Below are 144179 nucleotides of genomic sequence, written 5' to 3'. Positions count from 1 at the left end.
CGCCATGGCTCTCTCGTGAAAGCTTCAATCCTTCTCACCTTTCAACAACTAGTATCAGAGTATGGTTGCTTGAGCATTCGAGCTTGATCCGTGACTCCTTTAGCATTCATTCAAATTTGTACACAATTGGTTCTCACTCTTGGCAACCATATCCGACTCCTTTGAGCTCCGCTCCCCGGCCTCGGGGGGGTCACTCATGAATATATGTATATATAACGTGAGTTTAAAATAAGGGGTTTTTAAAATACTATTTTTATACATTTTTTACATATAGAAGGGTTTCATATAAAGGGGTTACTTACAGATTGAATAGAAAAGGGTTGCATTTTATTCAATAAAAATTCACAGATTAGGATATTTATAAATAGGCCATGAACGCATGTTATATAGAGAATATATATATAGTGAACCCCCAAAGTCCCCGGCTTCCCGAGGAGCACCTATCCGGCCCATTTGGGCACACTCATGGCATTCCTTCAAAGATATGAAAGCATTATTTTGGGTATTTATTTCAGTTTGCAAGGTACACTAGGAAGGGGCAGCCATAGCTCCAACCATTGGAGCTCCCCCATTTCGTATCTTGGCTCATGCCTGATTAGGGTTGACAACGCTTTGTGTAGGCCTTCTTTAGGCCCTACTTGAGTCCCCCCTTCCACCCCATTAATGCCACTAGACCAATAGAATACCCAACAACATCAGCCATGTTTGTGCTAGCTTGAAGACATGCAAAAATTTGTTTTTTACTTCAATCCTCCCTTGGCACTCATTGGCAGCTTGAAAATACTTCATTGGCCACTTGGAAAAACCCCCTTGATGCTCGGCATTGGTGGTTTCTCATTGGGATTGATTTGTAGGCTGATTTATCTCAATCTAGGACTATTTTCCATAGTCCATAGGCAGCCACAAATAGTGTTACAATAGCACTTTATGTGTATGCTTGGATAGCATTGACATTTGATGCCTGATTTCCCAAATGGTCCCCGAATGTTAGGGGAATGTATGACTATTGATTGGCCATCATTTGGAGCTGATTTAGTGGCCTAAAATACTTAGTTTTACATAGTAAATCACTAATGTACACTCCACGGTTGAAGCTTATTTAGTCACTTTATGCTTTGCCTATTGGTCATCACAGGTGCTTCCCAAGTGTTTCATATGACTATTGGGATGCAAATGAAGGTTGGAAAATTCTTTGGATGGCTATGAAATTTATTTTGAGCATTGTTTGAGTTCTGTGTTGGTTGGAATTTACTTGACATTGGTCTACACTAGCATGCTTTGTGACAGAGGTTATATCTATGGTCTATGTATGACCTGTTGGTACATGCTTGATGCTTACGTTACCTACACATGCTAGTTACATCATTTGGACTTGAATGCTACTGGAGCTTTGTTTGGGCTTGAATTTGGATATTCTAGAGCTTATTTTGTTTTTTCTTTGGTTCGTTAGAGATTGATTGGGATTTTCTTCATGACATTGGATGCTATCATTGAATACTTGACCGCTCATATGCTCTAGATGTCTTACTGATGTGTATGATCTTGGATACTCCAGCACTGGTGCTCTTACATGCTTTGTTTGAGCTTATTTGCTTTACACTTATAGCTTTTGTGCCAATGGAAGTGTCCTTGTACGCTTATCAGACATTGAGCCATACGGGTTATGCATATTGAGCTTTTGGATACTTGAGACTAGGATCTCCTTTTGTGGATGATGTACGGCTAATATGCCTTGGTCCATTTAGATGTACTTGGGATGATTTGGCTTTGTATTCACTTAGCAGAAACCAACTTGTGTCAGGTCTTGGCAATGGTATGTACATTTTTACCTATTTATTGGGGGGTGTACTGACTTTACTGACGGACTTTGTCTAACATGCTTGGGTGTTGGCTCATGCCAATTTGACTATTACATGCTTGTTGATGCCCACTTGATGGTGATTTTGGATTGATAGTCAGTGGTTGACTTGGAATATATTGTTTTTCCTACTTTCAACTCTCATTGTACACTCTTGCAAATTATTACAGCAAGCATATATCTTTGGACTGTGATGTATTTTTCATGCTGAATCATCCTACTTTGATGTACTTTTGATGGTACTTGGTGGGAAACATAATTAAATACTTTTTTCTCGCCATTTTTCCTTGGTTTTGGTGATATTTTGCTCATTTTTTGCAATTTATAGAAAGTAATTTTAAATTTTCTACACTGTTTCAACTTGCAGTATGGCATCTTCTTCCACCGACAGTGCTATCTTCAACATCAATAAGCTTGATGGTACAAATTATGCTTATTGGAAGAGCCAAGTTTGGCATGTATTAGTGCATAAATCACGGATAAAGCCATTAAGGTTGAGTGGAGAGCAATCTAAAACTCTGACTAATGACGAATGGATAGAGCTTGATGAGTTATGCAAGTCTATCCTCATCTTGTCTCTCATTGAATATGTATATTACAAAGTGGTTTTTTTGAGGAAGCACAGAGCGCTTAGTAGCTTTGGGATAAAGATCAAGAACCTCTATGACAAGTAAAGTCCTGCAAGTAAAATGTATTGACTAAAACAGCTTATGGATCTCCGTATGAAAGAGAATCTGACCATGTCAACTCACCTGAGCTAGTTTTATGATATTCTTAAGAACTTGGTTTCGTAGGGCATTGATTTCAAAGAGGATGTCACTTCATTGTTATTGCTTGGAACTCTTAATGAGTCTTGGGATGTATTCCGCACTGCCTTATGTGATTCTACTACTACTTTGAAGCTATTTGACGTTGAGACCTCTCTTCTGCAGGAAGAGATAAACCATAAGAATTTGGATGCCTCTCATGTGTCTCATGCTTTGACAATTAGAGGCCAACATGATGAAAATGTAAATAATGACCATGGTAATGGCTGTGGATGGGATTTGTAGAGATCTTAGTCCAAGATGGGTAGCAAGTCGCATATCAATAAGTCTCATGGGAGAAATGCAAATCTGACTTGTCATCATTATGGGAAGAAAGGCCACATAAGGCCACAATGTCATGAATTGCGCAATGAAAAGCGCAAAGACAAGGGGAAAGAGAAAGTGCAAGAAAAGTCTTCTGATTGTAGCATAATACCTGGTAAGTCAAGTGCTAAAATTTAAGAGATTAATGTTATGCAGCCCGAGGATAGTGATGGGGATTATATCCTTGCAGCAGCTTCATCTAGTGCTTTAGAGATGCCAAAGATACAATCTATGTATGCACAATGTTGGCTCTTGGACTCAAGTGTGTCCTTTCTTGTGACACCTTGCCGAGAGTGGTTTCATTCATACCGTTTTGTTTCGGGTTCTGTGCGCTTGGGTGATGACACGTCTCTTGAAATTGTCAGCATTTGTGATGTTAGGCTATAATTTCCTTCTAGCAACAGTTTTGTTATGTACAATGTACATCATGTACCTGCACTGACACGCAATCTCATGTCCGTTGGACATCTTGGTGACGCAGGATATCATGTATCTTTTGGAGATTCTGCACATGGAAGATTATTCGTGGCAAGCTTGTGCTTATGAGAGGTGCCAAGGCTGGCGACCTCTACTCATTAGTTGTTTTTGGATCTACAGTTGATCATGCTTTGTCTGTGGGGTCTTTACCCATGTATCTCTTTGGCATGCACATTTGGGACACATGTCCGTTAAGGGAATGAAAATGCTTTCGGGATTGTAGTACTTATCACCTCTTGACTATTCTCATTTTGATTCTTGTGATCATTGTCTTTATGGCAAGCATGAGTGAGCCCTTGGCTTTGGTTCATTCTGATGTTTGTGGACCCATGCCCTATCAGTCTATGGGTGGTGCAAAGTATTTTGTTACTTTCATAGATGATTTTACATAAAGTATGGGCTTATCCCATAAAGCACAAGTTGGATGTATTGGCAATTTTTCAGAGATGGCTTGCTTTTTTCAGAAAATCAATTTGGACATAGGCTAAAATGCCTAAGGATAGATAATGGGGGTTAGTATATCTCACATGATTTTGAGCAGTTATGTGATGAGAGGGGTATTAAGCATCAGTTGACTGCCCCCTATACCCCTCCCCAAAATGGTAGTGTGGTTGAGCAGATGAATACAGCCATCTAGGAGAGGGTTCACAATATGCTTAGCCATGCAGGCCTACCCCAACACTTTTGGGCTGAGGTAGTTATGACTGTCGTGCATATCATTAATAGATCACCCTGTAGTGCCATTGATTTCTAGGTTGCAGAGGAGGTATGGACAGGAAAACCTCCCTCTTATGCACATTTACGTATCTTTGGATGTGAGGCATTTTGCCATGTGCCTAAGGACAAGTGTAATAAGCTGGATCCTAAGAGTGTTAAATGCATATTCCTGGGCTATGGCGATGTAGGAGAGATGGGTTACCATCTATGGGATCCGCAGGCATGGAAATTCATCCACAGCCATGATGTAGTCTTCCATGAAGACAAGACGCATCTGCAACCTGAGAAGATAGTGAAAATACACAAGGATATTGGATAGAATGTTGAGCAAGCAGGAGAGCCTGTAGTCTGGCATTTCTACTAGAGATAGATATCCACCTGACAGATTTGAGCCCTCCATGCACTATGTCTTGATTACAGATGCAGGAGAGCCTCTCACCTATGATGAGGCTATGCGTAGGGGTGGCAAACACTCCCAAGAGAGGGCTAAGCAGTCTGAGATAGACTCCTTGCATAAGAATATGACTTGGGGTTTGGTTTCCTTGCCTGTTGGCAAGAAAGCTCTGTCATACAAGTGGGTGTACAAATTGAAAAGGACCCTTGGACACCCCAAGCCAGAATACAAGCTAGATTGGTAGCAAAGGGTTTTAAGCAGGAGCATGGTGTTGACTTTGATGAGGTCTTCTCTCCTGTTGTTAAGATGCCCTCCCTATGCGTAGTCTTAGCTTTGGTTGCACAATTTGACTTGGACTTATACCAGATGGATGTCAAGACAACTTTCTTACATGGGGACTTGCATGATGAGATTTACATGGAGCAGCCTAAGGGCTTTGTAGAGCCTAGCAAGGAGCACTAGTGTGCAAGTAGAAGAAAAGTCTTTATGTCTTGAAGCAAGGACCCAGGGAATGATATCATAAGTTTGATGGCTTTATGCAGTCATTGGGCTACAATCGTAGTGCTATGGATTCGTTCTTGTACACAAAGAAAGCTCGTGATGGTTCTTTACTTATTTTGGTATTGTATGTGGTTGACATGCTATTAGCAGGGAAAGCTCAAAATGAGCTAGATGCTCTTAAGGCTCAACTCAAGAAGAGCTTTGAGATGAAGGATCTGGGATAGGCCTCTCACATACTTGGTATGCACATTAGATACAACATGCATGAGGGACACCTCTACTTGTCATAGAGGGAGTACATTCAAAAAGTCCTTGAGCGCTTTCGTATGCAGGACATGAAGCCTATTGGCTATCCATTGCCTTTTTATGTGAAGGTATCACATGCTGATTGTTAACAGAGAGATGGCCAAGTTTTCCTATGCATCCATAGTGGGCAGTCTTATGTATGCTATGATAGCACTCGTCTAGATATTACCTTTGTAGCAATTGGTGTTGTGGCACATTATATGGCTACACATGGCAAGAAGCATTGGGATACCCTGAAGGGTATCATGAGGTACCTGAAGGATATTATAGATATGTGCATATGCTATGGTAGCCAAGATACATGAGTTGTAGGGTACACTGACTCTAATTATGCAGGACATACATATAGTAGGAAGTCCACTTCAGGCTATGTGTTCATCTATGCTGGAGGTGTTGTCTCTTGGATGTCCAGGGTGCAAAAGTGTATGATTTCTTTCACAATTCCAGAACTGAGGCCAAGTATGTTGTAGCCACGAAGGCTTGCAAGGAGGCCATATCGTTAGGCCATTTGGTTCATAACCTTGGTATTGATGCTATCCCTACACTACATTCGGATTCTATAAGTGCTATTCAGTTAGCCAAGAATCCGGTCTTCCATGCAAAGACGAAACACATTGAGGTGAGGTATCACTTCATATGTGTGGTCGTTAAGGACAAGTTTTTTGACATTTTCAAGATCTCGACTGACCAAAATCTTACAGATCTACTCACCAAAAGCCTCTCTATGGAGCGCTTTGCCTTCCTCGAGATATTGATAGGCATGGGATGAGATGATGTCTTTCCTCATCCTGTTGTATATGTGTACATGTTGTAATGTCTTTTCTTTTTCTTTTTCACTCCTCATTAAGGAAGATTTTCCTTTAAATGGGAGGTTGTTGGGGATAAATGTACCTCTGTCTAGCCGCACATGTATTACTACACTAATAGTACCCGCGCTTGCACACTACAGGCGGTGGGCACCTATCACCATCACTTTATTTTTTATTTACTTAGAGCCTTTGATTGAAGAGTTAGAAATGTTATGGGAAGGTATTGAGGTGCAAGATACAAGTGCATCTGCATCCTCTAGAGATTTTGACGTTGAAGGCCATGTTGTTGTGGACCATGCATGACTTTCCAGGATATGGAGAGTGTTCAGGTACATGTATATAACTCTATATTTGAAATTCAAGACTTGAATCAATTGCATGTTATTAATTCACTTGTTTGTTCAAGTTTAACCACATCAGGATATCATGCATGTCCTATTTGCAGTCCCTCTCTAGTTTCCTCTAGGCCGGGGCACATTTAAAGAAGGTTACTATGACAATCATCATCGATTTCTTCCTATTGACCATTGTAACGTGTCCACTTGTTCCCTTCATGACATGTCTTAGCAGTCCATCGGAAAAGAGATCTAGAAAGCTCCGCCAACACTCCCATGGAATGTCACGGGGTTTGTGATCTAGGACTTTCCGCATCTGCCACGTAGTGGAAGTATTCTCGCCGTTCCTACTTAGGACCTAAATCATGGTTTTCCCTAATGGTCATTTCCTAAACGGCAACTAGCGTCGAACCCGAGCAAACTACTTTACGCAGAAACGCTAGGGTCAAAGCGGATTCACACTGCACTTGGTTCAAGGAGAATGGAAAACGAGAGGGATGCAAGGCTCGGCCTCTCTGCCATAAGGCATAGTCCCATTCCGTTCCCCTAAAACAGCATAAACCAGGATTATTATAACCTAGACTCTAGGTCATGCCCTTGCTATTCATTTCCTTTGAAACGATCTCTTGCTGTCCATTATGATTGAGAAAAATTCTCGACCAACTGGAACCACCCATCCGTAGGACGGATCCATGGCCACATCCACCGCACTTTCCTCAAGTTGTTTTAGTTGTCTAATTACCTACCACATTTAGTTGGACATGCATCAAGCAGCTTCCTTAATTAGCTCCTTAGGCACTGGTTCCTTCACGTAATCATAGCACTTGGCATAAAAAACCAGTGTCAAACAAGTTCCTTTTTAACAGGTTATCATATTTGTCTTTGGAATACATTTATAAAGTCTAGCCCATAGGCTTATCCATAATCCATCGAAGGCTATCCAACAATCCACAAGGATTACTAATCCAAGATTCCACCCTTAGACTAGTATGCGGACCTCGAGATCCAATCCTGAGTCACGTTGGCCTCTTATACAGGGCTCGGAAGGCGAGGTGTTTACAGCCAGAGCCCCCCCCTAGCACCCAAGCTTCCTCCTACTCCAAATAGAACTCAACGGAGAGACTCACGCGGCGGGTTCGGTCCACCTTCCCGGCGCGGCTAACAACCCCCTTGGTTAGGGTCAAGCAGACAGTCGGGGGTAACTGAGGCTGCCTCTTCCTTCAGGCCTTCAACTTGAAGCATTAGATATATTTTCATCCTTTAGTTCATTGAGCAAACATAGCAAACAGTGCTCTTTAAACTGTTACAAGCACAATCATTTCCAGTGGTCGTTTATTTGGCTAACTACTAAGGAGTGAATCCTTCTCTCCGAATGCATCCAGCATTCGATCCGGGATCAATTGCGACTTGGCAAGTTCCCCAAGGTTTTTGTTTGATAACCCGTATGTCCTTGGGTTAGGGTTGTACTCTATTAACCCAACATAACCAATACCTTAAGTTCTATTAACATTAAATATGTTGCTTCAAACTATTGATTGGTCCTTTGCTTCCAAGCAAATATCTAATTCCCTTATCTTGGTCACCTTTCCCAAGAAAGGTGCTATAACAGGATGACTACTCATCCTCTTGCAAGATAAACTTGCGCAAGAATCTCCAAATCTCATTCTGAGGAATTGGCCGTTCCCTTGTGATCAAACCACAAGATCATGCGACTCTGCAATTTGTTGCACAAGTGTCGCATCTAATCCATGGGACTATTTTACCCATCGAACGACGTCTTCTAATCACGGAATCATGATTAGATAAGAAACAGGGTTAGGGTGTCTTCATATCCAATCTATTCCTGATTGCACTAGGCCGACATCGTCGGTCTAGGGTTCCAACTCAATCCGAGTTTCATCTTTTTAACGAGCGATCCTTAGGGTAGAAAACCTAAATCGTTTCTTGCAAGTATGTCCTATTGTCCCTACATTCCGTGAATGTGGGTAGGTCTTTAGGGTATGAGAGTTTCAACTTGGCAATAAGTGCGAGTAGGTCACATCCTCAACGTGCTAAACCTTAGTTAGCACTTGGGATATGTTGCATCGATTTAACCATTCCTAACCGAGTCCTTTGCGGTTTAGGTGTTTAGGGTAAAACAATGTACTTGTCTATTCCTAAAGATATTGTCTTGATCAAAGAGGGGAAAAAACTAGTGGCATTACGATACCATTCTCATAAGCACACGATTCATTGCCTACGTATGATTAGATTTACAACCCCTAACTTTTCTGGTTAAGATCAAAGCGTATGTTAAGTTACGGCATAATTTCCATTGATCCTTCTAGAACATACATTCACGATTCATGCCACTAAGCTTTTAGGGTTTTATGTTAAAATGAACCATGCAGCCTTTCCCTAACTTCATTTCTGAATGAAATATTCATACGCTGATTGAGCATTACGCAACCTTTCCTAACTACTATGTAGTTGAATGAGATTTATGCCAATTGACTAGAGTTAACCTACTTCATGCAGCCCTAGAATCATTTCCATGCCTTGCAAATTCTTGCGGTTGTTAGCAACCTTCTTTAATGAATCATAGCAAAGAAAGAGATGTCTAATAATGTGACATGCGATTTAATCTTTCCATGCATAATCGAAGTGTACTACAATAATTTCAACTTTGTAATGATGGTCATTAGTTGATCTAGATTCATTACTTTGCAATGTATAAAAAACAACATGCTAAGAATGCATAGACATCTTATGTTCTTTTTTCGTTCGTTTCATTGAAAAATACAAATGACCGATTCTTCCATCGTGAGTTATTTCCGTTAAAATAGTCAATGTATTTTAATCGCAAAAGTGCATCTTACTTTCGTGAATTAACCATGCAATTGCAATATTTCGACGTAAATCAAAAATAGGAAAAAAACCTGGACTTGTGGGTTCGGTGAAATGTCCACATGAATGTTAGGAGATGATCCTCCTGCAGTTGTGCCTTGTGCCTTTTTAGGGGCCATCCTGAATTCAACCTTCTTGACTTCGCCATAGACTTATGATCTTGGCCCGTCTCCCTTGTACGTGCAATTCCCTTTGAAGTACAGCTTCCTTGTCCGAAGTACCGACTTCCGGAATTGGGCTTTGGAAATGGTGACTTATGAACTTTCCCTTCCTTTCGTAGAAGTTCAGGGAATAAAGATCTTTATGGAGAGGGAGTGTGAGGGAAAATTAGAGATGGGTTTATGGGGGAAATTGAGTGGGAAGGTTTTAGAGAAGCCCCTCTTCTTCTTACAAGAACCCGGGCTAGGTTCTTAGTAACTCCCTTTTGCTTCAAAGTCGGGATGGCTTATTGAGAATTTAAAGGGAAGACCTTTAAAACTAGGGGTGAAGATTTTGCTTGTGGTGGCTGCTATGGGCAGGGGACTTGAAATTCCGAGTTCGGAATGAACTTACGGAGATCAATATGAAGGCTTTGGATTCCGGGAATAAAATGGTCTTCACGGAAAGGGGGCTTAAGAAAAACCTGGGGTAAAATGGCTTGTGGGAGTTACAATGGGAAGGAGGGCTTTAAATTTGGAGGTTAATAGGGAATTATGGGAGTCGCAATGGGAAGGGGTTTAAGAGAAACCGGGGGGTAATATGGACTTGTGTGGGGAATCCACGGGAAGGGTCTTTAAAAACCCGAGCTAAGGTGGGTTTTGGGGGATGCAAGGGGGGAAAGGGGGCTTAAAGAGTCCCCGTTAGAAGCTTCTAAGGCTTCTAGGCTGCAGCACGTGGCGTGGAGATGGGAGATTGATGGCGGCGGCAAAACTTCACGAGAGCAAGCGGCATTTAGACTCGGTGCAGTTGTCACAGTGCAACTCTCTTCTCCTCCCCTCCACACGGCACATCAGCACGTTGTTCACTCTCTCCCTTCCTCCACACAATGGTCCTCCCACAGTCATCATCACAGCCTTCTTCTCTCCCCTCACAGTCTATCAACCTCACGACCTCTCCTCCTCCACCCCTTAGAGGGGGTTTATATAGGACAAGGGGGGGAGAGCTCCCTCCCACGTGGTGCCTCACATGGCTATCCTCCCCTCCACCTCTTAAGTTCCCATTTTAGCCCATCCCCTTCCCTCAGCCATGCTTCTGACTAGGGGAAGGTAATCAAAGAAATTTTCAATAAATCTAACATTATCCTCTTGACCTCCTCCCAAGAGGATGTTCACCTATGGTTATGCGGGTTTTTAAACCTTCGTCCCGTTTGGCCAGTGGAGAGTCATGATACGTCACATACAGTGTAAAGATCGCACCGTCCGTAACTTCAATGCCGGCATTGTCATTTGCATGAGTCTCACATGGCTAGTAATATTTTCCAGCAGAAATATTACATTCTCTCCCCCTTGGAGGAATCGAGATGTCCTCATATCAAGATAAACTAGGGATATTGATGGTTAAGAGTGCTTTTATCCATCCAAGTGGCATCCTCCTTGGGATAATCTTTCCACTAGAGGAGGCATTCTCTCAAGGTTTTGGATCTCAGTTGTCTCTCCCTAACATCTAAGATCCTATCAGGCCGTAGCTCAAGGACTCCTTGGCTAGGCATTACAACTTGTTGGTCATCAAGTACATGGCTAGGATTAGGTACATACTTCTTCAATAGGCTGATATGGAATACATTATGAACCTTTAGGTTCTCAGGGAGTTGCAGTCTATAAGCATTAGGTCCTAGGCACTTGAGGATCTTGTATGGTCCACAATACCTTGGACTTAGCTTCTTGCAATCTCCTAAGGATAGCGAACTCTTCTTTGGGCGTATGCAAATGAAGTCCATGTTTCCTTCCTCGAAGATTCTATCTTGACGCTTCAAATCCGCATATGCCTTTTGTCTATCCTTGGCGGCTTGGATATCATGTCTTATTGATTTTACTTGGTCATCCATCTCTTCCATCATCTGCCTTGAAGCTTCAACCCTCAAGGTTGGATCTGAGAAGTTTAGGGAACTTTGACAGTCATGACCATACAATGCTTGAAAAGGATCATCTGAATGCTTTGTTGGTAAGAAGCATTGTAGGCAAATTCAACCAAAGGCAAGTATTGAATCCACCTTTTTGGTTCACGGCAGCAGTGTGCCCTTAGTATATCCTCGATGACTTGATTGACTCGTTCCGTTTGGCCATTAGTTTGAGGATGGTAAGCTATACTAAAACAAAGTTGAGTCCCAATGGCTTCAAAGATAGCTCTCCAAAAGTGTGATGTTAAGAGAGAATCATGATCACTAATGATTCTTCTGGGTAGCCCATCTTGAATATCTCCTTGATAAACAATCTTGCAATGTCTGAGGCTTTATAGTTTGTCTTTACTGGAATAAGGTGTGCAACCTTAGTAAGTATATCAACCACAACCATGATGGAGTTGTATCCTCCTTGAACGTGGGGTAGGCCAACAACAAAGTCCATATTGATGAATTCCCATTTCATTTGGGGAATGTCAAGTGGTTGTAACTTTCGTGGCATTTTGACATGTTCGGCTTTGATACGTTGACGAGACAAATACTCAGTGACATATTTGAGAATGTCACCTTTAAGCCTCTCCCAATAGTAGCTCTTCCTAACTACATTGAGAGTCTTGGCATAGCCAGGATGTCCTGGGAAAGGGGAATCATGAGCTTCCCACAGTATCTTTTGCTTAAGTGACTGGCTTGCTGGTACACATAATCTCATTCTATAGTAGACAAGTCCACTATTGATAGAGAATTCATGATACTTAGCCTGTAGCTTTTGGTCCTGGTCCTTGATAGGGATCTCCCTTAGCATCTTTTGATAGACTGGATCATGGCATGCTTCCTCTCTAGCTAGCTCAAGTATTGGATTGTTTGGCATGGACACCTTTGTGGCTAGAGATCTAGCTGTTGATGGATTTTGCAAGATTAGTGAATTAAGGAATGCCTTGTGGCTGAGTGCATCGGCAACTACATTCTCCTTTCCAAGTCAGTACTTGATTTCAAAATCATACTTCTCCAGCACTTTAATCCACTGACATTGCCTCATGTTGAGCTCGTTCTGGGTAAAGATCCACTTGAGACTTTTATGATCAGTCACACTAGAGTTAACTTGTTACCCAACAGGTACTGTCTCCAAAGCTTTAGAGCATGGATGATAGCTAACAGTTCTAGATCATGAGTAGCATAATTCTTCTCATGGCTCTTCAGTTTCCTTGAAGAGTATGCTACAGGGTGACCTTCTTGCCTGAGCACACATCCTAAGGCAAGTGTGCTAGCATCAGTTACAACTTCGAACTCCTTACTGAGGTCCGAAAGTTTTAGGATAAGTGCTGATACCAAACTTTGCTTCAATCTATCAAAGTTGGTTTGTCCGGAAATTGACCATGCAATGGATGTTTGCTTCTTCAGTAGATCCATCACAGGTGCTGCAATCAAAGCATAGTTTTTTATGAAAACCCTATACCATCCTGTCAATCCAAGAAAATTGCGTATTTCTTTGACAGTTGTTGGTATTGGCCATTCTAGAACATCTTTGACTTTGGCCGGATCCACTGAGATTCCTTCTGTTGATACGATGAATCCCAAATATTCAATTTGACGTTTGAAGAATGCACACTTCTTCGTCTTAGCATAGAGCTTATGTGCTCTCATTGTCTCAAGGACAATCCAAAGTTGGGGTTCATGATCTTCTTCTTGTTTGGAATAGACTAAAGTGTCGTCAAAGAAGACGAGTATGAAGTCATCAAGATATAGCCTAAAGATATCCTGCATTAACTTGTTGAAGGTGGCAGGCGCATTTGTGAGTCCAAATGACATAACTAGGAACTCAAAGTGTCCATATCTTGTGTTGAAGGCCGTCTTTGGGATATCTTCTTCCTTGATCCTTATCTGATAGTAACTAGTCCTGAGATCAATCTTGGAAAATATCTTCGCACCCTGAAGATGATCAAGAAGCTCATCTATTCTAGGAATAGGGTACTTGTTCTTAATAGTTGATTGATTCAACCCTCTGTAATCAATACACAGTCAAAGCGTTCCATCTTTCTTTTTCTGGAATAGTACTGGAGCTCCCCATGGTGAACTGCTAGGACGGATGTAGCCCTGATCTAGCAGTTTCTTGAGTTGTTCCTTCAGCTCAATTGCTTCCGGGATGGACATTCTATAAGGTCTCTTTGCAATTGGCGCAGCTCCTGGCACTAGCTTGATCTCATGATCCACTTCTCTTTGAGGCCGGAGTTCAGTCAACTCTTTAGGAAACACGTTCGCATACTCCTTTAGCCATGAAGGTGCTTCACTAGACTCCTGCTTCTGATCTAACTTATTGACCTTAATCAAGTAGATAGGTAGTCCCTTTCTAACTCCCTTTATAATTCGAGATGCTTTGGTCAATTGAATTTTTGGCTTTCCAGCCTCACCTTGAGTTGTGACCAATTCCCCTTCAGAGCTTTGAAAGAAAACTTGGCCCTTTCCACAATGAATGTGGGCGTCATTAGGTTTAAGCCAATCCATTCCGAGTAGACACTCATGGATACCTAAGTTCATGACTCTGAATTTGACCGAAGTCATCTTTTCTCCCAGAAATAATTCCACCTTAGCAATTTACCTGGTACAAGTGACCTCACGACCATTTGCTAATTCCACAAGCAAGGTAGGTGCTTCTACTGTGGCTATTCCTAATCTTCTTGCACAAGCTAGTAAGATAAAGGAATGTGTACTACCACAATCAATCAAGGTCTTGAAACCTTTACCTTGATAGTCCAATGGTGTTTGAATCACCGAAAACTGGTGATTCGGCCCTTTCTTATGAAGAGCGGCATGGACTGTCGCCCTTTCAAACTCTGCTTTCATGGTCAGATCTTCTTCTTTGCACATTTCCCTATTGGCAACACATGCGGTTCTCCCTCTGCCTTGGGTAGTGGCTCCCTGGCCATGGCCAATTCCTTGGAAAGGTGCTTGGCGATGTCCTCCGCCAAGATTGGGACATTGCCTCTTGAAATGACCGGGCTCGTTGCAGTGGAAACAACAGAGGTTTTGGCCATTGCTTTGGGTAGGGACAAAGATGTTGGCATTTTTAGTCCTTGCTTTCTTTCTTTGTTTGCGATTCTGACCTTGAACTCTCTTCATTTGAGGCCTTTATGCTCCTCTGTTCAGGTCATTATAAGACCAAGTTTTGTTACCTCTTGGTCTAGCCTGCACCTCCTGAATTATAGGCACAGCTCGAATGAGTGCATCCTAAAGATCTGATGGGCATATAGATTCGAGATGGGTATTCACTAGTGGGTTTAAATCAGCACAAAATTTTGACACCTGTTGTGTCATGTCCATCTGTGCACCTGCTGTGTCATGTCCATCTGTGGCGCATACTTAAGAAGTGAGATAAATTTTGAGTAGCATGCGTCAAGAGTGAGTCCCAGTTGTTTCAGCTCGTAGAACTCATTCATCTTGTGTGTGATACATAGGTAGTAAGTATCTTCCTTGCACAGCTTTCTTTAGTTTTTCCTAGGTAATGGATCCTTCTGTGATCCCTTAATCTCTACACCATTGCTTCCACCAAAGCATGGCTTCACCGGTGAGCTTCAGCTTGGCGAGCATAGCCTAGTTGGCGAGTGCAGTACCGGCTGCTTTAAAGTAATCCTCCATGGACTCTATCCAAATTTCAGCATCCGCTTGGACAGTCCTACCTTTCTCGTAAAATTCAGGCAGCTTAATCTGCTTGAGAAGAAACTTCTTCTCCTGGACCATGGCCGTACTTGATGTAGGAGGCGAACTGGGAATCTGTACCTGGGGTTGTGCCTGGATAAAGGATTATTAATGTTATAACTCGCTAATCGTTATGATTTATATTTCATTACCCAATTCAGCTATCAACCAAGAATCCTAGCCACTTAACTTTTTATCAATTCTCATGGACAAGATAGCCATTGATAAAAAGAAGTCTTATTGCATTTCTATGGGCATAGCCCTTTCGAAGTACAATATTTCCTGAGATGATAAAGCAACTATTACATTTAGTTTGGGGAGAATAATGTTGTATTACATTTATCTACGGGAACTGGATAATAGTATGGTTTCGGGTCATGGATCTTCAGGAATCGGTAAGTCATTGGAAGATTATGTTATCCTTTCCTTTGGAACCCATTCTTCTCATAGCATCCCAACACCTTGATCCTGTCGACGGGGATTACGCGGGTCACTTCCTCATATACATATGAGTTCAGTTCAACCCTCCAACCTTGAATATGTAAAGTCGAGTTTACGTGAGCCTCCACAAAAATGAACAGCTTCCTGATCTTCAAGTCTTCCAACCACTTGATCCTCTTTAGGAGGTTGGTTCAAAGGTATGCAAATCGATGGGCAGCTATGTAGTAGATTTTTGAGTCACCCATCCATCTTCGTTCCACGTTCAAAGGCGATCAATTATAAATACGGTCTAGGATGCTCATCATATCAACCCTTTGTTGATAATGCAGGGAATGCATCGCGGTCATAAACATGACTCGGGACACTAGGAACCTGTTCCATGCTTCATAATTCTGCAAGACAGCATCGAAAGTAAGGAAATGTTCTTAACAACAACATTTGCTTTACTTCTTCTTATTAAGAAAAAAACAAATCCTTCATTGGTTCGCTCTGATACCAACTATAATGTGTCCACTTGTTCCCTTCAGGACATGTCTTGGAAGTCCATCGGAAATGAGGTCTAGATAGCTACGCCCAACACTCCCATGGAATGTCACAAGGTTTGCGATCTAGGACTTTCCGCGTCTACCATGTAGCGAAAGTATTCTGGCCGCTCCCACTTAGAACCGACCTAAATCAAGGTTTTCCCTAGCGGTCATTTTCTAAACGGCAACTAGCGTCGTACCCAAGCGAACTACTTTATGTAGAAACACCAGGGCCGAAGCAGATTCACGCTGCACTTGGTTCAAGGAGAATGGAAAATGAGAGGGATGCAAGGCTCGACCTCTATGCCATAAGGCATAGTCCCATTCCGTTCCCCTAAAACAGTGTAAAGCAAGATTATTATAACCTAGACTCTAGGTCAACGCCCTTGCTATTCATTTCCTTTGAAACGATCTCTTGCTGTCCGTTATGATTGAGAAAATTTCCCAGCCAACCGGGACCACCCATCCGTAGGACGGACCCATGGCCACATCCACCACACCTTCCTCAAGTTGTTTTAGTTGTCTAATTACCTACCACATTTAGTTGGACATGCATCAAGCAGCTTCCTTAATTAGCCTGTTAGGCACCGGTTCCTTCATGTAATCATAGCACTTGACATAGAAAAGCAGTTTCAAACAAGTTCCTTTTTAACAAGTTATCATATTTGTCTTTGGAATACATTTATAAAGTCCAGCCCATAGGCTTATCCATAATCTGCCGAAGGCTATCCAACAATCAAAAGGGATTACTAATCCAAGATTCCGCCCTTAGACTAGTATGCGGGCCTCAAGATCCAATCCCGAGTCACATTTGCCTCTTGTGTAGGGCCCGAAAGGCGAGGGGTTTACGGCCAGAGCCCCCTGACACCCAAGCATCCTCCTGCTCCAAGTAGCCCTCAACGGAGAGACCTCACCCGGCGGGTTTGGTCCACCTTCTCGGCGTACCTAACAATCCCCTTGGTTAGGGTCAGACAGATAGTCGGGGGTAACTGAGGCTGCCTCTTCCTTCAAGCCTTTAGCCTGAAGCATTAGATATCTTTTCATCCTTTAGTTCATTGATCAAACAAAGAAAACAATGCTCTTTAAACTGTTACAAGCACAATCATTTCCAGTGGTCTTTTTTTTGGCCAAGTGCTAAGGAGTGAATCCTTCTCTCCAAATGCATCCAGCATTCGATCCGAGATCAAATGCGATTTGGCAAGATTCCCAAGGTTTTTGTTTGATAACCCGTATGTCCTTGGGTTAGGGCCATACCCTATTAACCCAACGTAACCAATATCTTAAGTTCTATTAATAGTAAATATGTTGCTCCAAACTATTTATTGGTCCTTTTTTTCCAAGCAAATATCTAATTCCCTTATCTTGGTCACCTTTCCCAAGAAAGAAGCTATAACATGATGACTACTCATCCTCTTGCAAGATAAACTTGCGCAAGAATCTGCCAATCTCATTCCGAGGAATTGGCCGTTTCCTTGTGATCAAACCACAAGATGATGCGACTCTGCAATTTGTTGCACAAGTGTTGCATTTAATCCATGGGACTATTTTACCCATCGAACGACGTCTTCTAATCACGGAATCATGATTAGATAAGAAATAGGGTTAGGGTGTCTTCATATCTAATCCGTTCCTGATTGCACTAGGCCGACATCATCGGTCTAGGGTTCAACCTCAATCCGAGTTTCACCTTTTTAACGAGCGATCCTTAGGGTAGAAACCCTAGATCGTTTCTTGCAAGTATATCCTATTGTCCCTACATTCCGTGAATGTGGGCAGGTCTTTAGGGTATGAGAGTTTCAACTTGGCAATAAGTGCGACTAGGTCACACCCTCAACGTGCTAAACCCTAGTTAGCACTTGGGATATGTTGCATCGATTTAACCATTCCTAAGTGAGTCCTTTGTGGTTTAGGTGTTTAGGGTAAAACAATGTACTTGTCTATTCCTAAAGATATTGTCTTGATCAAAGAGGGCAAAAAAACTAGTGGCATTACGATACCATTCTTATAAGCACACGATTCATTGCCTATGTATGATTAGATTTACAACCCCTAACTTTTCTAGTTAAGATCAAAGCGTACGTTAAGTTACGGCATAATTTCCATTGATCCTTCTAGAACATGCATTCACGATTTATGCCACTAAGCTTTTAGGGTTTTATGTTAAAATGAACCATGCAGCCTTTCCCTAACTTCATTTCTGAAAAAAAAATTATACGTTGATTGAGCATTATGCAACCTTTCCTAACTACTACGTAGTTGAATGAGATTTATGCCAATTGACTAGAGTTAACCTACTTCATGCAGCCCTAGAATCATTTCCATGTCTTGCAAATTCCTACGGTTGTTAGCAACCTTCTTTAATGAATCATAGCAAAGAAAGAGATGTCTAATAATGCGACATGCAATTTAATCTTTCCATGCATAATCGAAGTGTACTACAATAATTTCGACTTTGTAATGATGGTCACTAGTTGATCTAGATTCGTTACTTTGCAATGTATAAAAAACAACCTGTTAAGAATGCATAGACATCTTATGTTCTTTTTTGTTCATTTCATTGAAAAATACAAATGACCGATTCTTCCATCGTGAGTTATTTCCTTTAAAATAGCCAATGTATTTCAATCGCAAAAGTGCATCTTACTTTCGTGAATTAACCATGCAATTGCAATATTTCGACGTAAATCAAAAATAGGAAGAAAACCTGGACTTATGGGTTCGGTGAAATGTCCACATGAATGTTAGGAGTTGTGGTTGCGCCTTGTGCCTTTTTAGGGGCCATCGTGAATTCGACCTTCTTGCCTTGGCCGCCGCAAACTTATGATCTTGGCCCGCCGTCTCCCTCATACACGCAATTCCCTTTGAAGTACGGCTTCCTTGTTCAAAGTACCAACTTCCGGAATTGGGCTTTGGAAATGGGGAGTTATGAACTTTCCCTTCCGTTCGTAGAAGTTCCGGGAATAAAGATCTTTATGGAGAGAGAGTGTGAGGGAAAAATTAGAGATGGGTTTATGGGGAAAATCGAGTGGGAAGGTTTTAGAGAAGCCCCTCTTCTTCTTACAAGAACCAGGGCTAGGTTCTTAGTAACTCCCTTTTTGCTTCAAAGTCGGGATGGCTTATTGAGAATTTAAAAGGAAGGCCTTTAAAACCGCGGGTGAAGATTTTGCTTGTGGTGGCTGCTATGGGAAGGGGACTTGAAATTCCGGGTTCGGAATGAACTTACGGAGATCAATATGAAGGCTTTGGATTCTGGGAACAAAATGGTCTTTATGGAAAGGGGGCTTAAGAAAAACCCGGGGTAAAATGGCTTGTGGGAGTTACAATGGGAAGGAGGGCTTTAAATCTGGAGGTTAATAGAGAATTATGGGAGTCGCAATGGGAAGGGGTTTAAGAGAAACCGGGGGGGTAATATTGACTTGTGTGGGGAATCCATTGGAAGGGTCTTTAAAAACCCGGGCTAGGGTGGCTTTTGGGGGATGCAAGGGGGCTTAAAGAGCCTCCTGAGAAGCTTCTAAGAAGCTTCTAAGGCTTTTGGGCTGCAGCACATGGTGTGGAGATGGGAGCTTGATGGCGGCGGCCAAACTTCACAACAACAGGCAGCATTTGGACTCGGCGGCAGTTGTTGCGGCGCAGCTCTCTTCTCCTCCCCTCCACACGGTGCAGCAGCACGTCGTTCACTCTCTCCCTTCCTCCACACAATGGTCCTTCCACAGTCGTCATCACAACCTTCTTCTCTCCCCTCACGGTCTATCAGCCTCACGACCTCTCCTCCTCCACCCCTTAGAGGGGGTTTATATAGGAAAAGGGGGGGGGAGAGCTCCCTCCCACGTCGTGCCTCGCTTGGCTATCCTCCCCTCCACCTCTCAAGTTCCCATTTCAACCCATCCCGTTTCTTCAGCCATGCTTCGGTTGGGGGAAGGTAATTAAAAAAATTTGCAATAAATCTAACATTATCCTCTTGACCTCCTCCCAAGAGGATGTTCACCTGCGGTTATGCGGGTTTTTAAACATCGGTCCCATTTGGCCAGTGGAGAGTCATGATACGTCGCGTACAGTTGAAAGATCACACCATCCGTAACTTCAATGCTGGCATTGTCATTTGCATGAGTCTCACGCAGCTAGTAATATTTTCCAACAGAAATATTACAACCATCCCAAATATGTTCCCCCTACTAATGGAATGACTCGACAATCTCTAACCATTCGAGATTGGAAGGAGAGATGGATTAATACCGATAGCCACCCTCCACTCAGCATGAGTCGGTAAGAAGTATATTTCTCTCGATTGACTTTAAAGTATTTAGCATGATGAATTGTTTACATAATATATTGTTTGTTTGTTAGGTTCTCTATATTTTTTCTTCTTTCGTATTGGACTGAACTCAAGATCAATCACCTATTGGACCCCATGCACATATTCAAAAATGTTGTATCTACATTATGGGATCACTTGATAGGGGCTACGGATTCAGTCAATATAAGGGAGAATTTACGTAACATTGGTCACATGAGACGAGCCTGGCCACTCATTGGACCTAGAGGAAAGATTGAGCTACCCCATGCACCTTGGATGTTGTCAAAGAATGAGGAAAAAATAGTGAAGGAACAAATATGCAGCTTTCGAACACCCACATGATGTATGAGATGTCTCAAGGGAGCCTTCATAAAGAAAAAGAAAAGAGGTGTGGAGCAACTATCTGGTTTGAAGTCCCACGATTGGCATAAAAAAATTCAAGTAAGGGTATCTCTAACCATGAATATAGTAATTAGTGGAGTAACTATGTGTAAACTTTGGGGTATGATGACTTTTTCCTCAACTAATCATTTGATCTGTGAATATTATTTACATTCAGTTCGTACTTCCTACTAGCATATCCCATTGTGTATCCTAAGATGTACATGATATCATTTACAAGATGGGAGAGCTTGTGAGGTGTGTATACATTGTATTTTTTCATTATATATTGCATACATCATGTAGTAAACCTCTTTGAATTTCTACACAAAAATAAACAATTGTCAAATACATCCTGACAGATACGTGAGCTCGAAGGAAATTGATCCAAACACATTGCAAGATGCTCGAGTATTATCTGTTGAGGTGGTTTGTTTGGTGGAGGAAATTTTTTCTTGCTCCATTTTGACCACTCAATTACATTTACTCGTACATTTTATTGATGAGATCGCACTTTGTGGGATAGTTCATGCAAGGTGGATATTTTTTCTTGAGCGCTTCATGAAAACCTTGAAAGATTTTGTGAGGCAAAAAGTACGGCCTGAGGGAAGTATGGCTGAGGGTTGGTTAGTGCAATCATCCCTTGTTTATATCTATGAATATCTTGCTGAAGTGGACCCCTCTTAACCACGACTATGAAAAAACGATGAAGACTCGAGGATGACCTCTATAATACCTCAATGAAAAGGAATGAATAAAGTGCTAACAAAAGAAGAACTTCGTAAGTTAAATAGATTTTGTGTGCTCAATAGTGATGTAATGAGCAAATGGGTGACACTATATAATGAAGAAAGGGCAATAAGAAAAAGCGAAAGACAAGCATTTCGCACCAGATATGGATGTAATGTCTCATTTCCAGATCATCTAAATACGCTCCCACGTCATATTGATATAGATTGGTTACATGAGAAAATGGAGAGAATGGAAAAAGAGAAGGAAATTAATATATCTCAAGAAGAGTGGGAATACGCACGAGGTATAATAAATTGACATGTTTGATCTTAATCTTTTACTACTAGTGCACATTATTCGATGCTATTTGGTGTGAGGGTAAACATCTTCGAACTCAACGTATAGATGAAAAGAGAAATGCCCAAGATTGTGGTGTCCTTGCTCACTTCGAGGATGCCAATGGTACCATGGAAGATTATTGTGGCTTGATACAAGATATTCTGAAGCTTGACTTCAGAAGATTCTTTATATATGTACTAGATGTGAAGTGGTTTAAAGAAGTGGTAACAAATGGTGAGCATTGCACAATCAGATGTCATCCAAGTGGTTTTGTAATCATTGACTCTATAAAATTTCACCAAAGCAAGAATGACACATTAGTACTACCTTAACAATGCGAGCATGTATATATGTAAAAGCTAATTTTTTTATATGTATACATGTGATACATATACACAATATAATAAGTATTTAAGATTCTTGCTTTTGTTTTTCAAATACAGGTTGTGTATCATCCAATGGTAAACAATAACCGATGGTGATATGTCATCCCTATATCTAATCATTCAAAACCAATATATGGTAATATTATCAACATAGAGATAGCAGATGACAATCCAACAATTAATGATTATGTACATGATGGCACCATAATAGATTATATGCGTGATATAGTACAAGATGAACCTCGCGAGGATGTTCAAGGAAACGCAGAAGAGGACAATAATGTGGTTGATGATGATGAAGTTATTGAGCAATATAGCAACACATCTGATAGTGGGATAAACTTGTTTGTTTCATTACCTCTTGGTAACATAGACTTAGAAGTAGATAGTTTAGCAAGGGCTGATCTCATTGAAGATGAGATGGATCATTCACTATAACATACTTAATTCGCTTAATGATTCAATGTGTATTCTTAATTCTATGGAAAATATCATACGCACATGTGCATACTCAAGAATCAATAGTCAAGTTTAAAGCTAAATTGAATTTTCCATAATAAAAATGAAGTATTTTTTATCATCTTCAAGTAGAGAAATTACAAGATACATGCAATGCTTGCTACTAATTGTATAATAAGATTTGTGTTGCTTGCCGCTAATTACTTATATCAGGCTTGTCAACTAGAGGAACTGCCATTCATTAGAGAGCAATGCAAAAATAATTATTAACTCTGGTTTTATTATTAGATTAAGTCCAATTTCAAGTGGTTAAATAATTACGTGTCTGCAAACGCGTCTATATTCGTGTCTATCTACGCAAATATATAGATGCAAAATTCACGTCTATTTACACGCTCTTTTACACGCGCATATAGACGCAATGATAGACACGCCCGACTTTGCGTGTCTAACATGCGCGTCTATGCCTCGTTTCTGTTGTGGTGAAGGGGAAGTGGAAGAAAGGAGATAGAGGTACCTCATGATACAACTCTACATGATGTTCCTCCACCTGAAGTACCTATGGACAATACACCAAGGGAGAAAAAACATGAGTAACGCAAAGATAAATCTAAAACTCCAACTTGCAAATTGTAATCTAATATTGAATTGGTTACAAATGTGACTCAAAGTGTTGGAAGAAATAATTCTCAATAACAAGGTGGAGTTTACTTTGGGAGAGGTACTTGGAATTGCGAAACGTGAAAGGTAACAACCTCTATCTTCTAATAGAATAGAGAAAATGAATCAAGCCTCTCAACAGCTAAACCTATGAGATCCACAAAGAATTGGGCATACATTTACACTAGATACTTTAAAAGGAATTGAAGATTGGATGCGAGGGATTTCTTACACCAGAGGAGAAAAAGTGCCTCCAAGAGATGCTATTAAAATATGGTAAGGCCTTTGCTTTTCAACAACATCAAATTGGATGTGTGGATACTAGTTTTGTTGCTCCAATGGCTATTTTCATTGTGTCTCGTGTGCCTTGGAACCTGAGACCTATTCCTATTCCGAAGTTTCACTTACCAAAGTTGATTGAGTTTTTGAATAAAAAGATTAAGACGGGTATTTTGGAGACCTCTTATGCTCCATATTCAAATAGGTGGTTCACTGTGCCAAAGAAGAATAGATCTTTGAGGTTTATACAGGATATGCAACCGATGAACAAAATGACTATCAAGAATGTTAGTACATGTCCAATTGTGGACAACTTTGTAGAAACTTTTGTAGGAAGGGCAATTTATTGTATGGGAGATCTCTACTCTAGATATGATCAATTTCAATTGGATGTGGATAGCAAGGATTTAGCAACTATGGGGACAACTTTGGGTTTAGTAAGGATGTGTACCTTACCTCAAGGAGCAACCAACTCGATTGCACATATGATGAATGGGATGAATAAAGTCCTTTGTGACATCATAACACATGTTATTATGCCTTTTCTTGATGATGTGCCTATAAAAGGGTGTGAAGAAGGGGCCAAGGATGAGATAATGGATTCGAGGGGGTGTCGCAAGTTTGTTTCAAATCATATTTTTGATTATGAGAAGATCTTATCCATGTTAGAAGAGGTAAATCTTACTCTTTCTTATCCAAAGTCAATTTTTGGAGTTAGGGAAGTTTTGATTGTGGGACATATGTGTGGGCCTTATGGTTGAAAGCCTTCTCTGGTAAAGGTTGAAGCCATTCAAAAGATGAAGAAGACTTGTACTTCCATAACTAAGGTGAGACGATCCTTGGCTGCATGTGTTTTCTATCTTATTTGGATTCCATACTTTGCACATGTAGTAGATGCACTCTCTTAATTGTTGAGGAAAGGTCAAAAGTTTCATTGGCATGAATCAAATACAAAGGTAATGAGGATATTGAAACATTTTATGTTATCTACACCCACACTAAGGAATGTAAATTATGAGTGTGGAAGGCCTATCATTGTTACAGTGGATACTAGTCCAATAGGAATTGGTGGGCTATTGGACGAGATGATGAAGAGGAAAAAAGACATGCTATGGAATTTGGAGCCAAATTCTTAAGCTCTCAACAATGAAATTATCCACAAGTTAAGAGGGAATTATGGTGAGTGGTCATTGCATTGAAGTCTAATAAAGAATACTTTATTGATGCATTAGTGGTTGTCAAGATAGATTTTCTACCTTTGCTTGGGATGAACACTAGTTGCTTAACTCCGAATATTGCAATTTGTGATAGATTGCTTACATCAAGTCCTTGAACCCAGAGTTTCACCATATTGTAGGTAAAGATAATCCAGTTGTTGCAGATATGTTATTGAGAGCCAGGTATGAGGATGAAGAAGACATGTTTGTTGAAGGAGATGATGTCGGTACAAATTTGTACTCCACTCCTTATGTTCAATGAGATCATTGTTGTTGTGCATCTTCTCTTGAATTATTTTCAAAAGACATGTATAATGGTGCATGGCTACTTATTGGCCTCTACTTGAGCACTTTGACTAAGCAGGAGGAATGGATTGATCACGAGTTCAAGAGAATTCAAAGAAAAGCATGTAGGTATTTCTTGAAGAATGACCATCTATGGAAGCATCCAAAGAAAAGAAACAAGACTCGACAGAGAGTAATATGTGATAAGGAAACTCAACAACAAATTATCAAAGAGTTTTACAAGAGTCTATGGGCTAGTCGTCGAGGCGTGTGGACCACTTTTATGAAGATAAAAGAAAGATATTAGTGTAAAGGTATGTATAATGATATGTTGTAGGTTGTAGAGACGTGTACTACTTGCCAAAGTATTCCAATGTGCAATATCGTGATGGCCTACATTTTTACCTATCCATTAGCCATGCATTACAAATGGATGGTTGAATTAATGACTATGCCCATGGGACTTTGGCAAATGTGATACATTGTACTTGCCAAGGAAGATCTAACAAATCAAGTGGAAGGTCGGGCATTAAGAACAAAGGCTATAAGTGCGGTATGTAAATTTATTTTGGAAGATGTTATTTGCCACCATGGTTGTGTTGGAAAGATAACTACAAATCAGGGAGAGTTGGATGCAGAAGAAGCTAGGGAATTCTTCATGAGATTGAGCATAAATCTTGCTCTCACTTTAGCATACAACCTTGAAGGAAATGGCAAAAGTGAATGTGGACACCCGCCTATCATCAAAGCTTTAGCCATGGCATGCACAGATAAGATTCAAGAGTGGCCCAGGTTATAAGGAATTGCTAGTTGTAGTACAAGCTTTACGCCAATGGAAACACTATTTAATGGGATTTGAATTCATGATCAAAGATGACCAACAAAGTATCAAACATCTCCTTAGTCAGCCACAAATCTCTGACCATCATATTAAATGGGCTACTTTCATTCAATGTTTTCATCCACTTATCCAATATCAACCTAGAAAAGAGAATGTTGTTACCGATGCCTTAAGTAGAAAACCAAGTATCCATAATATTTATGTTATATCTTTTGATTCCCCTATCCCTATGAAAGATACCTAAGATCAAGACCCCAGTTTTCAAGCAGATTGTAATAAATTAGTTGCAAATAATTGGATTCCAATAGATTCATTGTCTTATTCTAAAGGATTTATGTTTTATGAGAAAAGGTTGTGTGTAACTGTTCCATTTCGATCATTTGTGTTGCACAAAATTCATTGTCCCCCATATCAAGGCCATAGAGGTATTATTTCTACTTTGCGTACATTGGTTGAAGAATTTTATTGGCCACAGATGGAATTTGATGTTTCCAACTTTGTATCTGAGTGTTTAATTAGTCACAGAGTTAAGCGATACCATGGTAAGCAATATGGTTTGTTAATGCCTTTATTGATTCCTGAACGACCATGGGAACATATTTTAATGGATTTTATAACTGGTTTGCCTAACACCCAAGCTAATCATGATATGATTTCAACTATTGTAGATTGATTTAGCAAACAAGCATATTTCATTCCATGCAAGAAAACATTAATTGCATCTCAAGTTGCACAATTGTTTTTGAAGATTGTTTTCACTAACCATGGTTTGCCAAAAGTTATTATTTCTAATTGTGATTCTAGATTTTGCAATAATTTTTGGACTACCTTGTTTGCTAATTTAGGTACAAAGATTGATTTTTCATCTACATTTCATCCTGAAACAAATGGACAAACAGAAGCTATTAACATTACAATATTAGATCTTTTGCGTGCATACACAATTTCAAAACCACAAACATGGGATACACACTTGCATTTACTTCAGTTTGCATACAATAATACACCCCATACAGCTACACAGAAAGCGCCTTTTGAAATCATTTATAGACATAGATTGCCTACACATGTTACATCATTGTCAAACAAAGTTAAAGTTGCTGATGATATTGCCAATATGCATACTACTATTTTTGCTAAAGTTAAAGACATGATTATGAAAGCCCAGTAATCATATACAAAACAAACTAACAAGAAAAAAAATTATATGAGTCTCAAAGTTAATGATTATGTTTGGTTACGCATTGAAAAGAGAAGATTACAAAGTGCTGAGAAACACCCTGTTGTTAAGTTAGCCCCTAGATTTTATGGACGTTTCAAAATCATTCACAAAATCAATGACAATGCATTTAAATTAGAACTACCCCAACACTGGAAAATCCACAATACTTTTCATATCAGTTTGTTATGACCTTTTAGAGGCCAATTACCTATTTACCCTGTCTATGAAAACCCTCCTTTGTTAGAAGAATAAATTGAAATCCTTGAACTTGAATGTGCAGTTGCATTAGGCAGGACACATGGTAGTCTAGCCGTATGACATGCGATGTCAACAAGTGGTAATCAGCACATGTGCCACGTGGCACAATAGGTGTAGTCAGCCAGATTCTGCGCAGTGCATAAATGTACCCAACTTGCATTATTTTTGGCATTTCTTTTGGGCTATTTATTCTATCCAGCCTCCACACACTTTCAATCATTATGATCACAAGTTTCCAGATTGATGATCGTGGGGATTGCTTCAAGGTTCACAAATTGTGAGATCTTTCAGGTGGAGACATGCACAAACATACACTCTGTGCTTGTGTACACATATGCTTCCTTATACATCATTCTTCATTGTAGATTTTCTGTATTCCACTGTCTCTTTCTTTCGCTCCTCTCTCTATTCACTCTCTGTCTTGGTCATATGCTTCTGCACCACTTCACTCTAACAAGGGGTCCACATTTTCTAATCTTGATCTATTTTCAATTACACTTTTGCTGCTAGCAAGAACAGAGAGAGAGAGAGAGAGAGTGTGTGTGTGTGTGTGTGTGTGTGTGTGTGTGTGTGTATGTGTGTAATCATTGCAATCATGATGCTACCTACACTAACCCTTCAAGAAAGACCTCTTCTCTTATTGCATCGCCCAAACTATTTCTCTTTATGGCACATAGGTTTGAGAGCTTTCTAGTTGGTTTTAGATTTTCAAGCCAAAACTTTAGAGAATATATAGAAAATATAGATAGAACATAGAATAAAAGTATAGATTTAAAAAGTAAGATTAAATCCTTGGAACTTATTCTAGAGCTTATTTTGTTTTTTCTTTGGCTCGTTAGAGATTGATTGGGATTTTCTTCATGACATTGGATGCTATCATTGAATACTTGACCGCTCATATGCTCTAGATGTCTTACTGATGTGTATGATCTTGGATACTCCAGCACTGGTGCTCTTACATGCTTTGTTTGAGCTTATTTGCTTGACACTTATAGCTTTTGTGCCAATGGAAGTGTCCTTGTACGCTTATCAAACATTGAGCCATACGGGTTATGCATATTGAGCTTTTGGATACTTGAGACTAGGATCTCCTTTTGTGGATGATGTACGGCTAATATGCCTTGGTCCATTTAGATGTACTTGGGATGATTTGGCTTTGTATTCACTTAGCAGAAACCAACTTGTGTCAGGTCTTGGCAATGGTATGTACATTTTTACCTATTTATTGGGGGGTGTACTGACTTTACTGACGGACTTTGTCTAACATGCTTGGGTGTTGGCTCATGCCAATTTGACTATTAAATGCTTGTTGATGCCCACTTGATGGTGATTTTGGATTGATAGTCAGTGGTTGACTTGGAATATATTGTTTTTCCTACTTTCAACTCTCATTGTACACTCTTGCAAATTATTACAGCAAGCATATATCTTTGGACTGTGATGTATTTTTCATGCTGAATCATCCTACTTTGATGTACTTTTGATGGTACTTGGTGGGCAACATAATTAAATACTTGTTTCTCGCCATTTTTCCTTGGTTTTGGTGATGTTTTGCTCATTTTTTGCAATTTATAGAAAGTAATTTTAAATTTTCTACACTGTTTCAACTTGCAGTATGGCATCTTCTTCCACCGACAGTGCTATCTTCAACATCAATAAGCTTGATGGTACAAATTATGCTTATTGGAAGAGCCAAGTTTGGCATGTATTAGTGCATAAATCACGGATAAAGCCACTAAGGTTGAGTGGAGAGCAATCTAAAACTCTGACTAATGACGAATGGATAGAGCTTGATGAGTTATGCAAGTCTATCCTCATCTTGTCTCTCATTGAATATGTGTATTACAAAGTGGTTTTTTTAAGGAAGCACAGAGTGCTTAGTAGCTTTGGGATAAAGATCAAGAACCTCTATGACAAGTAAAGTCCTGCAAGTAAAATGTATTGACTAAAACAGCTTATGGAACTCCGTATGAAAGAGAATCTGACCATGTCAACTCACCTGAGCTAGTTTTATGATATTCTTAAGAACTTGGTTTCGTAGGGCATTGATTTCAAAGAGGATGTCACTTCATTGTTATTGCTTGGAACTCTTAATGAGTCTTGGGATGTATTCCGCACTGCCTTATGTGATTCTGCTACTACTTTGAAGCTATTTGACGTTGAGACCTCTCTTCTGCAGGAAGAGATAAACCGTAAGAATTTGGATGCCTCTCATGTGTCTCATGCTTTGACAATTAGAGGCCAACATGATGAAAATGTAAAGAATGACCATGGTAATGGCTGTGGATGGGATTTGTAGAGATCTTAGTCCAAGATGGGTAGCAAGTCGCATATCAATAAGTCTCATGGGAGAAATGCAAATCTGACTTGTCATCATTCTGGGAAGAAAGGCCGCATAAGGCCACAATGTCATGAATTGCGCAATGAAAGGCGCAAAGACAAGGGGAAAGAGAAAGTGCAAGAAAAGTCTTCTGATTGTAGCATAATACCTGCTAAGTCAAGTGCTAAAATTTAAGAGATTAATGTTATGCAGCCTAAGGATAGTGATGGGGATTATATCCTTGCAGCAGCTTCATCTAGTGCTTTAGAGATGCCAAAGATACAATCTATGTATGCACAATGTTGGCTCTTGGACTCAAGTGTGTCCTTTCTTGTGACACCTTGCCGAGAGTGGTTTCATTCATACCGTTTTGTTTCGGGTTCTGTGCGCTTGGGTGATGACACGTCTCTTGAAATTGTCAGCATTTGTGATGTTAGGCTATAATTTCCTTCTAGCAACAGTTTTGTTATGTACAATGTACATCATGTACCTGCACTGACACGCAATCTCATGTCCGTTGGACATCTTGATGACACAGGATATCATGTATCTTTTGGAGATTCTGCACATGGAAGATTATTCGTGGCAAGCTTGTGCTTGTGAGAGGTGCCAAGGCTGGCGACCTCTACTCATTAGTTGTTTTTGGATCTACAGTTTATCATGCTTTGTCTGTGGGGTCTTTACCCATGTATCTCTTTGGCATGCACATTTGGGACACATGTCCGTTAAGGGAATGAAAATGCTTTCGGGATTGTAGTACTTATCACCTCTTGACTATTCTCATTTTGATTCTTGTGATCATTATCTTTATGGCAAGCATGAGTGAGCCCTTGGCTTTGGTTCATTCTGATGTTTGTGGACCCATGCCCTATCAGTCTATGGGTGGTGCAAAGTATTTTGTTACTTTCATAGATGATTTCACATAAAGTATGGGCTTATCCTATAAAGCACAAGTTCGATGTATTGGCAATTTTTCAGAGATGGCTTGCTTTTTTCAGAAAATCAATTTGGACATAGGCTAAAATGCCTAAGGATAGATAATGGGGGTTAGTATATCTCACATGCTTTTGAGCAGTTATGTGATGAGAGGGGTATTAAGCATCAGTTGACTGCCCCCTATACCCCTCCCCAAAATGGTAGTGTGGTTGAGCAGATGAATACAGCCATCTAGGAGAGGGTTCACAATATGCTTAGCCATGCAGGCCTACCCCAACACTTTTGGGCTGAGGTAGTTATGACTGTCGTGCATATCATTAATAGATCACCCTGTAGTGCCATTGATTTCTAGGTTGCAGAGGAGGTATGGACAGGAAAACCTCCCTCTTATGCACATTTACGTATCTTTGGATGTGAGGCATTTTGCCATGTGCCTAAGGACAAGTGTAACAAGCTGGATCCTAAGAGTGTTAAATGCATATTCCTGGGCTATGGCGATGTAGGAGAGATGGGTTACCGTCTATGGGATCCGCAGGCATGGAAATTCATCCACAGCCATGATGTAGTCTTCCATGAAGACAAGATGCATCTGCAGCCTGAGAAGATAGTGGAGATACACAAGGATATTGGATAGAATGTTGAGCAAGCAGGAGAGCCTGTAGTCTGGCATTTCTACTAGAGATAGATATCCACCTGACAGATTTGAGCCCTCCATGCACTATGTCTTGATTACAGATGCAGGAGAGCCTCTCACCTATGATGAGGCTATGCGTAGGGGTGGCAAACACTCCCAAGAGAGGGCTAAGCAGTCTGAGATAGACTCCTTGCATAAGAATATGACTTGGGGTTTGGTTTCCTTGCCTGTTGGCAAGAAAGCTCTGTCATACAAGTGGGTGTACAAATTGAAAAGGACCCTTGGACACCCCAAGCCAGAATACAAGCTAGATTGGTAGCAAAGGGTTTTAAGCAGGAGCATGGTGTTGACTTTGATGAGGTCTTCTCTCCTGTGGTTAAGATGCCCTCCCTATGCGTAGTCTTAGCTTTGGTTGCACAATTTGACTTGGACTTATACCAGATGGATGTCAAGACAACTTTCTTACATGGGGACTTGCATGATGAGATTTACATGGAGCAGCCTAAGGGCTTTGTAGAGCCTAGCAAGGAGCACCTAGTGTGCAAGTAGAAGAAAAGTCTTTATGTCTTGAAGCACGGACCCAGGGAATGATATCATAAGTTTGATGGCTTTATGCAGTCATTGGGCTACAATCGTAGTGCTATGGATTTGTTCTTGTACACAAAGAAAGCTCATGATGGTTCTTTACTTATTTTGGTATTGTATGTGGTTGACATACTATTAGCAGGGAAAGCTCAAAATGAGCTAGATGCTCTTAAGGCTCAACTCAAGAAGAGCTTTGAGATGAAGGATCTGGGATAGGCCTCTCACATACTTGGTATGCACATTAGATACAACATGCATGAGGGACACCTCTACTTGTCATAGAGGGAGTACATTCAAAAAGTCCTTGAGCGCTTTCGTATGCAGGACATGAAGCCTATTGGCTATCCATTGCCTTTTTATGTGAAGGTATCACATGCTGATTGTTAGCAGAGAGATGGCCAAGTTTTCCTATGCATCCATAGTGGGCAGTCTTATGTATGCTATGATAGCCACTCGTCTAGATATTACCTTTGTAGCAATTGGTGTTGTGGCACATTATATGGCTACACATGGCAAGAAGCATTGGGATACCCTGAAGGGTATCATGAGGTACCTGAAGGATATTATAGATATGTGCATATGCTATGGTAGCCAAGATACATGAGTTGTAGGGTACACTGACTCTGATTATGCAGGACATACATATAGTAGGAAGTCCACTTCAGGCTATGTGTTCATCTATGTTGGAGGTGTTGTCTCTTGGATGTCCAGGGTGCAAAAGTGTATGATTTTTTCCACAATTCCACAACTGAGGCCAAGTATGTTGTAGCCACTAAGGCTTGCAAGGAGGCCATATTGTTAGGCCATTTGGTTCATAACCTTGGTATTGATGCTATCCCTACACTACATTCGGATTCTATAAGTGCTATTCAGTTAGCCAAGAATCCGGTCTTCCATGCAAAGACGAAACACATTGAGGTGAGGTATCACTTCATATGTGTGGTCGTTAAGGACAAGTTTTTTGACATTGTCAAGATCTCGACTCACCAAAATCTTACAGATCTACTCACCAAAAGCCTCTCTATGGAGCGCTTTGCCTTCCTCGAGATATTGATAGGCATGGGATGAGATGATGTCTTTCCTCATCCTGTTGTATATGTGTACATGTTGTAATGTCTTTTCTTTTTCTTTTTCACTCCTCATTAAGGAATATTTTTCTTTAAATGGGAGGTTGTTGGGGATAAATGTACCTCTGTCTAGCCGCACATGTATTACTACACTGATAGTACCCGCGCTTGCACACTACAGGCGGTGGGCACCTGTCACCATCACTTTATTTTTTATTCTTTAAGTGACAGATGATAAAGGGAAGGCCGGTCACACATTGTGACTGTTGGAGTTCCCACATTGTGAGTCTCTCTCTCTCTTACTCTTGCCTTCCCACCATAGCTCTCTCGTGCAAGCTTCGATCCTTCTCACCTTTCAAATAGGAGGCTTTTGGAGAAAGCCAATACATGATGTATATTATATAGAGTAAAATAGCTACTTGAAGGAAACTACATCCATTGTCAAAGCACTTTCATTTGGTGGATGGGGAGGAAGGAGGAGCAATCCAGGAGAATTCTAACCAAGTGTCATAGAGTTTTACTCACCTTTCAGAGCCAACGAAACCATCAGATTTTCTATTTGAGCAATACACTAGAAGCTAGTGTCTAGTGCTAGTTTTTTATTACAGCAAGATGAAATAGGACACAGTGAAGGGGAGACTCATTGTAAATAGGTGTTGTTAATCAAGGATTCATTTTGGGATACTTTGAGCCTCTGATCTCTTGCATGTGTGTTGTTTCATCTCTCATTGGTCTCTACTCTATGTAATCTCTATCATCATCTATGCTCTCATACACAAATCTATCTAATCTCTTACTATCATTAATCCTTGCTTAAGTAACTCTCTAACATCAAATATATTTATCCATCAATTACTACTCTTATTCACTCCCATAGCCAAAGATCTAGTGTATTCTCGGCATATGCAAAGATTATCTTGATATTCTTTTTAGTGAACTTGACAAGAAACAACCAAGGTGGGAGTTCAAAGCTATGACGAGTCCAACTACTAGTGAAGGTGTTGTGTGACAAGAAGACATGTTATAGATATTTAGAGAGTTTGCAATGTATAGGCAACAACAACAAAGCATGGAGAGGTTGGAAGAAGCTATAACAAAGACACTTCAATTGATGGTAAATAAGGTAGATCAATTTGAAGGTCGTGATGTGTCTAAGTATCTGAAGACATATGCAAAGGAGATGGAGTTAAGCAGGGTCTTAGAGCAACAAATGATAGCAAATTTTGAGTGGGTTGTTATTATGGAGATAAAAACAAGGATTAGATAGATACAGCATGCGCATGCTAATAATTGGAAAATTTTCAAGAAGGTTCTCAAGGAGGAATATTTTATGGAAGATCTAGAGCAGGTAACCAAGAGGACTTATTGGAGTGGGTTGCTAAACCCACTAGAGGGCTATCACCTACTATAGAATTCCTACGGGAGTGTAAGCATAAATACTCTCAATTATCAAATAGAGAATAATAATCTCTTGAGGTTGAAACTACTAAACTTTTCTTGTAGGTTGCTAATCCTACCCTACACTTCAAAGAAGTCCTGAAGTACTTTTGGAAGATAAGGATGCTAAACAAGGAGGACTTAAAACTAATTGGAAATAGGTGGAAGATGCTATTTCTTTGCTTGCAAAGAGACACAAACAAAGGGACAAGATAGTTGTTTCTAGTATTGTTCTAGCTTTGGCCTTATGCAATAAAGACAACAGAAAAAGGGAAGGTTGCTAGGGATGCTTTGTACCAAGTTGGCGATTGTATTCGACAAACAATAGGTTAGGATGATCTTGTAGACTCTTTGTCAGTGTATGCATACATTGCTAGGAGCCAAAACAATGAAGCTTTTGTTGAAGAAAAGTGCAAACAAGAAGAAAGCAATGAAGGTACATCAAAGAGGGCAACAAGCACTACAACAAAAAGGCCTCTTAGACGCAGTTTTAGACGCGATTTTTGAATTGAGAGAAAATCTTATGGGTGCGTCTATAAGCCCGTCTATTTGTGCGTCTACCATTTCGCATCTATAGTTGCATGTATAAGGAAATCCACACGCACCAATAGACGCGCTTTAGACGCGCATATACACGCATGAATACAAGCACATACGAAAACCAAAATTGTTATTTATTTAATTTCTTTTGTGCGTCTACATGGAAAATTAGATGGGCACATAGACACGTGCATAGAAACGCTTTTACATGCGCCAGTAGACGCGAACGCAAAACCAAAAATCTCATTTTTTAAAAGATGTTTAATTTTTTTAATTAATTTGAACTATATAGCGCATGTATGGGTGCGTGTACTCTGCATTTTAGACGCGAGTATAGATGCGTGTTTTCTGTATTTTAGATGCGCAAATAGACGGGAAGCACAGAATTGGAAAAAAACCCCTCCCATACATCAAATTGTGCATTTGGGAAAAACACAATGGATTTGAAGGCACAAGAATTGAAAACAAAAATCCATGTATTCCTTATATATAAAACGCATTTATATGGGGAATTTAAGTGCTTGCGACCTAAAGTGTGGCTGCAAGCAGTAGGCTCAAAAATGGATAATAGATATACAAGGAAACAAGGCCATAGAGGAGATATGGTGCTCCTCTACGAATCTGAAGAAGAAACATCTTTGCTAGCACCACCATCGCTACTAGCGCCACTATCCCCCTCCTCGCTATGCTCCACATCGGGGTTCGCCTACATACACAAAAGATCAAGGTTGCTTACGTACAATTGCAAAGAAAAAGTTATAATTAGCTATACTTTTAATAGGAAAGTAAGAAAAACATACCTCCTCTGGTTGTCGAATCCTCATAGACCGGTTGTATTGCTCCTCAGTGATGAGACCCTCCTCATAGAAGTGAAGCCATGTGGCTACATGGTTATGGCCTCGATTGTAACATACCTCTCTAGGAGTAGGTATCCTACCAACGATAGTAGTCTGCAAAACAATTTTGATATATACAAACAATTATGAGACACAATGTATTAGAAAAAATTATATAAAGAATTGAAAAAAATTTAAAAATTAAAAAACTAGAAATCAAAATATACTTACAAACTCTGCCTCCCACGACTCTCAGCCACCCGATCCGTAATGCGACGATCCCATGGTTTCCATTTGGATGCGTCGCGCCTCTACGTGCTGGCGACTCTTCACTTTCTCTGCTGCTTTCTTCTTGGCTTTCTTCCACTCTATGCGATGGCACATAGGTGGTTGTCTATAGGCTCCACGCCTCTCCTCTTGTCTCCGCAATGACTCCTTGTCACGTGTCATCAGGTGGGATCTGTTATTGTGAAGTAAATCCCTCACTTTTGTTTATCCCCAATCATTTGAGAATCGCTGACCCTCAGGATTTGGGTACCTCCTATGGACTGCCCTCAACACCTCCTACCACACGCCGCTTTTCTGATTCTTGAAGTAAAGGAAACAATCTTTATATGTCACATACACGATACTCCTCATGTATGCCATTACATCCCTTCCTTCATCATCATGGAAGATGCCACCAGTATCTGTAACTCTATAGTACTGGCGTACTGGCGTACTGGCTTCTCTACGTGATCTTCTGGTGAGGGTGATCGCTTGCCACCTCCTAGGAAAGCCCCACACAAGACTCGTCCTCCCCCTCGACTCTCCCTCCTCCCTCTCTATCGACTACCCTCTGCCTCACTGGATGCACATGCGTCGGCTAACGCTTGTGCTTCAATTGATGCATGTATAGGTGCTTTACGTGGAGTACCTGCAATTGGAGTTTGGACATTTGGTGTTTGGGAAGCAGTGCCAGGTAAAGACGTCAGAGGCGTTCCAGACATGATGTTGAACACCTCGTCTACTGTGGGAGAGCGGCCAAGGTGTCTAGTCATCTCTCCCATGAAGTCTTTCTTACTAGGAAAACCTCCAAAAAAAGCATTGACCCCTCTGCTGAACAAGCCCAATGTATCATTCATGTGGTCCAAATCTGGGTCATTGCTAGATGAACCAGGATGCAACATCTACAAACAAAACACAGGAATAAGACAAATTTGCTAAACTGTAATATTGTGTAAACTATACTATTGTGTAACATATTCGTACAATTCCAAAAATAAAAAAATGTTTTTTTATCACATCTGGCACTTGTATAATCGCGTCTGAGATGCAAAATAGACGCGCTCTCACACGCTTCCCTGAAGTCAAACCTTTTGGTCAAAGTGCGTGTATATTCGCGTCTGAGATGCAGAATAGACACACTCTCAAACGCTTCCTAGAAGTCAAAGCTTCTGGGCGAGCTCGTGTATATTCGCATCTGAGATGCAGAATAGACGCGTCTCTCAAGTCAAAGCTTCTAAGCAGAGCATGTGTATTCTCGCATCTAAGATACATGCGCTATCAAACGCGCTAAGTCGACTGCTCTCAATCCGACAACTGCCATCCATGATTTATTTGTGATATAAGAACTTCAATCATAGATCCTAATACAGAAAGAGAGAGAGAGGAAGGGAGAGAGAGAGAGAGAGAGAGAGAGAGAGAGAGAGAGAGGACTCACCTTGGGTCTTTGGTGTGGACGGGTGGTGGCGCTGCTTCCTTCCCCTTCTTCCTCTCCTTGGTGAGTTGTTCTCCCTTGATGCTTGCTGCTTGTTGTCTCCTCTCTTTGCCTCTTGTTCCTCTTGTTCTCCTCTCTTTTGTTCTCTCTTTCTTCCTCTCCTTGGCTTTCTTCTTTTCCCTCTTGTCTCTTTGAAGTGAAAGAAGAGGTGAGTCATGAAGAGACTAGTGGAGATAGACTGCATGTTGACTGAACTCGAGCTTCAGAACGCGCAAAAAACACAGAAAAGGCGTAGTTTGAAAATAAATGATTCAAGTATTTTTTAAATTTTGACTTTTGCGTCTATTTTTGTGTGTATGTGCGCATCTAAGTTTACGTAAGCATGCTAATAGACGCGGATTTAGACGCGCAGATAGACACTGATTTAGACGCGTAGTTAGACGCATGTATAGACGTGCATTTAGCACGCTTGCATTTTTATCATAAGTTTTTGTATTTAAGATAAGTTTTGATAGTAAGTTCTTATCATAAGTTTTTATGTATTTATGATTAGTTTTGTGTATTTAAAATTGAGATCTTAGAATAATTAATACTCCTTGAAGTTTTTATGTAAATATATAAATAACAAATTTGATGTTGTCATGAATTAGGTTTAATCATGTCATAGTCATCACCTAGTGCAATGCATGATGCTGATGAGTCAACGAGCACATTCTCAAGTGAGGATAAAACATTACGTCTTCATAATCGAGATGCATGGCTACGATGAAAAATTAAATGCATGTGTGATCGTTGTCAAGGGTACATTTTTCGGGCACGTCAAGTTGCAATGTCACACCTCAGCATGTATGGAGAATGGGACTGAGAAAAATCACCGGTATTCATTGTTTTTAACACTAAGATTGCTAGTCTATGTTACTCAATATATATCAACGTACATGTAACTCCCTTTTGTGGTTGAGCAGGATGCGGTGCCACATCCTCAGATGCTCCCTCCCGGGCATTGAGAGGCTACAAAACGTCGACCGAGGTGGCAGCATCTTCAAGAAGAGTGGAGACTGACAACCATGATAATAGCCCTCATGAAATGCCCCATCAAGTTGTAGAGGATGAGATTTTGAACAACATGGTACACGATTTATTTTCGCAACCGGTTCGGGGAGAAGGTCACTCTACGAAGCCAGATGACCCACTATACGTAGCGTCATATACTCCATTGTATGAAGGTTATACGTGCTCCATTCTTCGTGCATCCTTCGAGATACTTAACTTGCAAACAATTTATAGATGGAGTAATGTCAGTTTGAATGTGCTATTGAAGGAGGTATCAATTCAGTTTGGCTTATGAATCATAATATTAATTGTTCTATTTTGAAATCAGACACAAATATATGTTGGTGGTTTTTTAACTCACTTTTAAAAATATATGTAGGTTATTATCACAAATGCTTCCAAAAGGAAACAAATTGCCAACTAAGAGAGAGCAAGCAAGACATTACTTGACATCTCTAGGAGGCCTCGATTATGTCAAGATCCATGCATGTGTCAATGATTGTGTCTTATTTTGTGGGATTCATGAGTTCGCACAAGAGTGTCCTATTTGTGGTGAATCAAGATACGAAGTGGAGATGAAGTCAATGGATGTGCCTCATAAGGTTTTGCGACATTTTCCAATTGTTCCACGTATTCAACTTATGTTCAAGTGTAAGTCTATTGGAAAGCTCATGTCATGGCATGCTAGTCAAATCGTTCATGTGATGGAAAATGGAGGATCCCTGCAAACAGACCGACATGGCAACATATAGAAAATTTGTGGCCCATTTTCAAAGAAGAGCCAAGAAATTTGAGATTTGCTTTAGGTATGGATGGAATCAATCCATTTGGCATCAAAAGCACATCATACAATGTATGGCCAGTGGTATCGGTGAACTATAATATTCTTCCATCCATGCCAATTAAAAAGGGACATGTAATGTTGTCCCTTCTGATTCCTGGAAAGCACAAGGTAAAAACCATGGACATTTACTTAGAGCCTTTGATTGAAGAGTTAGAAATGTTATGGGAAGGTATTGAGGTGCAAGATACAAGTGCATCTGCATCCTCTAGAGATTTCACGTTGAAGGCCATGTTGTTGTGGACCATGCATGACTTTCTAGGATATGGAGAGTGTTCAGGTACATGTATATAACTCTATATTTGAAATTCAAGACTTGAATCAATTGCATGTTATTAATTCACTTGTTTGTTCAAGTTTAACCACATCAGGATATCATGCATGTCCTATTTGCAGTCCCTCTCTAGTTTCCTCTAGGCCGGGGCACATTTAAAGAAGGTTACTATGACAATCATCATCGATTTCTTCCTATTGACCATTGTAACGTGTCCACTTGTTCCCTTCATGACATGTCTTAGCAGTCCATCGGAAAGGAGATCTAGAAAGCTCCGCCAACACTCCCATGGAATGTCACGGGGTTTGCGATCTAGGACTTTCCACATCTGCCACGTAGTGGAAGTATTCTCGCCGTTCCTACTTAGGACCTAAATCATGGTTTTCCCTAATGGTCATTTCCTAAACGGCAACTAGCGTCGAACCCGAGCAAACTACTTTACGCAGAAACGCTAGGGTCAAAGCGGATTCACACTGCACTTGGTTCAAGGAGAATGGAAAACGAGAGGGATGCAAGGCTCGGCCTCTCTGCCATAAGGCATAGTCCCATTCCGTTCCCCTAAAACAGCATTAACCAGGATTATTATAACCTAGACTCTAGGTCACGCCCTTGCTATTCATTTCCTTTGAAACGATCTCTTGCTGTCCATTATGATTGAGAAAAATTCTCGACCAACTGGAACCACCCATCCGTAGGACGGATCCATGGCCACATCCACCGCACTTTCCTCAAGTTGTTTTAGTTGTCTAATTACCTACCACATTTAGTTGGACATGCATCAAGCAGCTTCCTTAATTAGCTCCTTAGACACTGGTTCCTTCACGTAATCATAGCACTTGGCATAAAAAACCAGTGTCAAGCAAGTTCCTTTTTAACAGGTTATCATATTTGTCTTTGGAATACATTTATAAAGTCTAGCCCATAGGCTTATCCATAATCCATCGAAGGCTATCCAACAATCCACAAGGATTACTAATCCAAGATTCCACCCTTAGACTAGTATGCGGACCTCGAGATCCAATCCTGAGTCACATTGGCCTCTTATACAGGGCTCGGAAGGCGAGGTGTTTAAAGCCAGAGCCCCCCCCTAGCACCCAAGCTTCCTCCTACTCCAAATAGCACTTAACGGAGAGACTCACACGGCGGGTTCGGTCCACCTTCCCGGCGCGGCTAACAACCCCCTTGGTTAGGGTCAAGCAGACAGTCGGGGGTAACTGAGGCTGCCTCTTCCTTCAGGCCTTCAACTTGAAGCATTAGATATATTTTCATCCTTTAGTTCATTGAGCAAACATAGCAAACAATGCTCTTTAAACTGTTACAAGCACAATCATTTCCAGTGGTCGTTTATTTGGCTAACTACTAAGGAGTGAATCCTTCTCTCCGAATGCATCCAGCATTGGATCCGGAATCAATTGCGACTTGGCAAGATCCCCAAGGTTTTTGTTTGATAACCCGTATGTCCTTGGGTTAGGGTTGTACTCTATTAACCCAACATAACCAATACCTTAAGTTCTATTAACATTAAATATGTTGCTTCAAACTATTGATTGGTCCTTTGCTTCCAAGCAAATATCTAATTCCCTTATCTTGGTCACCTTTCCCAAGAAAGGTGCTATAACACGATGACTACTCATCCTCTTGCAAGATAAACTTGCGCAAGAATCTCCAAATCTCATTCTGAGGAATTGGCCGTTCCCTTGTGATCAAACCACAAGATCATGCGACTCTGCAATTTGTTGCACAAGTGTCGCATCTAATCCATGGGACTATTTTACCCATCGAACGACGTCTTCTAATCACGGAATCATGATTAGATAAGAAACAGGGTTAGGGTGTCTTCATATCCAATCCGTTCCTGATTGCACTAGGCCGACATCGTCGGTCTAGGGTTCCAGCTCAATCCGAGTTTCATCTTTTTAACGAGCGATCCTTAGGGTAGAAAACCTAGATCGTTTCTTGCAAGTATGTCCTATTGTCCCTACATTCCGTGAATGTGGGTAGGTCTTTAGGGTATGAGAGTTTCAACTTGGCAATAAGTGCGAGTAGGTCACATCCTCAACGTGCTAAACCTTAGTTAGCACTTGGGATATGTTGCATCGATTTAACCATTCCTAAGCGAGTCCTTTGCGGTTTAGGTGTTTAGGGTAAAACAATGTACTTGTCTATTCCTAAAGATATTGTCTTGATCAAAGAGGGGAAAAAACTAGTGGCATTACGATACCATTCTCATAAGCACACGATTCATTGCCTACGTATGATTAGATTTACAACCCCTAACTTTTCTGGTTAAGATCAAAGCGTATGTTAAGTTACGGCATAATTTCCATTGATCCTTCTAGAACATACATTCACGATTCATGCCACTAAGCTTTTAGGGTTTTATGTTAAAATGAACCATGCATCCTTTCCCTAACTTCATTTTTGAATGAAATATTCATACGCTGATTGAGCATTACGCAACCTTTCCTAACTACTATGTAGTTGAATGAGATTTATGCCAATTGACTAGAGTTAACCTACTTCATGCAGCCCTAGAATCATTTCCATGCCTTGCAAATTCTTGCGGTTGTTAGCAACCTTCTTTAATGAATCATAGCAAAGAAAGAGATGTCTAATAATGTGACATGCGATTTAATCTTTCCATGCATAATCGAAGTGTACTACAATAATTTCAACTTTGTAATGATGGTCATTAGTTGATCTAGATTCATTACTTTGCAATGTATAAAAAACAACATGCTAAGAATGCATAGACATCTTATGTTCTTTTTTCGTTCGTTTCATTGAAAAATACAAATGACCGATTCTTCCATCGTGAGTTATTTCCTTTAAAATAGTCAATGTATTTTAATCGCAAAAGTGCATCTTACTTGTGTGAATTAACCATGCAATTGCAATATTTCGACGTAAATCAAAAATAGGAAAAAAACCTGGACTTGTGGGTTCGGTGAAATGTCCACATGAATGTTAGGAGATGATCCTCCTGCAGTTGCGCCTTGTGCCTTTTTAGGGGCCATCCTGAATTCAACCTTCTTGACTTTGCCGTAGACTTATGATCTTGGCCCGTCTCCCTTGTACGTGCAATTCCCTTTGAAGTACAGCTTCCTTGTCCGAAGTACCGACTTCCGGAATTGGGCTTTGGAAATGGTGACTTATGAACTTTCCCTTCCTTTCGTAGAAGTTCAGGGAATAAAGATCTTTATGGAGAGGGAGTGTGAGGGATAAATTAGAGATGGGTTTATGGGGGAAATTGAGTGGGAAGGTTTTAGAGAAGCCCCTCTTCTTCTTACAAGAACCCGGACTAGGTTCTTAGTAACTCCCTTTTGCTTCAAAGTCGGGATGGCTTATTGAGAATTTAAAGGGAAGACCTTTAAAACTAGGGGTGAAGATTTTGCTTGTGGTGGCTGCTATGGGCAGGGGACTTGAAATTCCGGGTTCGGAATGAACTTACGGAGATCAATATGAAGGCTTTGGATTCCGGGAATAAAATGGTCTTCACGGAAAGGGGGCTTAAGAAAAACCTGGGGTAAAATGGCTTGTGGGAGTTACAATGGGAAGGAGGGCTTTAAATTTGGAGGTTAATAGGGAATTATGGGAGTCGCAATGGGAAGGGGTTTAAGAGAAACCGGGGGGTAATATGGACTTGTGTGGGGAATCCACGGGAAGGGTCTTTAAAAACCCGGGCTAAGGTGGTTTTTGGGGGATGCGAGGGGGGAAAGGGGGCTTAAAGAGTCCCCGTTAGAAGCTTCTAAGGCTTCTAGGCTGCTGCACATGGCGTGGAGATGGGAGATTGATGGCGGCGGCAAAACTTCACGAGAGCAAGCGGCATTTAGACTCGGTGCAGTTGTCACAATGCAACTCTCTTCTCCTCCCCTCCACACGGCACATCAGCACGTTGTTCACTCTCTCCCTTCCTCCACACAATGGTCCTCCCACAGTCATCATCACAGCCTTCTTCTCTCCCCTCACAGTCTATCAACCTCACGACCTCTCCTCCTCCACCCCTTAGAGGGGGTTTATATAGGACAAGGGGGGGAGAGCTCCCTCCCACGTGGTTCCTCACATGGCTATCCTCCCCTCCACCTCTCAAGTTCCCATTTTAGCCCATCCCCTTCCCTCAGCCATGCTTCTGACTAGGGGAAGGTAATTAAAGAAATTTTCAATAAATCTAACATTATCCTCTTGACCTCCTCCCAAGAGGATGTTCACCTATGGTTATGCGGGTTTTTAAACCTTCGTCCCGTTTGGCCAGTGGAGAGTCATGATACGTCACATACAGTGTAAAGATCGCACCGTCCGTAACTTCAATGCCGGCATTGTCATTTGCATGAGTCTCACGCGGCTAGTAATATTTTCCAGCAGAAATATTACATTCTCTCCCCCTTGGAGGAATCGAGATGTCCTCATATCAAGATAAACTAGGGATATTGATGGTTGAGAGTGCTTTCATCCATCCAAGTGGCATCCTCCTTGGGATAATCTTTCCACTAGAGGAGGCATTCTCTCAAGGTTTTGGATCTCAGTTGTCTCTCCCTAACATCTAAGATCCTATCAGGCCGTAGCTCAAGGACTCCTTGGCTAGGCATTACAACTTGTTGGTCATCAAGTACATGGCTAGGATTAGGTACATACTTCTTCAATAGGCTGATATGGAATACATTATGAACCTTTAGGTTCTCAGGGAGTTGCAGTCTATAAGCATTAGGTCCTAGGCACTTGAGGATCTTGTATGGTCCACAATACCTTGGACTTAGCATCTTGCAATCTCCTAAGGATAGGGAACTCTTCTTTGGGCATATGCAAATGAAGTCCATGTCTCCTTCCTCGAAGATTCTATCTTGACGCTTCAAATCCGCATATGCCTTCTGTCTATCCTTGGCGGCTTGGATGTCATGTCTTATTGATTTTACTTGGTCATCCATCTCTTCCATCATCTGCCTTGAAGCTTCAACCCTCAAGGTTGGATCTGAGAAGTTTAGGGAACTTTGACAGTCATGACCATACAATGCTTGAAAAGGATCATCTGAATGCTTTGTTGGTAAGAAGCATTGTAGGCAAATTCAACCAAAGGCAAGTATTGAATCCACCTTTTTGGTTCACGGCAGCAGTGTGCCCTTAGTATATCCTCGATGACTTGATTGACTCGTTCCGTTTGGCCACTAGTTTGAGGATGGTAAGCTATACTAAAACAAAGTTGAGTCCCAATGGCTTCAAAGATAGCTCTCCAGAAGTGTGATGTGAAGAGAGAATCATGATCACTAATGATTCTTCTGGGTAGCCCATCTTGAATATCTCCTTGATAAACAATCTTGCAATGTCTGAGGCTTTATAGTTTGTCTTTATTGGAATAAGGTGTGCAACCTTAGTAAGTATATCAACCACAACCATGATGGAGTTGTATCCTCCTTGAACGTGGGGTAGGCCAACAACAAAGTCCATATTGATGAATTCCCATTTCATTTGGGGAATGTCAAGTGGTTGTAACTTTCGTGGCATTTTGACATGTTCAGCTTTGATACGTTGACGAGACAAATACTCAGTGACATATTTGAGAATGTCACCTTTAAGCCTCTCCCAATAGTAGCTCTTCCTAACTACATTGAGAGTCTTGGCATAGCCAGGATGTCCTGGGAAAGGGGAATCATGAGCTTCCCACAGTATCTTTTGCTTAAGTGACTGGCTTGCAGGTACACATAATCTCATTCTATAGTAGACAAGTCCACTATTGATAGAGAATTCATGATACTTAGCATGTAGCTTTTGGTCCTGGTCCTTGATAGGGATCTCCCTTAGCATCTTTTGATAGACTGGATCATGGCATGCTTCCTCTCTAGCTAGCTCAAGTATTGGATTGTTTGGCATGGACACCTTTGTGGCTAGAGATCTAGCTGTTGATGGATTTTGCAAGATTAGTGAATTAAGGAATGCCTTGTGGCTGAGTGCATCGGCAACTACATTCTCCTTTCCAAGTCAGTACTTAATTTCAAAATCATACTTCTCCAGCACTTTAATCCACCGACATTGCCTCATGTTGAGCTCGTTCTGGGTAAAGATCCACTTGAGAATTTTATGATCAGTCACACTAGAGTTAACTTGTTACCCAACAGGTACTGTCTCCAAAGCTTTAGAGCATGGATGATAGCTAACAGTTCTAGATCATGGGTAGCATAATTCTTCTCATGGCTCTTCAGTTTCCTTGAAGAGTATGCTACAGGGTGACCTTCTTGCATGAGCACACATCCTAAGGCAAGTGTGCTAGTATCAGTTACAACTTCGAACTCCTTACTGAGGTCCGAAAGTTTTAGGATAAGTGCTGATACCAAACTTTGCTTCAATCTATCAAAGTTGGTTTGTCCGGAAATTGACCATGCAATGGATGTTTGCTTCTTCAGTAGATCCATCACAAGTGCTGCAATCAAAGCATAGTTTTTTATGAAAACCCTATACCATCCTGTCAATCCAAGAAAATTGCGTATTTCTTTGACAGTTGTTGGTATTGGCCATTCTAGAACATCTCTGACTTTGGTCGGATCCACTGAGATTCCTTCTGTTGATACGATGAATCCCAAATATTCAATCTGACGTTTGAAGAATGCACACTTCTTCATCTTAGCATAGAGCTTATGTGCTCTCATTGTCTCAAGGACAATCCAAAGTTGGGGTTCATGATCTTCTTCTTGTTTGGAATAGACTAAAGTGTCGTCAAAGAAGACGAGTATGAAGTCATCAAGATATAGCCTAAAGATATCCTGCATTAACTTGTTGAAGGTGGTAGGCGCATTTGTGAGTCCAAATAACATAACTAGGAACTCAAAGTGTCCATATCTTGTGTTGAAGGCCGTCTTTGGGATATCTTCTTCCTTGATCCTTATCTGATAGTAACTAGTCCTGAGATCAATCTTGGAAAATATCTTCGCACCCTGAAGATGATCAAGAAGCTCATCTATTCTAGGAATAGGGTACTTGTTCTTAATAGTTGATTGATTCAACCCTCTGTAATCAATACACAGTCGAAGCGTTCCATCTTTCTTTTTCTGGAACAGTACTGGAGCTCCCCATGGTGAACTGCTAGGACGGATGTAGCCCTGATCTAGCAGTTGCTTGAGTTGTTCCTTCAGCTCAATTGCTTTCGGGATGGACATTCTATAAGGTCTCTTTGCAATTGGCGCAGCTCCTGGCACTAGCTTGATCTCATGATCCACTTCTCTTTGAGGCGGGAGTTTAGTCAACTCTTTAGGAAACATGTTCGCATACTCCTTTAGCCATGAAGGTGCTTCACTAGACTCCTTCTTCTGATCTAACTTATTGACCTTAATCAAGTAGATAGGTAGTCCCTTTCTAACTCCCTTTATAATTCGAGATGCTTTGGTCAATTGAATTTTTGGCTTTCCAGCCTCACCTTGAGTTGTGACCAATTCCCCTTCAGAGCTTTGAAAGAAAACTTGGCCCTTTCCACAATGAATGTGGGCGTCATTAGGTTTAAGCCAATCCATTCCGAGTAGACACTCATGGATACCTAAGTTCATGACTCTGAATTTGACCGAAGTCATCTTTTCTCCCAGAAATAATTCCACCTTAGCAATTTACCTGGTACAAGTGACCTCACGACCATTTGCTAATTCCACAAGCAAGGTAGGTGCTTCTACTGTGGCTATTCCTAATCTTCTTGCACAAGCTGGTAAGATAAAGGAATGTGTACTACCACAATCAATCAAGGTCTTGAAACCTTTACCTTGATAGTCCAATGGTGTTTGAATCACCGAAAACTCGTGATTCGGCCCTTTCTTATGAAGAGCGGCATGGACTGTCGCCCTTTCAAACTCTACTTTCATGGTCAGATCTTCTTCTTTGCACATTTCCCTATTGGCAACACATGCGGTTCTCCCTCTGCCTTGGGTAGCAGCTCCCTGGCCATGGCCAATTCCTTGGAAAGGTGCTTGGCGATGTCCTCCGCCAAGCTTGGGACATTGCCTCTTGAAATGACCGGGCTCGTTGCAGTGGAAACAACAGAGGTTTTGGCCATTGCTTTGGGTAGGGACAAAGATGTTGGCATTTTTAGTCCTTGCTTTCTTTCTTTGTTCGCGATTCTGACCTTGAACTCTCTTCATTTGAGGCCTTTATGCTCCTCTGTTCAAGTCATTATAAGACCAAGTTTTGTTACCTCTTGGTCTAGCTTGCACCTCCTGAATTATAGGCACAGCTCGAATGAGTGCATCCTAAAGATCTGATGGGCGCATAGATTCGAGACGGGTATTCACTAGTGGGTTTAAATCAGCACAAAATTTTGACACCTGCTGTGTCATGTCCATCTGTGGCGCATACTTAAGAAGTGAGATAAATTTTGAGTAGCATGCGTCAAGAGTGAGTCCCAGTTGTTTTAGCTCGTAGAACTCATTCATCTTTTGTGTGTGATACACAGGTAGTAAGTATCTTCCTTGCATAGCTTTCTTCAGTTTTTCCTAGGTAATGGATCCTTCTGTGATCCCTTAATCTTTGCACCATTGCTTCCACCAAAGCATGGCTTCACCGGTGAGCTTCAGCTTGGCGAGCATAGCCTAGTTGGCGAGTGCAGTACCGGCTACTTTAAAGTAATCCTCCATGGACTCTATCCAAATTTCAGCATTCGCTTGGACAGTCCTACCTTTCTCGTAAAATTCAGGCAGCTTAATCTGCTTGAGAAGAAACTTGTTCTCCTGGACCATGGCCGTACTTGATGTAGGAGGCGAACTGGGAATCTGTACCTGGGGTTGTGCCTGGATAAAGGATTATTAACGTTATAATTCGCTAATCGTTATGATTTATATTTCATTACCCAATTGAGCTATCAACCAAGAATCCTAGCCACTTAACTTTTTATCAATTCTCATGGACAAGATAGCCATTGATAAAAAGAAGTGTTATTGCATTTCTATGGGCATAGCCCTTTCGAAGTACAATATTTCCTGAGATGATAAAGCAACTATTACATTTAGTTTGGGGAGAATAATGTTGTATTACATTTATCTACGGGAACTGGATAATAGTATGGTTTCGGGTCATGGATCTTCAGGAATCGGTAAGTCATTGGAAGATTAGGTTATCCTTTCCTTTGGAACCCATTCTTCTCATAGCATCCCAACACCTTGATCCTGTCGACGGGGATTACGCGGGTCACTTCCTCATATACATATGAGTTCAGTTCAACCCTCCAACCTTGAATATGTAAAGCCGAGTTTACGTGAGCCTCCACAAAAATGAACAGCTTCCTGATCTTCAAGTCTTCCAACCACTTGATCCTCTTTAGGAGGTTGGTTCAAATGTATGCAAATCGGTGGGAAGCTATGTAGTAGATTCTTGAGTCACCCATCCATCTTCGTTCCACGTACAAAGTCGATCGATTATAAATACGGTCTAGGATGCTCATCATATCAACCCTTTGTTGATAATGCAGGGAATGCATCGCGGTCATAAACATGACTCGGGACACTAGGAACCTGTTCCATGCTTCATAATTCTGCAAGACAGCATCGAAAGTAAGGAAATGTTCTTAACAACAACATTTGCTTTACTTCTTCTTATTAAGAAAAAAACAAATCCTTCATTGGTTCGCTCTGATACCAACTGTAACGTGTCCACTTGTTCCCTTCAGGACACGTCTTAGAAGTCCATCGGAAAGGAGGTCTAGATAGCTCCGCCCAACACTCCCATGGAATGTCACAAGGTTTGCGATCTAGGACTTTCCGCGTCTACCATGTAGTGAAAGTATTCTGGCCGCTCCCACTTAGAACCGACCTAAATCAAGGTTTTCCCTAGTGGTCATTTTCTAAACGGCAACTAGCGTCGAACCCGAGCGAACTACTTTATGCAGAAACACCAGGGCCGAAGCAGATTCACGCTGCACTTGGTTCAAGGAGAATGGAAAATGAGAGGGATGCAAGGCTCGACCTCTATGCCATAAGGCATAGTCCCATTCCGTTCCCCTAAAACAGTGTAAAGCAAGATTATTATAACCTAGACTCTAGGTCAACGCCCTTGCTATTCATTTCCTTTGAAACGATCTCTTGCTGTCCGTTATGATTGAGAAAAGTTCCCAGCCAACCGGGACCACCCATCCGTAGGACGGACCCATGGCCACATCCACCACACCTTCCTCAAGTTGTTTTAGTTGTCTAATTACCTACCACATTTAGTTGGACATGCATCAAGCAGCTTCCTTAATTAGCCTGTAAGGCACCGATTCCTTCATGTAATCATAGCACTTGACATAGAAAAGCAGTTTCAAACAAGTTCCTTTTTAACAAGTTATCATATTTGTCTTTGGAATACATTTATAAAGTCCAGCCCATAGGCTTATCCATAATCTGCCGAAGGCTATCCAACAATCAAAAGGGATTACTAATCCAAGATTCCGCCCTTAGACTAGTATGCGGGCCTCAAGATCCAATCCCGAGTCACATTTGCCTCTTGTGTAGGGCCCGAAAGGCGAGGGGTTTACGGCCAGAGCCCCCTGACACCCAAGCATCCTCCTGCTCCAACTAGCGCTCAACGGAGAGACCTCACCCGGCGGGTTCGGTCCACCTTCTCGGCATACCTAACAATCCCCTTGGTTAGGGTCAGACAGACAGTCGGGGGTAACTGAGGCTGCCTCTTCCTTCAAGCCTTTAGCCTGAAGCATTAGATATCTTTTCATCCTTTAGTTCATTGATCAAACAAAGAAAACAATGCTCTTTAAACTGTTACAAGCACAATCATTTCCAGTGGTCTTTTATTTGGCCAAGTGCTAAGGAGTGAATCCTTCTCTCCAAATGCATCCAGCATTCGATCCGAGATCAAATGCGACTTTGCAAGATTTCCAAGGTTTTTGTTTGATAACCCGTATGTCCTTGGGTTAGGGCCATACCCTATTAACCCAACTTAACCAATATCTTAAGTTCTATTAACATTAAATATGTTGCTCCAAACTATTTATTGGTCCTTTTCTTCCAAGCAAATATCTAATTCCCTTATCTTGGTCACCTTTCCCAAGAAAGATGCTATAACATGATGACTACTCATCCTCTTGCAAGATAAACTTGCGCAAGAATCTGCCAATCTCATTCCGAGGAATTGGCCGTTCCCTTGTGATCAAACCACAAGATCATGCGACTCTGCAATTTGTTGCACAAGTGTTGCATTTAATCCATGGGACTATTTTACCCATCGAACGACGTCTTCTAATCACGGAATCATGATTAGATAAGAAATAGGGTTAGGGTGCCTTCATATCCAATCCGTTCCTGATTGCACTAGGCCGACATCATCGGTCTAGGGTTCAACCTCAATCCGAGTTTCACCTTTTTAATGAGCGATCCTTAAGGTAGAAACCCTAGATCGTTTCTTGCAAGTATATCCTATTGTCCCTACATTCCGTGAATGTGGGCAGGTCTTTAGGGTATGAGAGTTTCAACTTGGCAATAAGTGTGACTAGGTCACACCCTCAACGTGCTAAACCCTAGTTAGCACTTGGGATATGTTGCATCGATTTAACCATTCCTAAGTGAGTCCTTTGCGGTTTAGGTGTTTAGGGTAAAACAATGTACTTGTCTATTCCTAAAGATATTGTCTTGATCAAAGAGGGGAAAAAAACTAGTGGCATTACGATACCATTCTTATAAGCACACAATTCATTGCCTATGTATGATTAGATTTACAACCCCTAACTTTTCTAGTTAAGATCAAAGCGTACGTTAAGTTACGGCATAATTTCCATTGATCCTTCTAGAACATGCATTCACGATTTATGCCACTAAGCTTTTAGGGTTTTATGTTAAAATGAACCATGCAGCCTTTCCCTAACTTCATTTCTGAAAAAAAAATTATACGTTGATTGAGCATTATGCAACCTTTCCTAACTACTACGTAGTTGAATGAGATTTATGCCAATTGACTAGAGTTAACCTACTTCATGCAGCCCTAGAATCATTTCCATGCCTTGCAAATTCCTACGGTTGTTAGCAACCTTCTTTAATGAATCATAGCAAAGAAAGAGATGTCTAATAATGCGACATGCAATTTAATCTTTCCATGCATAATCGAAGTGTACTACAATAATTTCGACTTTGTAATGATGGTCATTAGTTGATCTAGATTCGTTACTTTGCAGTGTATAAAAAACAACCTGTTAAGAATGCATAGACATCTTATGTTCTTTTTTGTTCGTTTCATTGAAAAATACAAATGACCGATTCTTCCATCGTGAGTTATTTCCTTTAAAATAGCCAATGTATTTCAATCGCAAAAGTGCATCTTACTTTCGTGAATTAACCATGCAATTGCAATATTTCGACGTAAATCAAAAATAGGAAGAAAACCTGGACTTATGGGTTCGGTGAAATGTCCACATGAATGTTAGGAGTTGTGGTTGCACCTTGTGCCTTTTTAGGGGCCATCGTGAATTCGACCTTCTTGCCTTGGCCGCCGCAGACTTATGATCTTGGCCCGCCGTCTCCCTCATACACGCAATTCCCTTTGAAGTACGGCTTCCTTGTTCAAAGTACCAACTTCCGGAATTGGGCTTTGGAAATGGGACTTATGAACTTTCCCTTCCGTTCGTAGAAGTTCCGGGAATAAAGATCTTTATGGAGAGAGAGTGTGAGGGAAAAATTAGAGATGGGTTTATGGGGAAAATCGAGTGGGAAGGTTTTAGAGAAGCCCCTCTTCTTCTTACAAGAACCAGGGCTAGGTTCTTAGTAACTCCCTTTTTGCTTCAAAGTCGGGATGGCTTATTGAGAATTTAAAAGGAAGGCCTTTAAAACCGGGGGTGAAGATTTTGCTTGTGGTGGCTGCTATGGGAAGGGGACTTGAAATTCCGGGTTCGGAATGAACTTACGGAGATCAATATGAAGGCTTTGGATTCTAGGAACAAAATGGTCTTTATGGAAAGGGGGCTTAAGAAAAACCCGGGGTAAAATGGCTTGTGGGAGTTACAATGGGAAGGAGGGCTTTAAATCTGGAGGTTAATAGAGAATTATGGGAGTCACAATGGGAAGGGGTTTAAGAGAAACCGGGGGGGTAATATGGACTTGTGTGGGGAATCCATTGGAAGGGTCTTTAAAAACCCGGGCTAAGGTGGCTTTTGGGGGATGCAAGGGGGGAAAGGGGGCTTAAAGAGCCTCCTGAGAAGCTTCTAAGGCTTCTGGGCTGCAGCACATGGTGTGGAGATGGGAGCTTGATGGCGGCGGCCAAACTTCACAACAACAGGCAGCATTTGGACTCGGCGGCAGTTGTTGCGGCGCAGCTCTCTTCTCCTCCCCTCCACACGGTGCAGCAGCACGTCGTTCACTCTCTCCCTTCCTCCACACAATGGTCCTTCCATAGTCGTCATCACAACCTTCTTCTCTCCCCTCACGGTCTATCAACCTCACGACCTCTCCTCCTCCACCCCTTAGAGGGGATTTATATAGGACAAGGGGGGGGGGAGACTCCCTCCCACGTGGTGCCTCGCTTGGCTATCCTCCCCTCCACCTCTCAAGTTCCCATTTCAACCCATCCCGTTTCTTCAGCCATGCTTCGGTTGGGGGAAGGTAATTAAAAAAATTTGCAATAAATCTAACATTATCCTCTTGACCTCCTCCCAAGAGGATGTTCACCTGCGGTTATGCGGGTTTTTAAACATCGGTCCCATTTGGCCAGTGGAGAGTCATGATACGTCGCGTACAGTTGAAAGATCACACCATCCGTAACTTCAATGCCGGCATTGTCATTTGCATGAGTCTCACATGGCTAGTAATATTTTCCAACAGAAATATTACAACCATCCCAAATATGTTCCCCCTACTAATGGAATGACTCGACAATCTCTAACCATTCGAGATTGGAAGGAGAGATGGATTAATGCCGATAGCCACCCTTCACTTAGCATGAGTCGGTAAGAAGTATATTTCTCTCGATTGACTTTAAAGTATTTAGCATGATGAATTGTTTACATAATATATTGTTTGTTTGTTAGGTTCTCTATATTTTTTCTTCTTTCGTATTGGACTGAACTCAAGATCAATCACCTATTGGACCCCATGCACATATTCAAAAATGTTGTATCTACATTATGGGATCACTTGATAGGGGCTATGGATTCAGTCAATATAAGGGAGAATTTACGTAACATTGGTCACATGAGACGAGCCTGGCCACTCATTGGACCTAGAGGAAAGATTGAGCTACCCCATGCACCTTGGATGTTGTCAAAGAATGAGGAAAAAATAGTGAAGGAACAAATATGCAGCTTTCGAACACCCACATGATGTATGAGATGTCTCAAGGGAGCCTTCATAAAGAAAAAGAAAAGAGGTGTGGAGCAACTATCTGGTTTGAAGTCCCACGATTGGCACAAAAAAATTCAAGTAAGGGTATCTCTAACCATGAATATAGTAATTAGTGGAGTAACTATGTGTAAACTTTGGGGTATGATGACTTTTTCCTCAACTAATCATTTGGTCTATGAATATTATTTACATTCAGTTCGTACTTCCTACTAGCATATCCCATTGTGTATCCTAAGATGTACATGATATCATTTACAAGATGGGAGAGCTTGTGAGGTGTGTATACATTGTATTTTTTCATTATATATTGCATACATCATGTAGTAAACCTCTTTGAATTTCTACACAAAAATAAACAATTGTCAAATACATCCTGACAGATACGTGAGCTCGAAGGAAATTGATTCAAACACATTGCAAGATGCTCGAGTATTATTTGTTGAGGTGGTTTGTTTGGTGGAGCAAATTTTTTCTCGCTCCATTTTGACCACTCAATTACATTTACTCGTACATTTGATTGATGAGATCGCACTTTGTGGGATAGTTCATGCAAGGTGGATATTTTTCCTTGAGCGCTTCATGAAAACCTTGAAAGATTTTGTGAGGCAAAAAGTACGGCCTGAGGGAAGCATGGCTGAGGGTTGGTTAGTGCAATCATCCCTTGTTTATATCTATGAATATCTTGCTGAAGTGGACCCCTCTTAACCACGACTATGAAAAGACGATGAAGACTTAAGGATGACCTCTATAATACCTCAATGAAAAGGAATGAGTAAAGTGCTAACAAAAGAAGAACTTCGTAAGTTAAATAGTTTTTGTGTGCTCAATAGTGATGTAATGAGCAAATGGGTGACACTATATAATGAAGCAAGGGCAATAAGAAAAAGCGAAAGACAAGCATTTCGCACCAGATATGGATGTAATGTCTCATTTCCAAATCATCTAAATACGCTCCCACGTCATATTGATATAGATTGGTTACATGAGAAAATGGAGAGAATGGAAAAAGAGGAGGAAATTAATATATCTCAAGAAGAGTGGGAATACGCACGAGGTATAATAAATTGACATGTTTGATCTTAATCTTTTACTACTAGTGCACATTATTCGATGCTATTTGGTGTGAGGGTAAACATCTTCGAACTCAACGTATAGATGAAAAGAGAAATGCCCAAGATTGTGGTGTCCTTGCTCACTTCGAGGATGCCAATGGTACCATGGAAGATTATTGTGGCTTGATACAAGATATTCTGAAGCTTGACTTCAGACGATTCTTTATATATGTACTAGATGTGAAGTGGTTTAAAGAAGTGGTAACAAATGGTGAGCATTGCACAATCAGACATCATCCAAGTGGTTTTGTAATCATTGACTCTATAAAATTTCACCAAAGCAAGAATGACACATTAGTACTACCTTAACAATGCGAGCATGTATATATGTAAAAGCTAAATTTTTTATATGTATACATGTGATACATATACACAATATAATAAGTATTTAAGATTCTTGCTTTTGTTTTTCAAATACAGGTTGTGTATCATCCAATGGTAAACAATAACCGATGGTGATATGTCATCCCTATATCTAATCATTCAAAACCAATATATGGTAATATTATCAACATAGAGATAGCAGATGACAATCCAACAATTAATGATGATGTACATGATGGCACCATAATAGATTATATGCGTGATATAGTACAAGATGAACCTCGCGAGGATGTTCAAGGAAACGCAGAAGAGGACAATAATGTGGTTGATGATGATGAAGTTATTGAGCAATATAGCAACACATCTGATAGTGGGATAGACTTGTTTGTTTCATTACCTCTTGGTAACACAGACTTAGAAGTAGATAGTTTAGCAAGGGCTGATCTCATTGAAGATGAGATGGATCATTCACTATAACATACTTAATTCGCTTAATGATTCAATGTGTATTCTTAATTCTATGGAAAATATCATACGCACATGTGCATACTCAAGAATCAATAGTCAAGTTTAAAGCTAAATTGAATTTTCCATAATAAAAATGAAGTATTTTTTATCATCTTCAAGTAGAGAAATTACAAGATACATGCAATGCTTGCTACTAATTGTATAATAAGATTTGTGTTGCTTGCCGCTAATTACTTATATCAGGCTTGTCAACTAGAGGAACTGCCATTCATTAGAGAGCAATGCAAAAATAATTATTAACTCTGGTTTTATTATTAGATTAAGTCCAATTTCAAGTGGTTAAATAATTACGTGTCTGCAAACGCGTCTATATTCGTGTCTATCTACGCAAATGTATAGATGCAAAATTCACGTCTATTTACACGCTCTTTTACACGCGCATATAGACGCAATGATAGACACGCCCGACTTTGCGTGTCTAACATGCGCGTCTATGCCTCGTTTCTGTTGTGGTGAAGGGGAAGTGGAAGAAAGGAGATAGAGGTACCTCATGATACAACTCTACATGATGTTCCTCCACCTGAAGTACCTATGGACAATACACCAAGGGAGAAAAAACATGAGTAACGCAAAGATAAATCTAAAACTCCAACTTGCAAATTGTAATCTAATATTGAATTGGTTACAAATGTGACTCAAAGTGTTGGAAGAAATAATTCTCAATAACAAGGTGGAGTTTACTTTGGGAGAGGTACTTGGAATTGCGAAACGTGAAAGGTAACAACCTCTATCTTCTAATAGAATAGAGAAAATGAATCAAGCCTCTCAACAGCTAAACCTATGAGATCCACAAAGAATTGGGCATACATTTACACTAGATACTTTAAAAGGAATTGAAGATTGGATGCGAGGGATTTCTTACACCAGAGGAGAAAAAGTGCCTCCAAGAGATGCTATTAAAATATGGTAAGGCCTTTGCTTTTCAACAACATCAAATTGGATGTGTGGATACTAGTTTTGTTGCTCCAATGGCTATTTTCATTGTGTCTCCTGTGCCTTGGAACCTGAGACCTATTCCTATTCCGAAGTTTCACTTACCAAAGTTGATTGAGTTTTTGAATAAAAAGATTAAGACGGGTATTTTGGAGACCTCTTATGCTCCATATTCAAATAGGTGGTTCACTGTGCCAAAGAAGAATAGATCTTTGAGGTTTATACAGGATATGCAACCGATGAACAAAATGACTATCAAGAATGTTAGTACATGTCCAATTGTGGACAACTTTGTAGAAACTTTTGTAGGAAGGGTGATTTATTCTATGGGAGATCTCTACTCTAGATATGATCAATTTCAATTGGATGTGGATAGCAAGGATTTAGCAACTATGGGGACAACTTTGGGTTTAGTAAGGATGTGTACCTTACCTCAAGGAGCAACCAACTCGATTGCACATATGATGAATGGGATGAATAAAGTCCTTCGTGACATCATAACACATGTTATTATGCCTTTTCTTGATGATGTGCCTATAAAAGGGTGTGAAGAAGGGGCCAAGGATGAGATAATGGATTCGAGGGGGTGCCGCAAGTTTGTTTCAAATCATATTTTTGATTATGAGAAGATCTTATCCATGTTAGAAGAGGTAAATCTTACTCTTTCTTATCCAAAGTCAATTTTTGGAGTTAGGGAAGTTTTGATTGTGGGACATATGTGTGGGCCTTATGGTTGAAAGCCTTCTCTGGTAAAGGTTGAAGCCATTCAAAAGATGAAGGAGACTTGTACTTCCATAACTAAGGTGAGACGATCCTTGGCTGCATGTGTTTTCTATCTTATTTGGATTCCATACTTTGCACATGTAGTAGATGAACTCTCTCAATTGTTGAGGAAAGGTCAAAAGTTTCATTGGCATGAATCACATACAAAGGTAATGAGGATATTGAAACATTTTATGTTATCTACACCCACACTAAGGAATGTAAATTATGAGTGTGGAAGGCCTATCATTGTTACAGTGGATACTAGTCCAATAGGAATTGGTGGGCTATTGGACGAGATGATGAAGAGGAAAAAAGACATGCTATGGAATTTGGAGCCAAATTCTTAAGCTCTCAACAATGAAATTATCCACAAGTTAAGAGGGAATTATGGTGAGTGGTCATTGCATTGAAGTCTAATAAAGAATACTTTATTGATGCATTAGTGGTTGTCAAGATAGATTTTCTACCTTTGCTTGGGATGAACACTAGTTGCTTAACTCCGAATATTGCAATTTGTGATAGATTGCTTACATCAAGTCCTTGAACCCAGAGTTTCACCATATTGTAGGTAAAGATAATCCAGTTGTTGCAGATATGTTATTGAGAGCCAGGTATGAGGATGAAGAAGACATGTTTGTTGAAGGAGATGATGTCGGTACAAATTTGTACTCCACTCCTTATGTTCAATGAGATCATTGTTGTTGTGCATCTTCTCTTGAATTATTTTCAAAAGACATGTATAATGGTGCGTGGCTACTTATTGGCCGCTACTTGAGCACTTTGACTAAGCAGGAGGAATGGATTGATCACGAGTTCAAGAGAATTCAAAGAAAAGCATGTAGGTATTTCTTGAAGAATGACCATCTATGGAAGCATCCAAAGAAAAGAAACAAGACTCCACAGAGAGTAATATGTGATAAGGAAACTCAACAACAAATTATCAAAGAGTTTTACAAGAGTCTATGGGCTAGTCGTCGAGGCGTGTGGACCACTTTTATGAAGATAAAAGAAAGATATTAGTGTAAAGGTATGTATAATGATATGTTGTAGGTTGTAGAGACATGTACTACTTGCCAAAGTATTCCAATGTGCAATATCGTGATGGCCTACATTTTTACCTATCCATTAGCCATGCATTACAAATGGATGGTTGAATTAATGACTATGCCCATGGGACTTTGGCAAATGTGATACATTGTACTTGCCAAGGAAGATCTAACAAATCAAGTGGAAGGTCGGGCATTAAGAACAAAGGCTATAAGTGTGGTATGTAAATTTATTTTGGAAGATGTTATTTGCCACCATGGTTGTGTTGGAAAGATAACTACAAATCAGGGAGAGTTGGATGCAGAAGAAGCTAGGGAATTCTTCATGAGATTGAGCATAAATCTTGCTCTCACTTTAGCATACAACCTTGAAGGAAATGGCAAAAGTGAATGTGGACACCCGCCTATCATCAAAGCTTTAGCCATGGCATGCACATATAAGATTCAAGAGTGGCCCAGGTTCTAAGGAATTGCTAGTTGTAGTACAAACTTTACGCCAATGGAAACACTATTTAATGGGATTTGAATTCATGATCAAAGATGACCAACAAAGTATCAAACATCTCCTTAGTCAGCCACAAATCTCTGACCATCATATTAAATGGGCTACTTTCATTCAAAGTTTTCATCCACTTATCCAATATCAACCTAGAAAAGAGAATGTTGTTACCGATGCCTTAAGTAGAAAACCAAGTATCCATAATATCTATGTTATATCTTTTGATTCCCCTATCCCTATGAAAGATACCTAAGATCAAGACCCCAGTTTTCAAGCAGATTGTAATAAATTAGTTGCAAATAATTGGATTCCAATAGATTCATTGTCTTATTCTAAAGGATTTATGTTTTATGAGAAAAGGTTGTGTGTAACTGTTCCATTTCGATCATTTGTGTTGCACAAAATTCATTGTCCCCCATATCAAGGCCATAGAGGTATTATTTCTACTTTGCGTACATTGGTTGAAGAATTTTATTGGCTACAGATGGAATTTGATGTTTCCAACTTTGTATCTGAGTGTTTAATTAGTCACAGAGTTAAGCGACACCATGGTAAGCAATATGGTTTGTTAATGCCTTTACTGATTCCTGAACAACCATGGGAACATATTTTAATGGATTTTATAACTGGTTTGCCTAACACCCAAGCTAATCATGATATGATTTCAACTATTGTAGATTGATTTAGCAAACAAGCATATTTCATTCCATGCAAGAAAACATTAATTGTATCTCAAGTTGCACAATTGTTTTTGAAGATTGTTTTCACTAACCATGGTTTGCCAAAAGTTATTATTTCTAATTGTGATTCTAGATTTTGCAATAATTTTTGGACTACCTTGTTTGCTAATTTAGGTACAAAGATTGATTTTTCATCTACATTTCATCCTGAAACAAATGGACAAAGAGAAGCTATTAACATTACAATATTAGATCTTTTGCGTGCATACACAATTTCAAAACCACAAACATGGGATACACACTTGCATTTACTTCAGTTTGCATACAATAATACACCCCATACAGCTACACAGAAAGCGCCTTTTGAAATCATTTATAGACATAGATTGCCTACACATGTTACATCATTGTCAAACAAAGTTAAAGTTGCTGATGATATTGCCAATATGCATACTACTATTTTTGCTAAAGTTAAAGACATGATTATGAAAGCCCAGTGATCATATACAAAACAAACTAACAAGAAAAAAAATTATATGAGTCTCAAAGTTAATGATTATGTTTGGTTACGCATTGAAAAGAGAAGATTACAAAGTGCTGAGAAACACCCTGTTGTTAAGTTAACCCCTAGATTTTATGGATGTTTCAAAATCATTCACAAAATCAATGACAATGCATTTAAATTAGAACTACCCCAACACTGGAAAATCCACAATACTTTTCATATCAGTTTGTTATGACATTTTAGAGGCCAATTACCTATTTACCCCGTCTATGAAAACCCTCCTTTGTTAGAAGAATAAATTGAAATCCTTGAACTTGAATGTGCAGTTGCATTAGGCAGGACACATGGTAGTCTAGCCGTATGGCATGCGATGTCAACAAGTGGTAATCAGCACATGTGCCACGTGGCACAATAGGTGAAGTCAGCCAGATTCTGCGCAGTGCATAAATGTACCCAACTTGCATTATTTTTGGCATTTCTTTTGGGCTATTTATTCTATCCAGCCTCCACACACTTTCAATCATTATGATCACAAGTTTCCAGATTGATGATCGTGGGGATTGCTTCAAGGTTCACAAATTGTGAGATCTTTCAGGTGGAGACATGCACAAACATACACTCTGTGCTTGTGTACACATATGCTTCCTTATACATCATTCTTCATTGTAGATTTTCTGTATTCCACTGTCTCTTTCTTTCGCTCCTCTCTCTATTCACTCTCTGTCTTGGTCATATGCTTCTGCACCACTTCACTCTAACAAGGGGTCCACATTTTCTAATCTTGATCTATTTTCAATTACACTTTTGCTGCTAGCAAGAACAGAGAGAGAGAGAGAGAGAGAGAGAGAGAGAGAGAGAGAGTGTGTGTGTGTGTGTGTGTGTGTGTGTGTATGTGTGTGTAAGCATTGCAATCATGATGCCACCTACACTAACCCTTCAAGAAAGACCTCTTCTCTTATTGCATCGACCAAACTATTTCTCTTTATGGCACATAGGTTTGAGAGCTTTCTAGTTGGTTTTAGATTTTCAAGCCACAACTTTAGAGAATATATAGAAAATATAGATAGAACATAGAATAAAAGTATAGATTTAAAAAGTAAGATTAAATCCTTGGAACTTTACAAAATTCCTTTTGCTGTAAACAACTGAGTGGAGCTTGAACTATTTGGAAACTGGTAGTAAAGGACGAAGCCTGAAGGTATACTTGTGATGAAATGGACTCTGATTGCGACTTATGAACGAGAGACTGGTCATGCAGGGTAAATACAGGGGCGCTTTTTCTAGTTCTATGAAGCCTCTTGGCTAGCAAACCTGTTGGCTATGGCGGGGGCTACTGGGCAGCATGGCTGGTCTTCTATGGCGATGATGTTGCTCGTTCTGTGCTATGATCCTTCGAGACAACTCGGCGCCCAGTCGGCCATCACAGACGGCGTCGATACCTTCTGCAACACAACCATAGTCGCCAGCAACGGCACTTTCGTGTACAACTTGAACCGAGTGATGGGCGTGCTGCGGCAGGAGTCGTTGACGTCTCTCTACGCCAACGAGTCGGCGACCGGTTCGTCGAGCGCATCGGCAGAATATGACGTGTATGGGATGTACCAGTGCAGAGGGGACCTGTCTGGGCCGCAGTGCAGCAACTGCGTGGCGACGATCTTGATTGCGGCCTTCTGCCCGGTAGGGGCCTTAGGAATGCGCGCCCTCCTGCAGGGCTGCTATCTGCGCTACGAGACCTACAACTTCCTGGCGGACGCCGACTTCACCTTCCTCACGGGCGACTGCAGCAACGCCTCGGGCGAGCGTCCCGGCCGTCTCTTCACCGCCAACGTAGGCGCCGCCCTCAACGTGACCGCCCGCGTGGCGCCCGCCCGCCGGGATCACTTCTGGGCCGCCAGCCAAGGCAGCGGCAGCGACGCCGCCTACGCCCTCGCCCAGTGCCTCTCCTACCTCTCCCCCTCCCAGTGCGCCGCCTGCCTCTCTCGGGCCACCTCCAATGTCTCCGCCGTCTGCGACGGCTCCCCCGCCGGCCAGGTCTACTTCGTCACCTGCTACTACGTCTATGGGAATTCTCCCCTCCTCTTCAACACCACTGGTACTGCTCCATCCCCATCTCCAGCCGCCCTGCCCGCCCCTCCAAGTTCGCCGCCTCGCCCAGCTGCAGCTAATTCCTTGAACCCCTCTGTCAGCCCAGGGCAGCCGCCTGCACCACCAATACCAGAAAAGGAGAAAAGTTCTCACTTGGTTCCCGTCGGGGTAGGAGGTGCTGTCGCGGGCGTGCTCGCCATCGCTGCTGCTGTGGCTGCGGCCATCTTCCTTCGCCGGAAAAGCCGATTTCGAATTAGATTACAGGGCGGCTCTCAAACTCGAGGTAAGCTCCTTCTCTGCAGAAATCTTCTATGATTTCCAGAGCGCCTCTCGATCGGGCGACAATAGATTTCTTGAGAGTGCAGTAGCATAGTGTGCGTTTCGTCTTATCTAAAGTGTTGCAAGTGCTGTGCACAGACGAGCATCCGAGTCTCCCTTACCATTTCCGGCAGGGGGCAACGAAGTTTTCACTTGATGAGCTGCGACAGGCGACGGGGGACTTCGATCCGAGATACAAGCTAGGGGAGGGAGGATTTGGTCCTGTCTACAAGGTCGGTCTCTCTGTCTCTTTCTCTCTCAAATTTTCTGATGTATGATCGCCTTTCAGGCCCTTCATCCAAGCGTCTGATCTGCTGTCGCTCTGCAGGGATGCCTCACTTCCGGTCAAGAGGTGGCCATCAAGATGCTCTCTTCCCGGAGCCATCAGGGCCTATCAGAGTTCTCGAATGAGGTCAACCTCATCACTACTGTCCAACATCGGAACCTGATTCAGTTGCTCGGAAGCTGCGTAGAAGACTCACAGCGTCTCCTTGTTTACGAGTATCTTCCCAACCGCAGCTTGGACATCTACCTATTCAGTAAATTCCTTCAAACCGTCGCAATTTTGGCATCTATTTGTTCAGTAAATCCCTTCAAACCGTCGCAACTTTGGCAGTCATTTACATTTACAATGCGATATAATTCATGAACATGGAGATGTTTTACAAGATACTAAGCGCAATCCCCGTGCAGACTCAGATCTATCACACACACTAGGATGGAAGGCCCGGTTCGATATCATCGTGGGTATAGCCCGCGGGGTGTCTTACCTCCACGAAGAGTCCCACATTAAGATCGTGCACAGAGACATCAAAGCAAGTAACATCCTTCTAGACAGCAACTACGCACCCAAACTTGCCGATTTTGGGTTGGCGAGGTTCTTTGAAGACGATGTTTCTCATGTTACCACCAGTAAGGTTGCAGGAACCCGGTAAGCAAAGCCTATTTCATACTATTGTTAATTCTACGTTTTTGATCGAGAGATGCCTAACGAGTGTTTCCACTCGGAAGGGGCTATGTGGCACCTGAGTATGTCCTCGGTGGGCTGCTAACGGAGAAGGCAGATGTTTATAGCTTTGGTGTGCTAGTGCTGGAGATTGTGAGCGGGAGGAGGATAATAGACCAAAGTTTGCTGCCGTGGAAGCAAAATTTGCTAGAATGGGTAACGAAAATCTTCTATTGCAAGCCATTGGATTTCGGCAGTTGTTCTTGTAATGGCAAGCTCATGGGCATATGATTAAAATCATACACAGGCGTGGGCGTTGTTTGAGAGGAGGCAACAGGGCGAGTTACTGGACCGGAATGTGGGCAAGCTGGCTCGAGGGGATGTGGATCAGGTCATTCGTGTGGTGCACGTGGCCCTTCTCTGTACGCAAACCTTCCCAAACTCCAGGCCATCCATGTCGCAGGTGTCCGCCATGTTGCTCGGCCAGTCTGAGATTTTGGCGTGGCCATCAAAGCCCACTATCCCTGGCTTCGAGACATTTTCATCCAGTTCATCTTAAGCAGATGACGTGCGTTATATATGATAATCTCAGGGCAGATCACGATGCTGTCATCGGCAAATGCAGTTGTCGCTTAAAGCATCAAAGTAACTTATATAGATGCAGAGTAACTATATGTAGTTATCATCGGCAAATGCAGTTATCGCTTAGAGCATCAGTTTTGACAAGAAGCCACGCATAATTTAGGGATGCAGAGTACCTATACGCGACCCCTAACAGGAGCTTTCCCGGGAGAGGGAGGTGACATGGTAGCCCCATTTGGTGCTGATCTGCGCGGGCTTCGAACAGGGCTGAAAAGGCTACTATGGTACAAAGTTGTGGGCTATGATGTGGGAAGCTTCGGCGAAGGTTAATCGATGGAGAGGAACACGTTTGTGAAGCACACCGTGCTGTGAATAGTGAGTCTCTACCCAAGAAGTCTCCAACACTGGCTTCCCCAGAGGTTTTCCAGGTAAGAAACAGCTTTAAATGGTTTGTGAATTATAATTTGTTGCCATGTGGTTCAAAGGCGTCCATCTGCGCTTACAGGTAAGGAAGGCAAAGGGTTTCGCTTGCTCTGATATAGATGATAATATTGCACTTTATCTTCTCCTGCACTTGTACATACACTAGATTTTCTCCTATCAGCGCCGTGCCCGACCCATCATAGATGGTTGTACAATTTTGATGAGTGAAGAACCCTCAGATGTGAAGTAACGACATATATCCACACAGTCTTGGATGTAAAGTGCTCCCATGATCTAGACTGAGAAGGTGAGATATCACTAAGGGCTGGCACTTAGCATAGTTAATTCATACAATAATAACCCCAATTGTAACATAAAACTCACACTCTGAAGTCTAGTGTTTTTATTTAAAATAAATAATGCAAGAATAAAATTGATATGTGAAATTATGTAAATCAGCCAAACCGGTGACATATACATAAAATAGGCATTTGCGTATGCTCTCAAGCCTCTAGAGGCATATAATACTCTAGCATGATAAAGACAAAAATTATTAAGTGACATGTGAAAAAGTGTAGCTGGATGATATTACACTAAAATCAAGGTAGATATGATAAGCATTGAACCATTGGGAATGGTATCTTATTGTATATATATAGTTTTTAGACGTTTGTTTTAGCCATCCGGATGCAGCACTGATCCGGTCCAAAATACTGTCAAAAGGCCAAGTGCAAGGTAGAAAAAGACATTGTAAATGCAAGTATGAAATCTGAGATTTTAATTTGTGGCAAAGACGGAAGAATATTGATTGTGGCCGCATCAAATCTCTAATTATGTGCAAGGATGTTTCACCGGACCATGTTGGTTGTCTTGAAACATGTCCATCATTTTAAATATCAAAGAAGCATCATTGGCTCCATTATGACATGTAAGTATTACACAAATCCAATAATAATCATTAGAAAAGAGCTGGGAAGTGTAGAAGTAACTTGCCTTCGTCTATGAATTGCATCATGTCTATAATCATTGTTGAGATGGCAAGCTCAACACATGCGGACATTGATGATGGACCACTTGGCTAGATGGGTCCGCACGTCTACACTTAGCACGTTGGTGGTCATTACGATACTCAGATGGTCACTGACTTATTACTTATTATATTTAGTTTGTTACACCTACCTACAGCTGGTAAAGACATAGCACCAGTCGATTAGTGTAGTCAGTTATGTACTGTTTGACTTAGTATGTCACTTTTCTTTATATTGTATCTTATCTATACTTTGTGTACATTGTATAGTGTGTGGAAGAAGAAGAAGAAACTAGCAAGTAAACGTTTTGGCCTCCATCTCTTTTCTTGTGTTCTTGAGTGAGCTTCTTCTTGTGTATAGAGTGTGTGTTTGGCGCAGCAGCTTAAGCAAGTCTCCCCACCACACGATTCTTGACATGGTATCAAAGCCGCACAGCTGAGAGAAACTAATTTCGAAGGCTGAAGTAAAGGAGAAAAAGCAATGTTCGAGCAAGCAGGCAACGGGTAAGAAGCTCTCTCATTCTTTCACACTCTCTCTTGGATAGTGCCTGTGGAGGTACCGGAAGCAGGATCGAGCAAAAATCTCAGATTGCTATGAGATTTGGTGTGTGAGCAGATCATTGTATATTCTGCAGATAAGCCCTTTAAGGCTTATCCGCAGTTATTTTGGGCATTTGAGGCCGTTTCACGTCCCGTTTTAGAGCCACAAGGTTGCGGATAGCAGTTTCAGGTTACACTGTGATTTCGGTTGTATTGACCGAAAGTGGGTGCACAGGTTACAAATTGTGAATCTGTAATTTTTGAGGTATTTGCAGGAAGGAAAACATAAGGTTTATCTGCAAACAGGTTGTAAATTATATGTACTATTGAGCAATCAGTGAAAAAGGTTGCTTGGTGTATTGTTGTGCACGTGTTGTGAAAGATTGTGAAAGACTAGCTTGCTGTATTGTTTCCTTGTTTATGATAATGGCAGAGAATAGTGAAAATTTCATTATTGAGAAGCTCGATAAGAACAAGTACCCTTCATGGAAGTTTCGCGTGATGAACTTTCTCATTGAAAATGTCATTTATGAGTTTGTTTCAGGTGAAGAAAATGAGCCAGAGCTAGGTATTCCTCCGACTGTAGATGAGTTAAAAGCATGGAAAGAGTGGAATGCGAAAGATAAAATGTGATGTACTGGCTATCTGTAGTCATTGATAATACTATGCTGCGATATATCAGAAATGCAAAAACTTCACATACAACTTGGACAATTTTTGAGAGCATGTTTTTAGTAAATACAAAGACACAAAAGATTCAACTCAAGCAAGAGTTGAATGCCTTGAAGAAAGGAAAAATGTATGTCAATGAGTATGTGTTGAAGGTGAGGAACATTGCATATGCTTTCACAGCGATTGATGCAATGTCAACGGATAATGATGATTTGGTTTCATCCACTCTGAGTGGCCTTAACAATGAGAAGGCATGAAAATCGTTTGTTATTTCAGTATATGTATGGAAGTCATTTTCAGATTTTGATGAACTGATCTCTCCAATGATTACTGAAGACATCAATATGCAGGGTGATTTGTCTGAAAGAAATGGTGAACATGACCAAGCATTTTACTCGAGTTCAAGAAGGGGACATGGTAGATCCTCTTCGAGAGGCCGTGGTATGGGATGTGCTGGCGATAACTAACAAAACATGTTCAATCAACAGTTTGGTGAAATGAAGGTTTCTGGAGGCAAAGGAAACTTTAGAGGCAAGGGGAGCTCTAGAGAAAGAGGTGGATGGTAGAATAGAGGTTCTGAAAATTCTGTTATTATTTGCAATTATTGTGGCGAAATAGGCCATATTGCAGCCCATTGCTATGCAAAGAAGGATGATATTCGTAGTGGTAAATTGCAGCAAGGAAACTATGCATTGTCTTCACGACAGAATGAAGACAAAAATGAGCGTATGTTTGTTATGCAGCATATGATGAATGCAGTTACAGGAAAGGAGACATATGATGATGTATGGTATGTCGATTCAGGTACATCTAATCATATGACCAGTCATGTTGAATGGTTTGGAGAGATGCGGGACTTACAAAACCCAAGTTATGTATAGAAAGGTGATGATTCATGCCACGCAATTTTACATATTGGAAAGGTTCCCTTGTCCTTGTATGATGGCCAGACAAAGAGTCTGACAGATGTATTACATGTGCCATCAATTACAAAGAATCTAGTGTATGTTGGCCAAATGGTAAAGCAGGGGTTGTAGGTCTGATTCAATGCAAAAGGTTTTTTTGTAGAAGACTTTAATGATAAGTGCAGATTGATTGCAAAAGGAAGTAGAGTTGGTCGAATGTTCATTTTAGATTCTGGAATTCTTGCAATGGATGCTGCTATGTATGCTAAAGAAAAATGAGTACTTGTAGATATTAAAATATGGCATAAACGTATTCGATATGCAAATGTGCAAAGGCTGAAATTGATGCAGTTCAGAGGATTGGTTACAAGGTTTTCTTCTTTTAGAGTTGCAGAATTGCATAAAGTCTGTGAAGCATGCTAGTTTGGTAAGCAGGCGAGACAACCCTTCTCACATGATAGAGAAGTGAGCAGAAACATACTTAATGTAGTACATATAGATGTTTGGGGGTCTACACAGAATATATCTCTTGGTGACAGTAAATACTTTGTCACATTTATTGATGATTGTTCAAGGAAGCTATGGGTGTACTTCATGAAGGAAAAGAGTGATGTGTTTGAGCACTTAAAATCTTTTAAGACAGCTGTTGAAACAGAAATAGACTTTAAAGTGAAGTGCTTGAGATCAGATGGAGGAGGAGAGTATCTTTCTAATGAGTTCAGTGGCTTCTTGAGGACTCATGGGATAAAGAGGCAATTTACTTGCAGCTATACCTCACAGCAAAATGGTGTTGCAAAAAGAAAAAATAGGCATATTGCAGAAGTTGCACGAGCATTAATGGCTAAAAAAAATATGCCCAAATATTTTTTGTCTGAGGCTATCCATATTGCTGTCTACATTATGAATAGAACTCCCACAGTTGTAGTTCATGGGATGACTTCTGAAGAGTGCTTTACTGGCAAGAAACTCGATGTATCACACTTGAAGGTATTTGGATGTGTTGCATATATTCATGTGCCAGATGAGCTACGAAAGGAGCTTGATCCAAAGACTGAAAAATGTATTTTTATTGGATACTCTTTAGAGCAGAATGGGTATCGATGTTATAGCCTTGTCCCAAGTGAGTTTAGAGTGACCATGGATGTTATCTTCGATGAGATGGGCAGTTGGTATGCACCTGTTGGTGATGTTTTGGATGATGATAATGATCAGAACAGCCATGTGCAGAAAGATAAACAAGAATCACGGAGTCTTGGTAGACCAAAAACATCATTTGGTACTACACCTACAGTGAGCCCTTGGTCTGGGAGACTGAGTAGTCCCACATCTTCAGGTGGATCTACAAGTGTTGTAGGCAAGGACAAAGGAAATAAAAAAGTTTTGGATGGTAATGATGCATTTACCAGTCATTTGGGATTTGATGGAGATTCTAGTGGTTCGGAGAGTTTGGATGATGAGCTTAGCATTCCTTCAGTCAGGACACCAGGTGTACAGAGAGCTCATAGTAATGTAAAGGCTCCATTGAGTGATCCGATGATACGCAGATCTAGCAGGGTCAGATACCCTATTAAAAGATTTGGTTTTGAAGATTATGCAACTCACCGTTATGCTTATATGGTGAAACTAGTTAAGGATGTTAAGCCCACTTGTTTTGAGAATGCTGTTGGTCATACTCATTGGGATGCAACAATGGATGAGGAGATGGCTGCATTAGAAGCCACTAAGACTTGGGATTTGATACCCTTACCTAAGGGTAATAAAGCTATTGGCTGTAAGTGGATTTACAAAATCAAGCATAATGCAGATGGTTCAATTAGTAGGTATAAAGCTAGACTGGTTGCAAAAGGCTATGCTCAAACATATGGCATAGATTATGAAGAGATATTCAGTTCAATTGCTAGGATGGCAATTGTTAGATGTGTGATCGCCTTGGCAGTAGCCAAAGGATGGAGTTTGTAGAAAATGGATGTTAAGAATGCATTCTTGCATGGTGAATTGCAAGAAGAAGTGTATATGAAGTAGCCAGTAGGTTATGAGGATTTAGAGCATCCCACATATGTGTGCAGGTTAAAGAAGGTGCTGTATGGACTGAAGCAAGTACCTAGACCATGGTCTGATAAGAAGGTTAAAGAAGGTGCTCTATGGACTGAAGAAAGTACCTAGACCATGCTGATCACTCACTTTATGTGAGAAAGGGAGATGCAGGTTTGGTCATCATAGTCATCTATGTGGATGCCTTGATTATTACAGGTGACAGTGACAATGGGATTGCTGAAGTTAAGGACTTTTTGAAGAAGAAGTTTGAGATGAAGGATTTGGGTGAGCTAAGATACTTTCTTGGTATTGAGGTGATCAGATGTGATGAGGGTATATGGCTATCCCAAAGGCAGTATGGCTTGGATATGTTATCCAAGTATGATATGACAACATGTAAGCCTCTTTCAGTACCATTAGAGCAAAATGTGAAGTTGAGTGCTGACATTGGGGATGAGATAGAATATCCTACTATGTTCAGGAGGATAGTAGGGAGTTTGATTTACATGACTATCATAAGGCCAGACTTGAGCTATGTTGTTGGTCTTGTTAGTCAGTTTATGCAAATGCCTAGAAAGCCTCATTTGGATGCAGTTAGACGTATATTGAGGTATGTGAAGTCTAGTTTACATTACGGACTGTTTTATGAGGCAGATAAGGACGTGCAGATTGGACTGGTAGCATGTCAGACAGAAGATCTATAAGTGGATTCATGTTTTCCCTTGGTAGTGCACCAATTACATGGAGCTCCAAAAAGCAACCTACAATTGCTTTATCGAGTACAGAGAGTGAGTATAGAGGTGCTGCTATGGCAGTATGTGAGGTGGTATGGCTGCAAAAGTTATTAGGTGATTTGGATATGCAGGGAGATGGTCCAGTTGTCATTCATTATGACAACATGAGCAGCATACAGCTAGCTAGGAATCCAGTGTTCTATGCTAGGACAAAACACATTGAGGTGTAGTACCACTTTGTGAGAGAGAAGGTACTTGCAGGAGAGATTGACTTGGTATATGTCAGCATACAGGATCAGATAGCTGAAATTTTTACAAAGGCATTGGGTGCAGAGAAGCTTCGAAAGTTTCGAAGCTTACTTGGAGTTGTAGAGATAAAATTGAGCTTGAGAGGGAGTGTTGAGATGGCAAGCTCAACACGTGCGGACATTGATGATGGACCACATGGCTAGATGGGTCCGCACGTTTACATTTAGCACGTTGGTGGTCATTATGATACTCAGATGGCCACTGACTTATTACTTATTATATTTAGTTTGTTACACCTACCTACAACTGGTAAAGACATAGCACCATCTGATTAGTGTAGTCGGTTATGCACTGTTTGACTTAGTAGGTCACTTTCCTTTATGTTGTACCTTATCTATACTTTGTGTACATTATATAGTGTGTGGAAGAAGAAGAAGAAACCAACAAGAAAAAGTTTTGGCCTCCATCTCTCTTCTTGTATTCTTGAGTGAGCTTCTTCTTGTGTATACAGTGTGTGTTTGACGCAGCAACTCAAGCAAGTTTCCCCACCACGCAATTCTTTGCAATCATCATCCCCTAACGAGAGAGTCTTCGATGACAAGTCAAACTACGGTCTTTTGGGATTAATTTGTAGTAGTGTCCTACATGCATGTGTATCTCTATGTCGATATGGATGTGAAGAGACACATTTGAGTTCTTTATGCTCATTTACCTAGATTTTTGAGAAACGCGCTAGCTTAAGGGTTGTCCTTATTTAATCCTTTTGCTATGACTAAGTGTGGCTTTCATGAGCTCTATAAATCTAATACTCCATGAACGTGCACAAAGTGTGATCTCAAAAGATGAGTGGTTGAGTTGGGACAAGAGTTCGAGGTGAGAGAGATCAGGATTGTAATAAGGAAATAATGAACTTGGGGAAAATATTTGATCCAAGGCTTTGGATATAAGCTTGCTTTAGGTGAACTACCTTGTGTTTGGGTTTAAGGTCTCATGCTAGATTGGCCTACAAGATAATTGTTGAATGCCCAAAGAGAACTCCTTTCTAGAGAATCGATGCACCACTTGAGGCAGCTACAAGGGTTCCCTTCTTTGCCCATGTGATAATGTATTGATTAGCTTGCATAGTAGAGGATGTAGAATGTAGGAGAATAAGTGATTGCATTAAATTCTTACTTTTCACTTTCTTGTACAACTTGTGTTTGACAAAATAAATCCAGTATAACTTATTCCAATGCTTTAATAATTATTTTAATATTTTAGGTATTTATAATAAATATATTTAAAAATTTTAAAAAATACATATATGTATGCAAAGTCCTTGTGCTTATGAGCATCTATAAAAACATAATATTTTTACATTATGTAGCATACAATTTTCACTATTATTTTCATGCTATGAAGCATGTAATTTTAACAAATTAAACTACACATCCCAAAATGCTTATTTTTCTTAACTCCATCTAATAATATGCACATCATGATACAAAATAGATTAGTATCCTTTCATCTATCTGTTAGGCATAATACAACAATTGGTATCACATGTGTGCACTCATGTGATATGTTTAGATCATATGGCAAATAAATAAAATCCACAACAAAATAAAAGCAACTTATTTTTATAGTGAAATTTGGTAAAATATTGTGATTATCATAATTTTATAATATATCTTGGAAAACACAATTGCAAACTTTTAGAAAATATTTTATCATAGGAGAAAATTTAAATCTGTAAAATATTTTCTAAATATTTATCTATTTTCTATCTAGTTTTGAGAAATTGCATATCTTTTAGTCAAGGCTTATTAAAAGTGATATAAAAAGTTGTGATTTTTAAATGCTTAATTTTACGATACTTGTAAAAATGTAATTAATTTTTAAGTAACAATATATTTTTGGATATTTAAACGAGAGTATGTTTTCTATGGGAATTAACTCTATTAGGATTTTTAAAAGTCTCTATTTGAATTTTTCAATGAGATAGTAAAAATCTATTAGATCTCATATGCAGAGAAAATACATGACAATTTTGATGTTATAAGTGTTTAAAGCAATAAATTTTTCAACTCTCTCAATATCTATAAAGTGAACTTCTCCATAAATTTCACATTTGGGTTATTAGGCTTGGTTTCATAATCCATTATTTTATGAGGTAGACAATGCCTCCAAAGCATGATGAATTTCTATACCAACATGATGCAATGAGTTGTTGCCCTTAGAAAATAATAAAGTTTTTATGCTAACTTATGACTTTATCTCAAAAATCTTGTTTAAGATATTTAAGTCCACATCTATGTGTGTGTGTGTGTGTGCACACGTGCATACATAGCTTAACTTGCATTACAATACAAACTTCTTTAAATTTGAAGTTTCTAAAGACAAATTGACTAAGAAATAACTTTGAATCCTAGTCATGAAGCTTAAGATCATTATGAAGCTTTTTAAATGAGTATAAAGAGAGAAAGATTAAAGAGAACTTATAATACAATGACTTACATATACATATACGATGACTTGCATATATATATGTATGTTACCATTAGCGATGCATGATGTCCATGGTCGGTTGCAAAAGAAGATAGAGTGGCATTAAGAGGGATACATAACCACCACAATTCGGTTCATAGAGAGGGGCATAATGGTTATAATGATAGCTAGACAACCATAAAGAGAGTTAAGATAGCCATAATAATGCACACAATGCAAGTAGTGTTCTACATCATAAAGTTGATGATGTACGATGAGCAATTAACACAACCTAGATCTACACATATGCAAAGGTACGATCTATTTTTTGAGTAATAATCTCCTTGATTTCATGATCAAATGTCATACTTGCATATAAGGAATATGTCTTATAAGTACCAATTGTCTTAAATTTTGATGTAGTGCATTGGACTTGTGAGAAAATTGGTACTTTTTCTATCCATTTTGATGCACTATATCAAGTGCAAGTGAAAATTGGGCAAATATGAGGATATTTAATATTCATTTTGATGCATCATATTGAATCCCACTAAAATTATATAAAATCGTAGCCTTTACTTTTGATTTTGATGCAATGCATTAAATCTTCCAAAATAATGTAACAAATATAACATTTTGTTGTTGGGTTTGATGCAAATTTTCATGTCTCAAAGTTTATGCAAAAATGTAATTTCATATTTTTTATTTTTCACTTATATATTATCATTTTTATGCATGTCATTGATCTTAAAAGAAACATGTGTAAATGTTTAGTTGCATTTTTCATTGGAAACTAAAACTTTATCAAAACTTCTATGCATTTCATCCATAGCAAAAAACAAAAGGAAATCTTGAGAAAATACTTAACAAATAAAATGTCAACACTAGTATTTTATAGTAACTAAATTATCTTCAATAGAATAATAAGGGTGTTAAGAAATAGAATATGTGTCCCATGCATCTTAGTGAAAGAGATCGATATAGTTCAATATAATACATTAACCCAATTTCCTTTATAAACTTTAATAAAAGAGAGGAAATTTATATTTGGTACACCATTTAAAGAAGAATTCACATTCACGAGCTAATTATTGCTTAATGTAGCCTTTCAAAGTTATAAATAAAATCACATATTCTAGGGCTTAGGCTTACATGTAATTATATTGTATGGTCCAATATAATAAACTTGATAAAATTTAGATATTTTTGGAATAAGAGCCTTATATTGTATTCCTAAATATCATAAAATAGGTTTATAATTATACATATTACATATATTAATACTCTTTCAGCTTCTCTATTACAAAAGACCATTCCTAGGCATAACTTATACACTAGAGTATAGTACATGGGATCGTCTCTAATGGGTTTAATAAAATTTTATTAAACTATATTATTATTTTGCAAATCAAAATTCTTGAGGAAGGCTTTAGCTTGCATAGAACCATATTTTCCAAGAATTTTTAATCTATCCAAGACAATAAACAAGCCCAAAGGATAAGACATGAATATCTTCAAATTGCTCATACTGTTAAAGGAAAATTGATGAAGAGTGGAAAATTATGAATCCATAAAGAACACCTTGGGAGATGTAAATTATAAAATGTATTTTAACTCATACTTCTTAAAATTCAAGTGGCTAAAATCAAGGTACTTTTAAAATATTATCATGTTAGTAAATAAGTAAATTAAAAAACATCATAATTTTAATTCATTTATAAAACATGTATATTGATTTTTTATAATTTTTCAAAAATCCATAGTTTTAATTAAATTTTAAGGAAATGTTAGAGAATCTTCTTAAGAGAAACGTGCAACTTATCAAAAAGGTTTGCAACTATGTTGGGGGACTAAAAAGTAATTATGCCTAGTTAGTTGTGATGTGCTCGCTCAGAGACAACCTCAGAGGCATGATTTAGTGGTCCATCAAGATAATTTTCTAGGCAACGCTGCTTAGTACTCTTTCGATAACATGAGGTTTGCTATCTAGACTCTCTCTAGTCCACTTTGTAATAGAAGGTCTTGGCCATTCCCATGAGGATCAACTTGAATTTCAGGTTCTAAGTAAATTAAGGTCTCCTAGTTGGATTCGATCTTTAAGTCACTATGTTCGCAAGTCAACTCAAACTAAAGTAGATCAATGTCTCACTTGGTTCATAGTGAGCAAGAAACGAGAGGGAGTAATATGTATCAAACCCTCTACCTGTAGGGTATAGTCTCGACTTCGTTATCTCAAAATGACATTTGATTGAGATCTACACCCATCCAAAATCTAGAACCCTAAGTAAAGCTCTGGGCTCACCCATCCATAAGACAGATTTATTGGGGATCTTGCCCTCTCGCTTTTCTCAGGGGTTTATTTTAGTTCTCTAATTATCCTATTACATTTATATTATACACACAAAATCGGCTTCCTTAATTAGTCCCGTTAGTCACAGTGTTGTTTACGTAATTTAAGTCACAATACATAAATTATGAAAACAATTCTTTCAAAAACGTCTTTATTTAGTAAAAAAAACATACAAGTGTTTACCTTTCACCCATATAAAAGATTGGCATGAAGACCTTTATTTTACCAAGTTTTTTGCTCTTAACTAGTGCCAAGGCCCTTAAGAATTCCATCTTGAGTCATGCAAGGGTTTGGATGATTCTTAAGAGTCTAAAAGTTTATTGGATAGAGTCCCCCTTGTTGGCACCCTCAACTTGTTAACCTCAGCACAAGAAAAAGCATAAAAAGTGAAAAAGTGCGAGTCAGAAGCTGAAAGAGGTGGGCCCATAAGAAAATTGGACCTACAAGAGCCCAAAAGTGCAGGCATGGCCACAAGAAGTCCAAGGCGCAGCCATCGGAGCCTAAAAAGTATTAAAAAAGAGAAGGCACACCTTTGAATATAAAGGCGCAGCCAAAATCCTTATAAAAGAGTGCGAGGCTCCCTCCTATATGCAAATTGTAAAGGTAGATGGGCGATAGAAAGGAAGTTAGGAAGATAGAAGGACAATAGGAAAATAGAGCCTAGGCCACTGTTGGCCATGTAAAAAGGGGGATGACCGCACAAGAGGGAAGAGGGCATGTATAAAAGGAAAAAAGTTAATGGAAAGCTCATTGTTTGGTAGGTGGCAAAAGCTCTTATTCTTAATCTTAATCTTATTCTTCTTCCTACATTCTTGCTGTGCTTGAGTGAGAGAGTGTGAGTGAGGGAGGAGTGTGTGAGGGTGAGGGATTGGGGTGGAGAAGCTCCCACCATCTCTCCTCTTATTCTTCTCTTCTCTTCTCTTCTCTTATCTCACGTAGCTATGGAGGATGGAGCTTGAAGGAGAGGAAAATTGAGATTGCTCGAGCTCGCATCACGAATCATGGAGCTACCGGTGTGCACGAGGGAGGAGGGTACTCAATCAGGCATCGAGGTAAGTTCACTATATTCGTAGAGAGGGATAGTGCATTGGCTAAATGAGAGGTAGCCATTAGTGCTCGGCTTGAAATGCTTGAAAGAATAAGTGGTCAGTGGGTCTTGGTCATTGAGCATGAGCTCCCATCATTTTGGTTTCATTGCTCAGACCAACGGACTCGAGCCTTGAGCGCTTGCACGCTTCAAATCAAGCATTGAAGTATGGTTTCACCCCCAAACTAGTCCTTGACATAGGTAGGAGATTTAGATGCTTTGATCTTCAAAACAAGTAGGTGTTTGGAGTTTTTTGATGAGTAGACTACTTCAATCCAAGGATTACTTTGCGATTTTTGGTTGCATTTAGGTAGATTAGGACCAAGAACTTCCAAGGAAACAATAGGGTTTTGCTGTTATGAAATAGGCAAAATAGGTAGAAGAAAAGGAAAAAAAAAGAGTTTTGGGGTTTAATACATTCAAGACATGGAGTTGGAAGATTAAATATGGCTAGACAGGACCCTAAAAGCCCAAAACCAATAGGGGAGAGCTCATTTCTACACTTCAGTGAGAGAGAGAGAGAGAGAGAGAGAGAGAGAGGTACAGAACGAATCGAGCATGTTGATTTTGTGTCCATCTTCCATTCCAGGTACCTCTAGACCTTCCTTGCGCTCTATTTACTTGTTCTAGAAGGTTATAGTTATGCCACAAACCCTAGGGATCCGTGTTATCGATTGTGTCAACATTTGCGCTTGCGCTCGCCGCAATTGGACCATCCCGTGGGTGTTCGACTCCTAGAGTTGGACCAGTCGCATAGTCTAACTAGTAAAATTGGACCCCCCGACTGGTCGGTTGAACCAAGGCCAATCGGTGTCGTTTGATTGGACCGGATGACTTTGTCCAATCGGACACTCCATTCGGAACACCTTTTTATCCAGTCAGACAACCCCCAATTGGACCAAACTTAGGAATGGGACCACCTTGGTCCGATTGGATTGCCATCCAATTAAACACACCTAATCGGACTCAGACTGTCTGACTCCCAAAGTCAAACCACTCGAACCCATTGAATTCTGGGAATTAGATCAATAGGGCAGAATATAAAAACAATGACAAATCACCTAATCAGACACACTTAATCAGACTCAGACCATGCACTAAAGAGTCCGATTTCATGCCATGCACTATAGAGTACCACGTAGTGAGTTTAAATAATTTGAGAATTGGTTGGAATAAGAAGGAACACACCCAAACTTAATAAGTTGAAGGAACCCACGAGTAGGAGAAGACCCAAGACATAGATGGGTGCCCGAGAGTCCCAATTTTAGGACCTTCAAAGATAGTAGTAGGGATTGCAGGCTAGCATCAAAGATAGTAGTAGAGACTGCAGGCTATTGGATTTGATTGGGCTAATCGGTAGTCTAGTGGAGCTTGAAGTCTCCAATATGTCAAGAGCTAGTGCAAATCAAGGAGACGACCAATTGGACCTGGGAGAATTCCCGGTCAAAATCCAGTAGATGAAAGGATAATACAATGCATTAGCCAGTACAATGCTGTCAAGATTGTGGGAGAGAAGGAAGGAGTCTCACTTGTATATTTCTTGCTTGCACAATGGGGGAATACACACAAAGGTGGAGGCTCAAAATAGTTTTCCTCTTCTTAGTTGTGTAAGCCAAAAGAACTCACATACAAAGAAATAGAAGAACCCTATATATGGGTCTCAAACCAAACTCAGCTAACTAAGGTGGCATATTAACTGAGCCACGAACTAGAGTAGATAAGGATAGCTATCATCTAGCTATTATTCATAGGCGATGTACCAACCGCATCTACAACTAACAAGTTGGTGATATAAATGCACAACGGTCACCCTGGCATATCACGAGTGGAGCTCGATATCTCAACACTCCCCCTCGAGCTCAATCCCAATTCCTGCACACCAAGCAGGTCTCTGAACTTGCGCAGCTTCTCTGCGTCCAATGCCTTCGTAAATATGTAAGGTACCTGATCCTCTGTGTTGACATAAACTAGATCAATAAGACCTAGTAAAACCCTCTCCCGCACATAGTGATAATGCACCTCAATGTGCTTTGTTCTAGCATGATATACTGGGTTATTTGCCAAGTGTATACTACTCATGTTGTCACAATAAATGACAACTAGCCCATCTGTAGGCTGTGGCATATCATAAAGTAGCTTATGCAACTAAGCTACCTCACATGCAGCCATTGCTGCACCCGTGTTCTCAGCCTCTGTACTCGACAAGGCAACTGTAGGCTATTTCTTGCTGCTCCAAGTGACTGCAACACTTTCAAAAGAGAACACATATCCACTAGTAGATCGTCTATCAGAAATACTACCAGCCCAATCAGCATCAGTGTATCCATGCAACTATATATGAATGTCAGTCTCATAAAATAATCCAAACTGCAATGTGGACTTCACATACCTGAGTATGCGTCTAGCCGCATCCAAATGCAGTTTCCTTGGAGCCTGCATAAACTGACTTACCAATCCAACAACATAACTCAAATCTGCCCTGGTAATAGTCATATAAATCAAACTTCCTACTATGCGTCTGTATATAGTAGGGTCTTCTAGAAGCTCACCTACATCTGTGCTTAGCTTCACCATGCTCTAGGTGCTTGTTTCAAGCCATACAAGGCTTTCTTCAACCTGCAAACAAACTCAGGATGAACAATATGCACATAACCTGGTGGCTGCTCCATATAGACCTCTTCTTGCAAATCACCATGCAAGAAGGCATTCTTTACATCCATATGTAAAGACCATCCCTTTGATGCAGCCATATCAATGATTGCTCTTACGGTTGCCATCCTTGCAACCAGACTAAATGTTTCTTCATAATCAATGCCATATGTTTGTGCATACCCCTTGACTACTAATCTTGCCTTATATCTGTTCACAGAACCATCTGCATTGTGCTTCACCTTATAGACCCACTTACAACCAATTGCATTCTTATCTTTAGGCAAAGGTACCAATTCCCATGTAGCATTTGCTTCCAAAGTATCCATTTCTTCATCCATGGCTTTCTTCCATTTTTCTTTTCCCATGGCTTGCTCAAAAGAAGTGGGTTCTGGTTCCTGTATCACTTTGACTATATAGGCATAGTGAATGGCTATAAATCCATCATATTTCAGCCTATCCACAGGATACCTAGCTTTGGTAGACCTATGCAAAGTAGACTCACTTCCAGGTGCTCTCAAAACATCCCTGGTCTTTCTTACTCTAGGTGTAACAATAGAAGGAATACCAAACTCATCATCAATGCTCTGTTCTGAGCCATTGGATTCACCATCCACATAAGAGTGATCAGCATTCACATCAAACATGGGCTGATCTACCTTTTGTTTTCCTTTTCGTGATACCTGCATACCACTATCTACATTGCTTTGAGAAGATTCTCCTAATCTCAATCTGCCTGTCCATGGCGAAGAATGTGAACCACTGCTAGAGGACACTCCAGGTCCACTAATATCTTGTGATGACTGCTGCTGTGAACTCTGTGTAGCATTACCATTTTGTGCATCTACATTATCAATCACATTTACTGGTTTATACCAGCTACTCATCTCATAAAAAACAACATCTCTGCTCACTGTAAATTTACGAGTAGAAGGGTTATAGCATCTATACCCTTTCTACTGCAGAGAGTAACCAATAAAGATGTACTTCTCAGCTTTTGGATCCAACTTGGATCTCAACTCATTTGGCACATGAACATAGGCAATGCAATAAAAAAATTTTAAATGAGAAATATCTGATTTTCTACTAGTATACCTCTCCTTTGGAGTCATGCCATGTATTGCTGCAGCGGGAGTCCTGTTCATTATGTAGACTGCTGTAGCAACTGCCTCAGCCCACTGCCAGGTCTTTTTCATTGAGCATGGTACGAGATACCTTTCCAATATGCCTGTTTTTTCTTTCTGCAATTCCATTTTGCTGTGGAGTATGACTACATGAGTATTGCTGCTTTATGCCGTGCTCCTGCAAGAACCTTGCAAACTCATTTGAGAGGTACTCTCCCCCTCCATCTGACCTTAGGCATTTTATTTGCAGGCATGTTTCTTTTTAAACCATAGCTTTAAGAGTATTGAAATGCCCAAAAACTTCACTTTTTTTTTTCATAAAATACACCCAAACTTTTCTGCTATAGTCATTAATAAAAGTGACAAAATAATGATAGCCTCCAATAGATGCAGCTTTAGTAGTCCGTACATCAGAGTGGATTAATTCCAATGGCTTCTTACTCTCTTGAACATGTCTAGGAAATGGTTTCCTTGCATGTTTTCCGAATTGACAGGCTTCATATACCTTATGTATTTCTGCAACCTTGAATTTAGGCAATCCTGCAACAATATTTTGGGCCTGCATTGATTTAAGTTGCTGTACATTAACATGACCAATGCGTTTATGCTAGATATCAATATCTGCAACTACACTAGTCCCATGTGCAAACATTGCTACACTCAATTCAGGCATGTCTGCATCCAATGTAAACATTCTGCCCTTCTTCTTTTCTTTTGCTATCAAGCGACCTTTATTTTTCATATTCTCAACAAAGCATCCATGAGGATTAAATCTGACCTGCAAGCCCTACTCAAACATTTGACCAACAAAAGCTAGATTCTTGGTGATATTCGAGACATGAAATACATCTGGCAGGTATTTCTTTTTCCCATCCTACATAGACAAAGGAATTTTTCCAATCTGCACAATAGGATGTGCAGTATCATCACCAGTCTCCACAAATCCTAGTTTTTTCATTTTCCTTGCATCTTGCATCCATTTTGCATGACTTGTCATGTGGTTTGACGCACTTGAGTCAACATGCCACACTTCATTGCTTTCTTCTACACTTGTCTCATAGAATTGTTCATGTGTTGCATCATAAACAAATGCTCATTTTTGTCATCACCCTGTTTACTAGAAGATGCATAATTTTCTTGTTGCAATTTTTCATTCATGATGTCATTCTGCTTTTTATAGCAGTCTTTAGACATATGACCCATTTTACCACAGTAGTAGCATTCAACATTGCTGTTTGCATTTTGACATCTTTGCCATCCATCACGATCTCTTTGGCTCCCCCTGCCTCTAGAGTTACCACGTCCTCCTCCATAGGACTGCTTTTCTTGAGTTTTTTGCATATTCTAATTTCTACCACGGCCTCCAGATCGGCCTCCTCTACCTCTGCCTTTACCTCTTCCAGCATTTGAGTAGAAGACAATTTCTTTTGAAGTTCCTCCTGAAGAAGATGCACCACCATTTCTCTGCTCCTCAGAAATTAGAAGAGCAATCAACTCCTCAAAATTAGGAAATCTTTCACGGACGGAAATGGATGTTCGGAACTGTCCATAATCCTTTCCTAGACCATTCAAGGTCATGGAAACTAAATCATCATCTTCCACTGGTGACCCAATGGAAGCAAGTGTATCTGCAATCTTCTTCACCTTCATGTGGTAGTCATTGATGCTCATACTTTCTCTTTGCACATTGTGCAACTCTTGCTTGAGTTGCATTTTCCTAGCTTGAGTATTTGTGCTATACATCTTTGACAAAGTATCCCATGCCTCCTTTGGCATGCTTGCATCCTGAATATGCACAATCATAGAGTCTGAAATACTGATAGATAGCCAGTACATAACTTTTCTGGCTCTCTCATGCCATCCTTTAAATGCCTGCATTTGCTGTTGATTGGGAACATCAGGAAGAACTGGTTCTTCTTCATTTCCTGCAACAAATTCCCAATATCCTTTTCCTATAAGGAAATTCGTCATTCTAAACTTCCATGCTTGAAAGTTGTTCTTGTCAAGCTTTTCAGTGACAATCTGTGAAAGAGAATCAAACGCCATTACAGAACACTGTAAAAAATTCTGTCACTTTAAAAAACGCAGCTTCAGCCTCACAAGGGCAAATATGCAAAACTGACGAAAGTGGTTTTTGACCACAGAGTCACTTCCTAGTGACGATTTTGCATCAGCAGGTAACAAGGATGATTTTGTAACTCCCAATGTCTCTGCGAAAGTTTTGGAGGCGAAAGTTTTCTCCCAATGTCTTTTCTCCCAATGATTTTGTAACAAGGCCTTTTCCTGAGTGCGTGCAGAAAACTTTCGCCTCCAAAACAGGCCCCAAAATGGCCTCAAATTAAAAAAACAGAGCAACCGAGGGCTAAACCCCTCTCGCAGCATATACTGCCCTCTTGCTACACCGCGAAGGGCATCTCAATCTGAGACAATGCACTCTTGCACTTTCTGGCTGTGCTACCTGTAGAGACTTGCTCCCAAAACAGAAAAATGAAAGCGACACTGGTCTTCTTACCAGAACACCACAAACTTGGTTTGCTTTCTTGAGCTCGTTACCACGAACAAGGCTTTGATACCATGTTAAGATTGTGGGAGAGAAGGAAGGAGTCTCACTTGTAGCTTTCTTGCTTGCGCAATGGGGGAATACACACAAAGGTGGAGGCTAAAAATAGTTTTCCTCTTCTTAGTTGTGTAAGCCAAAAGAACTCACATACAAAGAAATAGAAGAACCCTATATAGGGGTCTCAAACCAAACTCAACTAACTAAGATGGCATATTAATTGAGCCACGAACTAGAGTAGATAAGGATAGCTGTCATCTAGCTATTATTCATAGGCGGTGTACCAACCGCATCTGCAACTAACAAGTCGATGACATAAATGCACAACGGTCACCCTGGCATATCACGAGTGGAGCTCGATATCTCAACAAATGTACCATGGTAGGCTAGCAGAGAAGATCATCACAGACCTCGAGGAGGAGAGAAGATTAGTTAGAAGGTGCTACAGAGCATAGCAACCTATAACTACGAGCAGAGGGCTAGAAAGCTATATTAGGACATAGAAGTGCGATAATTCCTCACTCTAGCCAGTAGGAATAGGATAGGACCTAACACAGAGAGGGAGCGAGCCCTAGAAGCTGACCTAACATTGAGCGAGCTTGTTACCAAGCGACTCATAGACAATACAACCATCGAGCAAAGCACATCAACACTTGCGACCTCATTGCTTGTAGGGCTAGGAGTCAGCTAGGACTCCAAGAGCTAGTCTAAGATCCGTGCAGTAGCCAAGTAGTTGGACAAGTACCAACCTAGCAATGACCCGTATAGTTTTGTAGAGTAGTTCAAGTAGGTTTGTGAGGCCAAAGTCTCACGGACCTTACTCAATGCTCCCAAGTATTTGCTTTTTGCTTATGCCACAAGGGTAGAACTTGGTACACTAACTTAGACGCAGCAGAGCGAAACAATTTCAACCACCTTAGGGATCTCTTTATCAATAGATTCTCTGAGGCAAGGTACTTGGAAAACCTCATAGTCCAACTGATAAATGTTAGCCAAAAGGACAAAGAGGACATAATAGACTACGTTACCCACATGCAAGTCTCTTTAAGAGAATCCCATCTAACAAACGACCCAACGAATGAGCAGTCGCCATGGTGTTCATCAATGGGGTCGATAGTGAAGATAAGGCCTTAGCAAGCAACTCCAGCCTACAGAGAGATGTGCTAGATAGGGTTTTTGATGAAGCCATAAGAGTGGATGACTAGCTCAAGGAGAGGAGCTCCAAGAGCCTAACTCAAGATAGCGCTAGTTCTAGATACTCGGAGAGAGCTGCTGCATCTAGTGAGTGATCAGTCTCTAGCACCCAAGGCAAGGGGAAGAGTATAGACCAAAGCCAAGAGCTGACTGAGATGAAGATGGAGATAGCAAGGCTACAAGAAATGGTGAGGAGACTAATTCATTCACACATCCAATGCATGCATACATTGTGGTGGCAACCACTTCCCAGTGGAGTGTCAAGATCCTAGATCCACGCCCTACGCTAATTGCGATTAGTTCCGATTATGATGCCATGCATTGCAGGCTACCAATGAGATTTCCATGTCCAACAGTATAACCCACTATACCTAGGGAAAAGGCTGTCGAATTTCTTTAGAAGGGGAGTCCCATTAGCTCTCTCAACATCCAATGATGTGCATACTAGCTATTCCTAGGATGGAGATCAACCCAATAGGCATATCTAGGCTATCAGGACCCTTCATTACCCACCCACCAAGCGACGCTCTAGTCCACTACGTGGAGGAGCCAAACAACAAGGATGCGTACATGAATCCTTATGTCTCATACGATGAAGAGGACAATCCAATCCTCATGGACTACTGATCGGTGTCGGTAATGGCATTAGAAAGAGGTAGAAGTAGAGGCTTAGGGGGGTAGACCTAAGAACCGATTTCTTATTAGACTTGTGGTTACCCAGGGCATATCTCCTCATGCTACCTCGAACGGGAGCAAGCCAATCGAGAAAAGACCGATCTTAGGTGTCCAGAGTGTGGAATCACTCACTTGTTTGCTGAATGCCCTAGATGAAAGCCACCCTCTAGTCTGATGAATGAGCCATTAGTACCATAGGGGTTGTTTGGAGTTAAGACATTTGAGGCAGAGGACACACCTATCCCATTACACATCATGAATCATGCACAGACAAAGCAAGCCGACATATCACTGCTTGGACCCAAAAATCTAGATGCAATATTCTTGATAGGAAAAAAGAGCTATAGGCAAAGGAAGAAGAGGACGAAGAGTGCTACGACATTGCCCACAGGAAAGAAATTCACCGATGCAGAGGCAACGATATGCGCTCCAAAGACGGTAGAGAAGGGGAGTGGCAAGGTAGGAGAGTATCCCAACCCAAAATGCCAGCTCGAAGCCATTAAGAAGGTCAAGAAGTGGGTGGAAGAGCCCCAAGAACACTTGAAAGACGCCGAGTCCATCCTAGAGGATGAAATCGATGAGCTCTCTAGTGTGAGCATACCAGTTTCACCTGCAAGGGTAAAATCGAGAGATGTATCGACACCACAGGCAGTACCACAGAGGTAGATCTTAGATGCTACGGACCAATGAACTAGTTAAGTCCAATGGCCAAGGAGTGCTGAATTAGGAGAGATGCATGAAGCTGATAACCTCCTTGCTACGTTAGTGACAACCCTTGTGACTTGTGCCTTTGGGAGATCTACTTAGGCAGCACCCAACACTATGGCATGGGGGGTTGAAGCAGTGGGTTGAAGGACCAATGGAGCAAGGGGCAACTGACCTACATGATCATGATGTGGTAACTCTGATACCCAGTCTAAGTCTAACGCTGCACTAGTGCCCAAGTCATTACACGTGAATGCTTTTTGGGAGGGCACAAAGATGCATGCAATCATATCAGTCATAGCATTAGGAGATGCCACACGAAAAGGGATTGTGGACACGGGGGTAGAAGTCAGTGTGCTTAGCCATGCAATACTCTAGGCTTGGGATAACCCACCTGTCGAGAATGCTAGGTTTAATATTACATTGGCCAATGGAATGAAGGTTAGGCCATTTCAAGTGTTGAAGAACTGGCTGTTGAAGATCGTAGGTGTCCAATTTTCTATGAACTTCATTGTCATGAAGGGAGTGGACTATGACATCCTATTAGGCTAATCTTGGATAAGGAATGGGCGAGTCATAAAGAATAAGGGCAACGTTATGATCTTAGGTAATCAAGCGGAAGTAGTGAGAGTGGAGATGGACACCTAGAAGACCACTTCAGTCAACTTGGAGGCCATCTATGCCATACTGAAGGGCGATGCACAAGTAAGGAACTCTTACGGGCCACTCACAAAATATATCCCTTGTCCAGAGAATGAGCAAGATTGGATGCATGTACTTGCTACAATCGATTTGCCATTCTCAGATGAGGAAGAGGAATACAAGTAAGCTGTAGAGAAAGTGAGAGTCACTACAAGATATAGGCCTTATACCGACGTTTAAAGCGACGAAAATACAAACAACAAAATTTACCCCCATCGTTGCAAAAAGCGTCGTTATTAACGATGTCATAGAAACGTCGGTATTGGCGTCGCTATCAGCATTGCAAATGCGATGCTGATAGCGACGCCAATAGCGACGCTAATAGCGACGGTTTGTAATGCGCATAGCGACGCCAATAGCGACGCGAGCAGTTAAATTTGCGATACTAATAGCGAGGGTAACAGGGATTAAAAAAATTTTGTGACAGGGCAGGCCATACAAAATAGTTTCTGCACTATTGTGTACAAAGAGCTTGCAAACAAAAAGAATGTATACTGACATCATAAAACTGATACATGAAATAAATACATGATTGCATAAAAAGCGATTGGTACAGTCATGATAGGATATCACAAATACATAGATCAGGCGACTCAAAAATAAAGGTGTGTGAGCTCTAGGGATCCAAGGGCGAGCTACGCATCCTCGTTCCCCGAAAGCTCGTCCCGCCACAAAGGAGCATCGAACGGACTCTGCAGAAAAAGAAACAACACATCAATCCACCATACAATAATGCATTCAAATATCTCATAGTAACTACGGACAAGAAAGATGAGTGACTTACAGGGCAGCCATGTCTATACAATTGGTCAATCAATGCATTGAGACCGTGCTTCTCTGCATATCGAGTCTCAAGGCCAGACGGATCGCGATTTGTAATGGAGTGCTGCAAAAAAAACAAATGCTAACTGTTAGAAACATGATTGTCAGTACAAAGAATATTTAAAAAAAAATAAACAAGCAAAATAAAAGAAAAGCTTACAAAGTCCTCCAAATATGTCATGTGGGCCACTCCCAAGATGATGGACCACTCTGGCCTCGAGTCGTGCCCTCGCCGCCTTGCGTTGCTAAACCCAACATCCTGGAGAATTTGTAGCCTCCTCCCTCAGTCGGTGCCAGTTGTCTGCATCTAACCACTTGGCTTTGCAGCCCCACTCTTGATTGCCTTACGTACGTCGGATCGTCTATGTGACATGTATGCACGCACGTAATCCATCATCCAGCCCGTAGAGAATCTATCTACTGCAGCTGGCACCGAAAACTCCTCGTGCAAGGATGCTACTATGAAAAACTTGCTCCCCTCCGGTATATTCTTCCAATGATCCAAGACGTGGTGCTGAAAAACTTATTGGCACAACTCTTTCATGCGAGCCATCACCCTCCTCTCATTATTCATGATGATGGCTCTTGACCTACTATCGACCAGATATCCATAACCCCTAGGAGTCTGCCGAAGATGGGTCCTCTCCCATCTGCATCCACGCTCTTGAGCATATCTAGGAGACCCCTCTGCATCCGGTGTACCGACGGGGGTAATCTCTCTCGGAGTGGCACCTAAAGGGGTGCCACCTTGCTGACGGCTGCGCAAAAGCCGGAGTAACTGGAGTAGACGTCCCCACAGGTGTGAAATCCTGAAGGTGATGCAGCTCCAGCTGAACGACGAGACGGAGACACCACATATGTGTCTCCATAGTAGCATCCCCCTGATCTCGATACACTCCCTCCCTCTGGCCCAAGTCGTGAGCGTTGAGATCGTCTGCTCGAAGCCAAAGCATCTGATCACGCTGAAGCAGATTTGGCAAAGCGTCCTGACGAAGAACGAGACAGCTCTTGGTCTGCCATCTCTCTGAATCTGGCGATTTGGTCTGGAGACATGTGTGCGAAGATGTCCTGTAACTCCTCATGGCTCATCCCTCGACTCATCCTGAAAATATCACCTGCACAGATAAAAAATGATGTTAGGATAATCAATTTAAATCATACGAAGCACAGTAATATAAATCATTTTAAAAAAATCTCCTTAAAATGCATATCTTATGTACCTTTATAAGAGATTGCTCAACGAATTGAGTAAATGGATGCTCCAAGTATGAAGTATCCTATGGTCCCATGTTAATCTCCTGACACAACTCCGCATACATTGGAAGGTCGATAGACATGTCACCACAAAAGAATGAGTCTGTCTTGTTCTCAAAGAATTCTTGGACTCCTGTATTTTCATCATTGTTAGCCGATGCTGGCTCCAAGCTTTCAATGGCCTCCACCCCTTGCAATATCGACCCCTCTATTTGCATATTATTTTCATCTATGCTCAGAACATCGCTTTGATCATATACTCTCGTACTTTGGGGAGTTGAACGTATAACATACCACCATCGAGGTTTTCAGGGATTTGGACAGAAGATTACCTATTCACAAACACGTACAAGAGAGTTCAAACCATTGTGACATAAATCATGTCGTAATACAATTAGCAAGTAAATGACTCCATGCACCTGTTCACAATGGGCCGGCAACACAAAGGTGTCGTGCAAATTTGCCCATTTTTTTTCGGAATATATTTTGAGAAATCTAGATCGACCTCATCAAACTGTTGCTCTAGTTCCTCAAAGTACCACTTTGAATCATTGCACCGTCGAATAATATCATGGAGAAACTATGGTAATCCACTGTAATAATACTTTGCAAGTTCTTGAAATACTCCATTTAATCCACAACCATGTTTGGATCCGTTGCTCGTCGCCGGCTCTCTTGCTCGAACCTTGCCATGACACCACAGTCCATTGTGGAGCGCATTTTGTCAATACGCTCCATACGAAAATGCCGTCTGCGCGACCATGCTGCACTACATATTTTGTACTATACATTGAAACACTCAAATTAGATGTATATAAAAATAGATACGACAGATTCTAAACCCCTCATCACCTTTGGACTACATCCCCTTGAGAATTCCCACTCCTCCATTGAGACCTCTGTCCCTTCGTGAGATGTTGCGGTCAAGGCTCCATACAACCATCACATTGACATAAACCGTGGCATCTCCTCCATGCCTTCGGGATATTGAATCAGTTGATGACGCGTACTACGTCGAAATTCAGCTCGCGCTTCCTCTCAATCTTGCCTTGCAATCAGGTACTTGGCGAGCCACGTCTCCATGGAGGCATGGTGCAACATACAAAAGCGATTCACCTTCTCTTCCATTGAGGCATCCATTCTTTTTTCTACCCCATTTCCAACCACCACATCTCCAGTCAGTCTATCATCATCCTTCAGTGACCATAGCATTTCATTGTCTGGTTCTACCGTTGGTAGCCATTGTGAAATATGCACTAGTGCCTCAGACACTAACCAACCTTCGGCCATGCTAACTTCTAGCCAAACTCGTTGTTACACAAAGCCTTTCAGGGTTTTCATGAAGCGCTCCAGGAAGAACATCCATCGCGTATGGACAGGTCCAGCAATCTCCACTTCGTCCACAAGATGCACAAGAAGGTGGATATGTATCGTGAGCATGCTGGTGGGCAAGTATTTCTCAAAGAGACAAACCATCTCCACTGCTCCCCGCCTCGCGGATTCAATAGAGGACGTCTTAATCTCTTTCTGTGAGATCCATTGCATCAAAGTCGACAACTTGTAAATGGCCTCGCGAATTTTTGGAGTAAGACATCATGCGATCGCGATCGGTAGTACAAACTACCACAAATGAGAAAGTATTATAAATAATGGCCACATTCCAAATAGCAAAATGCATTATGAAAAATGGCCACCTGAACAACTCGGTCACACTCGTATCGCTCCACCCGTATTTTGCTTGCACACTTAAGAGTGCAAGTAGTGTCTTCAACCGAGATACTCGGCACCCATCATATAATGGTATGGATGCTTCCTCTCTAAGCACTGTCGTATTGCTGCGCATTCGAGGTGTGAAAACCACCCAAAAGTTGTGTGTGTGATTTGATACTTTGTACATACTTAGTTGTTATGTTTGCTCTTTCATCCTATGCCGAAGATGGAGAAAAACAGGGAGTTTTTGATAGATTGGTAACTCGAGATGCAATCTCATGGGCTACACTTATTTCAAGATATGCCGATTATGGGCTTTGTGAGGATGTTTCCAACATCTACAACTGGATGTACTATGTATGAAATGGCAGTAGTATGGGCACAGAACCAACTGATCACTGATGAGTCTGGAGAGCTTATCAAAGCGTATCTTAGCAAGATATGCGAATGCCTTCCGAATCCGAATGGAGAGAGTGTTGTGGAGTGTGACCAAGTTTCTTCCATGCTCACAGTGACCTTTACGATAGGAGGGAAACATTTTGATCTTACGCTTGAGTAGTATATCTTGAAAGTTGGAGAGGGTAATGAAATGCAATGTGTTAGTGGGTTTATGGGTCTGGATGTTCCTTCAGGGCCTCTATGGATTCTTGGAGATGTTTTCATGGGCGTTTACCACACGGTTTTCGATTATGGAAATACACGTGTAGGCTTTGCTAAGGCCGCCTAATTGTCGTGAGGGCCATGGGAAAACATCTTTAATCATATTGACAATGAAATGATTTGCAGGCTTGGTCGATATTAAAAGGTGTGATTAATGCTAAAATTGCCCCGCTTTCCTGGGGGAAAAAAGGAAAATTTTCTGGAAAAAGGACGAGCTTTTTAAATCGGAAAAGGGGGGAAATCTGGAACTCTGCTGCTCCACGAGGAGGAAAATAGGCTCGTAAACACAGAATTTTTCGGGAATGAATAAGAGGGATCGATAAAGGTAGCAGGGAGGGAGGACGAAGGATATATTGGGGAAATCGAGGAGCTCTGTGGAAAATTTGGAGAACAGGGAGCTCTGAGGGGAATTTGGGGTCCTTGGTGATCATTATGATGAGAATCAACGAGGAGAGCAAAAGTGGACGACGGTGCTGAAGACAGAGTAAAAGTCGACAGCAGAAGAGGCGGAAGAAAGCGACGAAGAAAGGCTAAAGGAAGAACCGAGAGGAAGATGAAGACGATTGAAATCACTGCACCAACAATATGCATTGAAGAGGAAGCCGTGACGAAAGGTGGAGTTGTAGAAGGAGAGTGTCGACGATGATTGCAAGCAATGGGAATTTGGGAATTTGAGAGAGTCTGTTAGATGCGTTATTACAACAAAAAACTGAAAAAGCAAGTCAACTTCGTCAGAGATTTGGTGAATTTCATACAGATTCTTACAACTGACATGGCATAGGTCGATTCATCAATTGGAGGGAGACGAAGAGCTTCTTTTTGAATCAGTGAGAACAGCATGATCGATTAGGTGGCATCGATTCTTTAGAAGGTAAAATGCAGAGAGCTGGTTGGGCATTTTCCCTCCATCAGTCAAAGGTTCTGGGAGGGATGCTAATTTGGGGAGAATTGTCTTCGGGAGGAGAAAAAGCAAGCGTTGCGTGACATCAAAGGGGAAACCCTTCGACATCTGGACTCTGCTACTTCACTGGGGAGAGAACAAGAGATGGATTGGAGCGCAAGGACTGGTTCTCGGCGCTACTGAGGACGAGAGAAGAGGATTTTTCACAAACTGAATGGAATTCGATTATGCCTGGTCGATGCAGGAGAAGAAATCGATGGGAGTAGCAGAAACAGGAGTAGCAGATCGACCAGTGCATCTGGTACTCGAGAGTATGGAAATTCAAGTGATGGGTTGTGGCAAAAGCCTTGACCTTTTGACTTTACTATCTTGATCTGTCCATGGATCATCAATCACCGTGTGTGATTCACAATACAATAGTGAGGCTTTGTTTTATCCTGCAGATAAATTCAAAAGATTTATGAACGCATTTGTAAAGATTATCAGCGCATAATTGGCAATCAATACATCACCTTGATCATACCATAGCGAATGTCATTCAAGCGCTTACCAGCAGACAATACATCTTATTGATCATACCATCGACTGTCATTCCAGATTTGTTTTTTAATTCTGGTGACATATAGTCAATATGGACGTGCATCAAACAGTGTTTGTTCAGAGCCTTGAAGTACCAACATTACTGTCACTGGCCAGAGTATAGTGGCCAAGTTTTTTTTATCCTTAACAGCAGCACAACATCAGAATTGGTTCTTGAACTTTGTTTCCTTGATCCTGAAGCCCCAGCTATCAGCCTCTAATGAAGACACAGAGTGTATTACAGAAACTGAGCCTGTTTTGACCGCTTTCTATCTCTATCATGATGAGTTGAAGATGAATATATGGAAGCAAATAATATAGATTTACCAGAATTATGGAGAGTTATGATTCCCACATATCATCAGGAAAATAAGAGCTTATTCCTTACTGTTATGACTGCTGGATGTTTGTTCCTTCAGCCAATAGAGTACAAAGTGCCTTACTTGACTCTCTTTATAAAACAACTTCTTGTATTCTGTGTTTCGTTAGACTTCATCAATTCCAAACTTTATGATCTCGTTTACAAGCACATGATGAAGTAATCAATCAGCTTCAGGTTCTTTTACAGTGACAGAAATTGACATGCTAGTCTATTTTGAAGAGTAAATCCACATCCTCTCTTGAAAGTAATGACCAATAAAAGAGGTCTACCACAAAAGGCTGCAGAAAAAGGTTAAGGACATGTCCTGAAATTATTTAAGGTCATCTGTGGTTGCGACATTGCTTTCACAAACCCTTCAACATCTTTGGTGAACCCGACGTGAAAGCGTCGCAGAAATTTCAGGATGGGAGATACTTCAGCCTCTATTTCAGCCTCTTCTACAACTCCAGCTGCGTCTACTTCAGCTCCATCAATGACTGCTATGTCAAGTACTTCAACAGAGGATCTAAAGCAGATTTTACAGAATATGTCCATGTATATGCAGCTCCAAAATCAGCAAACACAATTGTATATGCAACAGTAGCAACAATTGCATCAACAGCAGTTGACTCAGCAAATGCAACTCTATTTGGAGCATGAGAATGCAAATAGCGCGACTAAGGCTATTGAAGCAGTTGAGAATGAGAAGAAGCTATTTGACGGCCGCAATGTTTCAGCATATTTGAAGACATATGAGATCAAGATGGGGTTTTTTGGAGTTCCTGCTGGACTTATGAGTAAGTACTTCCTTCGTCTTGTCACACCCGCTTTGAGGACAAAAGTGACTGATCTTTTTATTCAAAATACACATTGGCAAGATTTTAAGAAGGCTTTGAAAGAAGAATACTTCCTTGAGGACTTTGGCATGGCTACTCGGTGGTCATTCCGAGAGTGGGTCTACATGCCAAACAAAGGTCTAGCTGCTTCGGAGTTGATTCGAGAATTTGAGGAAAGGTATAGTCAGCTTGATGCCATTGAACAAAGAGCATTGGATGTTGAAAAAGTTGAGTTTTTCTTGCAAGCTGCAGATCCTTCCTTCAAGAAGAATTGGGTGAGCTTCTTGAGGATTGCACGAAGCCTATGGGTCTTAAAACTGATTGGCAGGATGCTCAGGATGCAGTCTCGACTTTGACCAAGAGGAGGATATGGAAGACTCGCCTACAGAATGGTTCCATGACACCTACACCATCATCAGCTCCTATGCTTGCTTCTATCCCTGTTATTTCTTCTCCTCCTCAGCCAGTTTCTTGGCCTATGCCAGTGCCTACTGTTTCCACTCCACTTATTCCTCCTGTTCCACGATCGATGCCTACACCTTCTGCTCCAAAACCATCCGCTCCATCGGTGCCTACCTCTCTTGATGACATAATCAAAGGCATAACAGATTTGACATTGGAGTAAGTCAAAGCGGAGTTGGTGGGAAAGTTGAAGGAGCAGTTTGCTTCGACTACGCCTACTACTTCTTCTAGTGCTCCTACTGCACCTAGGAGTGCTGCTAGTGCACCTAGGAGAGATCGGAGATGTATTTGGTGTGATAGTACGGACCATCAGCATTGCAAGGATTGTGACTCTTTTCAGGATGCAAGGAGGAAGAATTTGGTATATTGGGGGCAAGATGGTAAGATTTGGTTGACTGAGACAGGAGCTCCACTTGCTACCAACTTTGGTGAAGGTGGAATGAAGAAGTTAGTGGATGACATGGCTACGCGTACTTCTTATGTGACAGCTAGAGGTGATGCTTCTGTATATGGAGTACAGATTGAGAAGGGATCAGAGACTCAATCCGCGCTATGGACTTATGCTATGGAGACTGCAAACAAGGGGAAAATTCAGCAAACTGTTTTGACTAGTGCAAGCTCTAGCATCATATCAGAGACAGGTTGGGACTCGCCTGTTGACAGGTACTCTATTTATGCTTATTTGGCTAAGTCTCATGGTGCAGATGTACTTGTTGAGGAGAAGCGTAAGAGGGATGAAGAAAATCCAAGTGCAGCTAAGAAGACTAGAGGAGGTGAGTTTGTTACTCCACCTACTGCAGGACCGTCTTCACGATCAGGGCCAGATCGACAGACGGAAGATGCTCAAAAGAGAGAAAAGAGGCAAGAGCCTAGAGAGAGAAAGCAGCCAGGGTTCAGATTGATGTCCGATATTGAGACATCTACAGACATGAAGAAAATCTTTAATGATAAGATACTTGGCAGTGAGGTGACTTTCACTATTTCTGAGATTTTGGGCATCTCAAAAAGAGAGTTTCAGGATCAGTTTCAGGAGGTTTTGAAGAGGAAAAGACATGCATTGTCTACCACTGATACACAGGGAGTTTTGATTGGGGAGTTGGATGAGGATGAGGATGAGGTTATGGTTGATAATGCTTTTGTTTTTCCGCAGGTAGACAAGAGGATTGAGCCTATGCATTATGCTGAAATTGATGAGCCTGTCATGATACCGCGTAGTCACTTTTCGCGGAGCCATTGGGCTAGGGCAACTACAGAGACGATGGTAAAGATTGGAGAGAAACAGGTGCCTTATGTTGCATTGGTTGATCATGGTTCAGAGATTAATCTCATAGTTCGTGGAGTTTATGAGAGTAACAGATGGCCTATGGATGTAGAGCATGGGTGGCGTATGAGAGCTGCCAATAACACTGCAGGTGATTTGTATGCTGCCTGTCCTAGTGTCAGGGTTTCTATTGGTGATGTAGAGGAGGATTTTCATTTCTTTGTGCAGGATTCATGCTCTTATCCTATAATTCTTGGTCAGCCATTCATCACAGAGATGCGCATGGAAACAAAGGCCATGGATGATGGATCTGCTTATGCACGGATTCGCAGTAAAGATGGTATGAGAACAGTTCAGTTTATGACTGTATGTGTGAATCATGTTAGAAACAAAGATACTCTCAGAGATGCACATTTGCCCACTGTGAGGGATTCGGGTTTTCATTAGGTACCGCCGTTTCACGAGACAACGGTGGTACAGAGCAGAGGAGATTGGAGTTCTCGCCTCCTGGCAGCGGTGTTTTCTCCTCAGGTTTTGTTGGAATTTCAGCAAACAGTTCAATGAGTTATCAGAAGACTTCTGGGTTGCCTAGAGCTGCCAGGCAGTATATATGCAAGAAGGAGAAAAATTTGAAAAATGCAGGAATTTTAGAGGATGATGAGCACATAGATGGGATGTATGACAGTGTGATTTGTGCAGATACGATGACAGAGATGGGAGATATGCTGAAAACTGATATGCAGAATTGTCACAGTAATGTATTAGTGCAGTCCCTAGACATGTTTCATGAAATTGCAGATTTTATGTCACAGATTAAGTTAGAGGCTGAGGTAACTCAGCAAAGAGTGTTGAGTGCTGAAGAAATTCAGCAAACAGAGTTTCCAACTGGTTATGATCAGCTTTCAGAGATATAGAGGGCTGAAAACTTTTAGCCAACAGAGTTTACTGCTGAAATATTTCAGCATCCAGAGTTTGGGACTGTTCCTATGCAATCCATAGAGCAGAGGGCTGAGGATATTCAGCAAGATTTATGTAATGCAGAAGAGCATAATGAAGCCAGGGTTGACACGAAATACGAAACTGTGGATAAGAAGGTGAAGCCGGTTGCTGTACCGCTTCCACCTGATAGTGATCAGCAAATAGAAAGGGCTACTAAACAACAATTTTTGAGGAATCCGGAGCATATTGGTCATAAATTTTCAGCAGAGACTCTTGCTGAATTGAAAATTGGAAATGGTAATTTCTTGTTACCCATAGAGAAGCAATGCTTTCAGAAGATGCTTGAGCGTCATGGAAGGGGATTTGCTTTTTTTCCACATGAGATTGGATGTGTGAATCCTGATATTGTTGCTCCTATGGTCATTTTTACTATTCCTCATATCCCATGGAATCTCCAACCTATTCCAGTGCCTAAAGCACACTTGCCAAAGCTGATTGATTTATTGAATGAGAAAATCAGGATGGGAATCCTGGAGCCTTCATCTGCACCATACTCAAACAGGTGGTTTACAGTTCCAAAGAAGAATGGTACTCTCCGATTTATTCAGGACATGCAGCCAGTGAACAGAGTTACTATCAGGAATGTTGATATAGGTCCAGTTGTGGATGAGTTTGCAGAGGCATTTGCTGGATGTGCCATCTATTCTTTAGGTGATTTGTATTCAGGATATGATCAGTTTCAGCTGGCTTTGGAAAGCAGGGACATAACCACCATGAGAACTCTTATTGGGCTTGTCAGGATGTGTACCTTGCCTCAAGGTGCCACTAATTCTGTTGCGCATATGATGAATGCCATGCATAAGGTCCTTCGTGATTTCATACCTCAGCTTACTATGCCTTTCTTGGATGATGTGCCCATTAAGGGGTGTGGAGAAGAAGAGAAGAATGAGAGTCTGCAAATAAAGGCACCAAAATGTGCTTGTCATGGAAACATCTTTTGTAAAATGATCCATTGCAAATGTAATTTTTATCAAAAATCATTTATGAAGCAATGTAACAATGTGGGTCCTTAAGCTCACATCTTAAAATATTGCTAGGAAAAGGAAAGGTCAAACCCTTTTTTCTCATCCTAAAAATGAAAGGTCCTTAGACCTTAGTCCATGTATGCAAATTTGAATTTTATAATTTAAGAAAGGAAAAGGAGATGGTTGCATCCATGGGATTTGGGGAGGTGGAAGGTTGAGGTGGTTACACCCTCTCTCTTCCTTTATCTTCTCTTGTCACGGTTCATTTCTCCCTCTCTCATTTTGGCACAATTCTCATCTTTCTTATTCTTGCTTTTCTCTCTTGTGCTCCTTTGCCAAATCTAATGGAGAGTGAGGAAGAGGAAGAGGGTGAGGATGGAAGAAATGTCCAAATTCTTGTGTGCCTTCCTCTTGTGTGTCTTGAGGATATGGATTCTTAGTGAGAAGGAGAGTTTTCTTGCAGGTTTTTGTGGCCAGCAAATGTATTTGCAGCCTCTCTTGGCCAGTTCGTGGTTCTCATGGTGCCGTGGCAAGGTGCTCTTCACTATTATGAGGGAAATATCTAGATATGGGTGCCTAAAGCCAAAACTGTCAAGGGTAGTACTTAAGGACCACCCTTAAATCCATCTATGCAAGATTGAATAGTCGTTAAGGAAGCAATGCCCCAAGAGACCCTCATGCCCAAGCTTGCAGAGCCCAGAGCTACTAAACCCATAGAGCCCAAGATCACTGAGCCGACGGCACTATAGCAAGTCCATCGATATTAAACTCTAAGGAGCCTAATGACCCAGCTACTTCTCAAGCTGAGTGTAGCACATCCTCTGAGCCGCAAGCCCAACCCATGGTCCCTAAGGATGCCATTACTCCTAAGGACCCACATGAGGATTGGCCACTAGAAGCTCCCTTGTCTAGCTCATTTTGACCCTACCCACCAGCACGTCTTAAGCCATCCTAACGAACAACTATGGATCCTCATGTTGGATAAGGACCTATTTGAAAACACAGAAGACGACTTCGTCACTTGCATCAAGTGCTTAGATGCCACTTTGACCCTACTTGCTAAGAGATATGAGCGCTTAGACCTAGGTCTACTTGATGCATCCTTAGAGTTGGATGTCCGCTCCTTGCCATGCACCTGGGAGGAATACAAATTCATTATGGTAAAAATGCCCATGGTCATAGAGGAATTGATCACCAATGCCGAGATATCTTGAGACCAAGCCCTCAAATAACGGCGGCTGATCACCTCCTATAGCAAGTGCAGAGTCACTGCCATGAGCCAAGAATTAGGCGATCTTTGCAAGTTAACTAATAATGACTCATCTTTCTTACATAGGTGGTATGCTCTTTGACTCCAGTGGGAACAAGGCTGCCAAATCATGACCAATGCTGAGTACGAACGCGCCATTAAGACCTCCGAGTATGATCCCACTTACGTAGCTCCAACCTCTTTTGGGGTGTTGGTCATCACTTGCAATAAATCATTGGAAGATCATGTCATAAGCCACCCTTACCTAGATCGAGTCCTTATACTGAAGAAGAGCTACACAATTTTAGCATGAACAACTTTGGTGATCTTATCACGGATGTCCTCACTTATATCACACACATAAATATCATACCTCACAATATGGACTGCCATGCTCAATTGGAATATAACCCACAATTCTATGCCTGGCTTCTACAAGGTAATGTCCTGCCCACACGTACTTAAACGCCCTTAACCCTTCAGTCTCCAATCCTAGGAAGGATTCAAATCATTCCTGGGGAGGGAGGGGGTAAGGTGGAGAGGAAACAAGCATAAAAAGAAAATTGGAAAATAAGAAAAAAAACATGTATTAAATGTCAATCAATGTTTAAATGACAAGTATTTGAAAGTGGAAAAAATTATCATGGATATTTTTGAATCATGTGGATTGCTTGAAGTGAAAATTTTACTCTATACTTAAGCATTTCACATTCTTAAGAGCTTTCATGTATGTTTATCTACTTCCTTGTGGAAGTTGACTCAAGGAAGCTAATGGTGAGCTATGATATATGACGGGAATATAAAATGGCAGGGAAAGATAAAGGTTGCAAGCTCCTATTCACAGAGGAAGAGCAAGCGAAGTATAGCTTGACAGTAGAAATGAGGGGTCTTAGTCGGTTCATGTTCAGGTTCATGTTCAAGCATACCCTAAACCTAGAAGACGCCATCACGGAAGAGCCAGCTATAAAAAAAACTCATGGACTAGTGTAGTCTAAAGAAGTATGTAGAGAAGGTCGGGCATGCTGTTGATTATAGCAAGTGCACAAAATTTCTAAGGAGCTTTGATGCCGAAAGAAACTGTGGCACGATGATAGAAAGAAGAGGAGAAGAAGCCTGCCAAGTAGAGGTGAAGTTGAGGCCAACGATGGGGGGGAGGCCTTGGGTTTAGCTAGTAGGACTGAGAAACGCCCAAAGAGGGATGTGTATAACATGTTGGGGGTGAGCAAGGCTACCGTGCACACAGATGATGGGATAAGCTTGATGGATATCCCAAACCCTAAAATTAAAATGCAGGCAAAGATGGTTCATGCCCTCTTCTCCAGTCAAAGATACAATGCCCTTACCAATAGAATCGGGGTACCATTGCTGGAAAGTATTGTAGCTAGATCCCTATATGAGATGGACTAGAATGCCTTTGCATGCAAGTCCATCAAAAACTCAGCAAAATCCTTGATCACAGGTGCAATAGAAGTAGGTGGGGAGTTCCTAGCCTCCACAGTGAGGTCAGCTAGGACAAAGTCCTCCAAGGCATCCACCATCAAGTTCACAGTGGAGTATTGATGACCATCGTCCAAGAGGCCCTGAAGGACACAGAAGGAGGTGAAGAGAAAGTAGGGGAGACCCTTGACTGATTTCCATACCCCGAGCAAGAGCAATGTAGTGAGAGAACTATAAGTGATAGGGAAGAGCAAGAGACACAGTCTAGCCAGAGAGAGCCTAGAGCACCAAAGAAGAAAACCCCAACGAAGCCATAGAAGGAACAAAAGAAAGAATGACCAAGGAGAAATGGGCTGAGCTAAAGAGGGCCCAAAGAGAGTCCAAGAGGGCCGAAGAGGAGAGAAGAGAGAAGGAAGCAACTGAGCTGAAGAGAGTGGAAGAGGAGTCAAGAAGGGCTGAAGAAGAGAGAAAAAGAAAAGTAGAGGAAGAGGCATAAGAGTTAATGAGAAAGGAAGATGAAGACATGGTTGAGACCATGCACAGGTCAGTGGAGGAGACTTTTGGCGTAGAAGAGCTAGCTACCAATGAGCCCCTAGAGGGAAGGAGAGCCAAGTAGCAGCAGCGGCGGGACCTAAGAGGTTGAAGTAGTCCCAATAGTATCAAGCAAGGGCAAGGCTCCAATGCACCCCCTCCCATTAATCTTCACATCCCATGCCACGACCATCTTGACTACCCAAGACACTGCAACTGCCATGGAAGTTGGCAAGTTAATGTCCATGATGCACTTTTGGATAATGAAAATATAGGAGATAGCTCTAGATTTGGGAGTAGGGGTCCTCACTGTAAAAGTTAAAAGACTATCGGCCATAGCCGACACTGAGTCAAGGTAGGATCCCAAGAGGCAGAAGCTAGAGGCCTCTACAACTACAGTACCTCCCATGGCCCCCACAGTCACAACATATGATGACTATGTCAAAGAGCTTCTAACGCAGCTAGAAAAGGCCAAGTTGTATGAAGAGTTGCAAGGAGATATGAAGAATGTCCTGTTGAGATGGCAAGCTCAACACCTGCAGACATTGATGATGGACCACCTGGCCAGATGAGTCCGCATGTCTACACTTAGCATGTTGGTGGTCATTATGATACTCACATGGCCACTGACTTATCACTTATTATATTTAGTTTGTTACACCTACCTATAGTTGGAAAAGATATAATGCCAGTCGATTAGTGTAGTCGGTTATGCATTGTTTGACTTCAAAGGCCACTTTCCTTTATGTTGTATCTTATCTATACTTTATGTACATTGTATAGTGCATGAAAGAAGAAGAAAAATCAGCAAGAAAACGTTTTGGCCTCCATCTCTCTTCTCGTGTTCTTGAGTGAGCTTCCTATTGTGTATACAGTGTGTGTTTGGCGCATCAGCTCAAGCAAATTCCCCCATCACGTGATTCTTGATATGTCCTGGATACCATGGAGGAGCTAGAGGCAGCAAGAGAAGAGAGGGCATGAAGACATCAAGAAGAAATACAAAACTTGAAGAAGAAAATTGCTCTAGAGTTGGAGGAATAGGAGAGACTAGAAATGAAAATCGAACGCTTGGAGAAAGAGAAAGAAGAAGCCATTGAAGAAGCAACCCAAGGGCTACAGGAAGAGCTAGAGAACCTAGAGTAGAAGGTGGAAGAGATAAAAACCATAGTTGAATTTGAAAGACATTGACATGAAGAAAGACAAGAAGCCCACATGCAAAAGAATAAAATTTGTCCAAAAGGCTATTAGAAACTTCCATACAACCCACCGTGGCACAAGCCTAGGAGATAGCTGAGGAGTGCCAAGAATCGCATGATGGTGGAGGGACTTGCTCAAGATGCTACACCAAACACACACAGAATGCACAAGGAGAAGCTCACTCAAGAGACAAGAAGAGAGATGGAGGCTAAAACGTTTTCTTGCTGGTTTCTTCTTCTTCTTCCACACACTTTACAATGTACACAAACTACATATAAGATACAACATAAAGGAAAGTGGCCTACTAAGTTAAACAATGCATAACCGACTACACTAGTCGACTGGTGCTATAACTATGCCAGTTGTAAATAGGTGTAACAACCTGAATATAATAAGTAATGAGTCAGTGGCCATGTGAGAGTCATAATGACCACCGACGTGCTAAGTGTAGATGTGTGGACCCATCTAACCAGACAATCCATCATTAATGTCCGCATGTGTTGAGCTTATAATCTCAACACTCCCCCTCAAGCTCAACTGCATCTCTGCAACTCCAAGTAAGCTTCGAAACTTTTGAAGCTTCTCTGTACCCAATGCCTTCGTGAAGATGTTAGCTATCTGATCCTGTGTGCTAACATACACCAAGTCAATCTCACCTGCTAGTACCTTCTCTCTCACAAAGTGGTAGTGTATCTCAATATGTTTTGTCCTGGGATGGAACACAGGGTTCCTAGCCAACTGTATAGTGCTCATATTGTCACAATAAATGACAAATGGATCTTCCACCTGTACATCTAAATCAGCCAATAACTTTTGTAGCCATACTACCTCACATGCTGCAATAGTAGCACCTCTATACTCAGCCTCTGTACTCGACAAAGCAACTGTAGATTGCTTTTTGCTGCTCCAAGCAACTGCTGCACTACCAAGAGAGAACATGTATCTGCTGGTAGATCTTCTATCAGACATACTACCAGCCCAATCTGTATATGTGTATCCAAACACCTGTACATCTGTACCTGCCTCATAGAAAAGTCCATAATATAATGTGAACTTCACATATCTCAATATGTGTCTGACTGCATCCAAATGTGGCTTTTTAGGTACTTGTATAAAGTGACTCACAAGACCAACAACATATCTCAAGTCTGGCCTTGTAATGGTCATGTAGATCAAACTCCCCACTATCCTCCTGAACATAGTAGGATCTTCTATCTCATCCCCAACATTAGCACTCAACTTTACATTCTGCTCCAACGTGATTGAAAGTGGTTTGCATGTTGTCATACCATACTTGGACAACATATCCAAGCCATATTATCTTTGGGATAGCCATATACCATCATCGCATCTGATCACCTCAATGCCAAGGAAGTACCTTAGCTCACCTAAATCCTTCATCTCAAACTTCTTCTTCAAAAAGTCCTTGACTTCAACAATCCCACTATCACTATCACCTGTAATAATCAAGTCATCTACATAGATGACTATGATGACCAAACCTGCATCTCCCTTTCTCACATAAAGTGAGTGATCAGCATCAGAAACATAAAAGCCAATATTAACAAGATACTCTCTAATCTTGTCAGACCATGCTCTAGGTGCTTGCTTGAGCACATAGAGCGCCTTCTTCAACCTGCACACATACGTGGGATGCTCTAAATCTTCATAACCTGTTGGCTGATCCATATACACTTCTTCCTACAAATCACCATGCAATTGCTGCAACCTCCAACCTTTGGCTGCTGCCAAAACAATCACATATCTGACAGTTTCCATCCTAGCAACTGGACTGAAGGTTTCATCATAATCTATGCCATATGTCTGGGCATAGCCTTTTGCATCAGTCTAGATTTGTACCTACTAATAGAACCATCTGCATTGTGCTTAATCTTATAAACCCACTTACATCCAATAGCTTTCTTGCCCTTTGGCAATGATACTAGATCCCAAGTCTTATTGGCCTCTAATGTAGCCATCTCCTCATCCATTGCTGCATCCCAATGAGTATGACCAATAGCATCCTCAAAACAAGTAGGCTCAACATCCTCAACTAGTTTCACCATATAAGCATAATGGTGAGCTGCATAACCTTCAAAACCAAATCTTTTAACAGGGTATCTGACCCTGCTAGATCTGCGTACCACCGGATCACTCAATGGAGCCTTTACATTACTATGAGCTCTCTGTACACCTGGTGTCCTGACAGAAGGAATGCCAAGCTCATCATCCCAAGCTCTCTGAGCCATTGCAGTCTCCATCAAGAACTGCATCAATGCCATCTGACACTTTATTCTTTCCTTTTTCTTTACCTATAGTGATACTAGATGCACCTGAAGATGTAGAGCTACTCCTTAGTCTCCCAGACCAAGGACTACCAGATGATGTCTCTAGTCCACTAAGAGTCCGTGATTCTTTCTTTTCAGCCTGCACATGAGTGTCATGATTATCATCATCATCCAATGCATCACCACTAGATGCATACCAACTGCTCATTTCATCAAAGATGACATCCTTGATCACTTTGAACTTACGTGTAACAGGGTTATAACAACGATACCCTTTCTACTCTAAAGAGTATCCAATAAAGGCACATTTTTCTCCCTTTGGATCAAGCTTCTTCCGTAGCTCATCTGGCACATGAACATATTCGTGCAACTTCTACAATATGCCTGTTTTTCCTTTCTGTAACCCCATTTTGCTGTGGGGTATACCTACATGTGAACTGTCTCTTTATCCCATGAGACCTTAGAAAATCATTGAACTCATTCGAGAGGTACTCTTCCCCTCCATCTAACCTCAAGCACTTTACTTTCAAGCCTATTTCTCTTTCAACTGCAACCTTGAAAGTTCTAAAGTGCTCAAACACTTCACTCTTTTCCTTCATAAAATATACCCACAGCTTTCTAGAACAATCATCAATGAATGTGACAAAGTATGAACTACCTCCAAGAGATACATTTTGTGTAGGCCCCTATATGTCTGTATGCACAATATCAAGGATATTTCTACTTACATCTCTGTCATGTGAAAAGGTTGTCTTGCCTGCTTACCAAACTGACATGCTTCGCATACCTTATGAAATTCCGCAACTCTTAATGTAGGCAAACCTGTAACCAACCCTTTGGACTGCATTAATTTCAGCCTTTGTACATTTACATGTCCAATGCGTTTTTGCCAAATTTCAATATTTGCAACACCTTTTCCTTTAGCATACATAGCAGCATTCATAGTAGGAATTCCAACATCCAGAGTAATCATACGTCCAACTCTACTTCCCTTTGCAACCAACCTGCACTTGTCATTGAAGTCTTTTACAAAGCAGCCCTTTGCATTAAATCTGACTTGCAACCCTTGCTCTACCATCTGACCGATTGAAACCAAGTTCTTTGTAATAGATGGCACATGTAATACATCTGAAAGACTCTTTGTCTTACCATCATGCAAGGATAAGGGAACTTTTTCAATATGTGAAATTGGGTGGCATGAATCATCACCCATCTGCATATAACCTTTATTTTGTAAATCCTGCATCTCTCCAAACCATTCTGCAAGGCTGGTCATATGATTGGATATACTTGAACCAATATACCAAACATCATCATGTGTTCCCTTTCCCGTAGCAGCATTTAAAATATACTGCATAACAAATAAATGTTCATTTTTATCTTCATTCTGTCAAGAAGACGATGCATAGTTTTCTTGCTGCAACTTACCACTGCGAATATCATCTTTCTTAGCATAACATTGGGCTGCAATATGACATGTTTTGCCATAGTAGTGACACACAATACCAGAGTTGTTAGAACCTCTGTTTTGCTATCCACCTCTTTCTCTAAACCTTCCCTTGCCTCTAAAGTTACCATGACCTCCTGAAACTTGCATATCGCCAAATTACTGATTCAATCTGTTTTGCTGGTTGTCACTACCATGTCCTGTACCACGGCCTCTTGAAGAGAACCTGCCATGTCCCCTTCCTGAAGTGCAGTAGAAAGCTTACAACCCTTGACCTGTAGTGCACAGTAATACACCAGACTTCCTTTTTCATTGTCTGCTCAACAATACATGCAATCTACAACCAGTTTGCAGATAAACCTTGTGTTTATTCACTGGTAAACACCTTTGAACTTATAGATTTGAAATCTGTAACCTGTGCACCTATATATGGTAGACATAGCTAAAATTGTAGGGTATCTCAAACTGCTGTCTACAACCTTGCAGCTCTAAAACGGGGCCTAAAATGACCTCAGATGGCCAAAATCTCACTGCAATCTGAGATTTTTGCTCTACCCTACTTCTGGTGCCTCCACAGGCACTGTCCAAGAGAAAGAGTGGAAGAAATGGAAGAGCTTCTTACCCGTGGCTTGCTTGCTCAAACCTTGCTTCTTCTAATTCACTTCAGCCTTCAAAATCAGTCTCTCTCAGTGGCAGAGCTCTGATACCATGTCAAGAATCGCATGGTGGGGGGACTTGCTCAAGATGCTGAGCCGAACACACACAGAATGCACAAGGAGAAGCTCACTCAAGAGACAAGAAGAGAGAAGGAGGCCAGAACGTTTTCTTGCTAGTTTCTTCTTCTTCTTCCACACACTTTACAATGTACACAAAGTATAGATAGGATACATTATAAAGGAAAGTGGCCTACTAAGTCAAATAATGCATAACCGACTATACTAGTCGACTGGCGCTATAACTATGCCAGCTGTAAATAGGTGTAACAACTTGAATATAATAAGTAATGAGTCAGTGGCCATGTGAGAGTCATAATGACCACCAATGTGCTAAGTGTAGATGTGTGGACCCATCTAACCAGGCGGTCCATCATTAATGTCCACATGTGTTGATCTTGTCATCTCAACAAGGAGTAGCTTAACCACCACTGGAACAAGGAACAAACACACATGCTAGAAGTATGGAATAAAAAACACCAGGTGGTAATGATGCTGTCTTAAAGCATGGATAAGGGCAAGAAGGAATTGAAAGAGAGAGCCAAACAAAGGAAAAAACACAACTTCGAATGGGTGCAAGGACTTACCAAGCTCTTGGCTATAGTAGAATGCAAGCGGGTATTGGTAGAGGCTAGAACCGAAGCCACATAAGCAACTTCAAATACGCAATGACAAGCCTTCTTTGTCAAGAATCATATGATGGGGGGATGTGCTTGAGCTGCTACGCCAAACACACACTGTATACACAAGAAAAAGCTCACTCAAGAACACAAGAAGAGCGATGGAGGCCAAGACGTTTTCTTGCTATTTTTTCTTCTTCTTCCACACACTAAACAATGTACACAAATTATACATAAGATACAACATAAAGGAAAGTGGCCTTCTAAGTCAAACAATGCATAACCGACTACACTAATCAACTGGCGTTGTGAAAATGTCAGCAATCTGATCCTGTATACTGACATATACAAAGTCAATCTCTCCTGCAAGTATCTTCTCTATCACAAAGTGGTAGTGCACCTCAATATGTTTTGTCCTAGCATGGAACATTGGATTCCTAGCTAGCTATATGCTGCTTATGTTGTCACAATCAATGAAAACTAGACCATCTCCCTACATGTTCAAATCACTTAATAACTTTTGAAGCCATACCACCACACATGCTACCATAGCAACATCTCTATACTCAGCCTCTGTACTCGATAAAGCAACTCTAGGTTGCTTTTTGCTGCTCCATGTAACTGCTATATTACCAAGGGAAAACATGAATCCACTCGTAGATCTTCTGTCTGACATGCTACTAGCCCAATTTGTATCTGTGTATCCAAAGACCTGTATATCCTTACCTGCCTCTAAAACAGTCCATAATGTAAAGTGGACTTCACATACCTCAATATACATCTAACTGCATCCAAATGAGGATTTTTAGGAATTTGCATAAACTGAATGACAGGGCCAACAACAAAGCTCAAGTTTGGCCTTGTGATAGTCATGCAAATCAAACTCCCCACTATCCTCCTGAACATAGTAGGGTCTTCTATCTCATCCCCAACATTGGCACTTAACTTCACATTTTGCTCCAATGGTACTGAAAGAGGCTTACATGCTGTCATACCATACTTAGATAACATATCCAAGCCATACTGCCTTTGGGACAGCCATATACCATCATCACATCCGATTACCTCAATACCAAGAAAGTATCCTAACTCACCCAAATCTTTCATCTCAAACTTGTTTTTCAAGAAGTCCTTAACTTCAACAATCCCATTGTCACTGTTACTTGTAATAATCAAGTCATCCACATAGATGACTATGATGACCGAACCTGCATCTCCCTTTCTCACATAAAGTGAGTAATCAGCATCAGAAATACAAAATCCAATATTGATAAGATACTCTCCAATCTTGTCAGACCATGCTCTAGGTGCTTGCTTCAGTCCATAAAGTGTCTTCTTTAACTTGCATACATATGTGGAAAGCTCTAAATCCTCATAACCTGCTGGCTGCTCCATATACACTTCTTCTTGCAATTCACTATGTAAGAAGGCATTCTTAACATCCATTTGCTACAAACTCCAACCTTTGGCTACTACCAAGTCAATCACACATCTAACAGTTGCCATCCTAGTAACTAGACTAAATGTCTCTTCATAATCTATGCCATATGTTTGAGCATAGCCTTTTGCAACCAGCCTATCCTTATACCTACTAACTAAATCATCTGCATTATGCTTAACTTTGTAAACCCACTTATAGCCAATAGCTTTCTTAACCTTAGGTAAAGATACCAAATCCCAAGTCTTATTGGCTTCTAATTCAGCCATCTCCTCATCCATTGTTGCATCCCAATGAGCATGACCAACAACATCCTCAAAACAAGTGGGCTCAACATCCTCAACTAGTTTCACCATATAAGCATAATGGTGAGCTGCATAACCTTCAAAACCAAATCTTTTAATAGAGTATCTGACCCTACTAGATCTGCGTACCACCGGATTACCCAATGGAGCCTGTACATTACTATGAGCTTTCTGTATACCTGGTGTCCTAACTGAAGAAATGCCAAGCTTATCATCCAAACTCTCCGAACCACTAGAATCTTCATCAAATCCCAAATGACTGGTAGATGTATCATTACCATCCAACACTTTCTTCTTTCCTTTGTCCTTCCCTACAATACTTTTAGATCCACTTGAAGATGTGGGGCTACTCCTTAGTCTCCCAGACCAAGGGCTCATTGTAGGTATAGTATGAGATGATGTTTCTAGTCCACTAAGACTCTGTGATTCTTGTTTTTCTTTCTGCACATAGCTATCCTCAACATTATCATCATCTAATACATCACCAAAGGTGCATACCAACTGCCCATCTCATCAAAGATAACAGCCCTGCTCACTCTGAACTCACATGTGACAGGGTTATAACAACAATACCCTTTCTACTCTAAAGAGTATCCAATAAAAACACATTTTTCTGCCTTTGGATCAAGCTTCTTCCATAGCTCATCTAGCACATGAACGTATGCAACACAGCTAAATACCTTCAAGTGCAATACATCAAGCTTCTTGCCAGTAAAGCATTCTTCAGGAGTCATCCCATGAACTGCAACTGTGGGAGTTCTATTCATAATGTAGACAGCATTATGGACAGCCTCAAACAAAAAATGTTTGGGCATATTCTTTTCAATCATTAATGCTCGTGCAACTTCTGCAATATGCCTATTTTTTCTTTCTGCAACACCATTTTGCTGTGGGGTATATCTACAAGTAAATTGCCTCTTTATCCCATGAGTTCTCAAGAAGCCACTGAACTCATTAGAGAGATACTCTCCCCCTCCATTTGATCTCAAGCACTTCACTTTTAAGCCTGTTTCTATTTCAACAGCTGCCTTAAAAGATTTGAAGTGCTCAAACACATCACTCTTTTCCTTCATGAAGTATACCCATAGCTTTCTTGAACAATCATCAATAAATGTGACAAAGTATTTGTTGCCACCAAGAGATACATTCTGTGTAGGTCCCCAAACATCTGTATGTACTACATCAAGTATATTTCTGCTCACTTCTCTATCATGCCGAGAAGGGTTGTCTCGATTGCTTACCAAAATGGCATGCTTCACATACATTAGGGGAGTTTTGAGGTCTCGAAATTGCCCTGTAAGAGATCCTAGAGAGAGAAAATAATTTAGGAAATAAAATCATTTTATAGAATTTTTAAAAGGTTTATATTTTGGTAAGTAAAAATATCAAAATTCGTTAATAAGTCATTTTCATGATATTCTCGTGGTCACATCAAACCTAGAAATCTAGGTCGCCATAAAGTTGACAAGGTTGTCATAATGAAGGTCTTACCTCTCCTCATTAAAGTGAAAAGTAATATTCAATTTGAATTTTGGTGGATACTCGATTGCCTCCCTCCATCGTTTCTCTCTTCTTTTTTTCTCCTCCTTAGTAGTCTCTTCTTTGTTTTCGTTCTTGCTTCTAATTATATCCTTAGCTATGGATCAATCACCTAATGATCTCAGTAACTCAACTATGGATCAATCATCCAATGATCTCTATAGCTCTCATAAAAGACCTCTCTATCATCTTCATATTGAGTTGGATAGTGAGTATGAACCAATAAGAAAGAGAACAAAATCTATCGCAGTTACAAAGTCTATAAAACATATACTGAGGTTTGAAGAAAAGAAGAATATTGATCTTTGGTTAGATGGAAAGCTATATCCCAAAGATCCTAGCAGAAATAGCACTCCTCCTTTCTATAATAGCTCATCATTAATGAGGTTTATTGGTGATGGCTACAATGGATTTTTAGGTTATACACTTAACCTTGTTGCAGAAAAGGATATCCTTGGACTAGAGAATCATCTTTTGATAAAACACAATATAGAGTTGTTGCAGAAGCTAGAGGATTGTCAACAAAAAATTCATTCATTGGAAAAGCGTATCAAAGCTTATCAACGAAAGAAAACTTTATTAGGCCTTAGAAATCGACAAAGAGCTCTTAAAAATATTGAGAATGTCAAACGAGGAGGAGGAGGCTGTGGTAAAAGAATCCAAGCGTCAATGTATATTTTTTTTCACTTGAAAAATCTTAAATATGGCTGTATTTAAATTACTTGCATTGATTTGTGATGTTAATTTTGCTTAGATCTCTTCTACAACCAAATGCAAGTGAAAGAGATTCTTTAAAAGCAGCTCAGTTTTATTATCATCTTCTTCCTTCAGTAGTTTCAAAGGATATTTTGGAGAAGAAGAAATTTAAAAAGGCAAAGAAACAATGCTTGGAGTCATTTGTAAAGGATCATTCTTTGGATTATGAGTTAGTACAGAAGACACTAGATAGTATTGGTATCAGTCGAGATGCTTATATGCAACTTTTCCAGCTTTTACAATCAAATATGAAGCAAGGACAGGTACGCAATTGCATACTTCCGAAGCCATTTGTGGTTAGGACTATCAGACAGAGAGTTAATAACAAAGTGATGGGGATTCTAGGTGAGCCTTTTCATATCAAGGATACCTTCAAGGGCAAGATAAAAGAGGTTACATTCAATGAATTTAACAATATTTTCCTTGACTTACCCACCCTACAATGTTTAATGATCAAATTTTATGACTTGTCAGTAGCAGAGGCACAGGGAGTGGCTAGATTTGTGATTAAACTTGATGAAAGTGGATATAGTGGGCCAAGGCTTTGTTTTTTCCCAAGCTTCATTGGCCTAGAGCCCTTGGCCCTTCCAAGAAAGTTGTCCAGATCTTCAATCTCGATCTACACAACAAACCACAAGAGTATAAGATATAAGATATTTATCTACAATGCATAATAAAGTCTAACATAAACTCAATGGGTAACTTCGAATTATATTTCATACCTTAGGGTGTTTGTCTTCTTCGAGAAGACTATCATCATAAAGATTTATTGAACTCTTGGGTTTCTCATCCGATGGGGAGACTTCAATATCTCTTCATATCCTACATCATCAATATGAGTTTTCTTATGGACCTGCAAGAACTCTTTTTTTGTAGGTAGCCCTCCCTTTTTGCATTCTATGATCTGATTAATACATGTATGTAAGGCTATAGAGCTGTCTTGGAAATTCTCTCCCTCAATATCAAGACTTGCTAGTGGTTCTTATTCATAACCTATAAAATTCATGTCATTTTGGCCCCAACCTGCAAGGATTGCTAAGCAATAATCTTCTCTAAGATAAAAAAGATGTTGAATATCATTTAGCAATACATATCTCTTCTTGTTGATAAGATAAGTGGGAAATATTGGAACACATGCAAGAGGACCTTTTTCATCAACCTGTGCACTTGGCTCGATCTCCTTTTCTTCCACCATTGTGATATTGTCACTCTTGAACAAACCTACATCAAAACCTTGGACAAGTTGATTCTCAATATCTTCTTGAAACATCTCCTCCTTTCTTCGACCTCCTTATCCATACTTGCAATATCCTCTAGCTTTCCCTGTTGGTCTATATCTGGAGAAGAATTTCCCATGTACTGAAGATACACAATAAATCCAACGTCCTTATGGATCAGAAGGCATTGGTGTTGATACCTGTGGAAAGGGCAACATGTTTCTCTCTTCTTGAATTCCTCATCAATAAGATTGAACCTGCCTAGCAAAGTTGACCTGGTTGTACTGGTGGCTCCCATGACATCACTATAAGGAACAAATCCATTGACTTCTAAACCTTGCACATGTCTATCATAAAAATATTTGTACTCCTTAAGTTTATCTTCAAGATCCTCCAGTAACTCCTTCAAATCAAAAGGAACATTGAAAATTTCCCTGATATATCTAAACTTGGAAGAATTTTCAGTCGTATGTAAGAAATCAAAGAGCCTATTATGAGAAGTCTCCATTAGCTCCTCCTCATCCATTCCTTCCAAAGATAGCTTTCTCTTTGTCATCTTGACCAACAAAAGATTTATCCCTGAAAACAAAGCAGAATGGTAACAATGTCCAATAAAACACAATGGAACCATGGAAAGAGGCCCCAAAATTACATTTTTCAAGACAAAAAATAAAAAAAAGGAGAAATTTTTTTAAGTGACCGGTGAAACACGAAAACAAGGTATCCAGAGGCAAAATCCGGTGAAGAAATCGTGTTTCACCAGACACTACTTGAAAACGAAAGTTATTTCAAAATTTCAGCGGTGAAAATGCGATAGTTAGCAACATACCACTAACCAGAGACATTATTTCACGTTTCATCGGTCTAAAGATGTAGAATAAGAAGAGAAACATGAACTATGAATTAATTCAATTAAAACACAGAAATTTATGATAAAATCCTTTCAAGAAGTGCCTGTTGAGATATCGAGCTCCACTTGTGATATGCCAGGGTGACCGTTGTGCATTTATGTCACCGACTTGTCAGTTGCAGATGCAGTTGGTACACCGCCCCATGAATAATAGCTAGATGAAAGCTATCCTTATCTACTCTAGTTCATGGCTCAATTAGTATGCCACCTTAGTTAGTTGAGTTTGGTTTGAGACCCATATATAGGGTTCTCATATTTTTATGTACTAGAGTTCTTTTTGGCTTACACAACTAAAAAGAGGAAAACTGTTTTCAGCCTCCACCTTTGTGTGTATTTCCCCATTGTGCAAGCAAGAAAGCTACAAGTGAGACTCCTTCCTTCTCTCCCACAATCTTGACATGGTATCAGAGCCTTGTTCGTGGTAAGGAGCTCAAGAAAGCAAACCAAGTTCGCGATGTTTTGGTAAGAGGACCAATGTTGCTTTCATTTTTCTGTTTTGGGAGCAAATCTCTACAGGTAGCACAAGCGGAAAGTGCAAGAGTGCATCGTCTCAGATTGAGACGCCCTTCATGGTGTACCAAGAGAGCAATATATGCTGTGGGAGAAAGCTTTAGCCCATGGTTGCTCTGTTTTTTTTATTTGAGGCCATTTCGGGGCCTGTTTTTGAGGCAGAAGTTTTCTGCACGCACTCAGAAAAAAAGGCCTAGTTTTATGCTGTGTGACCACTGTTCTACAGATCGGTGAAAAGTTACTGTAGAAATTGCATCGTATGCTTGTGTGCAAATACATTGGGAGTTACAGAATCATCCTTGTTGCCTGTTGATGCAAAATCGTCACTAGGAAGTGACTGTGTGGTCAAATACCACTTTCGTCAGTTTTGTAGATTTTCCCTTGTGAGACTGAAGCTGTGTTTTTTACAGTGACAGAATTTTTTGCAGTGTTCTGTAATGACGTCTGATTCTCTTTCACAGATTGTCACTGAAAAGCTTGACAAGAATAACTTCCAAGCATGGAAGTTTCGAATGACGAATTTCCTTATGGGAAAAGGATATTGGGAATTCGTTGCAGGAAATGAAGAAGAACCAGTTCTTTCTGATGTTCCCAATCAATAGCAAATGCAGGCATTTAAAGCATGGCATGAGAGAGCCAGGAAAGTTATGTACTAGATGTCTATTAGCATTTCAGTCTATATGATTGTGCATATTCAAGATGCAAGTACGCCAAAGGAGGCATGGGATACTTTGTCAAAAATGTATAGCACAAATATGCAAGCTTGGAAAATGCACCTCAAGCAAGAGTTGCACAATGTGCGAAGAGAAAATATGAGCATCAATGACTACCACATGAAGGTGAAGAAGATTGCATATGCACTTGCTTCCATTGGGTCGCCAGTGGAAGATGATGATTTAGTTTCTGTGACCTTGAATGGTCTAGGAAAGGATTATGCACAGTTCCAAACATCCATTTCCGTCCGTGAAAGATTTCCTGATTTTGAGGAGTTGATTGCTCTTCTAATTTCTGAGGAGCAAAGAAATGGTGGTGTATCTTCTTCAGGAGGAACTTCAAAAGAAGTTGTCTTCTACTCAAATGCTGGAAGAGGTAGAGACAGAGGTAGAGGAGGCTGATCTGGAGGCCATGGTAGAAATCAGAATATGCAGCAAACTCAAGAAAACCAGTCCTATGGAGGATAACGTGGTAACTCTAGAGGCAGGGGGAGCCAAAGAGGTCGTGGTAGATGGCAAAGAGGCCAAAATGCAAACAGTAATGTTGAATGCTACTAATGTGGTAAAATGGGTCATATGGCTAAAGACTGCTATAAAAAGTAGAATGACATCATAAATGGAAAATTGTAACAGAATTGTTCATGTGCTGCACCATAAACAAATGCTCATTTTTTTCATCACCCTGTTTACTAGAAGATGCATAATTCCCTTGTTACAATTTTCCATTTATGATGTCATTCTACTTTTTATAGCAGTCTTTAGCCATATGACCCATTTTACCACATTAGTAGCATTCAACATTACTGTTTGCATTTTGGCCTCTTTGCCATCTACCACGACCTCTTTGGCTCCCCCTGCCTCTAGAGTTACCACGTTATCCTCCATAGGACTGGTTTTCTTGAGTTTGCTGCATATTCTGATTTCTCCATCAGGTCCTCCAGATCAGCCTCCTCTACCTCTGTTGGTCAAATGGTTGAGCAGGGCTTGCAGGTCAGATTTAATCCTCATGGATGCTTTGTTGAGGATATGAAAAATAAAGGTCGCTTGATAGCAAAAGGAAAGAAGAACGGCAGAATGTTTATGTTGGATGTAGACATGCTTGAATTGAGTGCAGCAATGTTTGCACATGGGACCGGTGTAGTTGCAGATATTGATATATGGCATAAACACATTGGTCATGTTAATGTACAGTGACTTAAATCAATGCAGGCCCAAAATATTGTTGCAGGATTGCCTAAATTCAAGGTTGCAGAAATGCATAAGGTATGTGAAGCCTGTCAATTTGGAAAAAAGGCAAGGAAACCATTTCCTAGACATATTTAAGAGAGTAAGAAGCCATTGGAATTAATCCACTCTGATGTGTGGACTACTAAAGCTGCATCTCTTGGAGGCTGTCATTATTTTGTCACTTTTATTGATGACTATAGCAGAAAAGTTTGGGTGTATTTTATGAAAAAGAAAAGTGAAGTTTTTGGACATTTCAAAACTCTTAAAGCTATGGTTGAAAAAGAAACAGGCCTGTAAATAAAATGCCTAAGGTCAGATTGAGGGGGAGAGTACCTCTCAAATGAGTTTGCAAGGTTCATGTAGGAGCATGGCATAAAGCAGCAATATTCATGCAGTCATACCCCACAACAAAATGGAATTGCAGAAAGGAAAAACAGGCATATTGGAGAGGTATCTCGTGCCATGCTCAACGAAAAAGACTTGCCATATTTTTACTGGGCTGAAGCAGTTGCTACAACAGTCTATATAATGAACAAGACTCCCACTGCAGCAATACATGGGATGACTCCAGAGAGGTATACTGATAGGAAACCAGATATTTCTCATTTGAAGTTTTTTTGTTGTATTGCCTATGTTCATGTACCAGATGAGTTGAGATCTAAGTTGGATCCAAAAGCTGAGAAGTGCATCTTTATTGATTACTCTCTGTAGAGCAGAAAGGATATAGATGCTATAACCCTTCTACTCGTAAGTTTACAGTGAGCAGAGATGTTGTTTTTGATGAGATGAGTAGCTGGTATAAACCAGTAAATGTGATTGATGATGTAGATGCACAAAATGGTAATGCTGCACAGAATTCACAGCAGGAGTCACAAAATATTAGTGGACCTGGAGCGTCCTCTAGCAGTGGTTCACATTTTTCGCCATGGACAGGTAGATTGAGATCAGGAGAATCTTCTCAAAGCAATACAGATAGTGGTATACAGGTATCACAAAAAGGAAAAGAGAAGGTAGATCAGCCCATTTTTTATGTGAATGCAGGTCACTCTCATGTGGATGGTGAATCTAGTGGCTCAGAACAGAGCATTGATGATGAGTTGGGTATTCCTTCTATTGTTACACCTGGAGTAAGGAAGACCAGGGATGTTTTGAGAGAACCTGTGAGTGAACCTACTTTGTGTAGGTCTACCAGAGCTAGGTATCCTGTGGATAGGCTGAAATATGATGGATTTACAGCCATTCACTATGCATATATGGTCAAAGTGATACAGGAACCGAACCCACTTCTTTTGAGCAAGCCATGGAAAAAGAAAAATGGGAGAAAGCCATGTATGAAGAAATGGATGCCCTGAAAGTAAATGCTACATGGGAATTGGTACCTTTGCCTAAAGGTAAGAATGCAATTGGCTGTAAGTGGGTTTATAAGGTGAAGCACAATGCAGATGGTTCTGTGAACAGATACAAGGAAAGATTAGTAGTCAAGGTGTATGCACAAACATATGGCATTGATTATGAAGAAACATTCAGTCTGGTTGCAAGGATGGCAACGGTAAGAGCAGTCATTGCTATGGCTGCATCAAAGAAATGGTCTTTACATGAGATGGATGTAAGGAATGCATTCTTGCATGGCGATTTGCAAGAAGAGGTATATATGGAGCAGCTACTAGGTTATGTGCATGCTGTTCATTCTGAGTTTGTTTGCAGGTTGAAGAAAGCATTGTATGGCTTGAAGCAAGCACCTAGAGCATGGTCTGACAAGATAGGACTGTATCTTGTCACTATTGGCTTTCAGATTTCCAAGGCAGATTTTTCACTTTATGTGAGAAAAGCAAAGAAAGGAATTATGCTACTTGTTATTTATGTTGATGATTTGATTATGACAGGTGACAGTGATGAAGATATCCTTTATGTGAAAATGCTATTGAAGCAGAAGTTTGAGATGAAGGATTTGGGAGAGCTGCGTTATTTCTTGGGCATTGAGGTGATTAGATCACCAAGTGGGATACGGCTCTTGCAGAGGCAGTATGGATTGGACATGCTGTCCAAATATGGGATGACAGGCTATAAGTCTATTTCAGTTTCTTTGGAGCAGAATGTGAAGCTGAGCGCAGATGCAGGTGAGCTTCCGAAAGACCCTACTATGTACAGACGCATAGTAGGAAGTTTGATTTATATGACTATTACTAGGCTATATTTGAGCTATGCTGTTGGATTGGTAAGTCAGTTTATGCAGGCTCCAAGGAAACTGCATTTGGATGCGGCTAGATGCATACTCAGGTATGTGAAGTTCACATTGCAGTATGGACTATTTTATGAGTCTGGGGTTCAGATATAGTTGCATGGATACACTGATGCTGATTGGGCTGGTAGTATTTCTGATAGACGATCTACCAGTGGATATGTGTTCTCTTTTGGGAGTGCTGCAGTCACTTGGAGCAGCAAGAAACAGCCTACAGTTGCCTTGTCGAGCACAGAGGCTGAGTACAGGGGTGCAGCAATGGCTGCATGTGAGGTAGCTTGGTTGCATAAGCTACTTTATGATATGCATCAGCCTACAGATGGGCCAGTTGTCATTTATTGTGACAACATGAGTAGTATACACTTGGCAAATAACCTAGTCTATCATGCTAGAACAAAGCACATTGAGGTGCATTATCACTATGTGCGAGAGAGGGTTTTACTAGGTCTTATTGATCTAGTTTATGTCAGCACAGAGGATCAGATAGCTGACATATTCACGAAGGCATTGGGTGTAGAGAAGCTGCGAAAGTTCGGAGACCTGCTTGGTGTGCAGGAATTGGGATTGAGCTCGAGGGGGAATGTTGAGATATCGAGCTCCACTCGTGATATGCCAGGGTGACCGTTATGCATTTATGTCACCAACTTCTTAGTTGCAGATGCGGTTGGTACACCACCCATGAATAATAGCTAGATGACAGCTATCCTTATCTACTCTAGTTCGTGGCTCAGTTAGTATGCCACCTTAGTTAGTTGAGTTTGGTTTGAGACCCATCTATAGGGTTCTCATATTTCTATGTACTAGAGTTCTTTTTGGCTTACACAACTAAGAAGAGGAAAACTGTTTTCAGCCTCCACCTTTATGTGTATTCCCCCATTGTGCAAGCAAGAAAGCTACAAGTGAGACTCCTTCCTTCTCTCCCATAATCTTGATAGTGCCATGCTCCTTTTAAAAGACACAAAGCACATGACATCTGTAATGTTTCAAGTATTATTAAAAATTCTTTCTATACTAATCAACAAGATTTTGTTCAAATACTTGTAATAACAAAATTTTGTTACCCATTAGAAATTGTTGAACTGCTCTTCAAACAGGAAGCAAGGACCTTGAAGGGAAATCGAAACAAAATTTTGAGAGAAAGAAAGATAATATCGGAGAGGATGACTTCGAAAAGCTTTTATATTGATTGTCAAACGTGTGTTGATAGTTCCAACGAAAAAGTTTACGTAATGATGGCAAAATAAACGCGATCACAAATTTGGACGAAATTTTCAATATTTTTGCACGCATGAAATACCTCAGAATACGTGCATACATGTCTCATTTAACACATCGTATCAAATTTCTCAGAAGCGTGCGCACTCCCTTTTTTTGAGAATACGTCGCACGTGTTTTACTTAACACTTCGCCAAGTAATGCATGTACCATTGATTTTAAAAAAATCCCCCAATAAAGGGAAACAACGGCCAAATTTGTTTCATATTTTTATGGTCATGGAGCACATTTTCGTGGTCATGCAATAGGGTCTTCGAGCTGTGGTTGTGAAGAACGTATTCGCGTTTCACCAAAGCTATTGACAAAATTGGTTCTAAACAGATTTTTTCCAACAAAGCGCTAAAGAAGGTATGGTTTTCTGCATCCGTCCTTCTCAATGCCCATGCATCCATTCAATGCATTTTTTTGATATTTTTTCTTAAATTTTTATATTATTATGAGCCTATGAGCACTATAAACTAACTTTTTTCCCAGTGTGAGCCTATGAGCACTATAAAGAATTATTTTTCCTAATGTTTTATAACATTGCTTCTATGGCTTTAATGTTGTAGAGATTTTAGGTAATTGTAATATCATTCCTTATATTAATGTTTTGTTTTTCTTCGTTTTGTTGATTCTTTTGCTATTTATGTGTTGTCTGGTGAAACACGAAAACAACATGCTGCAAGGAAGTCTCTTATCTGAAACTCGCGTTTCATTGGATACACTGGACAAAAAGTAACATGTCTTTTTTTTGTAGATGGCTAGGACTAAAGCAATATCAATGAAGAACAAGATTGATTCTAGGGGTTTAACATCAAAGATTCATCAATCTTCAAAGCGTTAGAAGCTCTCTAGAAAGTCAAAGCCAAAGAGAAAGTTTTCTCAAAATGTTAGGTGCCTAAGGGAGATTAGGAAGGCAATGAAGGATCTTAACAATGCAATTCCAAAGTTGTCTTTTCAAAGGCTTGTCAGGGAGATTTGTGACAAATATAGTTTGGATAGTTTCAAATGGACAAGAACAGCCCTTAATTGTATACAAGAAGCCATAGAGGATTTTTTTGTTGAGTTTTTTCAGGATGCCTATATTTGTACTGCTCATGCTCGTAGGCTCAGACTCATGGACAAGGACATGGTAATTCTTAGGAGGCTAAGATATAGATTTTCAAAGGTCCTTGAGCCAATTCTCCTCATTGATGAGAAAGATGATTCTGGTCCCAAGGTTGAGGATGTCACCCATGAGAGGGATATAAGGCAACATGAAAAAGAGGAGAAAGCTAAAGAGGAACAGGCAAATAAATGGAGAGAGTATAGAAGGCAAAGGGCTGAAGAAATGGAAGCAGAGCAACTAGAGTCCTTTGAAAATGAGCTGGGCACCCTTCTTGAAGCAGCTAATCCAAAAGGATTCAATGTGTTTTGTTTCTTACCTAGTGACTTAGCCAAAAGAACTAAGATTATCTCCTTTAATGCTGCATGTGTTCAGATTCTTAAGTATAAAAGAAAAGAAATAAATGACAGTATTATTCTTGCTAGCCTAAGGTATATCCATCCATAATTACTTTTACTTTTTTATTTTTTTTAGCAATAAGATTTTTTTTGTTTATACTCACTATTTCTATACCTTTTCTAAGTGTGTAATGCATGAGTTTCCTTTGAATATGCAACAAAAAATTGAGGTTCTTGATCCATCTATCTCATTCTTTATGAGGAACGAGCTTGATACAAGTTTTGTTGAGCAGTGGTTCAATCTAATTGACTTCGATACTTTGGAGCTCCTTATAATTCCATATAATGAAAAGTAAGTGATTCAATATTCTATTAGAGTTTTTGAGATTTTATCTTACTAATTTGTTGAGATATGATTGCTTTCAGTTCTCGTTGGAGCTTGATTGCAATAGACTGTGTGGATAAGCAATGTTTTTTAATCAACTATATGAAAGGAAGCCATGAAAATGCTAAATTGTAAGTTATATTATCGAAGGGTTCCTTGATATTTCAATTCTTTTTTTTTGTAAGTACTCTAAATTTCAATATATTTTATATATAGAGGTGCAAAAAGATTAATTGAAGAGCTAGAGAAAAGGACCCTTATGTCGTCTGATTTGCTTGCAACAATCCAATATAGACAAGTTGCGGTAAGTTATTGATTAAAATAATTAAAACATAAGTTTATTCTATGAACTACCATCCGTAAATTTTATAGTTTTACTTTGTGTTGGTGGTTGCAGTGTCCTCATCAGGATGATAGCCATTCTTGTGGGCTGGAGGGTAATTGCAAATGCTAGAAGAATGGTTAACTTTGTTTATCTTAATGATGATAAATATGTAAAGGTAATATGAAAGATGCTAAACTTTAAGATAGATATTCATTGCAAATAGTCCATTGATGATAAAAATATAGTCTATTGTAAGAACAATAATGAGCTAAAACTCTTTTTTCTATAAATGTGTGACGGTTTTCGAAGGATTGCTATGCATCTGAGCATGTTTGGTACGTCAGAGCAAAGCTCTTGAGGTATATAATGGTCAATTGTATACAACCAACAACAGAGATTGGTGGGGATTTGCACCATGAAGGAGATGTGGTGCCTATGACCACGGAAGGTGAAGCCACAACTTCAACACATTTATCCACACCTTCTATACCCAAGACATCAAAGAAAGGAAAAAGGACTCTTAGAAAGGATAGTTCTCAAAAAAAGAAATAGCTTTGCCATATCGCCTTGTAAACCTTCATATAAAATTTTTTTCCCTTCAATCCTTATATATCTCATAGAGATGGCAGATAGACATCTGCTATAAAATTTGTACATACATTTTATATTGATAGTAAAGATATCTTTTCTTGAATGTCCTTGCAGTGTATATTATTTTCTCTCCTTTTCGATATCTGCAAAAAATAAATTACAAATTTTTGTTAGTTAAGAAGTGAGATCTTGATATACATCTAAGTAGATATAATATGATGTGAAAACTTACTTGTTTCTTGTCAAGTTGGAATACAAAGGAGCATGGTAGTTCAATGTCTTCATTTTGTAAATCCATCCTCACTTGATGTAGCGTACATGATTTTTTGATCTTTAAGATTGCAATAATATCCTCATTGAACCAAATATCAAGATCCACTATAGGATCTTTGCTGAAATCATCAAGATTTTGGTCTAAAGCAACTAGACTACTACCAACAAAATGCTATCGACTATAGTAAAAGGAAAGGATAAAATTTTGAGTAGCAATCATATATTTACCAGCTATAGAGTCTTGATCTATCTTACATATAATTTTTCCTTCTGTCCTTATATCCCATCCTTCATCAACAAATTGTATGATATGATCATATGTTAGTCTCTTCACTGAAAGCATGGTTTTTGTTATTATTATCCCCATATTAGAGAAGAAATCAATAAATATATTAATAGGCATAAACAAAGTAACTTTGCTTAGCCTACTTGAGATATTAGATTTTAGTGCTTTCTGGATCTCAGAAAATATCTTACATCTATAGCCCTCATGGCAAAGGCCACTCAAAGCTTGAAAAATCTGGCAAAGGAAGGAGGTTTATTGATTCTCATTGGCAACGCCGCATAGGAATAACATAAGAATGGTCATAAAAGAATATTCCATTCTTTGCAAGCTCTGTCTTCTTTCTGCCTCTATACATTTCTTCTCCAATAGAACCATGTATAACATCAATAACATCAATAATAGACTCCACTGGTTGCCATTCCTCAAGATCAGAGGGATAGACATCTACAAGACAAACAAATATTATAATGGAAAAACCTAAACCATGTTTAAGAAATGAAAAACTTTAAGAGTCAAATTCTTACAATTTGGTCTATGCATTGGAAGCTTTGAAAATCCAGATTCCAAACACAGCTCTCTATGCATGAACACATGTTGCATTAGTACCTCTTTGATGCTATTCTTATTTGCTCCAAGATGAAAATCTCGGATTCTGCCCTTCCAAGCAGAGATAAACGAGCTCTCATGTCATTGCCTTTTTCCACGTTTTGCTTGTTGCATGGTGATCCAACTACCTTTGCTAATGATAGTAGGAATCCATCTTCCATCAGTTTGAAATGAGTTAAACACTGATATGGATGTGATTTGGGAGCTTGGACGCCTTATTGAATGTCAAATTTCTGTATCCATGGTAGAAGAGAGAGAGACACGCAGAGAGAGAGAGAGAGAGAGAGAGAGAGAGAGAGAGAGAGAGAGAGAGGACTAGGCTACCATAACGGAGGGAAAAACAATAGAGGAATAAAATAAAGGAGGGAAAAAACTGAGTGCCATGCTTTTCACTAATTTGAATTTTGATTACATCAGTCATTATCATTAATCTAGATATATCATTAAATAAAAATAGCCGAGACTCTATACCATTAATGCAAAAGATGTCATAATCATGAATATAAGAGACTAAAAATAGATAATAAAAATACAAATTCGTAATATTATTATATTTATATATTTTTGTAAAATTATTTTTTAATTTTTTTAAAATAGAAGTTCCGTTACGGAGACTTTGCTCTTATTGTTCTAGAGCACTCTCTCTCCACATCCTAAAAGGCATTTTCGAGACCTCAAAACTCCCCTAATGCTTTATGCAATTCTTCAACTCTAAAAGAAGGCAATCCTGTAACCAATCCTCTGGACTGCATCAATTTTAGTCTTTGCACATTTGCATGTCCAATACGTTTATGGCATATTTCAATATCTACAACTACGCATTTTCCTTTAGCATACATAGCAACATCCATTGCAAGAATTCCAAAATCTAAAGTGAACATTCGGCCAACTCTACTTCCTTTTGCGACCAATCTGTACTTATCATTAAAGTCTTCTACAAAAAAACCTTTTGCATTGAATCAGACCTGCAACCCCTGCTCTACCATTTGGCTAGCAGACACTAGATTCTTTGTAAATGATGGCACATGTAATACATTTGTGAGACTCTTTGTCTGGCCATCATACAAGGACAAGGGAACCTTTTCAATGTGTGAAATTGGGTGGCATGAATCATCACCTATCTTACATAACTTGGGTTTTGTAAGTCCCGCATCTCTCCAAACCATTCACCATGATTGGTCATATGATTAGATGCACCTGAATCGACATACCATACATCATCATATATCCTCTTTCCTATAACTATATTCATCATATGTTGCATAACAAACAGATACTCATTTTTGTCTTCATTCTGTTGTGAAGACAATGTGTAGTTTCCTTGCTGCAATTTACCACTGTAAATATAATCCTTCTTAGCATAACAATTGGTTGCAATATGTCTTGTTTTGCCACAATAATAGTAAACAATAGCAAAATTTTCAGAGCCTCTGTTCTGCCATCCACCTCTTCCTATAGAGCTCCCCCTGCCTCTAAAGTTTCCTCTATCTCTAGAAACCTGCATTTCACCAAACTGTTGACACTACAAGGATTTGAGCAGGTAGTGATGGCAATTAGCGACGGCAGGTAGCGGTGTCGCTATTTGCGTCGCCAATAGCAACGCAAATAGCGACGCTCCACAGGGAAAAAAGCGGGCCGAAACCGAGCGCGACTTTATTTCGTGTTTTCACGTTTTGTGTTTTGAGAGCGAGAGCGAGGGAGAGAACGACCATCGTGAGAGAAGGAGAGGAAGAAGACTTGCTGCCATCGCCGCGACCACCGCCGTTGTTCGCAAAGGAGAGGAGGAGCCTTCATCGCAAAGAGGAGCTGTCCCACACTCGCCATATCTCATCGGTGAGTCTCCCTCTCTCTTTCTTTTGCTTGTTTAAGGTTTAAATCACTTTCTCTTCTTCTTTTTTAGGAGAGGAAATGAGAGAGAAAGAGAGGGAGAGAAAGAGAAAGAGAAAGAGAAAGAGAGGGAGAGGGAGAGGGAGAGGGAGGGAGAGTGCATTCTCTCTCTCCCTCTCCTTTTTGCTTGTTTAAGGTTTAAATCGCTTTCTTTTTTGCTTGTTTAGAAGAGGAAATGAGAGAGAAAGAGAGGGAGAGGGAGATAAAGAGAAATAGAGGGAGAGAGAGAGGGAGAGGGAGGAAATGAGAGAGGGAGAGAAAGAGAAAGAGAGGGAGAGGGAGAGGGAGGGAGAGTGCATTCTCTCTCACCCTCTCCCTTTTGCTTGTTTAATGTTTAAATCACTTTCTTTTTTGCTTGTTTAGGAGAGGAAATGAGAGAGAAAGAGAGAAAGAGAGGGAGAGGGAGAGAGTGTTAAAATTGTGGGAGAGAAGGAAGGAGTCTCACTTGTAGCTTTCTTGCTTGCACAATGGGGGAAGACACACAAGGGTGGAGGCTGAAAAACAGTTTTCCTCTTCTTAGTTGTGTAAGCCAAAAGAACTCTTATACAAAGAAATAGAAGAACCCTATATATGGGTCTCAAACCAAACTCAACTAACTAAGGTGGCATACTAACTGAGCCACGAACTAGAGTAGATAAGGATAGCTATCATGTAGCTATTATTCATGGGCGGTGTACCAACCACGTCTGCAATTGACAAGTCGGTGACATAAATACACAACGGTCACCCTGGCGTATCACGAGTGGAGCTCGATATCTCAACACTCCCCCTCGAGCTCAATCCCAATTCCTGCACACCAAGCAGGTCTCTGAACTTGCCCAGCTTCTCTGCGCCCAATGCCTTTGTAAATATGTCAGCTACCTGATCCTCTGTGCTGACATAAACTAGATCAATAAGACTTAGTAAAATCCTCTCCCGCACATAGTGATAATGCACCTCAATGTGCTTTGTTCTAGCATATGATAGACTGGGTTATTTGCCAAGTGTATACTACTCATGTTGTCACAATAAATGACAACTGGCCCATCTGTAGACTGATGCATATCATAAAGTAGTTTATGCAACCAAGCTACCTCACATGCAGCCATTGCTGCACCCCTGTACTCAGCCTCTGTGCTCGACAAGGCAACTGTAGGCTGTTTCTTGCTGCTCCAAGTGACTGCAGCACTCCCAAAAGAGAACACATATCCACTGGTAGATTGTCTATCAGAAATACTACCAGCCCAATCAACATCAGTGTATCCATGCAACTGTATCTGAACCCCAGTCTCGTAAAATAGTCCATACTGCAATGTGGACTTCACATACCTGAGTATGCGTCTAGCCGCATCCAAATGTGGTTTCCTTGGAGCCTGCATAAACTGACTTACCAATCCAACAACATAGCTCAAATCTGGCCTGGTAATAGTCATATAAATCAAACTTCCTACTATGCGTCTGTACATAGTAGGGTCTTCTAGAAGCTCACCTACATCTGTGCTCAGCTTCACATTCTGCTCCAAAGGAACTGAAATAGGCTTACAGCCTGTCATCCCATATTTGGACAGCATGTCCAATCCATACTGCCTCTGCAAGAGCTGTATCCCACTTGGTGATCTAATCACCTCAATGCCCAGGAAATAACACAGCTCTCCCAAATCCTTCATCTCAAACTTCTGCTTCAATAGCATTTTCACATGAAGAATATCTTCATCACTATCACCTGTCATAATCAAATCATCAACATAAATGACAAGTAGCATAATACCTTTCTCTGTTTTTCTCACATAAAGTGAGAAATCTGCCTTGGAAATCTGAAAGCCAATAGTGACAAGATACTGTCCTATCTTGTCAGACCATGCTCTAGGTGCTTGCTTCAAGCCATACAAGGCTTTCTTCAACCTGCAAACAAACTCAGGATGAACAGCATGCACATAACCTGGTGGCTGCTCCATATAGATCTCTTCTTGCAAATCACCACGCAAGAAGGCATTCTTTACATCCATCTGATGTAAAGACCATCCCTTTGATGCAACCATAGCAATGACTGCTCTTACCGTTGCCATCCTTGCAACCGGACTGAATGTTTCTTCATAGTCAATGCCATATGTTTGTGCATACCCCTTGACTACTAATCTTGCCTTGTATCTGTTCACAGAACCATCTGCATTGTGCTTCACCTTATAGACCCACTTACAGCCAATTGCATTCTTACCTTTAGGCAAAGGTACCAATTCCCATGTAGCATTTGCATCCAAGGCATCCATGGCTTTCTCCCATTTTTCTTTTCCCATGGCTTGCTCAAAAGAAGTGGGTTCTGGTTCCTGTATCACTTTGACCATATATGCATAGTGAATGGCTGTAAATCCATCATATTTCAGCCTATCCACAGGATACCTAGCTCTGGTAGACCTACGCAAAGTAGGCTCACTTCCAGGTGCTCTCAAAACATCCTTGGTCTTCCTTACTCCAGGTGTAACAATAGAGGGGATACCCAACTCATCATCAATGCTCTGTTCTGAGCCACTAGATTCACCATCCACATAAGAGTGACCTGCATTCACATCAGACATGGGCTGATCAATCTTCTCTTTTCCTTTTCGTGATACATGCATACCACTATCTACATTGCTTTGAGAAGATTCTCCTGATCTCAATCTGCCTGTCCATGGCGAAGAATGTGAACCACTGCTAGAGGATGCTTCAGGTCCACTAATATTTTGTGACTGCTGCTGTGAATTCTGTGCAGCATTATCATTTTGTGCATCTACATCATCAATCACATTTACTGATTTATACCAACTACTTATCTCATCAAAAATAACATCTCTGCTCACTGTAAACTTACGAGTAGAAGGGTTATAGCATCTGTACCCTTTTTGCTGCAGAGAGTAACCAATAAAGATGCACTTCTCAGCTTTTGGATCCAACTTGGATCTCAACTCATCTGGCACATGTACATAGGCAATGCAACCAAAAATTTTCAAATGAGAAATATCTGGTTTCCTACCAGTATACCTCTCCTCTGGAGTCATCCCATGTATTGCTGCAGTGGGAGTCCTGTTCATTATGTAGACTGCTGTAGCAACTGCTTCAGCCCAGTAAAAATCTGACAAGTCTTTTTCGTTAAGCATGGCACGAGATACCTCTCCAATATGCCTGTTTTTTCTTTCTGCAATTCCATTTTGTTGTGGGATATGACTGCATGAATATTGCTGCTTTATGCCATGCTCCTGCAAGAACCTTGCAAACTCATTTGAGAGGTACTCTCCCCCTCCATCTGACCTTAGGCATTTTATCTGCAGACCTGTTTCTTTTTCAGCCATAGCTTTAAGAGTTTTGAAATGCCCAAAAACTTCACTTTTCTTTTTCATAAAATACACCCAAATTTTTTTACTATAGTCATCAATAAAACTGACAAAATAATGACAGCCTCCAAGAGACGCAGCTTTAGTAGTCCACACATCAGAGTGGATTAATTCCAATGGCTTCTTACTCTCTTGAACATGTCTAGGAAATGGTTTCCTTGCCTGTTTTCCAAACTGACAGGCTTCACATACCTTATGCATTTCTGCAACCTTGAATTTTGGCAATCGTGCAACAATATTTTGGGCCTACATTGATTTAAGTCGCTGTACATTAACATGACCAATGCGTTTATGCCAGATATCAATATCTGCAACTACACCGGTCCCATGTGCAAACATTGCTGCACTCAATTCAGACATGTTTGTATCTAACGTAAACATTCTGCCCTTCTTCTTTCCTTTTGCTATCAAGCGACCTTTATTTTTCATATCCTCAACAAAGCATCCATGAGCATTAAATCTGACCTGCAAGCCCTGTTCAACCATTTGACCAACAAAAACTAGATTCTTGGTGATATTCGGGACATGAAATACATCGGACAGGTATTTCTTTTTCCCATCCTGCATAGACAAAGGAATTTTTCCAATCTGCACAATAGGATGTGCAGTGTCATCACCAGTCTCCACAAATCCTGGTTTTTCCATTTTCCTTGCATCCTCCATCCATTCTGCATGACCTGTCATGTGGTTTGATGCACCTGAGTCAACATACCATACATCATTGCTTTCTTCTGCACTTGTCACAGAATTGTTCATGTGGTGCACTATGAACAAATGCTCATTTCTGTCATCACCCTGTCTGCTAGAAGATGCATAATTCCCTTGTTGCAGTTTTCCATTCATGATGTCATTCTACTTTTTATAGCAGTCTTTAGCCATATGACCCATTTTACCACAGTAGTAGCATTCAACATTACTGTTTGCATTTTGGCCTCTTTGCCATCCACCACGACCTCTTTGGCTCCCCCTGCCTCTAGAGTTACCACGTCCTCCTCCATAGGACTGGTTTTCTTGAGTTTACTGCATATTCTGATTTCTACCACGGCCTCCAAATCGGCCTCATCTACCTCTGCCTCTACCTCTTCCAGCATTTGAGTAGAAAACAGCTTCTTTTGAAGTTCCTCCTGAAGAAGATGCACCACCATTTCTCTATTCCTCAGAAATTAGAAGAGCAATCAACTCCTCAAAATCAGGAAATCTTTCATGAACTGAAATGGATGTCCGAAATTGTGCATAATCCTTTCCTAGACCATTCAAGGTCACATAAACTAAATCATCATCTTCCACTGGTGACCCAATGGAAGCAAGTGCATCTGCAATCTTCTTCACCTTCATGTGGTAGTCATTGATGCTCATATTTTCTCTTTGCACATTGTGCAGCTCTTACTTGAGCTGCATTTTTCTGGCTTGTGTATTTGTACTATACATCTTTGACAGAGTATCCCATGCCTCCTTTGGCGTACTTGCATCCTGAATATGTACAATCATAGAGTCTGAAATGCTGATAGACAGCCAGTACATAACTTTCCTGGCTCTCTCATGCCATGCTTTGAATGCCTGCATTTGCCGTTGATTGGGAACATCAGGAAGAACTGGTTCTTCTTCAGTTCCTGCAACAAATTCCCAATATCCTTTTCCCATAAGGAAATTCGTCATTCTAAACTTCCATGCTTGGAAGTTGTTCTTGTCAAGCTTTTCAGTTACAATCTGTGAAAGAGAATCAGACGCCATTACAGAACACTGCGAAAAATTCTGTCACTGCAAAAGCTCAGCTTCACCCTCACAAGGGCAAATCTACAAAACTGGCGAAAGTGGTATTTGACCACACAGTCACTTCCTAGTGACAATTTTGCATAAACCGGAACCAAGGATGATTCTGAAACTCCCAATGTCTCTTCACACAAGCATACAATGCAATTTTTACAGTAACTTTTCACCGACCTGTAGAACAGTGGCTGCACAGCATAAAACTGAGCCTTTTCCTGAGTGCGTGTAGAAAACTTCCGTCTGCAAAACATGCCCCGAAATGGCCTCAAATCAAAAAAACAAGGTCACCAGGGGCTAAAGCCCTCTCCCGCAGCATATACTGCCCTCTTGCTTCACCGCGAAGGGCGCCTCAACCTGAGACAATGCACTCCTGCACTTTCCGGCTGTGCTACCTGCAGAGATCTGCTCCCAAAACAGAAAATGAAAGCAACACTGCTCCTCTTACCAGAACACCGCGAGCTTGGCTTGCTTTCTTGAGCTCCTTACCACGAACAAGGCTCTGATACCATGTCAAAATTGTGGGAGAGAAGGAAGAAGTCTCACTTGTAGCTTTCTTGCTTGCACAATGGGGGAAGACACACAAGGGTGGAGGCTGAAAAACAGTTTTCCTCTTCTTAGTTGTGTAAGCCAAAAGAACTCTTATACAAAGAAATAGAATAACCCTATATATGGGTCTCAAACCAAACTCAACTAACTAAGGTGGCATACTAACTGAGCCACAAACTAGAGTAGATAAGGATAGCTATCATGTAGCTATTATTCATGGGCGGTGTACCAACCACGTCTACAACTGACAAGTTGGTGACATAAATACACAACGGTCACCCTGGCGTATCACGAGTGGAGCTCGATATCTCAATAGAGAGAGGGAGAGAAAGAGAAAGAGAGGGAGAGGGAGAGGGAGAGGGAGAGGGAGGGGGAGGAAATGAGAGAGGGAGAGAAAGAGAAAGAGAGGGAGAGGGAGAGGAAGGGAGAGTGCATTCTCTCTCTCCCTCTCCCTTTTGCTTATTAAAGGTTTAAATCACTTTCTTTTTTGCTTGTTTAGGAGAGGAAATGAGAGAGAAAGAGAGAAAGAGAGGGAGAGGGAGAGGGAGAGAGAGAGAGGGAGAGGGAGAGGGAGAGGGAGAGGGAGAGGGAGAGGGAGAGGGAGAGGGAGAGGGAGGAAATGAGAGAAGGAGAGAAAGAGAAAGAGAGGGAGAGGGAGAGGGAGGGAGAGTGCATTCTCTCTCTCCCTCTCCCTTTTTCTTTTGGAGAGTGTTAAGATATATTGTGAGAGGAAGAGGAAATGCGAGAGAAAGAGAGGGAGAGGGAGAGAGAGGGAGAGAAAGAGAAAGATAACATATATTGGAACGATAGTATATCCATGATTATGGTAATCGTATCCACTTTGCTTTTTTTATGAGTACCATTACATCGATTCCTTAAGAGGGCTAAAAATTAGTCATACATCAAATCCAAAAGTATTGTTATAGAAGAAGAATCCCTTAAATTGAGCATAGGATATTTTCTTCAAATGTTATGACTATGAGTAGAATTGATTGAAACAAATTTTATTACTATAGTTGATAAATTTCATAGATGGCATTAATTTTAATACGCGATCCTAGGACAAAAAAACCACATTTCTAAGATGCTTTTTGTTGAGAGTGATTTATTATTAGACTAATAGATCCTCAATGATGCTCATAAATGGATTACTTATGCTCAAAGCCCTCTAGTGCAATTATATAAGTAATCCTAGTAGAGCCCCTCTAAGATACTCAAAGTACATAACCTAGAGACCGTAGCTAGGTATATAAGGTATAATGGTTGTATAAGAAGACACCTCAATAATTGACTTATCACCATTAAATCCCAAAGAAGAATCGTGCTCCATCCCCTTCAACTCTATATTCACCTCGTGAAGAACTTCATTAATCAAAGCATCCTTGTCACCAATCTTTTTGTTGCAATGATGAAATAACATATTCATCACTTTTCCTTGTAGCATCTAAGCCATTATCCAATCTTTTAGTCAAGTCCAAACATTTAGTCTTCGACTCATGAACCTTATGAACCAATGCTTTTTTTTTACCATAACGAATAATTATCTACCGGGACAAACAAATCCTTGAGCATGGTATATGGCCGAGATATAACATCAATAAATCTCTCAACTCTATGTACAATGCATTCTTTACATTAATCAGTAAAGCATTTCTTATATCTTGAAGTTTAGATTTCAACACCATGGATGCATCAATATCAACCTCAATTTTTTACAAAATTTGCTTCTCAAGCTCTTGCAGAGGCTAAAACCTCTCAAGCAAGAGCTTATGGTCAACTTGCAACTTGACATACATCTCCATAAAGCTATCCATTTGAGCCTCATTTGCTATAATGTAGATAAGATGGAAAACGAAGAAGGTCTTATTGTTCAAGATCGCGATGTGTATCTTAATCAGCGTGTCCCATGTCCTTGGTCTCAATGCAAGTTGGCAATTAGACGAAAACGCCGATTATCTATAGAACACGTACGACGATTTGGCGAGTTTCAATCTGAGATCATTGATCAGGAGATTGCGGATTTTCAGCAAACGGTAATTTGAAGTTAATATTAATCATACATTGTACTCGCAAGCTAATTGAAAACCATACACAATAAGATTGGGTCTTGTTGGCAAATTTTCTATCCAGGGGGGTTATGTCTCTTCCCAAGGGGGAGTGCACCCTTTGCGGCCAATTAGAAGAGTTCGTGGACGTGTGATGGATGGATTGCAGGAGCCAATCCACCACTCGCAAGACCAATCTATACCGTCAATGCCAGAGGAGAGAGACAACCTTCCAGACCTACCTACAATCTTGGATCCTGAGATGGAGGCAATGATCGATGCATTGATTCCCATGGATGTCGAGACATCTGATCCGCTTAGAGAGGAAGCATCCATACCATTATATGATGGGTGCCGAGTACCTCGGTTGAAGACATTGCTTGCACTCTTAAGTGTGCAAGCAAAATACGGATGGAGCAATACGAGTGTGACCGAGTTATTCAGGTACCTTGCACATAGGCTTCATTAATTATTATTTTTTTGATACTATTATTACAAACATTTGTGCTTTTTCAAGGTATTTTATGATTTTTTTCAGATTATTGAAATATCATATATTACCACCTGCAAATACTATGCCTAAGTCTCGTGATGATGCACGATATGTTTTACGGAAGCTTGGCATGGACTATAATAACATCCATGCATGTATCAACGATTGCATACTGTTTCGAGATGAATACAAGACTATGGAGACATGTCCAAAGTGTGGTGCTCATAGGTATCGATAGGACTTGCAAGGGCAAACCATCCCTCAAAAATTTCTCAGACACTTTTCGCTCATCCCCCGCATAAACCACATGTTTCGTACGTCTGACATGGCAAGCTTGACAACATGGCATGTGCAGAATAGGTCCACGGATGGAGTTCAACGAATATCAGCGGATTCGCGCGCATTGAGTCACATTGACTCTACCTTCCTAGGCTTTGTGCGAGAGCCAAGGAATCTTCAGCTCGGTCTCGCAATGGATGGTGTGAACCCATTCGGTCTGCGCTCAACTTCTTATAGTGTGTGGCCTATAGTGCTTGTCAACTACAACATCCCTCCATGGCTTTCTACGAAGAAAGGACATCTCATCCTTAGCTTGCTCGTCCCAGGCCGCTACAAAGTAAAAAATATGGACGTGTATCTTCGTCCATTAGTCAATGAGCTTAAGATTTTGTGGGAGGAGGGGGTCACTGTGCAAGATATGAGCAGGCGCGATGGTCGGCGGTCAGCCAACATTCGAGCCATTCTCATGTGGACGATGCATGACTTTCCGGGATTGGGAGAGTGCTCAGGTGAGCAGACCTCCATTCTCGTTGGTAATATCTATATTTTATCTCATTCAATCAAGTATTCACTAGGTCGTGGCTCGTCTTACAGGTTTCGTTACCTCAGGTTATCATGCATGTCATTGTGTGGGCCACAGTTAGACTCCCGAAGGTCACGAACCATGAAGAAGATGGTATATCAAGGACACGCCGCTTTCTTGCCAGAGGATCATGAACTTAGGGAAGGTTCCCTTGGACGACCTCCAACACGTATGAACGCCGCAAGCTGGTACGAGATGAAAATGGTAAACCCGGAATCACATCCAAATGGAATGCGACGGTTCTCAGTTTTCTATGAGTTGCCATATTGGACCCACTTATAGGTCAACCACTTGTTGGATCCCATGCATATTTTCAAGAATGTGGGCAGCTTGCTATGGGACCACATCACAGGAAAGAGAGACACTATAGGGGCACGAATGGATTTGAAGGAGGTAGGTAAGATGGAGGCGCTTTGGCCACAGTCGAGTGCTCATGGTCAAGTGCAGCTTCATCGCGCTCCTTGGGTTTTTTCCACTAAAGAAGAGCGCATTGTGAAGCAAGTAATCAAGTCTATCCGCACTCCGACGGGTGTGATGCGTTCTCTCAGGTTCGCATTTTCTAAAGATGACCAATTGTCGGGGCTAAAATCCCATGATTGGCATAAGATATGTCAAGTTTGTGCTACGAATGGATTGTAATTAGCATGGGCATTTTGCAATTTGAAAAGTGGCCATTATTCATAATGCTTTCTCATTTGTGGCAATTTGTCCTACAAATCGTGATCGCAGGATGCCTTACTCTAGAAATTCGCGGGGCCATTTACAAGTTGTCGACTTTGGTGCAATGGATCTCACAGAAAGAGATTAAGATGTCCTCTATTGAATCCGCGAGACAGGGAGCAATGGAGACGGTTTTTCTCTTTGAGAAATACCTAGCCACTAGCATGCTCATGATACAAGTCCACCTTCCTGTGCATCTTATGGACGAAGTGGAGATTGCTGGACCTGTCCATACACGATGGATGTTCTTCCTGGAGCGCTTCATGAAAACCATGAAAGGCTTTGTGCGACAACGAGCTCGGCCAGAAGGTAGCATGGCCGAAGGTTGGTTGGTGTGAGAGGCGTTAGTGCATATCTCACAATGGCTACCAACGGTGGAACCAGACAATGAAATGCTATGGACGCTGAAGGACGATGATAGACTAACTAGAGATGTGGTGGTTGGAAATGGGGTAGAAAAAAGAATGGATGCCTCAATGGAAGAGAAGGTGAATCGCTTTTGTATGTTGCACCATGCCTCCATGGAGATGTGGCTCTCGAAGTACCAGAATGCAAGGCAAGATCGAGAGGAAGCGTGAGTTGAATTCCGACGTAGTACGTGTCATCGACCGATTCGATATCCCGAAGGCATGGAGGAGATGCCGCGGTTTATGTTAACACGATGGTTGCATAGAGCCTTGACCGCAGCATCCAGCGAAGGGATAGAGGTCTCAATGGAGGAGTGGGAATTCTTGAGGGGATGTAGTCCAAAGGTGATGAGGGGTTTAGAATCTGTCGTATCTAAATTTTATATGCGATATCTAATTTGAGTGTTTCAATGTACAGTACAAAATATATAGTGCAGCGTGGTTGCATGGACGGCATTTTCGCATGGAGCATATTGACAAAATGCGCTCCACAATGGACTGTGGTGTCATGGCAAGGTTCGAGCAAGAGAGCCCGTATCGGCTAACAATGATGGAAATACATGAGTCCAAGATTTTTTTGAGAACGAGGTGAACTCATTCTTTTGTGGTGGCATGTCTATCGACCTTCCAGCGTATGCGGAGTTGTGTCAGGAGATTAACATGGGACCATAGGTTACTTCATACTTGGAGCATCCACTTATTCAATTCGTTGTTTAGATCTCTTATAAAGGTACATAAGATATGCATTTTAAGAGGGATTTTTAAAAAATGATTTATATTACTGTGCTTCGTATAATTTAAATTGATTATTCTAAGATCATTTTTTATCTGTGCAGGTGACATTTTCAGGATGAGTCGAGAGATGAGCGATGAGGAGTTGCAGGACATCTTCACACGCATGTCTCCAAACTAGCTCGCGAGATTCAGAGAGATGGTAGACCAAGAGCTGTCTCGTTCTTCCTCAGGGCGCTCTGCTAGATCTGCTTCAGCGTGATCGGATGCTTCAGCTTCGAGCAGACGATCTCAACGCTCACGACTTGGACCAGAGGGAGAGACTGCATCGGGATCAGGGGGATGCTGCTGTGGAGACACGGATGTGGTGTCTCTGTCTCGTCGTTCAGCTGGAGCTGCGTCACCTCCAGGATTTGTCACACCTGTGGGGACGTCTACTCCAGTTACTCCGGCTTTTGCGCAGCTGTCAGCAGGTGGCACCCCTTTTGGTGCCACCTTTTTGGGTGCCACTACGAGAGAGGTTACCCCCGTCGGTACACCGGATGTAGAGGGGTCTCCTGGATATGCCCAGGAGTGTGGACCGAGGTGGGAGAGGACCCATCTTAGGCAGACTTCTAGGGGTTATGGATATCTGGTGGATAGTAGGTCAGGAGCCATCATCATGAATGATGAGGGGAGGAGGGTGATGGCTCGCATGAGAGAGTTGTGCCAACAAGTTTTTCGGCACAACGTCCTGGATCATTGGAAGAACATACCGGAGGGGAGCAAGGACTACATAGTAGCATCCTTGCACAAGGAGTTTCCGGTGCCAACTGCAGTAGATAGATTCTCTAGGGGCTGGATGATGGATTGCATGCGTGCATACATATCACATAGACAATCCGACGCACGCAAGGCAATCAAGAGTGGGGCTGCAAAGCCTGAGTGGTTAGATGCAGACGACTGGCGCCAACTGAGGGAGGAGGCTACAGATTCTCCAGGACGTTGGAGTCAGCAGCGCGAGGTGGCGAGGGCACGACTCGAGGCCGGAGTGGTCCATCATCTTGGGAACTGTGGTGACCACATGACATATTTGGAGGACTTTGTAAGTTTCTCTTTTGTTTTGCTTATTTGTTTTTTTAAAATATTCTTTGTACTGATAATCATGTTTCTAACAGTTAGCATTTTATTTTCTTTACAGCACTCTATTACAAATCACGATCCGCAAGGCCTTGAGACTCGATATGCAAAGAGGCACGGTTTCAATGCATTGATCGACCGATTGTATAGATGCGACGGCCCTGTAAGTCACTCATCTTTCTTGTTCGTAGTTACCATGAGATATTTGAATGCATTATTATATGGTGGATTGATGTGTTGTTTCTTTTTCTGCAGAATCCGTTTGATGCTCCTTTGTGGCAGGAGGAGCTTTCGAGAGACGAGGATTTATAGCTCGCCCTTGGATCCTTGGAGCTCACACACCTTTATTTTTTAGTCGCCTTATCTATGTAGACATTTTCTATGTATTAGTGATATCCTGTCATGATTGTACCAATCGCTTTTTATGCGATCATGTATTTATTTCATGTATCAGTTTTATGATTTTAGTATACATTCTTTTTGTTTGCAAGTGCTTTGTATACAGTAGTGCAGAAACTATTTTATATGGCTCTCATATAGCACACAATGCTATATGTGGCAGGGTAGAATTTTTTATCCCTGTTATCATCGCTATTGGCATCGCAAATTTACTGCTCGTGTCGCTATTGCCATAGCTATGCAAGTCGCAAATTTATTGGTTGCATCTCTATTGCCGTCGCTATATGCGTCGCTATTTGTGTTGCAAATGTGACACATATAGCGACACCAATAGCGATGTTTCTATGGATGGTCAATAACGACGATTTTTGCGATGACGGGGACAAGTTTTGTTGTTTGTATTTTCATCGCTTTAAACATCAGTATAAGGTCTATATCTTGTAGTGTGATTGAACATGTTTTGCTGGTTATCGCCAGCACGTCCCATACCACGGCCTCTCGAAGAGGATCTAACACATTTCCTTCTTGAACTCGAGTAAAATGCTTGGTCCTGTTTACCATTTCTTTCAGACGAATCACCTTGCATATTGATCTCTTATAGTAATCATGAGAGAGATCAGCTCATCAAAATCTGAAAATGGCTTCCATACATATACTGAAGTAACAAATGATTTTCATGCCTTTTTATTGTTGAGGCCACTCAGAGTGGATGAAATCAAATCATCATCATCCGGCATTGCATCAATCGCTGTTAAAGCATCTGCAATGCTCCTCACCTTCAACACATACTCATTGATATACATTTTTCATTTCTTCAAGGTATTCAACTCTTGTTTAAGTTGAATCTTTCATGCCTTTGTATTACTAAAAACATGCTCAAAAGTTGTCCAAGGTGCACGTGAAGTTTTTGCATTCTTGATATGTTCCAATATCGTACTATCAATGACTGCAGATAACCAGTACATCACCTTTTTGTCTTTTGCATTCCATTCTTTCCATGCTTTTAATTCATCTATAGTCGGAGGGATACCCAGCTCTGGCTCTTTTTCTTCACTTGAAACAAACTCATAAAGGCTCTTTCCAATGAGAAAGTTCGTCACACGAAACTTCCACGAAGGGTAGTTTTTTTTGTCGAGCTTCTCAATAATGGGATTTCCATTGTTCTCTGCCATTATCACAAACAAGGATACAACACAGCAAGCTAGTCTTCTGCAAACTTTCACAACACGTGCACAGCAATACAACAAGCAACCTTTTTCACAAATTTCTCAATAGTACATGTAATCTGCAACCTGTTTGTAGATGAAACACCTTAAAAATTACAAATTCGCAATCCGTAACCTGCGCACCCACTTTCAGTCAATATAACCGAAATCACAATGTAGCTTGAAACTGCTTTCCGCAACCTTGCGGCTCTAAAACGGGGTTTGAAGTGGCCTCAGACGCCCAAAATAACTGCGGGAAAGCCCTAAAATGCCTATTTTCAGAATATACAGTGATATTCTTGCACATCAAATCTGACAGCAATCTGAAATTTTTGCTCGACCCTGCTTTTGGTGCCAGGCACTATCCAAGAGAGAGAGTGGAAGAATGGGAGAGCTTCTTACCCGTTGCTTTCTTGCTCAAGCCTTGCTTCTTCTCATTCACTTCAGCCTTCAAAATTAGTCTCTCTCAGTGGCACGGCTTTGATACCATGTTAAGAATCGCGTAATGGGGAGATGTGCTTGAGCTGCTGCGCCAAACACACAATGCATACACAAGAGGAAGCTCACTCAAGAACACAAGAAGAGAGATGGATGCGAAAACGTTTTCTTGCTAATTTTTCTTCTTCTTTTACATACTAAACAATGTACATAAAGTATAGATAAGATACAACATAAAGGAAAATGGCATTCTAAGTCAAACAGTGCATAACCGACTACACTAATCGACTGGTGTTATATCTTTGCCAGATGTAGGTAGGTGTAACAAACTAAATACAATAAGTGATAAGTCAATGGCCATGTGAGTATCATAATGACCACCAACGTGCTAAGTGTAGACATGCGGACTCATCTAGGCAAGCGGTTCATCATCAATGTCCGCACGTGTTAAGGTTGCCATCTCAACATTCTTAAGCAGAATGCTCCATGTAACGCAAGTGGATAGCAAGGATTATGTAGAGAGGACTAGAAGGAAGTTAGAGATGACCACTAGATCCTTGAAATATGGCATGCAAAAGCGTGCTCTTTCAACTAACATCGTCCTAATGAGAAAATACCAATTTCATTATTTGAGGCAAGCCCGATGAGCTAAAGGAGCTAAGTTTTGAAGAGCAAGAGCAACCGCATCCAACCCCAGCTTCGGCCCCCACAAGAGCAACCACCAAAGAATTCGAGTAGGAGCTACAAGAAGAGTAATAGATAGCACGAGAGCTTAGTCCACCACTGCTACATGTGCCTTAATAAGATCCAAAAGGAAGCCAAGTACCCGAGCACATCATTGCAGCTAAGAGAAGAAGACATGAATTGATGGAGCAAGAACAATAGAGAGCTAGAGCACACTCTCGACAGTTTCCTGGAGAGCCTGTGCCACAATGCGAGAATTACTATCCTATTAAGTGGCCCGAGGAATTGATTATTTGGAAGCAAGGAGAACATACTTCAAATGGCCAACAACTTGGCAAATCCATGGGTCAAGAATTGGAGCATAGTTATCACTCGATGGAGGTGGGAGATCCTAGACTACTGGCGAAAATGGTGTACTAGATTTCCCAAATGTTCCAAGACTACGAAGCATAGCCCAAGTGGTGTAGAAGGATATGGGATACAAACCTTGATGCATGGATGGCATTCTGTGGCACACTACCTGAAAAAATGAATGATCCTATCTACATGCCATATCCTCACATGCACGAAGTGGATTACAATAGGGAGAATCATGGTAGGTATAACTTTCCCAAGATCTACAATGCCAATGTATAGAATTTTGAGGAGTGGCTAACCTTCAAGGCAAGAGACATCCGTCCCTTAATCATGCACTTCCTCAAGGATTTCTCATCCTGTCCAGATCTTACTTTCATCACAACTTGTAATTATCTTAGGACTATTCGATTTCTACTAAAGCAAAAGCCAGTCGCACCGAGGAGGCCCACCTCCCTCCACTCATTTTTTATCTCAACCTAGGAATAGATAGTTGTGGCATGGCCTAGCTAATGATGAGGGCTATGTTGTTAGCCTTTTTTTGTATGAAGGTACTTGAAGACATGATCGATAGCCGGTTTACGAGGTGTGGACATCCCTTTTTGTCTACCATACCTCTAAACATCAAGGCTAATCTCAAGAGCTACATGCAAATCTGTGTCTTTTTTAGAAAATCCCTTAGGCCATCCCGTGATGCATCATCAAAAGAGGATCAGGGTACAGCCTAAGAGTACCCTTGTATATATGATGTTGATATGTTGATTGTATTTATCTATAGAAAAAAAAGAGAGAAAAAAATAAAAAAATAAAAGAAAGAAAAGTAAAATACTAAGTCCCTAAAATCATTCGAGTGCCACAATCACTGCACCTAGGATTTTTTTACCTAGCCCCATCTCCCACTTCATGCTTAGGGCACCTCAAGGGTATGACTTCTAGACCTATCTTCCTAAGTCACGCACTACATCTACAATGATGCACGAACTGGGTCCTCAAGTGTGGGACAATACCACATGCTTGCTTGAGGTTCGATCGAACTTCAAGTTCCATTGGCACTTGCACCATGCACTACACGGAGAGGTAGATACACCCCTTAGGAAGTACACAACTTGGTCTTCTAGGTTAAAATTGTGTCGTATCGACCTCGAAGGGTAGGAGGAGGGATCCGTCCAATACCATCATCAATTTTAAGGACAGATCTATCCATCCACTATTCTATCCATCCAATACCATTGTCAATTTCAAAGGACAGATCCACCCACCATTAGCGTCAAGACCATCTTGAATTTCAAGGACAGATCCATCCAATACCTTCCTCAGTAAGGACTTTTATACAAACTCAAAAAGCCATGTGGCTACACCCACCCCACCTTCCAGCTAATACCCATTAGTGCTATGGCACTGGCACTCGGCTAGGAGAGGGGTAATGTTAACCTCAGTACAAGAAAAAGTAAAAAAAGTAGAAAAGCGCAAGTTGGGAAATGAAAGAGGCAGTCCAGAAGGAAATCAAACCTCGAAGAGCCCAAAAGCGTAGGCATGGCCACAAGAAGTCCAGGGAGTAGCCATCGGAGCCCAAAAATTTCTTAGAAGAGCAGACACACCTTTGAATATAAATGCGCAACCAAAATCCTTGTAAAAGAGCGCCAGACTCCCTTCTGTGCAAATTGTAATGGTAGATGGGTGATAGAAAGAAAGTTAGGAAGATAGGAGAACAATAGGAAAAGATGGCCAACAAGGCCATGACTGGCCATGTTAAAAGGAGGATGATTTCCCAAGAGGGAAGAGGGCATGTATAAATAGAAAAAAGTTAATGGAAAGCTCATTCTTTGGTAGGTGGCAAAAGCTCTTCATTTTCTTCTTTTTTCCTTCTTGATTGTGCTTGAGTAAGAGAGTGAGAGTGAGAGAGTGTGAGTGAGTGAGTGTGTGAGGGTGAGGAATTGGGGTGGAGAAGCTCCCACCATCTCCTCTCTTCTTCTTCTCTTCTCTTCTCTTATTCTTCTCTTCTCTTTTCTTCTCTTGTCTCACGTGGCTATGGAGGATGGAGCTTGAAGGAGAGGGATTGAGGTTGCTAGAGATCGCATCACTAATCGTGGAGCTACCAGTGTGCATGAGGGAGGAGGGTACTCAATCAAGCATTGAGGTAAGCTCAATACACTCGTAGAGAGGGATAGCACGTCGACTATGTGAGAGGTAGCCATTAGTGCTCAGCTTGAAATGCTTGAAAGAATAAGTGGTCCGTGGGTCATGGCGGTTGAGCGCGAGCTCCCATTACAACTCCTCTTGCCCAAGGATCCCCCTATAGAGTGACTTCTTGCCATCAGGGTTAGTCCAAACTCTCCAAGGTGGCAAAACCAATCGCCCTTGGTAAAGTGATCTACCACTAGCCTTAGGGCAAGTCTAGTGCACTATCTTTTCACCCTGTGGTAAATTTGGTATATTAAGTTTTTGATTAATCCAATCAACTTTCTAAGTACATTAAGTAAACTTGGATGCAATTTTTTTACAAACGCAAGCACTTCTTCCTCAAGTAATAATTTTATACAAAATAGAGAGGCAGTTAGAGTAAGGGTTTTAATTTAGCGGTAATTCATTCCAATTTGGTCTTAAACCCCACATTTTTTCTCTTAGTTCCATTTAGATTCTCTAAGTTCCCTTCTAATTTGTTTTTCTTTGATAAGTAATAGATTTTTAAAAATGTATTTTGGACCTTGCTCATAATCTCCCTTAACCTAACCTTTGTCAAAGGTTGCTCGATGGATCTTATTAGGATTTTTGACTGTCTTTCTATACTCGTATGTGTTGGGAGTTGGTTAAAATTTTATCTTAGTTCATGAAAACCAAGTCAAGTCTCTGAATCTCAATTGTTTTCTTTGGAAACTACATAAATCATTAAGTGAGGACTTTCTAGGAATTTTAGGCTTTTATTTTTCCTTGAAGGAAAATTATATTGTTTCTTTGGTTGCTTCACATTCTCGGGGTTCGTGTTTTCACTTCGTCATGTCGACAAAGTGAATTAACTTGAATATCCTAGGTTCCAATAAATACTTATGTCATTCCATAACTTTTTAATAGCTACATTTATGATTTTAATAATTTTGACTTAATTAACAATGGAGGAATTTCCTCTATTAAAGAAGGTATTTCAATTTGACGAGCTTAATCTCATACTTAGTTTTCTTATTTTCCTTTACATGATTTATAAATACCAAGGAACATATTTCACTATATTTGCATGATCTATGAATACTAAGAAAAGCATTTCTCATTGTTTGTATGACCTACAAATACTAAGAAAATATTTCTCAAGTTTGATGAGATTCATAATTTTGCCATAAAATATTTCTCTATGCTATTACTTGATTTTTAAATAATTGTGACTTTTTCTAATGATCCTTTTTAAATCAAAATTGATTGATTTATTTATGCAATTATACAATGCATTATGATGCCATGTAATCTATTTTACCTTTGAAAAAAATAAAAATCTAAATCAATGATTTGTACTTAGTAAATTTTTCATTTTCACCTAGTTGTTAAACTATAAATTCTTTAGCAATTATTAAAAAAACTTTTACTTATGTTGCTAATCTTTGTATTGAATGAATTTAATTTTGAAAGAACCTAGGATGATGGAGTTACGTGTGATGGTGTATTATCCACATTCACGATCACGTTTGTAGCTCCCGTGCTTTCCACTCAAAAAATCCATCTATTCGGAGCCATCGCAAGTAGGGAGTCCCCATATGTGAGCTTCCATACATTAGAGAGGCGATCCTTATGCAATGGTTATTCATGGTACTCTTTTCTTGTTGCCCTTCTTGTCACTCCTCTTGGCTTTTTCTCCTACCTCTTTTTTCTCATTCTTTCCCTCTTACTCCTCCTCTCTTCTTACCCTTCTTCTTTTCTGTGTGTGTGTGTGTCTCTCTCTCTCTCTCTCTCTCTCTCTCTCTCTCTCTCTCTCTCTCTCATGAAGTAGCAATGGGCGACAAAATAAGAATTTAACCTTGTTTCTTTGTTAGTGCTTAAGGCTTTATAGCCTTAATCTAAGGCTAGCTAGCTATCGTTTGCTAGACTAATGTGCGTTTGGAGATATTAAAGCATGCATGAGGATGGTGAGCATCATTCATGAGGTGTATATTTGCATAGTACTAGTTGTTTTGGGATGAGAAGGCATGATAAAATGGTGGTGATTGATTTATTTCATTATGAAAGTAATTGGGGATGTTGTTTTGTTTATCCAAGTGGCATCCTCTTCAGGATAGTCTTTCCACTGGATGAGATATTCCCTGATGGTTTTGCTTCAAAGGGTATACTCTTTTACATTAAGTATACTGTCAGGTTGAAGCTCAAGGACTCCTTGTCTTGGCATTACAACTTGTTGATTATCAAGAACATGATCACGATTTGGGTACATAACCTTTTAGAAGGATAA

At 40.7% G+C, this 144179-nt stretch overlaps 1 protein-coding gene across 5 annotated transcripts; it reads left to right on the top strand.

The window, feature by feature from the left end:
* Positions 1 to 61621: 61621 nt before the first annotated feature.
* LOC148021163 (cysteine-rich receptor-like protein kinase 2) lies at positions 61622 to 120729 on the top strand. Of its 5 annotated transcripts, none has more exons than XR_015694682.1 (7): positions 61622 to 62777; positions 62912 to 63045; positions 63141 to 63351; positions 63506 to 63743; positions 63824 to 63974; positions 64066 to 64768; positions 120706 to 120729. XR_015694682.1 is itself a non-coding variant. In XM_087699002.1 (6 exons), the coding sequence occupies exons 1-6, from the start codon at positions 61730 to 61732 to the stop codon at positions 64315 to 64317; spliced, it is 2034 nt and encodes a 677-aa protein (XP_087555128.1). In that variant the 5' UTR covers positions 61622 to 61729; the 3' UTR covers positions 64318 to 65030. The 5 variants fall into 5 exon arrangements, 1 of the variants encoding a protein (XP_087555128.1); XR_015694681.1 differs by lacking the exon at positions 120706 to 120729 and adding an exon at positions 119594 to 120534; XR_015694683.1 differs by lacking the exon at positions 120706 to 120729 and adding an exon at positions 66152 to 66815.
* Positions 120730 to 144179: the final 23450 nt, after the last annotated feature.

The sequence above is a fragment of the Lygodium microphyllum genome, chromosome 18 (genome assembly GCF_053477565.2).
Source record: "Lygodium microphyllum isolate KBCC chromosome 18, Lygodium_microphyllum_v1.1.10, whole genome shotgun sequence".
Taxonomy (NCBI): domain Eukaryota; kingdom Viridiplantae; phylum Streptophyta; class Polypodiopsida; order Schizaeales; family Lygodiaceae; genus Lygodium; species Lygodium microphyllum.
The sequence above is the reverse complement of the archived record's forward strand: the minus strand, read 5'-3'. Positions and strand labels throughout refer to the sequence as shown.

Excerpts from the sequence above, each read along its gene's own strand:
- LOC148021163 (XM_087699002.1), top strand. The coding sequence starts at position 61,730 with ATGGCGGGGGCTACTGGGCAGCATGGCTGGTCTTCTATGGCGATGATG. Across the intron at positions 63,352-63,505 it reads CTTGGACATCTACCTATTCA|ACTCAGATCTATCACACACA; the intron begins GTAAATTCCTTC and ends ATCCCCGTGCAG. Across the intron at positions 63,975-64,065 it reads AGCAAAATTTGCTAGAATGG|GCGTGGGCGTTGTTTGAGAG; the intron begins GTAACGAAAATC and ends AATCATACACAG.